This window comes from Salmo salar, chromosome ssa19 (genome assembly GCF_905237065.1).
Source record: "Salmo salar chromosome ssa19, Ssal_v3.1, whole genome shotgun sequence".
NCBI classification, from domain to species: domain Eukaryota; kingdom Metazoa; phylum Chordata; class Actinopteri; order Salmoniformes; family Salmonidae; genus Salmo; species Salmo salar.
This window is the reverse complement of record NC_059460.1, coordinates 51,917,207-52,061,385: the sequence shown is the minus strand read 5'-3', so window position 1 is coordinate 52,061,385 and position 144,179 is coordinate 51,917,207. Positions and strand designations below refer to the sequence as shown.

The following is a 144,179-nucleotide window of genomic DNA, read 5'->3' as shown; positions in this document are numbered from 1 at the left end:
TGTATTCCCTTTAAAGTTTAACTAAGACATTGGCCTGCCTCCATGAGCACAGACATGATCCGGCTCATGGGACAGCCCTTTTCTACTGTTACGAATAAAAACCCCTCCTGAGGAAATCCTCTTCAGACCATGCGTACCTCGATCACCGAGTGGGCGAAGGTTTGAGTAGAGACCACACAAACCTCAGTATAAGCTAAGGTTGTTGAATTCCTAACCATACCACGTGGAGCATTGGCTACACGGATGGAAATGGTTAAACGCTGAGACTATCGATCCCGACAGAATAAGAGCAAATCTTAGATACTAATGACTAGTCTGCGGCTAGAAACTATGTACCATTGGATGCGAAGACCGACAACCGCTGAAACATCTATTCTATAAGAACATTTCTGAATGGTACTCGGAAGTATCCTTTCTAACCACGAAAGACTTCAAGGAAGCAGAGAGAGTGACGCACAGATGAACTTTCCAACCGAAAGACGGATGATTCCAACAGAGATCACGATGACACACTGAGCGTAAATATATATTGATTGCAATTATTCCCGAATGAGTGAGCGTTCATGTGCAAAGGATTAGCATTTCAATTAATATAATTATCAACTGTGTAGTGAATCTTTTGTCTTTCGCGCCCTTCTCAGTCCGTTTGTCCACCAAGCCGTCATATCGGCTTAGCCCACTAGGGAACCTCCCCTATCATTTCCTTGTAACCATATCTACTGTTTGTTTGTTTATGCATTTCTGTGATTATTTAGTTAGTTAGTAAATACATTAAGACAATTGGTGTATGGATGATTCATATTAAAGGCTGGGTTTGTGCAGATAACCAACAATTTACTACCTTTGGAATGAGAATAATTCATTAATTAGAAGACAAATTGATCAGATATTAAAATATCTGAATAGTTATATTAGGAAAATTATAACTTTGTAATCTGAAGATTTTCCTTGGTGCCCCAACTTCCTAGTTAATTACATTTACATGATTTGTGTAATCACGTAATAATAATTACAGAGAATTGATTTGATAAAATAAGTCTTCACTTTAATGATGCCAAAGACACGACACGTAACAAAATGTGGAAAATGTCAAGGGGTCTGAATACTTTCTGAATGCACTGTAACTATGCTATACTTAAGCAATAAGCCACAGGGGTCGTGGTCAGATTTGCCGAAAGTAGGGCGGTTTGTGGTATACGGCCAATGTACCACGGCTAAGGGCTGCTTTGAGGATAACACAGTGCCACCGACGCGGCCCGCTACCAAGGACTGTGGGCTCTCCTTCTCCGTGGCAGACGTAAGACATTTAAGTGTGTTAACCCTCGCAAGGCTGCTGGCCCAGACAGCATTCCCAGCCGCATTCTCAGAGCATGCGCAGTCCAGGTAGGAAACAAAACAAGGGTGCGTGCTCAACCCACTCCTGTACTCCCTGTTCACCCATGACTGTGTAGCGAAGCACGCCTCCAACTCTATAATCAAGTTAAATGATGATACAACAGTAGTATGCTTGATTACCAAAAATGACGATACAGGGAGGAGGTGTGGGGTATGGGAGTGTGGTGCCAGGAAAATAACCTCTCACTCAACGTCAACAAATCTGAGATGATTATGGACTTCAGGAAATAGCAGAGGGAGGACGCCGCTATCCACATCAGCAGGACCGCAGTGGAGAAGGTGGAAAGTTCCTCGGCATACACATCACTGACAAACAGAAATGGTCCACCCACACAGACAGTGTGGTGAAGAAGTCCTGCCTTCCAGGACACCTACAGCACCCGATGTCACAGGAAGGCCAAAAAGATAATAAAGGACAACAACCAGCCGAGCCACTGCCTGTTCACCCCGAATCATCCAGAAGGCGAGGTCAGTACAGGTGCATCAAAGCTGCGACCGAGAGACTGCTGAAAAACAGCTTCTATCACAAGGCCATCAGACTGTTAAATAGCCATCACTAGCACATTAGAGGCTGCTGCCCTATACACATAGACTTGAAATCACTGCCCACTTTAATAAATGGAACACTGGTCACTTTACTTTTATTTATTTATTTTTTATTATTTTTTATTATTTTATCTCATTTGTATATACCGTAATTTCCGGACTATAAGCCGCAACTTTTTTCCCACGCTTTGAACCTCGAGGCTTAAACAATGACGAGGCTAATATATGGATTTTTCCCGCTTTCAATTTTTTTTTCTCCAAAAAAACACATTCTGTGACGTGCTCAGTTTTTTGGGGCGGCATGAAGCTTTCATTAGACCAATGAAATTGCCGAACGGGTTAAGGTCAAACAACCTTTTTGTTTACTGTTTAGATTAAATCGAGCGCGCTCAAACTTCCCATCATTCTGATTACGGTACTCATTTTGTCACCCTCATCATGGCAAAGACACGGAGAAATGCATATGATGCAGCTTTCAAGTTGAAGGCGATTGATCTGGCTGTTGGAAAAGGAAATAGAGCTGCTGCACGGAAGCTTGGTCTTAATGAGTCGATGATAAGACGTTGGAAACAGCAGCGTGAGGAATTGACTCAGTGCAAAAAGACAACTAAAGCTTAGTGCTAATTTTTTTTGTTTGTTGTTACAAGCCGTGTTTCGTTAAAGCCTGTGTAAAGTCAATTTGTTTCAATGTACCGGTAGGCACCTGCAGCTTATAGACATGTGCGGCTTATTTATGTTCAAATAAAAAAAATGTTTTAATTCCGTGGGTGTGGCTTATATTCAGGTGCGCTCAATAGTCTGGAAATTACGGTACTGTATTCTGTTCTGTTCTTCTGTATCTTAGTCTATGCTGATCTGAAATTGCTCATCCATATATTTATATATCCTTAATTCCATATACAATACTATAGTCTACTAGTACCTATAGGTGGTATTAATACAGTACTGCTGCAGGCTTCATGTTTTTCTGTGAGAGAGAGCAAGCCTACGGCATTTGCCACTGATGGTGTAAGCTACCAGTCAGTGCAGGGAGTGAAGTATGTAGCTCTGTGTGTGTTTTTCAGCCAGGCTTTACACACACACACACACACAGAGACCTTTAGGAGTATCATTACCTGTGTGTGTGTGTACGGCTGTCAGTCTAACCTGTGGCCTTTTCAGCTGTATTTATATCCCAGTGTTAAAAATGAAAGGGGGAAGGAAGTGAGGGAGGAGAGGGAAAAGAGGGAGAGAGATGCCCAGCTGGAAGCTGCTGTGTCCAATTAGAGGGAGTTGGTTGCTGGTCCAAGTGTGTGCGTGCTTTCATGCTCACACCAGCTTAAGTAAGAGAGAGAGTGGGTGCTCGTGCAAGACTGTATCGCGCACCCAGCCACTCATAGTGAGAGAATTAGATTTGATAGAGTAGGAAATAATAGTCATTCATTGATAAATCTATTATATTTTAACACACTTCATCGTGAATAGCCTGGAGACATGGATCCTGTCTGTCCTGCTGCGGGTGTTACTCGTCTTTCCTTCAGAAGACAGAGAGCTGTCTCTCTTTCTGCCTTCCTCCTCTTCTTACTCTCAATAATACACTCAATATAGATGTAGACTCTTACTTATTAATTCTGGTTGATCAGCCAAGCTCGAAAAAACTCTGACTGTACTTTCTGACTCACCAGCTCTTTATAACCGTTCCCTACCTTTTCTCACTTGTCCATGCTCTTTCAATCTCCCTCTCTGTCTCTCTCGGTCTCCCTCTCTGTCTTTCTCTCTCTCTCTACCTATCTATGTCTCTCTACCGCTCTCTCTCTACCTCTGTCTCTCTGTCGCTCTCTTTCTCTGTCGCTCTCTTTCTCTGTCGCTCTCTTTCTCTGTCGCTCTCTTTCTCTGTCGCTCTCTTTCTCTGTCGCTCTCTTTCTCTGTCACTCCGTTTCGCTCTGTCACTCCCTCTGTTTCGCTCTGTCACTCCCTCTGTTTCGCTCTGTCACTCCCTCTGTTTCGCTCTGTCACTCCCTCTGTTTCGCTCTGTCACTCTCTCTGTCTCCGTCTCTCTCTCTCTCTCTCTCTCTCTCTCTCTGTCTTCGTCTCTCTCTCGCTCTCTCTCACTCTCTGGCTGTCTCTCTCTCTCTCACATACACAAACACACACACATTTTAACCTCCCTGGCTGTGTGTGTTCTCTTGCAGAGGGCCTGGCTGTGGGTGTAGGGTTTGGAGCCATAGGAAAGACCTCATCTGCCACATTTGAGAGTGCCAGGTAAGAAAACAGACACTTATACCACAACTGCCTTCCATACCTATGTTCCAACACTTTGTAGATATCACCTTTGTCACCATATTACCCAGGCCCTAGTCTACACTATTGGTTAATGTGACCTATGTCTATGGCCACAGACCACAGCTCCTTTAGGATTTAGACACATCTGGTTAATGGTTCGACCACAATCAGATGCCCTTGCTTTAGGTCTCGGTCATAAGAGCCTAGGATTTGATGTGTGCGTGCGTTTATCTGTGGGTGTGTGTGTGTGTGTGTGTGTCATCATAATCCTCCTCCACATACCATGTGGTCAGTAGACAGGAGCATCACTTGTTCCTCCCATTGAGAAAGCACTGGTTTACTCTGTGGGGATGAGGAGGACAAAACAACCCGTCTTTGTGCCTGGCTGCTCTGCTTTTTCTGGGGCCGGCTCTCTGCTGTGTGCTGCTACCACCCGGTGGCCACCACTGGTACTGTATATTTAATTAATAAATAATGCATGAGCCTCCGAGGATGACAGTGGAGGCTCCTCAGAGGAGGAAGTGGTGGGCCATTTAAAAAGTTATCCTTTTTAGATTAAACTATACTAAATATAGTCACGTCACCAAATAATTGGTTAAAATACACTATTTTGCTATGAAGGTCTACAGTAGCCTCAACAGCACTCTGTAGGGTAGCACCATGGTGTAGCCGGACGACAGCAAGCTTCTGTCCTCCTCTGGGTACATTGACTTCATTACAAAACCTAGGAGGCTCATGGTTCTCACCCCCCATCCATAGACTTGCACAGTAATTATGACAACTTCCGGAGGACATCCTCCAGCCTATCAAAGCTCTTGCAGCATGAGCTGACATGTTGTCCACCCAATCAAAGGATCAGAGAATGAATCTAGTACTGAAAGCATAAGCTACAGCTAGCTAGCACTGCAGTGCATAAAATATGCTGAGTAGTTGACTCATAGACAAAGCAAAAGTTTTGAACAAATGAATTTCTTCCAAAATGAAGGAGAAGCAAGAGAGATTTCATTTTTTTTTTCAGTTTCACTTACTTAGTTAGCAAATGCAGCTAGCTAGTTTAGCCTACTCAAACACCCTGCTCAAACAGAATGATGCTATGTTAGCTAGCTGGCTATCACTATCCAACACAACACTGGAACTCTTCCAAGTTAAGGTAAGCTTTTGGTATTACTAATTTATTGCCACAGGGGCCCACCGGTGTAACTGCTTACTGACTGTACACTGTAACTTTACTGCATGATTGTAGTGGGTTTACTAACGCATTAGTTCTATTAGCTATGTTGACTAGGACGTTACTTTAGCTAATATAGTGACAACGATGTAGACTATGTGTAGCAGTTATGGTTTGGAAAGTTTTTTTTTATTGTTGATGTGTTGTGCATTGAAGTCCACTGGTGAAGGGAAAAGGTGAGATGAGTGTGTGTAGATGTGAAAAGGAATACAACGTGGCTGCTATGAAAGTGAAGTGTGTTTACATGTGATCAGGGGTGAATTCATTCGATTTTGTTGAAAAACAAAATTGAAACGGAAGGAAACGGAACAAAACGGGGATGAACATACCTGAATTTGTCCAATAGAAACTCTCTTTCGCAACTGTTGGACTAATGATTACACCCTAGATCAGCTCGATGCAGGCAAGAGTGTGCAAGGCGGTATTGAATGTCACTGTCTGTCCACGTGTCACTGTGTGTCACATCAAATATGTCTCTCGACCTGTGTGTACCTACGTTGTAAACTTTCATTCATAGGCTAGGTTGTTGCAACCTCATGATGGGTATAGGGAAAATTTGAGTATCATGTAATAGCCTAAACCTATCGCTGTTACATTGAACTGGGTGAATGTAATATGAATGACAGTCATCCAATATGCTGTAATAGAAATAAGGCCATGCTCATGAAGAAAAAAATTATTGGGCGGCACTGACCGCAACTGGAGTGAGCATATCTATTTGTCTGTCCGCGCATGCATAGGTCTGTCCATCTGTTTGTTGGTGTCTGCATGTTTCACCTGCTTGTGTGGGTGTGTGTGTGTGTCTCCATGTTTGTGTGTCTGGGTCTGTGCGCGCATGCCTGTGCATGCATTTGTGTGTGTCTGTTAATGGTTCGATTGGGAGGGGAGCAGGAATCCAGAGGAATGTGTGGAGACCGCCCTCCAGATGCGGACTAGCCGCTGGCAGCACCAGCAGCTGGTCCGCTCGCTCGCTTTCTCTCTCGCGCTCTTTCTCTCGCTCTCTTTCTCTCGCTCCCTCCTCTCTCTCTTAGTGAAAGCCTCTCTTGTCCTCTGGTAGCTGTGTTAGGTGTCCTTCAGCTGCAGCTCCTCAGATTATGCTTGGCTCAGCCCTGACTTCTTTCTCCTTGATGTGTTCTAGCAGGCCTGTTCACAGGAGGCAGAGTAGCCGCCGTGAGCAGGTTCTCTCCATCCTAGTGGCTTTGCCTTTCTCCAGCTGCTGTATAACCGTGTGTGTGTGTGTGTGTGTGTGTGTGTGCTGTCAGCCAGATGAAAGGGGTGGTAGTCAGGTAATGTAATGCTTTAAACAAAGAGGCCTCCTCAGCCAAGTTGAGAAAAACACACCCCAATGTATTTAATTTTTTTATTCTTTGAGGCTACATTCTTTCACATAATCAGTGGTATTGCAATGCGTTTCTACCTATCTTAACCCAAAATGTTTTGGGGTACAGTCAATGAAAGTCTAAATGTAGGATTACAGCATGCCTATTTGTGTGAATTGTCTGCAAATTGAGTGTGAAGTGGCCTTTTGTGCGCAGCCTCTTAGAGTGTATTGTAGTCATTAGTGTGAATAGGAAGAGAGTGAATCAATAAAATGTATTTATAAAGCCCTTCTTACATCAGCTGACGTCACAAAGTGCTGTACAGAAACCCAGCCTAAAACCCCAAACAGCAAGCAATGCAGCTGTAGAAGCACGGTGGCTAGGAAAAACTCCCTAGAAAGGCCAGAACCTAGGAAGAAACCTACGGAGGAACCAGGCTATGAGGGGTGGCCAGTCCTCTTCTGGCTGTGCCGGGTGGAGATTATAACAGAACATGGCCACAATGTTCCAATGTTCATAGATGACCAGCAGGGTCAAATAATAATAATCACAGTGGTTGTAGAGGGTGCAACAAGTCAGCACCTCAGGAGTAAATGTCAGTTGGCTTTTCATAGCCGATCATTCAGAGTATCTCTACCACTCCTGCTGTCTCTAGAGAGTTGAAATCAGAAAGTCTGGGACAGGTAGCATGTCCGGTGAACAGGTCAGGGTTCCATAGCCGCAGGCAGAACAGTTGAAACTGGAGCAGCAGCATGACCAGGTGGACTGGGGACAGCAAGGAGTCATCAGGCCAGTAGTCCTGAGGCATGGTCCTAGGGCTCAGGTCCCCCGAGAGAGAGAAAGAGAGAGAGAAAAAGAGAGGGAGAATTAGAGAGAGCATACCTAAATTCCCACAGGACACCGGATAAGATTTGAGAAATACTCCAGATATAACAGACTGACCCTAGCCCCCCGACACAAAATATTGCAGCATAAATACTGGAGGCTGAGACAAGAGGGGTCGGGAGACACAATACTCCCAGACAGGGCAAAACAGGCAGGATATAACCCCACCCACTGCCAAAGCACAGCCCCCACACCACTAGAGGGATATCGTCAGCCACCAACTTACTATCCTGAGACAAGGCCGAGTATAGCCCACAAAGATCTCCCGACGGCACGAACCCAAGGGGGGGCGCCAACCCGGACAGGAAGATCAAGAGAGTCTTTGTCACTGCAGCAGACCCAGTCAGTCCAATAGGGTTTCTGTTAGCCGATAAAATCCGGCTTTTGGCAGATGACCAAAATGAAAAGCAAATAAATTAAAATTTCTAAATAATGCTTTTTAGCCTATTAATTGATGTAAATACATTTGAGCTGTCATGTTCATCGGTCTATAGCAGGGGTGTCAAACTCATTCCATGGAGGGCCTAGTGTCTGTGGGTTTTTGTTTTTTCCTTTCAATTAAGCCCTAGACAACTAGGCAAGGTGAGTTCTTTACTAATTAGTTACCTTAATTCATCAATCAAGTACAAGGAAGGAGCGAAGACCCGCAGACACTCTGCCCATCTTGGAATGAGTTTGACACATGGTCTAACTTGACACATGGTCCCCAACTTGTGGGTCGAATGTGGCCTGCCGGGGGGTTTTATTTGGCCCCCTAAATTTTTTGTTGTTGTTGAATTTTCATTGTTGGACATACGACTGTAAAAACACCAGGAATCAGTTCCAAGTGATTTTAATTTAGGAAAACTGTTCACAAGCATTCCCACGCATAATAGAGAATTTAAGCGAGGTTTGAAATTATTATGTTTTAGTTAAGTATTATTTCAGTTTGGTCTTCGTGCAGTCAATTTGCGGTCTACAAATGATTTGTAATTAGGCTCCGGCACCCTGACCATACTCTCAACAAAAAATTGTTCTGATACTGAATCTAGTTGATCCCTGGTCTATAGGTTAATTTGCATAATTTAGAAGGAATTAAATTGGTGCGTGTGTATTTTATTTGTCGTAATGTATGTTATTTATTGCATGTGCACCGAATTAAGATACAGAGCCTAGTTTGAGCCAATGCGCGAGAGTTGTTGCTACAGCTGCTACAGCTCCTGTTCCTACTGGAGTGAAACATTCTTTTATAAGCCCAATTATTGTGCAACCATTATAAACTCAATCACGTGTTAAAATATGTTTTGATGGCCATGATTTAAAACTAACTGCAATTTTTATTTTTCAACTGTTAATTGAAGCAGCGATAGGCAGGCTTTAGCGCGTCAATCACCACTTTGCAATGTGAGCTGAAGGCAGTAAGCATTTTGCAAACATATACTTAATTGTTTGAAACCTGAATGTTTTACTTCATATTAAGATGCATGTCTTACCTTTTTTTCAAAGTAGCCGAGCCAAAATCCATTTCTATATACGTGGAGACAATTATTTTATAAAGACTTGTGCCATTGAAATAAGTAGCCTATTTCTATTGTTTTTAAGTCCGCTTTCTTTCATCGTCCAGTAGCCAAAGGCACAATTATGGTCATATTAGCAACCCATGCTAGTTGTTGCATCTTTAGATCTCCCATCTTTCAACATTTCAAACAGATATTTTCATCTGTCACATGAAACCGCTTGCAGGGGGAGTGAGGTTTTTGACAATGGTGTTTTCCGCTAATTACATTATGGAACGAACATTTGCGTGTAGCCTACTGCCGTGTGTGCATTGCAGCATAGCTATAATGTGAAGAAATATTAGTTTAGCAACATTTTTTGCTAAATGTTCGGATGTATTACCTCAGCCTCAATTCTTTTTGAAGTTAGTTTGATGTACTGGTTGTTTGAATTTGGGATCTATCGTTCCACAACTGTCCCAGTCTATTTCTTGCTCCGGGCCCGGTTTCCCAAAGTCACCTTAAGGCTAAGTTCCTCGTTAGAACCTTTCGTAGGAGCATCGTTAAATCTCTGAGCTGTTTCCAAAAACCATCATAATTAACGTTGCACTTTAAAACGCTCAATCTAATGCCGGCCAAAGATTTGAGGAGAGATAGCTGATCCGAGAGCAGCGCTCCCTTTCTTTCATACAACCAGTACAGTATCGACACATGCTCCAACGACGCACTTAGCAAACGTTCTCTCTGCGTTGTGTTTTGGGAAATGCATGTTACATCTTCGGCTGTTGTAGGAAAGATGCATCGTTAAAACACTCGTAAGCCTATGTTCATTCGCTATCGGGAAACCGGCCCAGAACGACAAGCTGACCAATAGAAGAGGTCAACTTTTCTACTATGGTGGATAGTAGATTGATAGGCTAGGTATTTTTCTGTTTGTTACTTGTCTCGTTGGCTGAGGAAAAGTACATGTGGACAGTTATTCTAACATCTTCATAGTGCACATCAGAATTTGGTAAAAAACGACGTACGCCCCTGCATCCTTGATTTGCATGTTCTGTTAAGATTAATTACCACAATCTAAATGTGATTTATGTCTTCCTGAGCACTGTGGGTGGATGCCATAATCAGGTTACGCACCCATTGCATATGGGTCCGATAAATTTGTCATATGTCCGGTAAATGAAAATGCTGCTGGTCAAATGTCCGGTGCCACATTTTCCTAACAGAAACCCTGACACACTCTCTCTCACACACACAGAGTGGTCCAAACCACAGAATTCTTGTGCTGTTGGCTCAGTCCTCTGGGGTCTGCAGAGCTCCGGCCCTCCCCAGCAGAGAGCCCCTCTGAGCTCGGTGGGTTTAGCATCTCTCTCTCTCGCTCTCACGCTCGCGCTCGCTCGCTCTGCCTCTCTCCATCTCTCTCGCTCGCTCTGCCTCTCTCCATCTCTCTCGCTCGCTCTGCCTCTCTCCATCTCTCTCGCTCGCTCTGCCTCTCTCCATCTCTCTCGCTCGCTCTGCCTCTCTCCATCTCTCTCGCTCGCTCTGCCTCTCTCCGTCTCTCTCGCTCGCTCTGCCTCTCTCCGTCTCTCTCGCTCGCTCTGCCTCTCTCCGTCTCTCTCGCTCGCTCTGCCTCTCTCCGTCTCTCTCGCTCGCTCTGCCTCTCTCCGTCTCTCTCGCTCGCTCTGCCTCTCTCCGTCTCTCTCGCTCGCTCTGCCTCGCTCCGTCTCTCTCGCTCGCTCTGCCTCGCTCCGTCTCTCTCGCTCGCTCTGCCTCGCTCCGTCTCTCTCGCTCGCTCTCGCTCGCTCTGCCTCTCTCGCTCGCTCTGCCTCTCTCGCTCGCTCTGCCTCTCTCGCTCGCTCTGCCTCTCTCGCTCGCTCTGCCTCTCTCGCTCGCTCTGCCTCTCTCGCTCGCTCTGCCTCTCTCGCTCGCTCTGCCTCGCTCGCTCGCTCTGCCTCGCTCGCTCGCTCTGCCTCTCTCGCTCGCTCTGCCTCTCTCTGCCTCTCTCTGCCTCTCTCTGCCTCTCTCTCTCCCTCCCTCCTGGATTGGCCAGGGCAGACTATAATGGCTGTCATGAAATGGGCTGTTTTCAGACTACAGTCTAGTCATAATATAGCTGTCATAATAATGAACCCAATTTGGAGAAAGTACTTATTCACATTGTCTGTTTCCTATCATGTGGATCTATTTCAACTATTTGGCATGAGATATGGAATCAATACAGAATCATGCCTTACTGTGAAAACCTTTTCATACTATTGTAACTTTGAGCTCATGCTCTTCCTGTTAGCTGGACAGTTTTGCTGGAGCAGAGATCAAAACCATTGTGACTCGCTTCATCCGGGCTCTTCTATTGGAGGTGGCAGTGGTGGGCGGAGCTTGCACTGTGTTGTGTCAGCAAATTGAACTGAATGGTCCCCTATGCCATTACACACACACACACACACACACACACACACACACACACACACACAGTGTAGCCAAATCCTGCTGTTATTACAGATGTCAATGAGAGGGAGGTATAGGGGGGCTTGCTATCCCAACGCATGGTGTTTCACTCCTTCACTAACCACTAGGCTCTCTTTCTCTCACACAGCACAAGAATAGTGTCTTTATGAAGTCAGGTTCCACTATTACATTACATTAACGTCATTTAGCAGACGCTCTTATCCGTACTCAGGCCCTCTTAAAGCAGCTGACAGATGTTTGATACGCTGTAATTCACACTGCTTATAACACATTTGCACAGTCATTCAACAGGCAGTCTTTTAAGAAGGACTTGTGTGTCTGGCAGTAGACTTTCAGTGTACTGTACAGTCTCCCCCTGACAGGCCCCTCAGCCAATGCTGTTAGTTCCCAGTGCTGGGCGTAACACTTCTATAGAATGGGCCGAGATCATATAGACTGCCATCCAAGGGCCTGTGTGTGTACGTACGTACGTGCGTGCGTGAAGCATGCCTATCCTGATAGGCGAGAAATGGTTTGACACTCCTGTCTTCTCTTTCCTTACGCTCCTCCAATAGCCTCCGCAACAAACGGTTCGTTTCTGCAATCTTGAGTGTTAGGTTGTTTATAACCAACGTGTGGCTGAGGTCCGTGGACTTCGCCGTGTGGCTGAGGTCCGTGGACTTCGCTGTGTGCTGTAGCTTCAGAGGTTTAAGGGAAGGAGAGCGAGTAGAGCGGAAGACAGGGAGAGAGAGACAGAGAGAGTATAGAAAGAATGAGGTCTAAAGAGAGAGAAATCCTCGTAGAGCTAGAACGAGTGAGAGAGGGTACTGTAGAAGGTAGAAAGAGGAGAAAAGGAGGAGGGTGAAGAAGAGTGACTAGAAACCCAGTGAAAGTTAACGTCACCGCCTGCCTGTCTACCTGACCTCGTTATCTCAGGCTGCATCCCAAATGGCACCATATTCCCTACATAGTGCAGTCATTTCAGACTCTGTGTCGGTTCTAAGACGGTGAGCGTGAAGGCTCTTAGTGTCAATGTCATTCTGGGTGGGATGTCAAAGAGGACATTGTGTGGCGCTCCAGACTGCTGAGGGCCAAGTGGTGTGTGAGGGCTGAGGGGGCCTCTACAGTGAACTGTAGGAAGACTGAGAGAGAGATCCCCAAGGTCTAACACTGGAGGTCAATTAATGTAGCAACTATGAGAGGGGTTGGAGAGTAGCACTGTCACTTTAAGCTTGCTGCATGCTGACTGACTGCATGCTGAGATTGATAGATTTGTATATTGGTGTGTACTGTGGGTGTTTCTCAATATGTGTGGCAGGGAGCTCGGCCCCAGTGATGTACTGGGCCGTATGCGCTACCCTCTGTAGCGCCTTGCGGTTGGATGCCATGCAGTTGCCAGTCAAGATTCACTCAATGGTGCAGCTGCAGATGTTTTTGAGGATCTGATTTCATGGCTACAGATGTGAGTGCTACGGGGCGACAGTTATTTAGACAGGTTACCTTGGTGTTCTTGGGCACAGGGACTATGGTGGTCAGCTTGAAACATGTAGGTATTACAGACTGGGTCATGGTCTGGTACTCAGGGCTCTATTGTCCCTCCATCAGGTCCTAATGGCCTGGTACTCAGGGCTCTACTGTCCCTCCATCAGGTCCTAATGGCCTGGTACTTGGGGCTCTACTGTCCCTCCATCAGGTCCTAATGGTCTGGTACTCAGGGCTCTACTGTCCCTCCATCAGGTCTTAATGGTCTGGTACTCAGGGCTCTACTGTACCTCCATCAGGTCCTAATGGCCTGGTACTCAGGGCTCTACTGTCCCTCCATCCGGTCCTAATGGTCTAGTACTCAGGGCTCTACTGTCCCTCCATCAGGTCTTAATGGTCTGGTACTCAGGGCTCTACTGTCCCTCCATCAGGTCTTAATGGTCTGGTACTCAGGGCTCTACTGTCCCTCCATCCGGTCCTAATGGTCTAGTACTCAGGGCTCTACTGTCCCTCCATCAGGTCTTAATGGTCTGGTACTCAGGGCTCTACTGTCCCTCCATCAGGTCTTAATGGTCTGGTACTCGGGGCTCTACTGTCCCTCTATCAGTATCATTCACAATTATGTTAATTAATGTTGAATTACAGTGAGACCGGTATACTTTTGCATGACAGTAACAGTCTGACAGAATTTCATGACCGCCACAGCCCTAATGTAGACTCATTTTGATTCTTGAAGAAAGTAACATCAAGTACCAATGTCTTACCCCATCATAACCCAAAATATGTGGTAAAACAGTGTCTTTGAACAAACAACACATACGCAGTATTATAGATTTTTTTTTATGCTTTATTCATTGTAGTAAGAGGAGCGTTTGGTTCTCCAAGGTCTTTCAATACAGACTCTTCACCTGAGACCATTACAGCAGTTATGGCGTTCTCACATAGGGAAGAGCAGGAAGCCACTAAAGATATTGTAATTATAATCACAATCAAAGAGCTGGTACTCAAAGGAGAGCCTCATGTACACCTCATATCCCTTCTCCAGCTACATAAAGACCCCATTAGATATACATCTAAGAATTAAATCAGCTCGGTAGTCAAAATTGTACATCATTCTCTGTCCATTCTTATACAATCAAATAACTGTATGACATTCTGGTTACTACAAGCTCTGAATCTGAAGTTATAGACCCTTCTCACTGGTGCTGTCCTGTTGTTGGGCTGTAGGCTTGACCAATGTTGGTGATGACTCTAGTGTAGACCAGTGTGGTTTCAGTATTAAATGGTCCCACAAATCCTGATGTCAAACCAGCTGAGAAGGCCACCTTTGGTCTGTCTGCATTCTCTCTCTTCAGTTCCTCCACCTCTCTCTCGCTGGCTGTCACTCTGGTGCCCATGGCTGGCAGCTTGGCTGCTTGGTCTGAAATTATTTCAACTTAATCTTTTCATGCTCATATAAACAGATGAGTAAGAAAATCTTGTTCATATTAATTCATAGACCCTGTAAGGAGACATTCATTTCCTGCATTCTCTTTCTTCAGTTCCTCCCCCTGGCTCTCGCTGGCTGTCAGTCTGGCCCCCAAAGCTGTTTTGTCTTTCTCCAGTTTCTCTACTTCTTTTGTAGTTATTCTCTGCTCCACTCTAAGGTCCATCACCTGGTCTTCACTGGCTGCCACTCTGGCCTCCGTGTTCCTCAGCTTCTCTTTCTGTTCCACCACCATGGTTCCCAGCTTGTACACCATGTCTCTAAGCTCCTTCACATCAGTCAAGAGGTCATGTTCGGTGGGTGTGCGTTCGTCGGTCGTGACAGTAGCTTCAGTCCCTCGGCGCTCTCTCTGAACTTCGCTCACTGTGCTCTCTCTGCCTGTGCTGTGACCCTGTTGAGTGATGTCGTTCTCTCTGAGCCCACTCCCTCCCTGATTCCATGTCCCAGACAGACAGAACAGCAACACCAGCAGAGCTACAGCACCCTTCATTCTGGAACAATGCCTCTTCAGACATGATGCAGTTGATGATGCTCTGTCCCCCTCCTTAAATACACACACCTCGGGTAGCACTACACGAGACACGTGTCCTCAATGTACAATTTTTACCTAAAGCCAAGGACTTTTGATAACATTTGATAAGATCTGTTTTACCACATAGCGAGTTATTTGTGTCTATGTTGTATGAGACCCATGAGAAGTGTCCAACTGTTTAGTAAATTATAAATTATATTATATTTCTCTGCAGTTTGTCAATGTATTTTTACATTGTATTTTTACATTTTACAGCAGCTAATGCAGAGCAGTTAAAGGTCCAATGCAGCCTTTTTTTATATATCGTTATCAAATCATTTCTGGGTAAAAATGAAATACCTTACTGTGATTTTTTTTTTCAATTAAAATTGTAAAGAATAAACAAAAATAGCTTCCTAAACAAATAGATATTTCTCAAGCAAGAATTTTCCTAGGACTGTCTGGGAGTGGTCTGAGTGGGAAGGGGAACACTGAAAACTAGCTGTTATTGGCAGAAAGTTTTGGAACTCTCTTACTTATTGGCCTATTAAATAATTTCCCTCCTGGTGACGTCACCAGGCAGGCCAAAACACCATCCCACCAAAACAGGCTGACAGCTCTTACACTAAAAAGGAATTATCATAATTTTCACAATGTGACAGTATTATTCCATCCTCATAGTGTGGAAATATACTCTGAACGAAAATGCAACATGTAAATTGTTGGTCCCGTGTTTCATGAGTTGAAATTAAAGATCCCTGAAATGTTCCATACAGACAAAAAGCTTATTTCTCTCTAATTTTGTGCATAAATGTATTTATATTCCTGTTGGTGAGCATTTCTCCTTTGCCAAGATAATTCATTCACCTGACAGATGTGGCATATCAAGAAGCTCATTAAACAGCATGATCATTACACATGTGAACCTTGTTCTGGGGACAATAAAAGGCCACTCTAAAATGTGCAGTTTTGACACACAACAATGCCACAGATGTTTTGCGGGAGCGTGCAATTGGCATGCTGACAGCAGGAATGTCCACCAGAACTGTTGCCAAAGAATTGAATGTAAATTTCTCTACCATAAGCCACCTCAACATCGTTTTAGAGAATTTGGAGGCACGTCCAACCCGGCCTCACAAACAGACCACGTGCATGGCAACGTGGGCGAGCGGTTTGCTGATGTCAATCTTATGAACAGAGTGCCCCATGGTGGCGGTGGGGTTATTGTATTGGCAGGCATAAGCTATGAACAACGAACACAATTGGATTTAATCAAGGGCAATTTGAATGCACAGAGATACCGTGGCGTGATCCTGATGCCCATTGTCGTGCCATTCATCCGCCGGCGTCACCTCATGTTTCAGCATGGTAATGCATAGCCCCATGTCGCAAGGATCAGTACACAATTCCTGGAAGATAAAAATGTCCCAGTTCTTCCATGGCCTGCATAATCACCAGGCATGTCACCCATTGAGCATGTTTGGGATGCTGTTGATCAACGTGTATGACAGCTGGTCCCAGTTCCCGCCAATATCCAGAAACTTTTTACAGCCATTGAAGAGGAGTGGGACAACATTCCACAGGCCACAATCAACAGCCTGATCAACTCTATGCGAAGGAGATGTGTCAGAGATGTGTCACGCTGCATGAGGCAGATGGTGGTCACACCAGATACTGGGTGGTTTTCTGATCCACGCCCTTACCTTTTTTTTTTTTTTTTTTAAAGGTATCTGTCACCAACAGATGCATATCTGTATTCCCAGTCAGGTGAAATCCATAGACTGGGGCCTAATTCATTTATTTCAATTGACTGATTTTCTTATATGAACTGTTACTCAGTAAAATCTTTGAAATAGTTGAAAGTTGTGTTTGTATTATTGTTCAGTATATATATAAAACGCAGGCAATTCATGTTTTTGACTGCACTGGACCTTTAATGTGCAACTTGTCACTTGCTCATATGAGGAATACAACACTCAATATTTTTTTGGTGTTTTGTCCATTAGTCCACTCTTAATAAAATCCACCAAAATTGTGCATATCAGCAGTCAAGTTTTCAAAGTAAATCACTTTTAGTAGAGCAAAAAAGCATTCCTTGATTCATCTTTGATTCATATAGCAGCATATCATAGCACATCGCTATAACGTAACACTGTATGTAGCAGCATATCATAGCACATAGCTATAACGTAACACTGTATATAGCAGCATATCATAGCACATCGCTATAACGTAACACTGTATGTAGCAGCATATCATAGCACATCGCTATAACGTAACAGTGTATGTAGCAGCATATCATAGCACATAGCTATAACGTAACACTGTAAATAGCAGCATATCATAGCACATCGCTATAACGTAACACTGTATGTAGCAGCATATCATAGCACATCGCTATAACCACTGTGTAATACCTGCTCTATTTCTGTCCATTACAAAAACTTCAATGGTCATATCAATGAATGAATGATATTATAGACCCATTGATTCTGGAAGAATATAAATAATAAAGTAAAACAACTTGGCTCATAAGGCACTTACTTCTAAGTTATATTCTTCCAGAATCAATGGGTCTATAATATCATTCATTCATTGATATGACCATTGAAGTTTTTGTAATGGACAGAAATAGAGCAGGTATTACACAGTGGTTATAGCAATGTGCTATGATATGCTGCTATTTACAGTGTTACGTTATAGCGATGTGCTATGATATGCTGCTATATACAGTGTTACGTTATAGCGCTGTGCTATGATATGCTGCTACATACAGTGTTACGTTATAGCGATGTGCTATGTTATGCTGCTACATACATTGTTACATTATAGCAATGTGCTATTTTAAGCTGCTACATACAGTGTTACGTTATAGCGATGTGCTATGATATGCTGCTATATACAGTGTTACGTTATAGCTATGTGCTATGATATGCTGCTATATACAGTGTTACGTTATAGCGCTGTGCTATGATATGCTGCTATATACATTGTTACATTATAGCAATGTGCTATTTTAAGCTGCTACATACAGTGTTACGTTATAGCAATGTGCTATGTTATGCTGCTACATACAGTGTTACGTTATAGCGATGTGCTATGTTATGCTGCTACATACAGTGTTACGTTATTAAGGCTAGCAGGCCAACATAGCCTAATATAACCATAGCACAATGGAAAAGCACACTATATGCAGAGGATAACCAAGCACACAATAGGAACAGGGCCAACTAGCAGCTTATAGCAGTAACAGTAAGTTAGCACGCTAGGCTAGTAGGCCAAAGCACAACATCGCTATTAGTATATTACCACTGTGTAATACCTGCTTTATTTTGGGCCTATTACAGACAGAAATTTCTTTCTCCCTCTTTCTCGTTTTCTTCATTCTCGCTCTCTTTCTCTCCCTCCCTCAGTACTGAGGACTGGACAGGCGCGGTTCCATCTGTTCTGGGCCAGTCCTGTCCTGATACCGCAGCTGAACAAACATAGCTGCCATGAAATGCTGCTGTGATGTAATGGGGAAATGTAGCTCACATGTATTAATTAGTACTGTTTGAGGTGTTTCCTGCCAATACAGCCCCCATGTGACAAACAGTGAAAACAGAACTGGGTGACTGGGTTCACCTCAACCACACCAAAGGCACAGGGTCTCCCTAACTCACTCAGGACTTCCTGATGTCCTCCTGTTCTATCCCTTTTCTCTTTCTTTTTCCTCCTTCTCTGTCTCCTCTCTCATGCGGCCCAGATGTTGCTCTCTGCCATCCTTCCCTTGTTCCAATACTCCAGCCTTCTCGTTGGTCTCTGTCACTCTCTGTCTCTCTCTGTCTCTCCAGGTGATTGTTGTTACACAATCCAATGGTCATGTGCCCCATCCAGAATGGCTGCCCCATGGTCATATCCTTGTTTACATGTTAGCCTAACTGTATTGTGTATAGTAGCCTAGCCCATAGGCTTTGGTCTACTATGTGAATTGATTGCCCCCCTTCTATCTTCTGAACTCATGCTACTAGGTGACCTAAACTGGGACATGCTTAACTTCTATACCCTAGTCAACAGCCAGTGGAATCGCGTGGCGCAAAATACAAATACCTCAAAAATGCTATAACTTCAATTTCTCAAACATATGACTATTTTACAGCATTTTAAAGACAATACTCTCGTTAATCTAACCACACTGTCCGATTTCAAAAAGGCTTTACAGCGAAAGCAAAACATTAGATTATGTCAGTAGAGTACCCAGCCAGAAATAATCAGACTACCCATTTTTCAAGCTAGCATATAATGTCACAAAAAACAAAACCACAGCTAAATGCAGCACTAACCTTTGATGATCTTCATCAGATGACAACCCTAGGACATTATGTTATACAATGCATGCATGTTTTGTTCAATCAAGTTCATATTTATATCAAAAACCAGCTTTTTTACATTAGCATGTGACGTTCAGAACTAGCATACCCCCCGCAAACCTCCGGTGAATTTACTAAATTACTCACGATAAACGTTCACAAAAAAATAACAATTATTTTAAGAATTATAGATACAGAACTCCTCTATGCACTCGATATGTCCGATTTTGAAACAGCTTTTCGGTGAAAGCACATTTTACAATATTCTCAGTAGATAGCCCAGCCATCACGGCTAGCTATTTAGACACCGACCAAGTTTAGCCCTGACCAAAGTCAGATTTACTATTACAAAAGTTTCATTACCTTTGTTGTCTTCGTCAGAATGCACTCCCAGGACTGCTACTTCAATAACAAATGTTGGTTTGGTCCAAAATAATCCATCGTTATATCCAAATAGCAGCGTTTTGTTCGTGCGTTCCAGACACTATCCGAATGGTAAATAAGGGTCGTGCGCATAGCGCATTCCATTACCGTACTTCGAAGCATGTCAACCGCTGTTTAAAATCAATTTTTATGCAATTTTTCTCGTAAAAAAGCGATAATATTCCGACCGGGAATCTGAGTTTCGGTAAATAGAGGGAAAAACAGAAAGACGGGAGCAGCCAGTGCACGAGCCTAAGCCCACTGTCCCCTGATCGGCCACTTGACAAACGCGATAATGTGTTTCAGCCAGGGCTTTGAATTACGTGATTCAGCTTTTTCCCGGGCTCTGAGGGCCCATTGGAGCCGTGGGAAGTGTCACGTAAGAGCAAAGATCCTTTGTAATGGATAGAGATGATAAAGAAGGCCAAGAAATGGTCAGACAGGGTACTTCCTGTACAGCATCTTCTCAGGTTTTGGCCTGCCAAATGAGTTCTGTTATACTCAGACACCATTCAAACAGTTTTAGAAACTTTGGAGTGTTTTCTATCCAAAGCTAATAATTATATGCATATTCTAGTTTCTGGGCAGGAGTAATAATCAGATTAAATCGGGTACGTTTTTTATCCAGCCGTGAAAATACTGCCCCCTAGCCATAACAGGTTAAGCACCAGCTGTCAGAGCAGCTCACAGATCACTGCACCTGTACATAGCCCATCTGTAAATAGCCCACCTATCTACCTCATCCCCATACTGTATTTATTTATTTATTTATCTTGCTCCTTTGCACCCCAGTATCTCTATTTGCACATTCATCTTCTGCACATCTACCATTCCAGTGTTTAAATGCTATATTGTAATTACTTCGCCACCATGGCCTATTCATTGCCTTAACTCCCTTATCTTACCTAATTTTCACTCACTGTATATAGACTTTTTTTCTTTTTTTGTACTGTATTATTGACTGTATGTTTTGTTTATTCCATGTGTAACCCTGTGTTGTTGTATGCGTCAAATTGCTATGCTTTATCTTGGCCAGGTCGCAGTTGCAAATGAGAACTTGTTCTCAACTAGCCTACCTGGTTAAATAAAGGTAAAATAAAAAAAAATAACTAGCCTAGCATGCAACTTACTGTTACTGCATTATGCTGCATTATCCCTGTTCTGCTGTGCTGTAATGGGGAAATGTAGCTCAGATTTATGAAATAGTACTGTATACAAAGGTGTTTCCTGCCAGTACAGCCCCCATGTGACCAGTGACTGGGTTCACTTCAACCACACCCCATAGGGTCTCCTCCCTCACTCCCTCCAGACTTCTCCTTCTCTTCTATCCATTTTTCCTCTTTCTTTTTCCTCCTCCTCTCTCTGTCTCTGTCTCATGCGGCCCAGATGTTCTTCTCTGCCGTCCTTCCCTCGTTCAATACTCCAGCCTTCTCTTAATTTGTTCTGGATTCTCTGTCCCTGTCATTGTATCCTCATTCTTTCCTTGACACAGAAACACTCTTTCTAGCATGTTGAAAATACACTTACTTTACACGCATTGTGATTCCTAGTCTGAAACCAAGCATACTACATTCCTCTCTCTCTCTCCCTCTCTCTCTCTCTCTCTCTCTCTCTCTCTCTCTCTCTCTCTCTCTCTCTCTCTCTCTCTCTCTCTCTCTCTCTCTCTCTCTCTCTCTCTCTCTCTCTCTCTCTCTCTCTCTCTCTCTCTCTCTCTCTCTCTCTCTCTCTCTCTCTCTCTCTCTCTCTCTCTCTCTCTCTCTCTCCGTGTGTCTCTCTCTCCCAGGCAGTGGCTGCTGTAAACCTTTCCGTGACTAGCTGTCATTAATCTTCTCTCTCCAGGGGCAGGCTCTTGACTCTGTGCCTGTTAGTGGTTCACAGGGAGAGAGGAAACTTAAAACGTTCCTCCCAAACACACCCGTGTGTGGTGTTGCTGAGTTCTTTGCCCCCTGGGAACTGATGCTGGTCCGACTAGGATGCAGCGGAGTGCGAGCAGTCAAACAAACACCCTGGTTAACACCACTTATGGCATGTCTTTGAATTTCCACCCTGGCTGCTAATAGTGTGGACTAGTAGTGTGCTGTTAGCCTCAGTTTATTGACGCTTCGGAGGGCCTAGGATGGGGTGACTTGAGTGCTGTTGTTGTTTTGTATATATTAGAGTTTCTTCTCTTCTAATTGTTTAGCAGTATGCATTTTCTCCCAACTCTTCATATCCAACTGACTCCTCATGTGTCTCCTTAGCAATTGTTTCCAAGTCATTTCCTGTCCTGAGAATGAGCCCCTATCCATAGTCTGCGGTTTTACTGTGATGACGATTTCCTCCAGTGCTGACTCACTCTGTGTAATTTAGACTGAGCACTACTGCCTTTTAACTGACCCCAGAAACTGCCAGCAGCAAAATAACGGAGTTTCCCCCCGTGTTATGTACTGTATATCATTCAAATAGTTTCCTCCTAGCTAACCAACCAACCACCCACCCACCCTCCAACCACACTTCTACCACACTTAGCCACGATACAGCTCCAACTCTATTTAAGCAGTGAGGTTGAAGTGAATGTAATGCTTCACATGCAAACTCAACGCTCTGAAATCTATCCCATTCAGGCCTCTAAACCAATGTCAATGAACGACCATTGATTAGGGTAATGGTAATAAGAAATGTCATCTGAAAGGCCAACAGACAATGATCTAAGAAGTGGTGTCCTCTAAAACATTATCATCATGTGTTTCACAGGAACTTGGCCATTGGCATAGGGATCCAGAATTTCCCAGAGGGCCTTGCGGTGAGCCTCCCTCTGCGAGGTGCAGGGATGTCCACATGGAAAGCCTTCTGGTGAGTAACAACTCTTAATATCCAAACAGTATCTCCATATGATCATCACTGTTTCTCTGCACCTTAACTCACAGGGCCTTCAGAAAGTATTCTCACCCCTTGACTTTTTCTGCATTTTGTTGTGTTACAGCCTGCATTTAAAATGGATTAAATTGAGATTTTGTGGCGCTGATCTACACATAATACCCCATAATGTAAAAGTGTAATTATGTTTGTTTAAATGTTTACATATTCATTAAAAATGAAAAGCTGAAATGTCTTGAATCAATAAGTATTCAAGCCCTTTGTTATGGCAAGCCTAAATAAGTTCAGGAGTAAAAATGTGCTTAACAAGTCACATAATAAGTTGCTTGGACTCATTCTGTGTTCAATAATAGTGTTTAACATGATTTTTGAATGACTACCCCATCTCTGTACCCCACACATACAATTATCTGTAAGGTCTCCCAATCAAGTAGTGAATTTCAAGCACAGATTCAACCACAAAGACGGGCACCGATTGGTAGATGTGTAAAAAATAAAGAAAGCCCTAACCTAAATGACAGAGAGAAAAGAAGGAAACCGGAACAGAATAAACAAATATTCCAAAACATGCATCCTGTTTGCAACAAGGCACTTAAGTAATAATACAAAACAAATTGGTAAAGAAATTAACTTTTTGTCCTGAATACAAAGCGTTATATTTGGGGCAAATCAGCCTGGTATCTCCAGTTTTAGCCAGGCAGAGCCCCGTTCAGTTCCTTAACCCCCAGTCTGTGGAGGGCAGAAGACTCACCAGATGGGATGCTTTGAAGACTTATCGAATCAAGATATGAGTGTTTTTATATTTCATACATTTTTTGTAAATGTTATACATTTTCTTCCACTTTGACATTACAGAGTATTTTGTGTTGATCGTTGACCAAAAATGACAATTAAATCCATTTTAATCCCATTTTGTAACACAACAAAATGTGGAAAAAGTCAAGGGGTGAGAATACTTTCTGAAGGCAACTGTATATTAAAGGAATTGTTTTTGTTTGACAGCCAATGACTGAAGGGGACATAAAGGGTACTTATCTAGGGTTTTGACGAACTCCTCTCTCAGGTACGGACAGCTCAGTGGAATGGTAGAACCAATCGCCGGGTTGCTAGGCGCTGTTGCCGTGGTGCTGGCGGAACCACTGTTGCCGTACGCCCTGGCCTTCGCTGCAGGGGCTATGGTGTATGTGGTGGTTGATGACATCATCCCAGAGGCTCAACTCAGGTGGGTAGAGAGAGGTTATTTTTACTGTGCTCTCCTAACCTAGGTCTTAGTCAAGGCTTAGTCCATGTCCAACCCTTTAGAAAACACTGGAACAATGTTTCCTACTAATACAGTACCAGTCAAAAGTTAGGATGCGCCTACTCATTCAAGGGTTTTTCTTTATTTTTACTATTTTCTACATTTTAGAATAATAGTGAAGACATCAAAACTATGAAATAACACATATATAATCCTGTAGTAACCAAAAAAGTGTTAAACAAATCAAAATATATTTTACATTTTAGATTCTTCAACAAAATTCCACAAATTAACATTTGACAAGGCACACCTGTTAATTGAAATGCATTCCAGGTGACTACCTCATGAAGCTGGTTGAGAGAATACCAAGAGTGTGCAAAGCTGTCATCAACGCATAGGGTGGCTACTTTGAAGAATCTCAACCATAAAATATATTTAGATTTGTTTAACACTTTTTCAAATCAAATTGTATTGGTCACATACACATGGTTAGCAGATGGTGTTGCGAGTGTAGCGAAATGCTTGGTCACTGCATGTTATTACATCATTTGGATGTCTTCACTATTATTCTACATTGTAGAACATAGTGAAAATAAAGAAAAAAACCCTTGAATGAGTAGGTGTGTCCAAACGTTTGACTGATACTGTACATGAACAGATTCTTCTACCCTGGTTCCAACTCTGTGCATACAGTAGTTGTTCATAGCTCTGTGACTCTGAGCTGGACTAGATCAATCGCTGTCTTTGTGTTAGTGTGAGCCGCGAGGAGGAAGAGTGGGAGCGGAGCAACGACACTGGCCCCCTGGAATGTTCTGGTTTTCACAACCCTGGGCGTATTGTTTTCTTTAAAAAGCGAGACGGGGAGCGAGCTGTCCTTTTGACTTGTGTAGGTTGACTGTCACTGTGAAGTGTGTAGGTCGACTGTCACTGTGAAGTGTGTAGGTCGACTGTCACTGTGAAGTGTGTAGGTCGACTGTCACTGTGAAGTGTGTAGGTCGACTGTCACTGTGAAGTGTGTAGGTCGACTGTCACTGTGAAGTGTGTAGGTCGACTGTCACTGTGAAGTGTGTAGGTTGACTGTCACTGTGAAGTGTGTAGGTCGACTGTCACTGTGAAGTGTGTGGGTCGACTGTCACTGTGAAGTGTGTAGGTTGACTGTCACTGTGAAGTGTGTGGGTTGACTATCACTGTGAAGTGTGTGGGTTGACTATCACTGTGAAGTGTGTGCCTGCTAGCATGTTTAGGGTCGGTGTGTGTGTTTTAGTAACCTGACAGATTTCCATGTGCTCGGCTTATCTCTGTCTCTCAATGTATTGTATATGATTGAAGTACTGTATAAATACACCAACATTGATTAACACTGTCCATGTATATTGTCTTGAAGTGGGAACGGTAAGTTGGCTTCCTGGACCTCTATCCTGGGCTTTGTAGTGATGATGTCACTTGACGTTGGGCTGGGCTGAGGCCTCACCTCCACATAGAACACCTCGCTGATGTCACAGAATGATGTCACGGCTAATCGCCAGACCTTGGGGAAAAAAAGGGACCAAATCTGCCTTCTCTCTAATTGCTTGCTTTTGTTTTATTTATTTTCATTATTTAATTGTTTAATTATGACATTTTGTGAATTTGGTTGTTGTTTTTTGGGATACTGGATCTTTATTATAAAATGTGATGATACTTGAAAAGTGGCGTTTGTATGACTAGTTTAGATTGGTACTGAGACAGCCATGTATGAAAAAATGTGTAGTTGATTTTGAATAGATTTTTATGGAGTGCGTGTATAATTGGGTTTACACCTCTAAGGGCTAAGTCCATTTTGGCTCCAGCTATGTCAGCCCACTCCACAGTTGGACCTCAAGACTGTGTTTTGAAGGCTAGTTATAGTCACTGAAGGAAACACAGGGATCTGTGTCTACAGATGCATCACAAATAACCAGCTGAATGTGTAGGCTTGTCTGATCCTTGAGAAGGGTCTTTGCTCAGATTAAGATGTACTTTATATACAAATGGTGCACACCCTGATTCATTCAGGATGGAATGTTTTCTTCTTCTTCAATTATCAAACATTTAAATGACCAAGTGGTTCCATCTGTTTTTTCCTTGCTCTTTTGCTTTATTTCACTTTTTCTAGAATACATTCTCTATCAACCTCAGGCTGGCATTGTGTGTGTTTGGGTTAAGAGAATCTGTTGTGGATGAAGGGAATGTGAATAGCAACATTTTACAGCTATCTTCTCCTTTCTTATCTTTTTCTCAATTATAGCACACACATTCCATTCGTATTGCGTTGTTATTTCATTATTATAATATGACATTCAGTTATTATTACAGGTGAAATAAAATATAATTACTAATATGACATTTTTGTGAAAAGAGAGATATTGCAGCTAGCCAAATGGAATGCTAGCTACACAACCCAAATGCAACCTTTTTGCTTGTTCATTTTTACATTAATGAACTGTACTGTACTGCTGGAGTTGGGTTGGGGCTGCTAAACCCTCTGGCCTTATTGTACTACTAGCTATGTATGGGACAACGTCTCAGAGTAGGTGTGCTGATCTAAGATCATGTAATCTTATTAATTGTGATTTAAAAGAGTAAAAATGATCCTAGATCAGCACTCTTACTCGGACACGCTTGATAGAAATGAACCCTGAGTGGTATACTACAAAGTAGGATCACTGAGTTAGCCAGTAAACTTGCATAAATATTATTTTTTAAATGTTTGATTAGCCTGAAATGGGCATGGTCTGATTAACTCAACAACCAAAAACACATATCTTAGTTTACTTAATGAAACAGAAAATCAATAGTTGTTTATCCAGGTTAGCTGGCTAACTCATTGATCCTGCTTTGCGCTATACCCCTCAGGTCTCCCAGCCTGTTTCTATTCTTGGAGGGGGCTGAATAGAACCATTCCCAATAAAAAGTGTCATGGAGAGAGATGTGGTGATGATGTAATAAACCAAAACTGCTTCCACTATGTGTTTTTCTCTGTTAGAGGAGTCAACCCTGGTTCAGTCACCGCCCCACTGAGTCATGATTCACTGGAATCATGTACATATTGTACTGTAGACCTTTACCGTAATGCAGCTGTGCTCTTACTGTACAGGTTCCAAGCCTAACTGAAAATACATGTAATAACTTAAAGGTTCTTGTAAATCATGCTTTGATGCCGTTGGGAGATATTGATAAAAACATGAGTTATACTCAGAAGTATCTATACAGTGCATTCAGAAAGTATTCATACCCCTTGACTTATTCCACATTTTGTTGTGTTGCAGCCTGAATTAAAAATGTATAAAAATATATATTTTTCTCTCCCATCTACACACAATACCCCAGAATGACAAAGTGAAAACATGTTTTTAGAAAGGTTTGCACATTTATTGAAACTTAAATACAGGAATATCTAATTCACGTAAGTATGCACTCCCCTTTGCTATTACACTCCAAATTGAGCTCAGGTGCATCCAAATTCTTGAGTGTTGAAAGTTTCCAACAGCACAGTGGTCTCTATCATTGGCATATTGAAAGAATATGGAACTACCCAGACCTAGAGCTGTCCGTACGACCAAACTGAGCAACCGGGCAATGAGGTGACCAAGAACCCAATGACCACTCTGACAGAAATGCTGAGTTTTTTTGGCTGAGATGGCAGAACCTGCCAGAAGGACAAGTCTCTACAGCACTTCATCAATCTGGGATTAATGGGAGAGTGGTCAGACGGAAGCCACTCCTGAGAAAAAGCCACATGACAGCATGCCTGGAGTTTGCAAAAAGGCAAGTGAAAGACAGATCATAAGGCAAAATATTCTGTGGTCAAACCAGGTGCAGCTCATCACCCGTCTAACACCATCCCTACCGTGAAGCATGGTGGTGGCAGCATTGTGCTATGGGGATGCTTTTCAGCAGAATGGACTGGGAGACTAAGGATAGAAGGAACAAGGAATGGAGCCAAATACAGACAAATCCTTGATGAGAACCTGCTTCAGAGTGAAAACGACCTTAGTCTGGGGTGAAGACTCACATTCCAACAGGACAATGACCCCAAACGCATAGCCAAACCAAAGCTGGAATGGCTTCAGCCAAAGGCCAGACTTGAATCCCAATGAAAATCTGTGGAAAGACATGAAGATTGCTGTTTACCGCCGCTGCCCATCTAACTTAATCCTTAAGAGTCTATTGACTCAGCAGTGCGTCAATCTAAGAAACATAATAAAAGAATCCCCATAAAAATCTGTCAGTTTAAGTTAGCGATATCAGGGTTTTTTCATGGACTGCATCTCAATCCAGCACATCTGCCTATGTGAGCTGTCCCATTCTGCAGTGGAAGTTGGTCGACCTACACCGGTATTTGTCAGACCATGAGACATTCACGAAAACGTATGTAGCGTCCGAATGGCCTACAAACTATTATGACCACTCTATGGAAATGGGAGACTCATGAACACGGTGGTGTTCTCCGATTTTCTCTACAACCCCCCCCAAGTAAGAGGTAGTAAGTACCAGTCAAAAGTTTGGACACACTTACTCATTCCAGGGTTTATCTTTATTTCTACTATTTTCTTGAACAATAGTGAATACATCAAAACTATGAAATAACACGTGGAATCGTAGTAACCAAAAACGTTTTTTAAATAAATCAAAATATATTTGAGATTCTTCAAAGTAGCTACCCTTTCCTTTATGATAAACCTATATGGAATCATGTAGTAACCAAAAAGTTTTAAACAAATCAAAATATATTTTATATTCTTCAAAGTAGCCACCCTTTTGCCTTGATGACTGCCAAGAGTGTGCAAAACGTTCTCTCAACCAGCTTCATGAGGTAGTCACCTGGAATGCATTTCAATTAACAGGTGTGCCTTGTTAAAAGGTCATTTTTGGAATTTCTTTCCTTAATGCGTTTGAGCCAATCGGTTGTGTTGTGACAAGGTAGGGGTAGTATACAGAAGATAACCCTATTTGTTAAGACCAAGTCTGTATTATGGCAAGAACAGCTCAAATAAGGAAAGAGAAACAAAAGTCCATAATTTCTTTAAGACATGAAGGTCAGTCAATCTGGAAAATGTCAAGAACTGTGAACGTTTCTTCAAGTGCAGTCGCAAAAACCCTCAAGCGCTCTGATGAAACTGGCTCTCATGAGGACCGCCACAGGAAAGGAAGACCCAGAGTTACCTCTGCTGCAGAGGATAAGTTCATTAGAGTTACCAGCCTCAGAAATTGCAGCCCAAATAAATGCTTCACAGTGTTCAAGTAACAGACACATCTCAACATCAACTGTTCAGAGGAGACTGCGTGAATCAGGCCTATGTGATCAAATTGCTGCAAAGAAACCACTACTAAAGGACACCAATAATAAGAAGAGACTTGCTTGGGCCAAAAAACACGAGCAATGGACATTAGACCAGTGGAAATCTGTCCATATTTTTGGTTCCAACCGCCGTGTCTTTGTGAGACGCAGAGTAGGTGAGTGGATGATCTCCGCATGTGTGGTTCCTGAGAGGGAAGGAAAAGCAGCCAACAAGTGCTCAGCATATGTGGGAACTCCTTCAAGACTATTGGAAAAGCATTCCTCATGAAGCTGGTTGAGAGAATATGAAATATATTTGGTTACTACATGATTCCATATGTGTTATTTCATAGTTATGTCTTTACTATTACTCTACAAAAAAGCTAAAATACAAAAATAACCTGACGTGATACTGCTCCCAACAATGTAGAAAAATAGTAAAAATAAGAAACACCCTTGAATGAGTAGGTGTGTCTAAACTTTTGCCTGGGACTGTATATATAAATATATTTCCTGAGCTTTCTTATATCTCCACGATTTAGGACAGACACTTCAAAAACCTATTCCTTATTCTTTTATTTTACTGTTTTTTTACTGTATAACTAAAGGGGTCCTAAAATTCTAAATGAAATCGCTAAATGATCTATGGTATGACCATCTTAAAACAATTTCAAATTTTAGCTTAGTACAATTTGAGAATCTTCAAGGAATAATGGGAGAACATCCCCAAATCCAGATGTGCAAAGCTGAAGACGACTGAAAGCTGTAATCGCCGTCAAAGGTGTTTCTACAAAGTATTGATTCAAGTGTGTGAATAAAGGTCAATTAGCTATTTCTGTATTTCATTTTCAATACATTTGCAGTAATGTCTAAAAACATGTTTTCACTTTGTTATTATGGGGTATTGTGTATAGATGGGTGAGAAAAAATATTTTATCAATTTTGAATTCAGGCTGTAATACAACAAAATGTGGAATAAGTTAAGAGGCATGAATATTTTCTGAAGGCACAAACTAATGTACAGTTTTCATACAGTTACAATGGAGTGCACACTGCACTTCCCTGTTGGCAGGACGTATGTGTGTTTGGCCAGTGCTATGAACACTAGACATGAGACCGTGTAGAGATGGTAAAGTACAGAAAGGGTCAACTCTACAAGTCTAGGTACTGGGCCTCTCTCTCTCTGTCATCTGTTCTTCTCTCTCTCTCTCTCTCTCTGTCTCTCTGTCTCTCTGTCTCTCTCTCTCTGTGTCTTGTAATTTCAGTCCTTAGCTCTCATTGGAGAGAATCCGTGTTGAGAAGTGAGACCTACTCTGATGGAGACCTGGTCTCGAGTTGAGCCATAGTTCACTCTCTCTTGACTCCGCTCTCTACCCGCTCATTTTACAGCGACAACATTTTTATTTCCCTCACGAGTCTATGGAATGGCGACGTTTCTGAGGTCAAACACAAGCGAAGGGGCTCTCAGAACTGAATAAATGTGCAATGTATACACGTTGTCCACTCAGGTTCAGAGAGCTACACAATGACACTAGCAGTATCCTGAACCATGACCTATCCTCATGTAACAATACTCAACTCTGTGTAAGCCTGGGACCTGGCAGCTAGTCGACTGGCACACACAGAGAGATGTGTGCGGGTTCGTTCCCTCTTTCTCCTATTTGTTTTTCTTTTGAGCTGTGAAACTGATAAGTGTGATGGGGAGAGGCGAGACGTGGTTTAGCTGCTTATTGAGTCGGAATGCCAGTTCAGGAAACACACCTTGTTGCCACGGCGAAGGACAAAGAACCCCTTTCACAGCCGCCCTGTGCCAGCATCGCCCGCGGCGAACATGTCCACCTCGCTGTGGGCAGAGATTGGTATAGGCAGAACATCTCCCCTGACTTTATTGGGCACCAGAGAGAGGTAAGCCACAGGCATGGATCGCACACACGGGTACAAATCTCTCTCTCTCTCTCTCTCTCTCTCTCTCTCTCTCTCTCTCTCTCTCATATATTTATTTATTTATATATATATATGCACACATGATCTGAGAGAAGGGACCCTTTCTTTGCTTTGTGTTTCGAATGGCAACCTTGTCTGGTTCATAGTCCTGTACGAGGAAAACAGTGGACAGCATTGACCACAGGCAGTCTGCTAACAATCTGGTCCGGAGAGCGGTCAAAGAATGTCAGAAATAGCCACTCCAAAGGCAAAGAACAGTAGAGCACTGTTACAGTAGGAGAGTGCTGAGTAAAGTATGATGTAAGGATTGTAGGGTAGGTGCTAAAAGTGGGGTAAGGGAGCATGAGAGATATAGCTAATGTGTGGGAAGATAGTGAGTGGATGAGTACAGATTATCTCAAATAAGGTATGTCTCAATCAGAAAGAGGGTGTCGAGAACGGAATGATAGTTAAGCTCTGAAGATGGTCTCGTGGAAGGCTACAGCGTCAACCAATGACAGTAGACTTTATTGACAGGCGCTTACTCATGCCCTGGGAGAATGTGTGCGGGCGTGAGGAGTCAAACAGCGAGACAGGGGAGGAGGCACTCCAGGGATTGCGTGCGGACATGAAATGCTTACCTGTAGCTGAAAGAAAGGGGGAGATGTAAAAGAAGAAGAAAAATATGTCTGTAGTTAACAAGAGTGGGCGGAGACCCAAAGCTCAAAGCAGGAGCTTCGCACGCAATTTAACAATACTACCTTTATGAAGGCAGCATCGCAACGGCTGACTCGCTCTCTTTCTCTCTCATGCTCAGACAAAGGGGAGATTTCAGTGATAGATCCTAATACCTTAGTCATGACATTGCCTAATACAGACGGCAACATGTCTGTTCTACGATATATATATTCCCAAATAAATGTATTCTCAAATGTGTTGCGTTCTCTGCTACGCTGTGTGCACTGAACTAACGTGTGATTGTTGCTGATACTCTGATGGTGAGATGAAGGGAATTCAGTAGTCTATAACGCACGCCACTGTGCTACTCAAATCAAACAGCGGTATGTAGCCTACTGTAGCTGCTGGCATTAAGCAACAGCACACCCATCATCAATACTTTTAATAAAAAATAAAACAATCGTCACTTTTATAACTGAAAATGTACAATTATTTGTCTATAACTAACAGTGTAATACGACTGAGATTCATTCTCTAGCTTTCAAGCAGAGGTCCAAACTTGCAGTAAGGTAGCTCAATGTACGGTAGTTTGGTTGTGTAAGAAATGGAAGAAATAAATCAATGCTAAATCAAAACTGTCAAACCTATAGCGGAGTGCTTTCGATACACCCACAAGCCCAACTACGTTCCTTTCTACACAGCCACTCCTTTCCACCGTGGTGTAAAGTACTTAAGTAAAAATACTTTAAAGTACCTCTTAAGTAGGTTTTTGGAGTATCTGTACCTTTACTTCACTACATTCCTAAAGAAAATAATGAATAAATAAACATTTTCCCTGACACCCAAAAGTACTCATTACATTTTCAATGCTTAGCAGGACTGGAAAAGGGTCCAATTCAGACATATCAAGAGAACACGTGATCATCCCACTAAACACAAATGCATATTTTGTTAATGATATCTGAGTGTTGGAGTGTGCCCCTGGTTATGTCATTTTTTAAACAAGAAATTGGTACTGTCTGCTTTTCTTAATATAAGGAATTTGAAATTATTTATACTTTTACTTTTGAAACTTAAGTATATTTTAGCAGTTACGTTTACTTTTGATACTTAAGTATATTTAGAGCCAAATACTTTGACTTTTACTCAAGAAGTATTTTACTGAGTGACTTTCACTTTTACTTGAGTAACTTTCTATTAAGGTATCTATACTTTTACACAAGTATGACAATTGGGTACTTTTTCCACCACTGCCTTTCCACACGTCCACTACTTTCCACACGCCCACTCGCCCATACTCCAGTCGCCATATTGGGATGCATCTACCAACTTCTCCAATAGAGATCTTAGTGGCAATGGTGTCTTAAAAGGCCAATAACATACTTTGTAATAGAAACCAAAAAAAATCAACAATTTTTGTGAATAATAATTGTTTAAAATAAAGTAAGGGATAACCAACGAGGGGCTCTGTGTTTTATGGAAAAGAATGAACGACCTGGAAGTTGTGGAACTGACCTCCCCCCTTAACACATTCACATCTAGAAAGGTGTCCTAGCTTGCCATTATGAAAATCAAATTCAACAATGCCAATAATGTTTTCAATTCGACTTTTGCTTTCAAATGCATCTCAAACATAGAACATGTAAGAATGAACTATAGCCATAGAATTCTAACATTCAAATATACTGTGTGTTTATAGGTAAATAATTCACACTCTAGAATGCCCTTCAAGCCAATCAGAAACAAGTATTCAACAATGCCATGGTATAATAACAACAGTCAAGATGTTGTGTCCAATGGGGTAAATGCAGATGGACAAACCCCATGCTTCAGCCTATGTACATTTTATAGCCTCTGCTGCATCAGTTGGACTACAGGGGATAATGCTTAAGAACTCATTACCACAAACACTCGCCATCTTTTCTGTGTGTGTGTGAGCATCCGTGCGTGCGTTTGGCAGTCTCTCTCTCTCACACACACATTAGTGAAAGACACAGACCCAGAAAGAGACATTTGACATTTTAGTCATTTAGCAGACGCTCTTATCCAGAGCGACTTACAGTAGTGAATGCATACATTTCATACATTTTTTTTTGTACTGGCCCCCCGTGGGAATCGAACCCACAACCCTGGCGTTGCACACACCATGCTCTACCAACTGAACTGTCTCTGATAGACATAAAGATTGTGAATGAAAGACAGAAGAAAGATAACTACAGCTTCCCTAGGTAGAGCTCAATGTATCCCTCAAGTCTCTGTATAAAACTGTTTCACTTTATCTCTCGCTCTCTGATAGTGTATGCCCTGAGTGCCCCCAGTCATGCCCGCAGCCAGCCAGGCTGAAGAGCTGTAGTGTGCTGAGAGGAAAGAGAAGCAGAGGGCAGCTTCTCTTGTGTTGCCCCCAATGCTGGCGTCCCTCACAGTCAGGCTACATAAGGAAACATTTGTTCTTCAGCCTCTGAATGAGCCCTTGTGTCAGTGGAGAAAAACAGACAGGACAGAGAGAAAGAGGGAGACCAGAGAGAACAGAGAGATAGAAAGTTGTGTCCCAAAACCCTAAAACACGTGATCATGAAGACTTAAGATCTCTCAGAAATCCCTCTAGTAGTGTGTCCTTCTGATACACATTTGTTGACTAATTTATGTCATGTTCCCATAGTGACTATTTGTGAATAGGAATCATTTGAAGTCGCTGTTTTTAATGTTTATAAGGTTTCCTTTCTCATTTCTCTCTGACATGTTGTTAAATATAGATAACCACACAAATAGCTGGAACCACCATAACACACAAATATAAAAACATCACTTTCGCTTTCCCTGCTTAACCCTCAGCAGCAGCCTGTGCAGTTGTGGCGGGAGGGGGAGGCTGAGGAACGCCAAAGGAATGTTGCTGTATTACTGGAGAGGCGGACTGACTGACTGATCACACACTGAACAATGTCTTTATGTTCCCCGGCCCGACCTGTAGTCACGCAACGCGGTGTGAGCACACTTTCCGTAACCGCTCAGCCCTGCTCACAGAAGAGCGTGATCAAGTACCTGCATCTCTACAGGATCGCGTGCAGTTCAGGTGCTTGGGCGCACTGGAGCGAATCCAGGTGTGAGTGTAGGAGGGAAAACGCGGTGTGGACATAAACATTTTAGTGGAACCGAAACATCTGGCAGTTTGACTCCCAAGCTTATTGCTGCGTCTTGGAAATATACATCAACTCAGGGAACCAACCCGAATAAAGGAACAACTGGAAATTATAACTGCTTATATAACGCAGTTTAAAGTTGCATATGTGTGTATTGCAAGAAAATATATAAAGAGACAATAGGCTGTATAAAACAACTATAATCTATCATGAATGCATTTAAATATTGTAGCATATGCATACAAATGGGTGATTGTAGCCCAACTGAGATGCAGGGATTGTGAATGAATTATTTCCGACATGATTGTGACAGTTGGCTTCCCGTTGATTGACCCTTTTATGTACAATTCCCACACTCATCCAGTCCATTCTATGGAAAGGGCCGCTCCTCTCCTTAGCCAAGCCGAGCTTTTGCGTGCTAGTAACTTAAAATACTCCAAAAATAACAGCATGCCTGCAGGCAGGGATACTTCAAGGTGATGTAAGACAGGGAGCAGAGCTTTCAGTCAGAGAAGGACCTATTGGATGTTGCGTTAGTGTTACTGCTAAATTCTGATAATCTGATTGAAGCGAGACCAGGAATACACAGAAAAAGCCTACTTGCATCACCAGGACAAATGTGCTCATTTTGAATAGAATTCTTTACTCACCTTGGGGGACACTTGGAGTAACACATTTCTGTGGGTGGGGACATATCCCATCTGCCACTGCCCGAATTCTTTGGGTTAGCAGCTCTCCACATGGCTCAGTTAAAGGCGCTACATTGTCAATCTGACGTATGTATTGGCCATGCAGCATTTATGGTGATATGGCCTCGGCAGAAGTCAGACCATTCATACTTCTTGCGGTTCGCTGAGCAGCACAGGGCTGATGTCAAGGAAGTGAGTTTGTGTTTATACTGGACCTCCAGCCCTCACCAATCACCACCAAATAATTTCAATGCGGAGCTATATGGAGCCCTCCACATTGTTACATTTGAGAGGCGCAAGGTGATGCGGTACGGAGCTCAATTTAGCCTCTGCGTCCCTCTGGAGACTCCGCGATTGCATCACAATATCCATACGGCGCCCCCGACTAAATTTTCGGATCAAGCATAAATTGGCTCTCATGTACTGGCTTTTACCGCGTGAGAAGCGACTCTCTGGAACTGTAGAGATGCATGAGAAACCTCACTCTCCAAACCGCAGGAGCATGCTACAGTCGAACAAGGCATCGCAACGAACTGACTGGACTTTTAATCCACACCAACGGATTTATACTTTTTAAATAGATTTTTATTAATTAAGCAGGTTTCGTCGTCATCTGCTCTGTGGTTCGTTGACTATTGGATCTCATCGGATAGCATATCCCTTAACCCACGGCCAGATGTGCGTGCTGTGCGTTATGGATAACTTTGTATCGAGTTATGTTCAGCTGTGGATCGATTTACGCATGCTTCAGGTTCAACATTTAGATTTTGACATCCGATTTTGGATCTCTTTTTACGCATCATGCTTATGGATATTCATATCCCGCGGACCCATTGGCGACAGTTGCCCAGGTGTTGGGTTATAACTATAGAACGCATCAGCATCAATGACACAGGTGAATGTCAACAATCGCATTTTTTACAACTTGCCACATAACGGCCCTTTGTAAGAAGAAACTCGATTTTGGATTGTAAAATGCCACCCCGGGATAAGACGTAGCAAGAACATAATTTTGCAGTGGTCTTACAGGTAAATCACTTTCCTATTTGTGACAAAGCTGTGAGCCCGTTATTGATTATGTTGTTTATACTGTTTATTTAGTTATTTATTCATTCCGAGGACGTGTTGGTTGTAGATCACGTGACTGTGGCAACAAAGAATACAGGGTTATTATTAAGCGCGGTAATTTGTCTGTACCGCAATGTATCGTTATAGACAATGTAAAGATGTCCTACGTTGATTCTGAAATGTTATGCCTTATAATTGTAAACCTTTGTGCAAGACATTTAAGAGTACTCCTGTCGCTTGTGTTTGGCGAGGGTTCTGGCGCTGCATGGCTTTGTCAGCTATCAAGTGTCAAACAGATTTATTGGAGATGAGCAATTTTATCCAGTGTTGGGGACGCACAACCTGGGAATTATCCCCGTGGGAGGATAGCTTGTATGGTTTCATTTCATGACCTTCTGACAAATGTTCACACTATTATTGACGTGTACATTCATGGGAATTCAGATGTTATTACCTTGATGTGTTAATTTTGATTTATTGCCATGTTTAAAACATTTAATTGTTTATTGGTTGATCAGTCATGTTTCCTGTCAGGTGGTTTCCTACAAGGCTATAAGAAGCTGTCATTTGACAGGGAGGAGAGAGGGTTATGCAGGCCAGAGCCAAAAGCCTCGAAAGAGAATTCTTTGAGCCTTGTATATACAGTGCCTTCTGGAAGTATTCAGACCCCTTGACTTTTTCCACATTTTGTTACATTACATACTTATTCTAAATTTTATTAAATACATTGTTTTCCTCATCAAGCTACACACAATACCCCATAATGACAAAGCAAAAACATAATTACCTTATTTACATAAGTATTCAGACCCTTTGCTATGAGACTCAAAATTGAGCTCAGATGCATCCTGTTTCCACTGATCATCCTTGAGATGTTTCTACAACTTGATTTCAGTCCATCTGTGGTAAATTCAATTGATTGGACATGATTTGGAAAGGCACACACCTATCTATATAAAAAAAAAAACCTTTATTTAACTAGGTAGGCCAGTTGAGAACAAGTTCTCATTTACAACTGCAACCTGGCCGAGATAAAGCAAAGCAGTGCGACACAAACAACAACACAGAGTTACACATGGAATAAACAAACGTACAGTCAATAACACAATAGGAAAAATACATCTATATACAGTGTGTGCAAATGAGGTAAGATTAGGGAGGTAAAGGCAATAAATAGCAATAAATGGGGCGGCAGGTAGCCTAGTGGTTAGAGCATTGGACTAGTAACCGGAAGGTTGCAAGATCGAATCCCCGAGCTGTTGTTCTGCCCCTGAACAAGGCAGTTAACTCACTGTTCCTAGGCTGTCCTTGAAAATAAGAATTTGTCCTTAACTGACTTGCCTAGTTAAATAAAGGTCAAATAAAAAATAGGCCGTAGTGGCGAAGTAATTACAATTTAGCAATTAAACACTGGAGTGATAGATGTGCAGAAGATGAATGTGCAAGTAGAAATACTGGGGTGCAAAGGAGCAAAAAATAAATAACAATATGGGGATGAGGTAGTTGGATGGGCTATTTACAGATGGGCTATTTACAGATGGGCTATGTACAGATGCAGTGATCTGTGAGCTGCTCTGACAGCTGATGCTTAAAGTTAGTGAGGGAGATATGAGTCTCCAGCTTCAGTGATTTTTGCAATTCGTTCCAGTCATTGGCAGCAGAGAACTGGAAGGAAAGGCGGCAAAAGAAGGAATAGGCTTTGGGGGTGACCAGTGAAATATACCTGCTGGAGCGCGTGCTATGGGTTGGTGCTGCTATGGTCATTAGTGAGCTGAGATAAGGTGGAGCTCTACCTAGCAAAGACTTATTGATGACCTGGAGCCAGTGGGTTTGGCGACAAATATAAAGCGAGGGCCAGCCAACGAGAACATACAGGTCGCAGTGGTGGGTAGTATATTGGGCTTTGGTGACAAAACGGATGGCACTGTGATAGACTGCATCCAATTTGTTGAGTAGAGTGTTGGAGGCTATTTTGTAAATGACATCGCCGAAGTCAATGATCGGTAGGATAGTCAGTTTTACGAGGGTATGTTTGGCAGCATGAGTGAAGGATGCTTTGTTGCCAAATAGGAAGCTGATTCTAGATTTGATTTTGGATTGGAGATGCTAAATGTGAGTCTGGAAGGAGAGTTTACAGTCTAACCAGACACCTAGGTATTTGTAATTGTCCACATATTCTAAGTCAGAACCGTCCAGAGTAGTGATGCTGGACGGGCAGGCAGGTGCGGGCAGTGATCGGTTGAAGAGCATGCATTTAGTTTTACTTGCAATTAAGAGCAGTTGGAGGCCACGGAAGGAGAATTGTATGGCATTGAAGCTCGTCTGGAGGTTAGTTAACACAGTGTCCAAAGAGGGGCCAGAAGTATACAGAATGGTGTCATCTGCGTAGAGGTGGATCAGAGAATCACCAGCAGCAAGAGCAACATCATTGATGTATACAGAGAAGAGAATCGGCCCGAGAATTGAACCCTGTGGCACCCCCATAGAGACTGCCAGAGGTCCGGACAACAGGCCCTCCGATTTGACACACTGAACTCTGTCTGAGAAGTAGTTGGTGAACCAGGCGAGGCAGTCATTTGAGAAACCAAGGCTGTTGAGTCTGCCGATAAGAATGTGGTGATTGACAGAGTCGAAAGCCTTGGTCAGGTCGATGAATACGGCCGCACAGTATTGTCTTTTATCGATGGTGGTTATGATAACGTTTAGGACCTTGAGCCTGTGCTGAGGTGCACCCATGACCAGCTCTGAAACCAGATTGCATAGCGGAGACGGTACGGTGGGATTCGAAATGGTCGGTGATCTGTTTGTTAACTTGGCTTTCTAAGACCTTTGAAAGGCAGGGTAGAATAGATATAGGTCTGTAACAATTTGGGTCTAGAGTGTCTCCCCCTTAGAAGAGGGTGATGACCGCTGCAGCTTTCCAATCTTTGGGGATCTCTGACGATACGAAAGAGAGGTTGAACAGGCTAGTAATCGGGGTTGCAACAATTACGGTAGATCATTTTAGAAAGAGAGGGTCCAGGTTTTCTAGCCCAGCTGATTTGTAGGGGTCCAGATTTTGCAACTCTTTCAGAACATCAGCTATCTGGATTTTGGTGAAGGAGAAATGGGGGAGCTTTGGGCAAGTTGCTGTGGTGGGGTGCAGGGCTGTTGACCGGGGTAGGGGTAGCCAGGTGGAAAGCATAGCCAGCCGTTGAGAAATACTTATTGAAATTCTCAATTATCGTGGATTTATTGGTGGTGACAGTGTTTCCTAGCCTCAGTGCAGTGAGCAGCTGGGAGGAGGTGCTCTTATTCTCCATGGACTTTACAGTGTCCCATAACGTTTTGGAGTTTGTGCTACAGGATGCAAATTTCTGTTTGAAAAAGCTAGCCTTAGCTTTCCTAACTGCCTGTGTATATTGGTTCCTAACTTCCCTGAAAAGTTGCATATTGCGGGGGCTATTCGATGCTAATGCCGTACGCCACATGATGTTTTTATGCTGGTCAAAGGCAGTCAGGTCTGGAGTGAACCAAGGGCTATATCTGTTCCTGGTTCTAAATGTTTTGAATGGGGCATGCTTATTTAAGATGGCGAGGAAAGCACTTTTAAAGAATGACCAGGCATCCTCTACTGACGGAATGAGGTCAATATCCTTCCAGGATACCCGGGCCAGGTCGATTAGAAAGGCCTGCTCGCTGAAGTGTTTTAGGGAGCATTTGACAGTGATGAGGAGTGGTTGTTTGACCGCAGACCCATTACGGACACAGGCAATGAGGCACTGATCGCTGAGATCCTGGTTGAAGACAGCAGAGGTGTATTTATTGGGCAGGTTGGTCAGGATGATATCTATGAGGGTGCCCGTGTTTACAGATTTGGGGTTGTACCTGGTAGGTTCATTGATCATTTGTGTGAGATTGAGGGTATCTGGCTTAGATTGAAGGACGGCCGGGGTGTTAAGCATGTCCCAGTTTAGGTCACCTAACAGTACGATCTCTGAAGATAGATGGGGGCAATCAATTCACATATTGTGTCCTGGGCACAGCTGGGGGCAGAAGGTGGTCCATAACAAGCGGTAACGGTGAGAGACTTGTTTCTGGAAAGGTGTATTTTTAGAAGTAGAAACTCAAATTGTTTGGGCACAGACCTGGATAGTATGACAGAACTATGCAGGCTGTCTCTGCAGTTGATTGCAACTCCGCCGCCTTTGGCAGTTCTATCTTGTCGGAAAGTGTTATAGTTAAGGATGGAAATTTCAGGATTTTTGGAGGCCTTCCTAAGCCAGGATTCAGACACGGCTAGGACATCCGGGTTGGCAGAGTGTGCTAAAGCAGTGAGTCAAACAAACTTAGTAAGGAGGCTTCTAATGTTAACATGCATGAAACCAAGGTTTTTACAGTTACAGAAATCAACAAATGAGAGCGCCTGGGGAATGGGAGTGGAGCTAGGCACAGCAGGGCCTGGATTAACCTCTACATCACCAGAGGAGGAGTAGGATAAGAGTACGGCTAAAGGCTATAAGGACTGGTCGTCTAGTGCGTTCGGAACATAGAGTAAAAGGAACAGGTTTCTGGGCGTGGAATAATAGATTCAAGGCATAATGTACAGACAAGGGTATGGTTGGATGTGAATACAGTGGAGGTTAACCTAGGCATTGCGTGACGATGAGAGCGGTTTTGTCTCTAGAGACATAATTTAGACCAGGTGAGGTCACCGCATGTGTGGGAGGTGAAACAAAAGGGATAGCTAAGGCATATTGAGCAGGGCTGGAGTCTCTACAGTGAAATAAGACAATAATCACTAACCAAAACAGCAATAGACAAGACATATTGACATTAGGGAGAGGCATGCGTAGCCAAGTGATCATAGGGACCAGTGGGAGGCTATGTGAGCTGGAGACACGGCGATTCAGACAGCTAGCTTGCCGGGGCTAGCAGGCTAGCAGAAGGGCCTTAGGGGGGACGTCGCAATGGAAGAAAGTCTGTTGTACCTCCCTCGGACGGTTGCATCGGCAGACTAGTCGTGTTGGATTGGAAGGGCTCCGTAGGCAGTAAAAGGGTCCAGGCCAATTGGCAAAATAGGTTTTGTAGCCCAAGAAATGGTCCTCTTCAGCTAGCAGTCCAATATGCTCTAGACAGCTAGCGGGCCGTGGCTAGCAGGCTAGCGGATAGGCCTTCAGGGGACGTCGCGACGGAGGAGCCTGTTGACACCCCTCGGGCGGATTACGTTGGTAGACCAGTTGTGGTGGAATCGGCAGGGCTCCATGTCGGCAGTAAAAGGGGTCCTGGCCAATTGGCAAAATATGTATTGTAGCCCAAGGAGTGGCTTATTGACCTCTTAAGCTAGCCGGGTTCTGGGCCTAGCACGAGGCTAGTTCCAGGCTTACTGGTGCTTGCTTCGGGACAGAGACGTTAGCCAGGGGGGTAGCCACTCGGATAGCAGCTAGCTGCGATGATCCAGGTGAAAAGGTTCAGAGCTTGCAGTAGGAAACTGGAGATGGAGAAAGAGCAGTCCGGTAAGCTCTGGGTTGAAATGCGCTGTGCAGACTGGCAGGAATTGACCAGGCTAAGGTTAGCTGATGACCGCTAGCCGTGGCTAACTGACTATTAGCTAGTAGCTAGTTAGCTGGCTAGTTTCTGTTGGGGGTTCCTGTTCTAAAGTATAGAAAATAGCAGATCCACACCACATTGAGTGAGACGGGTTGCAGGAGAGTATGTTGAAACTGAGGTTAAAATATATAAAAATATATACGAAGGAAAAAAAAGATATATACAAGGGACATGACAAGATGAAGACAAAGGCGTCAGACCTGTTACGCCATCTTGGTTCAACAATCTGTATAAGGTCCCACAGTTGACAGTGCGTGTCAGACCAAAAACCAAGCCATGAGGTCAAAGGAATTGTCCATAGAGCTCCGAGACAGGATCGTGTCGAGGCACAGGTCTGGGGAAGAAGTTTTTCTAGAGCTGTCCGCCCGGCCAAACTGAGCAATCGAGGGAGAAGGGCCTTGGTCGGGGAGGTGACCAAGATCCCGATGGTCACTTTGACAGAGCTCTAGAGTTCCTCTGTGGAAATGGGAGAACCTTCAAGAAGGGCAACCATCTCTGCAGCACTCCACTAATCAGGCGTTATGGTAGAGTGGCCAGACGGAAGTCACTTCTTAGTAAAAGGCACATGACAGCCCGCTTGAAGTTTGCCAACAGGCACCTAAATACTATCAGACCATGAAAACAAGATTCTCTGGTCTGATGAAACCAAGACTGAACTCTTTGACCTGAATTCATGTCTGGAGGAAACCTGGCACCATCCCTACAGTGAAGCATGGTGGTGGCAGCATCATGCTGTGGAGATGTCTTTCAGTGGCAGGGACTGGGAGACTAGTCAGGATCAAGGGAAAGATGAACGGAGCAAAGTACAGAGAGATCCTTGATGAAAACCTGCTCCAGAGCACTAAGGACCTCAGACTCGGGCGAAGGTTCAATATCCAACAGGACAACGACCCTAAGCACACAGCCAAGACAAAGCAGGAGTGGCTTCGGAACAAGTCTCTGAATGCCCTTGAGTGGCCCAGCCAGACCCTGGACTTGAATCCGACTGTACATCTTTGGAGAGACCTGAAAATAGCTGTGCAGTGACGCTCCCCATCCAACCTGACAGAGCTTGAGAGTATCTGCAGGGAATGGGAGAAACTCCCCAAATACAGGTGTGCCACACTTGTAGCGTCATACCCAAGAAGACTCAAGGCTGTAATCGCTGCCAAAGGTGTGTCAAAAAAGTACTGAGTAAAAGGTCTGAATACTTATGTAAATGTGATATTTCAGTGTTTTTTTAATACATTTGCAAAAATAAGTTAACCTGTTTTTGTTTTATCATTATGGGGTATTGTGTGTAGATTGATGAGGTGAATAAACAATTTAATACATTTTAAAATTAGGCTGTTGTAACATGTGCGCTGAGAGTCGGGAAGCAAGTTCAGGGAGTGAGTGTTAATAAGTAAATGTAACATAATACAAAACAAGAAAATACAAACAATGCACAGACATGACACTGGAACAGAAACAATGACTCCTGGGGAAGGATCCAAAGGGAGTGCCATATATAGGGAAGGTAATCAGGGAAGTGATGGAGTCCAGGTGAGTCTGACGATGCACAGGTGCGCGTAACGATGGTGACAGGTGTGCGCCATAACGAGCAGCCTGGTGACCTAGAGGCCGGAGAGGGAGCATGGGTGACAGCTGTAAAGTAACAAAGCGTGGAAAAAGTCAAGGGTTCTGAATACTTTCCGAATGCTCTGTATAGTCTTTCTTTAATTTGTAAATTTTGCATAAAATTTTAAATTGTGTATATTTATCTTGAGAATCCTGGAACTCTGGCACTTATCAATAAATGCATCTGCATTGGGTGAGCACTCTACCTCCTGTCTGCCTCCTCACTGATCTACCCGAGCTGGTGCAGTGCCTACCCGTTCCAGCAGAGGAGTCGCTGGGGCCTGAGCTGCCGATGGAGGCGGCTATTACTGAGGTGATGGAGGACATTGGACGAAGTGGACTACCTTTGGGAGTGGCTCCAGCTGCAGCCATACTGGGATGAGGCCACCACTTTTCTGGTTGATGCCCTGGGGAGCAGTTACCCTGATGGCTGGGGGAGCTCTACCCTGCTGACAGTCGAGGAGGAGTGCTTCAGGGGCCAGAGATTCCTGCTGCATCTGCTGGGATCCGACACCTCACCAGGGTGGGAGCCACGTTCCTGTCATCTTGAGTGTGCGGAGTAGGATTACTTCCGGTTCTGTCTGGAAAGCGACCATGGCTCTGGGCCTGATGTCCCAAATCGTCTCCCTACTGATGTGGCCACTGTCGCCAGATCAGATGGGCTAGCCAACTGTGTTTTTCTCCAGCCTTGGAGGGCCTATCTACCGACTCAAGCAAATACTACCCTTCAACTCTCCTGCTCCATTTTTTTCTCCTGAATGGCTAGTGCAGCCATTGTACTGGTTGACGGTGTAGGCTACATTCTACTACCAGTGCGTGCTGCAGCTTTTTACCACCCATGGACAGATATGCACTATTATTTCCTCATGACATGGACTTTATTATCTGCGGACTTCTCGTCCTTAAAAAGGTGTGGTCAACCCCGGCTTTACGGAATTTTTCTCCGCTGCACTTTCTGCTTCGTCAGAAGGGGGAGGAAATGTGACGAAGCTGTGAGCCCATCACTTATAAAAATGGTCTCAAGTCATTGATGATATTCTTTATAGGCTACTGTTTGTCTATTTATTTACTTATTCTGAGTCTGTGTGTTGTTTGTAGATCATGCCTGGGGAAACAAAATGCAGAGTTATTAGTGTTACGCAAGGGCATTTGTCTGTATGAGCAGCGGAGATTGTCAAGATGTCTGCCGTTTAATTATGAAACGCGACACAGAATTACCCCTGGGGGAGGATAGTTTATATGATTTCATTTCATGTCCTTTTGACAAGGGTTCACACTATTATTGAAATGTGTACATTTCTGGGAATTCAGATGGTATTGCCTGAATTAGTTGTGATAGCCTTAATGAAACCATGAAAATGTCATGGTTTCAGTCATGTGTGGTTTATCAGTCATGTTTCCTGTCAGATGGTTTCCTGCAAGGCTATAAGAAGCTGTCATTTGCCATTTGAAAGGGAGGAGAGAATGTTTTGCCAGACCAGAGCCAAACGCCTTGAAAAATAATACTTTGGGCCTTGTATATCATAGGAGGCTGGTGGGAGGACCTATAGGAGGATGTGCTCATTGTAATGGCTGTAATAAATGGAACTTGAATGACATATAATTCTAATGTTTGTTGTTGGATCAAAGTGGTCCAAAGAGTTTATAAATCTATCATAAACGTAAAGGTAGCCTATATCAAGCAACTTTGTACAGGCCGTTTCTATGGTGACATTCAGAGAACTTAAGTTCTTATTGATCCTGTAGGTTCATGCTCTACAACATTCGCAGAGTACGACCCTGCCTTACACAGGAAGCGGCGCAGGTCCTAATCCAGGCACTTGTCATCTCCCGTCTGGATTACTGCAACTTGCTGTTGGCGGGGCTCCCTGCCTGCGCCATTAAACCCCTACAATTCATCCAGAACGCCGCAGCCCGTCTGGTGTTCAACCTTCCCAAGTTCTCTCACGTCACCCCGCTCCTCCGCACACTCCACTGGCTTCCAGTTGAAGCTTGCATCTGCTACAAGACCATGGTAGATATGTACATGAACGCAGGGTAAAGTGACTAGGCATCAGGATAGATAATAATGAGGTACTTGAGGTAGATATGTACATGAACGCAGGGTAAAGTGACTAGGCATCAGGATAGATAATAATGAGGTACTTGAGGTAGATATGTACATGAAGGCAGGGTAAAGTGACTAGGCATCAGGATAGATAATAATGAGGTACTTGAGGTAGATATGTACATGAAGGCAGGGTAAAGTGACTAGGCATCAGGATAGATAATAATGAGGTACTTGAGGTAGATATGTACATGAACGCAGGGTAAAGTGACTAGGCATCAGGATAGATAATAATGAGGTACTTGAGGTAGATATGTACATGAACGCAGGGTAAAGTGACTAGGCATCAGGATAGATAATAATGAGGTACTTGAGGTAGATATGTACATGAAGGCAGGGTAGATAATAATAACAGTAAAATAAAGAACAGAGTAGCAGCAGCAAATTATGAGTGTAAAAGTGTGTATTTGTGTTGTGTCGGTATGCTTGTGTGTGTGTGTGTGTGTGTGTGTGTGTGTGAATTGTAAAGTGGTTGTTCCACTGGATATCATAAGGTGAATGCACCAATTTGTAAGTCGCTCTGGATAAGAGCGTCTGCTAAATGACGTAAATGTTATTGTCTCTGCTGCTCTGAAGCGGTGGTGACTTGTTCCGACTTTTTCATACAATTCAATATGTTTTCCCTCCCTGTGTGGAAATATTTTTTTACTTCTGCCAAGTTAGCGCAACCTTTATGGCACAGGTGGTATTACATTGTTATGCAACGGCAGGGTCACTGCTTCAAGTCTCATTTGACCCCCTCACAGCCTGCTCCCAGATTTGTTGGTGCTCTCGCCAACTCCATTGCTCATTGTCAAGCCAAAATAATGAGTGACAAGGATTTGACCTGATAGCACAAACAGACTGGCACTTCGGCTAGCCCTCTCAAATGCATCAACAGTGAAATAAACAAACTTGTAATGAATGGGAAATTGATTCCTGTCCTTCAGACCTGGTAAAGGGATTCCTGACTCAGCCTGCCCCCTGTGGGTGTGTGTTGGCTGGGGAGCAGAAGCTGTTTTCCCCCTGGTGGAGCCAAGACCACTTGTTCAATGTGGGTGATTCTCGGTGTGGAATGTAATTTCTGAATGGCCTTTGTCTTCTCTCTCCACTGGGATGTTTATTGAATGGTGTCCCTATAATGTTTGGCAACTGATCTGTTCAGTATGTGATGAAGTCAATCTTTATTAGACCTTTACATGGACCTTTAGAACAAAACAGTGGACCTAAACAGTGAAACAGAACGTGTGTGTGTGTGTGTGTGTGTGTGTGTGTGTGTATTTATTACCTGTTGAAGTACAGGTGCATCTATCATGTCTGTAGTAAAGGCTCTGCTGACACCTTGTGGTTTGAACGGGTTACAACATCTTGGAGTCTCCTAGATCCTGCTCAATGTACCACAAGATACCCAACATAGTCAAATACCCCCACCTCGTGGTGATGATTTAGTACTGCAGCCGGGCATTTTTATATTAGAAGGAAAATAACCGTCCTTGTCACCACCACTAGTGTGTACTAAATCAAATCAAATTGTATTGACCACATGCACCAAATACAACTGGTGTTCACAGTGAAATTCTTGCTTACGAGCCTTTCCCAACGATGCAGATAATAATACAAAATGAAATACTAACTAACACGAGGAATAAAATAAAATACACTAGATTGGAGCTATATCAGTGTCGTTTAAGATGAGGGAGGACAATTTTGTTTTCTTCATGAGCATGGCCTTATTTCTATTACAGCATATTAGATGACTGTCATTCATATTCCATTCACCCAGTTCAATGTAACAGTGATAGGTTTAGGCTACTAAATGATACAAACATTTTCCCTATACCCATCATGAGGTTGCTACAACCTAGCCTATGAATGAAAGTTTACAATGTAGGTGCACACAAGTCGAGAGAGAACATTTGAGGTGACAGACAATGACACATGGACAGACAGTGACACATTCAATACCGCCTTGCACACTCTGGCCTGCATCTAGCTGAGACAGGAAGAAACATTCGTCCAACAGTTGCAAAAGAAAGTTTCTATTGGACAAATTCAGGTAAGTTCATCGCCGTTTCGTTCTGTTTGCTTCCATTTAAGAAAGGTTTTTCAACAGAATCGGTGGAATGAATACACCCCTGATCACAAGTAAACACAGTTCACTTTCATAGCAGCCAAGTTGTATTTCTTCTCGTATCTATTGTACACGCTCACCTCTTCTCACCTTTTCCCTTGCCAGTGGACTTCAATGCATAACAAATCAGCTGTATGTGACGAGGAAAAAAAACCTTTCCAAGCCAAACCATATCATATCTGATACACATACCCTACATCATTGCCCACTATATTAGCTAAAGTAACGTCATAGTTAACATAGCTAATAGAACTAATGTGTTAGTAAACCCACTACAATCATGCAGTAAAGTTACAGTGTACAATCAGTAAGCAGTTACACCGACGGGCCCTGGTGGCAATAAATTAGTAAAGCTTACCTTGACTTGGAAGAGTTCCAATGTTGTGTTGGATAGTGATAGCCAGGTAGCTAACATAGCATCATTCTGTTTGAGCAGGGTGTTTGAGTAGGCTAAACTAGCTAGCTCCATTTGCTAACTAAGTAAGTGAAACTGAAAGAAAATTACGAAATCTCTCTCTTGCTTCTCCTTCATTTGTTCAAAACTGTTCAACTATTGTCTTCTTTCGCTCTATGAGTCAACTACTCACAACATGTTATGCACTGCAGTGCTAGCTAGCTGTAGCTTATGCTTTCAGTACTAGATTCATTCTCTGATCCTTTGCTTGGGTGGACAACGTCAGTTCATGCTGCAAGAGCTCTGATAGGCTGGAGGACGTCCTCCGGAAGTTGTCATAATTACTGTGTAAGTCTATGGATGGGGGTGAGAACCATGAGCCCCCTAGGTTTTGTATTGAAGTAAATGTACCCAGAGGAGGTCAGAAGCTAGCTGTTGTCCAGCTACACCATGGTGCTACCCTACAGAGTGCTGTTGAGGCTACTGTAGACCTTCATTGCAAAACAGTGTGTTTTATTTATTTTTTGGTGACGTGGTAAGATTTAGTATAGGTTTATCTGAAAAGGATACATTTTTTTAAATGTTTAAAAATATATATTTTTATGAAATTCACTGAGGAGGATGGTCCTCCCCTTCCTCCTCTGAGGAGCATCCACTTAGCTACAGTTGAAGTCGGAAGTTTACATACACTTAGGTTGGAGTCATTAAAACTCGTTTTCCAACCACTCCACGAATTTCTTGTTAACAAACTATAGTTTTGGCAAGTCGGTTAGGACAGCTACTTTGTGCATGACACAAGTCATTTTTCCAACAATTGTTTACAGACAGATTATTTCACGTATAACTCACTGTATCATAATTCCAGTGGGTCATAAGTTTGCATCCACTAAGATGACAGCTTGGAAAATTCCAGAAAATGATGTCATGGCTTTAGAAGCTTCTGATAGGCAAATTGACATCATTTGAGCCAATTGGAGGTGTACCAGTGGATGCATTTCAAGGGCTACCTTCAAACTCAGTGCCTCTTTGCTTGGCATCATGGGAAAATCAAAAGAAATCAGCCAAGACCACAGAAAAACAATTGTAGACCTCCACAAGTCTGGTTCATACTTGGGAGCAATTTCCAAACGCCTGAAGGTACCACGTTCATCTGTACAAACAATGGTACACAAGTATAAACACCATGGGACCACGCAGTCGTCATACCGTTCAGGAAGGAGACGCATTCAGACTCCTAGAGATGAATGTACTTTGGTGCGAAAAGTGCAAATCAATCCCAGAACAACAGCAAAAGACCTTGTGAAGATGCTGGAGGAAACAGGTACAAAAGTATCTATTCCACAGTAAAACGAGTCCTATATCGACATAAGCTGAAAGGCCGCTCAGAAAGGAAGAAAACACTGCCTCTAAACTGCCATAAAAAAGGCAGACTACGGTTTGCAACTGCACATGGGGTCAAAGATAGTTTTTGGAGAAATTTCCTCTGGTCTGATGAAACAAAAATAGAACTGTTTGTCCATAATGACCATCGTTATGTTTGGAGGAAAAAGGGGGAGGCTTGCAAGCCGAAGAACACCATCCTAACCGTGAAGCACGGGGGTGGCAGCATCATGTTGTGGGGGTGCACTTCACAAAATAGATGGCATCATGAGGTAGGAAAATTATGTGGATATATCGAAGCAACATCTCAAGACATCAGTCAGGAAGTTAAAGCTTGGTCGCAAATGGGTCTTCCAAATGGACAATGACCCCAAGCATACTTCCAAATTTGTGGCAAAATGGCTTAAGGACAACAAAGTCAAGGTATTGGAGTGGCCATCACAAAGTCCTGACCTCAATCCTATAGAAAATGTGTGGGCAGAACTGAAAAAGTGTGTGTGAGCAAGGAGGCCTACAAACCTAACTCAGTTACATCGGCTCTGTCAGGAGGAAGGGGCCAAAATTCATCCAACTTATTGTGGGACGGTTGTGGAAGGCTTCCTGAAACGTTTGACCCAAGTTAAACAATTTAAAAGCAATGCTACCAAATACTAATTGAATGCATGTAAACTTCTGAACCACTGGGAATGTGATGAAAGAAATAAAAGCTGAAATAAAGAATTATCTCTTCTATTATTCTGACATTTCACATTCTTAAAATAAAGTGGTGATCCTAACTGATCTAAGACAGGGATTTTTTACTAGGATTAATTGTCAGGAATTGTGAAAAACTGAGTTTAAATGTATTTGGCTAAGGTGTATGTAAACTTCCGACTTAAAATGTATATACAGGGAGAACCAGTATCAGGTCAATGGGTAGAGGTACTTGAGGTAGATATGTACATGAAGGCAGGGTAAAGTGAATAGGCAGCAGGATAGATAATAATAAGGTATTTGAGGTAGATATGTACATGAAGGCAGGGTAAAGTGACTAGACAGGATAGATAATAATAAGGTATTTGAGGTAGATATGCACATGAAGGCAGGGTAAAGTGATTAGGCATCAGGATAGATAATAATGAAGGTATTTGAGGTAGATATGTACATAAGGCAGGGTAATGTGATTAGGCATCAGGATAGATAATAATGAGGTACTTGAGGTAGATATGTACATGAAGGCAGGGTAAAGTGACTAGGCATCAGGATAGATAATAATGAGGTATTTGAGGTAGATATGTACATGAAGGCAGGGTAAAGTGACTAGGCATCAGGATAGATAATAATGAGGTACTTGAGGTAGATATGTACATGAAGGCAGGGTAAAGTGACAAGGCATCAGGATAGATAATAATAAGAGTAAAATAAAGAACAGAGTAGCAGCAGCAAATTATGAGTGTAAAAGTGTGTATTTGTGTTGTGTCGGTATGCGTGTGTGTGTGTGTGTGTGTGTGAGAATGTGCTGTTTGAATGTGTGAGGGATGTGTGTGGGAGTGACAGTGTCGTGTATGTGTGTATATGGTGTGTTTATAAAGTCTAGTGTAGATAATAGAGTCTGTGTAGATAATTTGGGTACCATTCATTGACTATTTAGCAGTCTGGCTATTTAGCGGTCTTCTGGCTTGGGGGGAGAAGCTGTCTCGGAGCCTGTTGGTCCGAGGGCCGATGCTCCGGTACTGTTTGCCGTGCAGTAGAAGAGAGAACAGTCTATGGCTTGGGTGGTTGGAGTCTTTCACATTTTTTAGGGCCTTCCTCTGACACCGCCTGATAGGGTCCTGGATGACAGGGAGCTCGGCCCCAGTGATGTAGAGTACATTGGTGTCCGCACCATCCTTTGTAGTGCTTTGCAGTCAAGGGCCGTGCAATTGCCATACCAAGCGGTAATGCAGTCAGTCAAGATGCTCTCGATGGTGCAGCTGTAGAACCTTTTGAGGATCTAAGGGCCCATGCCAAATCTTTTCAGCCTCCTGAGGGGGAAGAGGCGCTGGCATGCTCTCTTCACGACTTTGCGGGTTTGTGTGGACAATGTTAAGTCCTTAGTAATGTGGCCATCTACACCACCTGGTGAGATATTTTTGATCGTGTATACTGTTACTGTAGAACTTTATAGTGAAGAAATGCATTATCGAAAGTGAGAAACGTCCAACTTTGAAGATTTTCACGCTCGCTCATTTGCATGCTTGCACACACATGCACACACACGCACACACACACTTGAGTTCAGTTGGCTACTGCCTAATTCCAAATCTTACCCCTAGAGTCGGTTCTGGGGCCTCCCCTGGGTGCACATTTTGGTTTTTGCCCCTAGCACTACACAGCTGATTCAAATAATTAACTCATCAAGCTTTGGTTATTTGAATCAGCTGTGTAGGTAGGGCCCCTTGGGGTCCCAAGGACCAAGTTTGGGAAATGCTACCCTAGAGCCACCTGAAATAGTTCTGAAATGACTTGACAGGTATAAGCAGTATGGTAAAAACTCCTCCTTGTTCCCTGATAGGTTAGAAATGGAGCAGGAAGTGCTAGAGTTGGTCATAGAGTACTGTAGGGAAGATGTTATACTCCCGTTGACCACCGGGTGGAAGCAACGCTCAATGCATGAAGTGCCCAGTGGTTAAAGAATCACAGAGGACTGGGATTTGTGGGTTACAAATCAAATTTTATTCGTCACATGCTTCGTAAACAATAGGTGTAGACTAACTCTGAAATGCTTACTTAAGGCCCTTCCCAATGATGCAGAGAGGGAAAAAATGAGAGATAATAGAAACATCGAGAAATTATAACACGAGGAATAAACACACAATGAGTAACGATAACTTGGCTATATAAAAGGGGTACCGGTACAGAGTCGATGGGCAGGGGTACAAGGTAATTGAGGCAGATATGTACGTATAAGTAGGGATAAAGTGATTGGGCAACAGGATAGATAAACTATAACAGCAGCTCATGTGATGAATTCAAAGAGTTAGTGCATAAAGGGTCAATGCAGATAGTCCGGGTAGCTATTGGTTAACAGTCCCAGCCAGAACGGTCTTCTGGCCTTATTACCCAACTTACAGATTCCAGCATTGCCAGATACAGACACAGATATAGTCCTATTTAGATACTAACTCTTATGAACAGCAAGAGGAACAATCCAAAAAGTATGGAGTTGTCTGCATCGTTGGCAACACAATCAGTTTTTGATCAAAACCAGACAACAGCTGTAACACCCAATAACCATGCTGCACTAATTCATCATCACCACTCGCCTTTTTGAACGACCCCCCCCCCGCCCCCATCTGATTATAGCCTATATCCGAGAAGGGTCTGTTTATACAAGGTGTTATTCCTGCGGTGTCACACACAACTCATCATGTCCTGACAGCCAGTTCATTAAAGCATTAACAATGCCTGATTGACTGGAGAGAAACCGCCAGTGTAGTAAATCACCCAGGTGAGCCTTGACACATGTTTGTGTCCTTACCCAGAATGCTTCGCTACCAAACATGTTCCCACAGTGCCTCTTGCTCTGTGTGGGAAGGTTTATTTTATAAATATTTTTACAGACTGATGATGCATGTTGTTGTTTGAGTTTAGTCGTTTGTTGGCAGTTATGTTGCTGTATGCTTGTAAAGTTTTTTTCTGTTGACATCCCAGTATCAGACTCTTTCAATGACTGTTTGTGAGTCCTCTGCTAGCGTATGAAGTTATGTGTTTTTGAATCACTCCACTGTGTTGTGATATTCTCAGGCTCCCATCTTCTGTTGAACCAGGTCCTGTTTATGGGAACCACTAAGCATTTCTATTATCTCCTCCTCCTCCTCCTCCTCCCCCCTTCTCATCTTATTCTCCTCTCTTTCCTTTCCTGCCCTATCTCTCTACCCCCTCCGTCTCCTTCCCACTCCTACTATATCGTTCTCGCTCCTCTCCTCTCTTCTGTCCTCCCCAGGGGGTCTCCGGTCTTCTCTCTAGCCAAGTGGAACTGTCTCTGGCCTGCACCCAGCAGCTGTTCTCCATTGAGACACACAGAGTTAACCCCCTACTCCCTCCCTCCCTGCCTCCCTCCCCCAGAATTAAAGAGAAACGGGAGGGGGGAGAAACTCAGTAAAGATGTTTCTGATTGAGAAGTTCACGTTATTAACCCCCTCTTCCTTCCAAAACAAAAGCACCAGCTCCGCATGTGTGACAGAGGGAGAGAAGTGTGTGTGTGTGTGTGTGTGTGTGTGTGTGTGTGTGTGTGTGTGTGTGTGTGTGTGTGTGTGTGTGTGTGTGTGTGTGTGTGTGTGTGTGTGTGTGTGTGTGTGTGTGTGTGTGTGTGTGTTCGGTGTTTGTGCACGTGCGTGTGTGGAGTAGTCTCCATGTTTCTCTTTGGAGACTAGCTAGGGAAGCTGAAAGTACTGAATTGAGGGTTTACTGTCATATTTCTTGAGGAGTAGATTGATTGGTTTTGCCTGGGGTTCATCCAGATTGATGAACCCCAGTTGTTCTGCATACCGAATCCATAGTGTAATCCTTAGGGGAAGTTGGGTTAGCTTTACCCCTCTTGATAATTGTATGAGCTAATGATTGATGCTCAGCACACCCGTTTCTTTTATACACAATTAAAAAAGTTCTCAGAAGAACAACACAAAACCGAGTCCCCCCTCCGCCCTTCTCTCCCCTCCCCGCTCCTCACCCGCTCCTCACCCACAAAACACACTCCTCGTCAGGAAGCAACACCTCCTAATTGGGATGGATGGACCTCATTATGTAACGTAAAGACAGAGAGAACAGAGAGAGGGAACCAGAATAACACAAAGTGCTAGAAAAACAAACAATAAAAGGAACACTCTTCATTTCTTTCCACTTCTGAGACACCCAAGGCCGACCCGGCTCTAAGTGGGTAGCTAGAGAGTGTGCAGTCTCTCTCTCTCTCTCTCTCTCTCTCTCTCTCTCTCTCTCTCTCTCTCTCAAATGTTTTGGTGGTTCTGAGGATGAACAGAACACTTTCTCCCCTCTCTTCAATTTGTTTAAAGAGAGAGGGGCCCTTGGGATAGACTTGTGGCCCTAATGACCATTTCTTTTTGGGGCCCTGGCCCCTACTTTAAGAGCTGGCCCCTCATATCTAATTGTCCCCGTCCTCATGTACCTGCCTAATGATGTCCTCTTGATGTCTTAATGATGTCCTCAATGTTCAAATGTTATTAATAAGGAAAATAATGCATGTTAGTGATCAAGTGTTTCCCTCAGACCTCAAAGCGGGCTGCATAGCGTAAGAAAGCAGCATCTTCTTTGATGTTCTCCCCTCTTTTCTTCTTCCTTTAGCGTCTTCTCGGGAGCTTTTACAATACTCTGTTTTCTTCCTCCCGCTTTGTACTGAGAGTATCTGTGGTTTGCTGTGATTTTCTCCCCTGGGCCTGTGTGGTCTGTGTGTCTATTCAAAGGGTTAACATCGCCGTCGATTGGTGACCTCGTTCTTCTTTTCTGCATGGTACACTCTGTATTCATATCATATTGAGAACAATACAAATGATGCCCTGGCTTCGGAGAGAGTTGAGCGGAGTGCACCCCCCCCCTCTCCCCCTCTCCTCCTCTCCTCCGCCCCACTGCCACCCCTCCGCCTGTTCGCTGGATTCCTGACGAAGCGTGTGAGAGGAATTTGGGCGGTTTACTTTCTTATACTCTGTATTATCCACCAAACTGTGCAATGTCCTACACACAAGGCTATCATTTAGATGGATCTGTTAGGCTGTACAAAATTAACCTGGTTTGTGTGTGTGTGTGTGTGTGTGTGTGTGTGTGTGTGTGTGTGTGTGTGTGTGTGTGTGTGTGTGTGTGTGTGGTGCCTTTTTCATGGAGCTGGCTGCGGCTATAGTTTTTTGGACCAGTTAAAGTTTGTGATAGACGCACGCCTGTGTAGAAAAGTCCAACATTCCTTGATACTCTCCTGCAGTTTATGGCTTTGGGGCAGAATGTTAAAATAATCAGCATTTTGCACATTGCTGTATTTCTTAGCACTGTTAAACCGCTATAGGGCCTGTGCTTTATGCCAGTGAAATGATCTGTTGATCTGTGTGTACAGGGATCAGAGTGCTGAATCTTTCTCTCATGACCAAGTAACCAAGCTGAGATGCCATGTCGAAACGTAGTTCCCTAACCCACTACAACCACACACACACACACTTTGCTTTAGTAATACACATATTTAGATTTCTACCAGAGAGTGTAAGCCAAAGACATAGCCAAGTAACTAATGTGTCACCACGTTCCTGATCCAGTCTGGGCTTGCAGCCGGCATTGTTGGAGTTGGAGCACGATAACTCACAGCTCTAAGTGAGATTGTCCTCCTCACACTTATGCTCACTGCAGTTCTGATGAATTACTCTTTCCTGTTCACCTAGAAAGCCCAGCGTCTTGGTTGGGCTGTGAGAAAGAGACGTTTTGCTGGCCCTCAGGAGTTGGAGCCTCCAGGGACCCCTGTGAAGTAGAAGTAATAACGTCAGCTCACCTTTTCTTTCCTCTCGCGATGTCAGAGCAGGGTTCATTTATTCCCACCCTTCAGTGTGGCTACTCAGGCCTCAGTTCACTACGTAAGCCCTGTCGCTTCCGCGTCCTGTACAAACCCACAGGTCTTCATGTTGCTGCTGTCAACCCCTGCCTCATTGATATGCCCAGTCATGGAGACTCGGGTTACTATGGTAAAGTGTTGGCACAGGATGTGGCCCAGGATTGGTCTGAATGAGAGGCATGCTGATTGCTCAGCTCTGTTCTGTTCTTGTCTGCTCTGTTGGGATGCAAATTACCCAGCCTGCATCTCTGCACAAATTATCCCTGTGGAATGACTTCTGCAGGCCAAGAAGAGAGGGATATCAGAGGCAGAGAGGAGGGGAAGTGGAAAGAGAGGTCTGCAAATAGACATTAGGATGGGGGTAGTGGATGAATCCACTGCAATCTACCCTGCCTGCAGACCTAGTGTGCCATGGTTTACTAGATAGCAAGTGCCTGAGTACAGTTGGCTGGCTCAGACAAGACTTCTGATGCCAGTGTCAAATGGGCTCCCTTTTGAACCCTTGTGCCATATGTAAAACCCTGAACAATTCTGTCATTGTCGAGGGAGAGGAAGAGCCTCTCACCTGATCCAGTGTGCAGTTTTCCATGTAATCTGCGGGTAGGCCAAAGGCATGCTTAAATAAACAGACAGAATAGTTACCTGCCTGTACAGATCTGTCTGTCTCTCTGTCTGTCAGAGAAGGTCTGGATCTCAGCCTTATCTCCCCAACCTCAGTTGGAATTCCCCTGGAACTTGAGCACATTGATTTAACACCTAATGGCATTAAAGGGCAACTGTGGTAAAAGAAAAACAAACCGGAATGGATGACACCTTGGTTTAGGGTGTGTGTGTGTGTGTGTGTGTGTGTGTGTGTGTGTGTGTGTGTGTGTGTGTGTGTGTGTGTGTGTGTGTGTGTGTGTGTTGTGTTTGTTTTCTTTGTTTGTTTGTGTGTGTGTGCTTGTGAATTATTGTTTTAATTTCCAATTAAAGCTGGGCCGTAACTTTTTATCGAAATCCTAACCTCAATATCAGAACCAAGTATTTAGTGGGACAATCAGTCAATTAAGTTCTTACAGTGTGTGCTACTTGATTTCACAATGCTTAGATAACGTGTGTGTGTGTTGTGTGTGTGTGTGTTGTGTGTGTGTGTGTGTGTGTGTGTGTGTGTGTGTGTGTGTGTGTGTGTGCATGCATACTTGAGGTTGTGTGTGTGATTGTGTTTCGTGTATGTGTGTGTAACAAGGGAAAGGCCCTGTGTGTTGGACGATGGAGAGAGCTATAATGGAATGTTCCCACCCCGTAGGTAGAGATAAATTGCTGTTTATGTTTCCGCGTTGTCTGACAGAAATAATGTTCCTGTGTTTACGTTTTGGGCCAGAGGCTCCCCTGCAGAACACAGTGTACATGTTGGAACAGAGAGAACTGAGGCAGTTAAATTTATACCTGCTCACGTCTCCTCAACCAGGTTTATTAAGGCCAACCTGTATTGCATTTTTCACCTGTACCAATTCAGGTATATTCGTCTTGATATATGTTCTGGTTTTGTGCATGCATTGAAGACCGTCACACGCCTGATCCTTGAGTAGTTAATAAGGCCGTATAACATGCTGTCAGTCATTTTCTGCTGCGACTCAGGACACGGTTAAGTTGAAGAGAGCGCGGCTAGAACTTCCATTCGATAGCATGACAGATCTGTCCTGTTGCTCTTCAGAAGTCTCATTTCCTCATCAGCCGTGTCATGGAGCTGCTGAGTGGGAAGCTGCAGGGGGTCTCTTTAATCTGTACCTCTGTACTGGGGTGTACCTCCGCTCCCCGCTGCCCTGGGGGACCCCCGTGTCCGCCCCTCGCGGCCCCCCCCCCCCCCCCCCCAAATCCTCCAAAACCCCCTAACCCCCTCTTCGCCTCCCCTAGGAGTCTGTACTGAGCTGGAGAGGAAATAGACCACAGTGGGACAGTAGTGGGGAATATCTGAAAGGGTAGACGCGCGCACACACACACACACACATGCTAAAGAGCAAAATCAAACCCCGCGCACCGCAGAACTTCCCAGATGTCCTGGTTTAGACACTTTTGACACCACAACCAAGATCACAGGAAGTGACCTGGCAAGACAACAACACTTCATTTTAGTTTGTTTCATGGTTGTTTGTTATTTCGAACTTCACCCATGTATGTGCTTCCTGTGCTTGGTATGATACTCAGCTTTATTTGTGGTGGGTAACATGGTCTTAATTGGGTTATTATGGATTATAGGCATCATGGTTTTCATTTGATGTTAATCAACTCCTTCCATTTTCACACCACAGTGCATCATTTGCAATTTAAAATCATTGAAAGCTGAACATAAACCATGTGTTTTATAATGGAATTATAGTGCCTTCTACCACACCCACAGCCAATTAAAATCTCACCCGACCTATAAAAATGCATAGTATTTATATTACCTTTTCATAATACGTTACACTTAGGTGGGTCATAAAGAATGCTATTTTTGACGGTAGGTCAGTGTATCTTAGTTGGGCTACACTGTGATCAGTACACCTACTGAGTGCTCAGACCATCAGAGGGGTAACAGATGATGGGGGGGAACAGGCGGAAGAAGACATGTGGAGACGCTGCCATCGTTGCCACCCCATGGGGTCATCTCCCTCCAGCCCGGAGAAGCTTCTCTCTCTGATCACAGCCCTGTTTCCCTTGGACACACTCTAAAGGCTTTCTCTCACATATCACATCTACCCCGTCTATTTCTGTAACTGAACAGATGTTGAAGAAAGCATCCCTTTATCCCTTAACTGGGCCTAGAATGGTATCAGAAATGCAGAAGCTGCCTTTGAACTTGTGTTATTCCTTTCCTGAGTTTTCACACAATGGGATTAACTAGGTTGTCATGCAGATGAAGTTAAAACATTTGCTGACTTCAAAAATTGCCCAAATGAAGAAGGCAGCATTTAACTTTGAGAATGGGACATGTCTTTAAATGTCAGTATTAACTTCCTGCCTTGTAATGCCGCCTCAAAAGGCAACATCCTTGTCAATTGAGAGACAGCCATTGAGTGTTTTTTTTTTCTTCGTTTTTAATGGAAATTCTGCACATCATGTCACATGAGGACAGTCGTTTACTGGGTTAAGGAAATTTAGTCTATGTCTATTTTTAGTGTGAAACCTTTAGTTAGATCAGGAGGAGGGTGTTTTCATTGTGTCATGTGGCTGTTCCGGCCAAAGTTGGCTAAAAATAGACCCATAACATATCCACTGGTGTTACACAACTGGTTAAAACGAGAGACTTTGGCATCGTTAATGAGCAGCAGCGTGTGTATGTGCGTTCGTGACACTTTGACCCATGACTCAGTTGTTAAAGAGTGCCACATCCAGACAAGGGGTTTGGAATCAGCTTTAGTGTTTGACGTCAGGAAGGGGGGAACGAGGGAACGGAGGAGAAAAGGGCTAGAGGCCTTGGGAGTGTGTGACACACCTTTCCCATGGAGTGAGCCAAACAGAGGATGGAAAGAGACCCATAACCCTCTCTCGCTTTCTCACACAAACGTACGCACTCTTCCACACGCACAAGGACACGTGGCTCGCTGAAATCTCTGTACAAACATGGGACTTTTACCTACTTGGCCCATTTAGCAGATTCTAAACTGGGTCTCAACATGGGGGAGTGAACTTGTGCAGTCTGATGACTTCAGGGAGAATCTCATGTTGGCCTGCAGAATCAGTGAGGGAATCTATTCAGATCAGTGGTCCTGAAGTAAAGGAGACAAGGAAAGAGGACATTTCAGTGTGTTTTCATACATCACTGGTTAAGGCCTGTGGTGGTGCAGTAGTTGTGATGAGGGCAGGCATGGCAGGATTGGGTCTTGCAGCCTGTCAGGCAGAGAACAAAGACCTAGAGGTGGATTGTAGCTTCAGATTTATTATCTAGATTGGATCAGAACTTGGTGTTTCAGGAGGGATGTTCTACCTGGGGAAGTAGATGTCCATCGCCTAGTTTCTGGGTGTGTGAGAACGGGCTCAGGGAGAAAACGTGCTCTGTGTGTGTGTGTGTGTGTGTGTGTGTGTGTGTGTGTGTGTGTGTGTGTGTGTGAGAGCGCTTCCCTGGCTCGGACTAGCCCATATGTTTTCCCTGTACGACATCAAAGGAACACAAAGCTCGTTAAAGTAAATTAAGCGCACAGTGAGAGTGAGTAGGGGCTAAGTATCCGTAACTCTATATTGTCTGGAACTACAGATATGAATATACCTCTGCTCTGTCAGCTAAACTGAAGAGGCTGGCACCAAATGAGGATATCAACCTTTATTTGGATACAGCACAGGACATCCCATGAGGCAAAGTATGAAGACACTCTGAAACAACTATAGGGCCTATTGCTTTCTGGCATAAGGAAGACCTGTTAGGGCTGACGTGTTGTGTCATCTGCCAGTGACGGTATACCTTTGACCTTCTTGTAGTTCACGAAAGTCTTCATATGCTATACAGCCCTTACAGCTTTTCTTTGTATGTGTGCATGATTACCAAAATCCAAGTGTTAGTTAGGGGATCGCTGCAACTGGTGACTTTGCTCCACACACACACACACACACACACACACACACACACACACACACACACACACACACACACACAATCACAGAGGGCTCTTTCATAGAGGCAACCATATACCAGCAGTTCACATTCCCCTTTTCATCACCACCCTCTTTGATAACTAGTGGACGATATCACATATACTTTCCTCTCCCAGGATAAAAGACTCAACATGTCCCCCCTCTCTCTCTCTTTCTCTCTCTCTCTCTCTCTCTCTCTCTCTCTCTTTCTCTTTCTCTTTCTCTCTCTCTCGCTCTTCCCCTCTCTCTCTCTTTCATCTCTTTCTTCTCCTGGAGCGTGGGCGCTTGTTCTCTGACAGGCCAGCGACATCAACAGCAGCCATGGCAACAGGCCAGACAGAGGAGCCGATTGGTCCGAGATTAAAAACCACACAGGAAGTTTTGCTGTTTGCTGTGACCTGATTTGAGGTGAAGTGAAAGACAACAACCCCTTTGTGTGGCTCTCTCCTGCTGAAGTTTTCCACCTAACCAGTTCTCAGTCTCACATGGGGTTTGTTCTGCTGTGCCTTGTTGAAGGTCTGACTCAAAGGATTATGAAGAGCAATCAGCCCATCTAGTGTGACGTGTTCTGTCTGAATACAACCTTCCCACCGTCATGTGTTAGTTCATTAGTTTACCTATAACGGAGGTAGTTTCTATGTTGCAAAGAAAAAGCCATATCTCAGACTGGCCAATAAAAATAAGAGATTAAGATGGGCAAAAGAACACAGACACTGGACAGAGGAACTCTGCCTAGAAGGCCAGCATCCCAGAGTCGCTTCTTCATTGTTGACGTTGAGACTGGTGTTTTGCGGGTACTTTTTAATGAAGCTGCCAGTTGAGGACTTGTGAGGTATCTGTTTCTCAAACTAGACACTTGTCCTCTTGTTCAGTTGTGCACCGGGGTCTCCCATTCCTCTTTCTTTTATGGTTAGCTTCTTGGGGCTATGTGGGACGCTAGCGTGCCACCCGTGGTGCACCCTATCAACAGCAGGTGCATTTCAAGAGCGGCAAATTTGAAACCAAATAAATGTCAAAATTCAAATTTTTCAAACATACAACTATCTTACACCCTTTGAAAGATAAACATCTCCTTAATCTAACCACGTTGTCCGATTTCAAAAAGATTTTACGGCGAAAGCATAAAGTTAGATTATGTTAGGAGAGTACATTGACAATAGCTGTGTGTAATGTTTTGTCAATTCAAAGACAGGCGTAACCAAACCATAAAACCAGCTAAAATGATGCACTAACCTTTTACAATCTCCATCAGATGACACTCCTAGGACATTATGTTAGACAATGCATGCATTTTTAGTTCTATCAAGTTCATATTTATATCCAAAAACAGCGTTTTACTATGGCATTGATGTTGAGGAAATCGTTTCCCTCCAATAACCGGCAGTCAAGTCAGCACCACAAATTAAATAATTAAAATTAGAAAACATTGGTAAAATATTATATTGTCATTTAAAGAATTATAGATTTACATCTCTTGAACGCAATCAACTTGCCAGATTTAAAAATAACCTTACTGGGAAATCACACTTTGCAATAATCTGAGCACTGCGCCCAGAAAAATATGCTTTGCTATACAGACAAACGGCCATGTTGGAGAGATCTAAAATCGAAAATACTATGTAAATAATCCATTACCTTTGATTCTCTTCATCAGATGTCACTTCCAGGAATCCCAGGTCCATAACGAATGTAGTTTTGTTCAAAAAAGCTCATCATTTATATCCAGCACATGATTTTATTAGCACATGATCTAAGCCAGCCGGACTTCTCGTCATGAACGAGGGGAAAAAATATATTTACGTTCGTTCAAACATGTCAAACGTTGTATAGCATAAATCATTAGTGCCTTTTTTAACCAGAACATGAATAATATTCAAGGTGGACGAATGCATTCTCTTTTATAACGTATTGGAACGAGGGTACCCAACATGAACTCGCGCGCCAGAGTCTAATCGGCCATCACCGTTCCATGGCTCTTGTTCGGTCAGATCTCACAGTAAATGACTCAAAACACTTTGTAAAGGCTGGTGACATCTAGTGGAAGCAATAGGAAGTGCCAAAACATTAATCAACCCCTGTGTGTTTCAATGGCATAGGCTTAAAGGTCATTCAACACATCAGGTATCCACTTCCTGTCAGAAAATGTCTCAGGGTTTTGCCTGCCAAATGAGTTCTGTTATACTCACAGACACCATTCAAACAGTTTTAGAAACTTTAGGGTGTTTTCTATCCATATATAATAAGTATATGCATATTCTAGTTACTGGGTAGGATTAGTAACCAGATTAAATCGGGTACGTTTTTTTATCCAGCCGTGAAAATACTGCCCCCTAGCCCCAACAGGTTAAAGCCCGTTTGCGCTGTTCTGTGAAGGGAGTAGTACACAGCGTTGTATGAGATCTTCAGTTTATTGGCAATTTCTCGCATGGAATAGCCTTAATTTCTCAGAACAAGAATAGACTGACGAGTTTCAGAAGAAAGTTCTTTGTTTCTAGCCATTTTGAGCCTGTAATCGTATCCATAAATGTTGATGCTCCAGATACTCAACTAGTCTAAAGAAGGCCAGTTTTATTGCTTCTTTAATCAGAACAACAGTTTTTAGCTGTGCTAACATAATTGCAAAAGTGTTTTCTAATGATCAATTAGCCTTTTAAAATGATAAACTTGGATTAGCTAACACAACGTGCCATTGGAACACAGGAGTGATGGTTGCTGATAATGGGCCTCTGTACGCCTATGTAGATATTCCATAAAGAATCAGCCATTTCCAGCTACAATAGTCATTTGCAACATTAACAATGTCTACACTGTATTTCTGACCAATTTGATGTTATTTTAATTGACTTTTTTTGTTGCTTTTCTTTCAAAAACAAGGACATATCTAAGTGACCCCAAACTTCTGAACGGTAGTGTACATACAGGTGTGTGAATATACAGTAGGTTGCAGAGACTGAGCTCATTTTAATGAACAGTGGCGTGAACAACCATGCCCTGTGTGTGGGGGAACAGAGGAATTAAGGAGGGAGGGAGGGAGGGGGTTTGGAGTAGCAGGCTTGGCATGGTTCTGCCCTGCTCCACTGTCTGTGACTGGTTTGGGCTTGTGGGCTCAGCACAGAGGTGCCTACGTGATGAACACTCTGATTGGCTAATGCAGGTGAGGGCATGACAGTGTATGTGTGCCTGCAGGCATGGGCTAGTTCCACACCTGAGCACAATTACAATCATGCATTAATCAAAGACACCTGATGAAGCATTCACTCACTGGCTCTCTCATACAGTATTTGTCTGCAGCTGGTACATACAACAGACCATGGGTCTGGGTTTGGAGAGGGGAGTCAGTCAGTGTCTTAAAGGAAAATTCCACCCCAAAACTATCTTTTGGTATTTGCTACAGTAGTCCATTGTTGATATAGTCTCAAAATATTTTGCATGTCAGCAATCAAGTTTTCAAAATATATAACTTTCAAAATACAGAAATACAGCGGGTATGATGCAGTTGTGTCACGCCTTGACCGTAGAGACCTTTTTATTTTCGCTATTTGGTTAGGTCAGGGTGTGATTTGGGTGGGCATTCTAGATGATGTATTTCTATGTTTTGCATTTCTATGTTGGCCTGATATGGTTCCCAATCAGAGGCAGCTGTCTTTCGTTGTCTCTGATTGGGGATCATATTTAGGCAGCCTTTTCCCACTGGGTTTTTGTAGGATCTTGTTTTTGTATAGCTACTGTTAAGCCTGCAGAACTTTACGTATGTTTTTTGTATTTTCTTTGTTTTGTCGGTGTTCATCTATTAAAAGAAAGATGTACGCTTACCACGCTGCACCTTGGTCTCATTCTTATGACGAACGTGACAAGTTGGTCTAACCACATGTCTGTACAGCAAGTATAAACCCTCCTGAACTCAGAACCTAATCACCTAGCTGTTGCCTCAGTAATGGAGACTTTACTAGATACATTAAAAGCCTTTTCATACTAACAAAATCAAACACACTCCTGAAAGTGCCACCTGGAAACCCACTATTTGGCATTGATTGAATCCCTGCCTTCCTCTCTACCAGTACGCCTGCACATAGTCTGGTCCCAGATCAGTTTGTGCAGTCCTGACAACTCCCATGATCATTGTATGCCAAACAACACCAACAGATCTTGGACCAGACTACTGGACAGATCTGTGGGCCAGACTGGTCTGCTAACCTGATGGTATTAAAGAGCCTACCCACAGGTAGTTGTGAGGACAATACCCGTCCCTAGTCTAATATGCTCTTACAATGCACTCCACAGTTACAGTAGAACCTATTGTTAGAACAGACTTCAAACAGACGTGCTGGCACTGGGAGTGGTGTGCTGAGTAGCATGTCTCAAGGTACAGGAGGGTAGGGGACGGGGGCGTGTGAGACAAGGGTATCCTGGGGGGATTTTGGACACTCCTGCAGGGTGAAGCGTCCATCGTGACCCCCACTCAGACAGACGCCCCAAAAATACCTTACCCACAATGCCATGGCAATGCGCCACTTCGACCAATGGTGGCTAAATCTGGAGGCCACAGTGTTTCATCCTTTATCGCAATGCCGGCCGATGTTACCATGTTATGTTTTATCTCTGTGAGAGAGTTTTAGAGTACGATGACCCCAGGTCTTGTTCTGTAAGCTTCCGATGTTTCTGATCTTGTTGGATGAGGAATGATTTGCGTGAAATGGAGGCTCGGTGAGAGGCTGCATTCTTGAGGGATGTCGACAATATTTATTTCTTGCTAAGTTTACCATGAGCGTCACCGGGATGTTGTCATGACAACGTGCCATTCGTTGAAGCTATGCAGCGTGGGTAGTTCAGTGGAGCATTTCACCCAGAAAGACCAGTGGAGGACAGTTAAAGTTCAGCATGCAAACACACATACACACACACACACACACACACACACACACACACACACACACACTACCCCCAGAAACATACACACACAACAATTCATGTGATCTTTGCTCTCTGTTGTGGGAGAGATTTGAGGGCTTCAGGCCATGGTACCAGTGTGTTAGCTATGACGTCATCTTATTAAGATTACAAGCCCCGTATGCCACGTACTGTACCGCACTGTTTTGATTTACCCTTAAGCTCTCTTCACGCTTTGTGTGGGTGGCGAGAAGGAGGGAAAAGGGGAAAATTCAACAAGCGCCCCAGTGCATTGTGGGAAATCTCGCAGCCTTGGTAGATTTCACAGTTGTGTGGTGCTCCAGCAGTCGCTGTCAACGTCTTTGGCTTAGCTTATCATTATGGGTGATTTCACCGCTGTGTTTTCACTAATGTTTTCTCCTTTATTACTGTCTGGCTGGGAGATAGATATCGTGGCACAATTAGCGGATATTTACTTCCATTAAGTCTTGTGTTCTTAAGATGTTTGGCCAAGGCTCTACTACATCATATGAGAGAGAGAGAGTCGTAGAGGATGATAAGACCATGTCCCCTGTTCCTCTCCCAACCCAATCGTCTGTCCCACACAGGCTGTTGGGTAGACTTGGGTGAGATGTTGGGCGATAAAGGGACATTGTTAGGAAGAGGCCTAGTTGTCAAAGAGGCTCCTGTAAGTCTTCATCAACACTATGTGTGCACTGAAAACCTCCCGTCTCCAGCATGGGCCACTTCTGATGACATCATCATCCCATAGGAATGCCTGGTGCCTTGCTGTTGTTCAGGGTCTATCATCTGACTGGAATGACACACTGTGATATTCCACTGTTCATATACTATGTCCTAAAATTCAGTGATATGTTACTTTGACTTGCTTCTTCTGTGGTAAGATTGACTCAACATGTTTCTGCCTCTAAGTCTTACCCCTTTGAAACCCATGTCTCCGTTATTGTTCTCTTTCTTCACCTCTTTACCTCTCCTACAGGTCTTCTGCCCATCTCTCTTTTCTCTGTAGCCTATTTCGCATTTCTTTCTGTTGCGTAGGATCAGCATGTTGAAATCGCTCTCCTTTTGTTTCCCTGTGTATAATAAGACATTAGTTACAGGGTTGTTATGCTCTCTGGCCTCCACGCCGTCTCAGCCCCCAAAGCCACTGCGGTCTCTCAAAATGTGCTTCCAGCAACAAACAAAAAAACTAGCATGACATATTTATCTGTCATATTTATGCCGCATTAATCTCCCATCAGACAGAGCTTTTTCAATATGGCGTATTTATCAATCCGTGGCCTAGCGTGCTATCAAAACAAGCATGCCCCTGTGGTCGGAGCTAGAATGTGATCTGGTATGTTTGATATGCTATAGGCCTGTTTATTTGAGCTGAGTAGAGCGCTAGCTCGGAATAAGACGCTAGCTGGTACATGACATATTTCTGACCATGAGGATCGGCGGCCATTTTAAGACTGATAGTCTGTTGACCTGCGACTGCGAGGGGGTCTGAAAGACTAACGGGTAATTACTGGCCCAGTGAGCGTGAGCCCCAAATGATTACCGTAATTTCCGGACTATTAAGCGCACCTGAATATAAGCCGCACCCACTAAATTTAAAAAATATATATTATTTTGAACATAAATAAGCCGCAGGTGCCTACCGGTACATTGAAACAAATTAACTTTACACAGGCTTTAACGAATCACGGCTTGTAACAAAAATAAATAGGCTTTAACGAAACACGGCTTGTAACAAAAATAAATAGGCTTTAACGAAACACGGCTTGTAACAAAAAATTAAAAATTAGCAGTAAGCTTTAGTTGTCTTTTTGCACTGAGTCAATTCCTCATGCTGCTGTTTCCAACGTCTTATCATCGACTCATTAAGACCAAGCTCCCGTGCAGCAGCTCTATTTCCTTTTCCAACAGCCAGATCAATCGCCTTCAACTTGAAAGCTGCATCATATGCATTTCTCCGTGTCTTTGCCATGATGAGGGTGACAAAATGAGTACCGTAATCAGAATGATGGGAAGTTTGAGAGCGCTCGATTTAATCTAAACAGTAAACAAAAAAGTTGTTTGACCTTAACCCGTTCGGTAATTTCATTGGTCTAATGAAAGCTTCATGCCGCCAAAAAACTGAGCACGTCACAGAATGTGTTTTTTTGGAGAAAAAAATATTGAAAGAGGGAAAAATCCATATATTAGCCCTGTCATTGTTTAAGCCGCGAGGTTCAAAGCGTGGGAAAAAAGTTGCGGCTTATAGTCCGGAATTTACGGTAATGACAGCTTTTCGGCAGATAAAACAATTGCGGCCTTTTGACGTTGTCGTGGAAACGGGTTAACTGAGTGGCGTGTGTAAACAGTGTGGTCAGTGTTGTAGATATGATTGGAGAGGATCACATGGTGTGTTTGTCTCAACGTATCCCCTGGTGCGCTTCTACTCCCAGACACTCCCGTCCGATAACAGACGGGGGAGTGTAATGGAAGGAGCTTTCCCTCAACATTCCCACACCTCCAAACTTCTTCGGAATCCCATTTATTCTGTTTATGCTATGGTAACCAGAAACTACACTCACCTGTGACATTCCCTGGCATTCATTTTCTCAAGTAGTCTATGGATTCATATATGTTGTTTTGCAACCATCACACAAATACACTATTGGAAGACAGACATGTGCATGGAGGTTTGGAGATATAAGGAATCTTGCTTGATGCCCTTGATTAATCCTCTTGTTTCAAATAAACACTAGATATCACACCACAGAGTCACTGCATGTGTATGTATACACACAACCCCCTAGGAGCACACATAAACAGTCACACATACAACCGTTGGCACAGCATAGGGAACAAACACACACACTCATGCGTACACAAATACGCTTCACGACACACACACATGCACATACACTCCCCTTCCATACAATCTCACTTCCTGTCAAATGTTGATGTGACATGAGTAAGGGGGCGGGGGCTGGTGAGTGATTGACAGCTTGTTAGGCAGCTGACAACGCAGAGAAGAATCTGAGGGGTGAGCTTGGCATGCCTGTGGCCCAGGGCCTCTAAAGCGAAGCGCAGCAAGACAAACGACAATAAGAGATCAGAGACGTGCTGGAGAGGTCACTCTGGACGTGTGACCCATCTGGCCGCTAAGAATCGAACCGAGTGCAAACTACAGACAGGCATTTCCTCATTGCTCTATCAACTGTGACGATGCCAGATATGCAGTTGTAGGAAGGCCTGCCACTCACATACCTGTGTGTGTGTGTGTATTCGCCTAAGGGGTTGTCATTGAGTACTAGTTGGGAACGGTCACCTGCACGTACATCTTTTTTCAGCTGTCCGAGAACCTATGCCACCACAAACAGGCCTAATGTTCACAAAGTGGCCTGTAACTGCACAGGACGGCCAGGAACCGTAGCAACAGAGGGCTAGGAACCGTAGCAACAGAGGGCTAGGAACCGTACCAACAGAGGACCTGAAACCGTAGCGACAGGGGTGAAAACATAGAAACTGAGGTATTTTACTAAACCACTGGCCTGGAACTCAGCCTTTGGAAAATGACTCACAGAATGTGAATTATGCCTTAATGCAAATACACCTGACGTTTAGCCGGGTCTGAGAACACAGAGGACAAGAGAGATAGATGAGAGATAGGAGGGAGAGAGGAATGAAAAACGGGTGAGAGAGAGGACAGAATGATAGAGAGAGGAAACAGAATGACAGGCCTCCCCCTGCTTCGCTCGTGGCAGGATTTTTATAAAGCTCTCCCTAAGTATCTCAATATCTCAGCCTGTGGTGGGTTGCCAGTGTTTTGAATGTCACCCATCCTGACCTTCGATTGCTTTACTGCCTGTGTGAATGAACTCCCTGTGCTAGGTGTGTGTGTGTGTGTGTGTGTGTGTGTGTGTGCGTGCGGCGGGTGTGTGTACATGTGTGTGCATGTGTGTGTGTGTGCGCATGCGTACGTGCGTGTATGAGAGTGTGTGTGCATGTGGTTCAGTTTAACCCTTTACTCTGAGCGCTGCACCATTTAAACCCCGGGCCTCCGGAGTGAGACTCCAATTAACAGCCTTTTCCTCTTCCACCAGCTGCAGCTGACGCTACATGTGCGGTAGGACCACATCTGATCTACAGACACTGAGTGTACAAAACATTAAGAACACTCTTTCTATGACATAGACTGCCCAGATGACTCCAGGTTAAAGCTATGATGTCTCTTGCTAAATCCACTTCAATCAGTGTAAATGAAGAGGAGGAGACAGGTTAAAGAAGGATTTTTAGTCCTTGAGACAATTGAGACATGGTTTGTGTATTTGCGCCATTTAGAGGGGGAATGGGCAAGACAAAAAATGTAAGTGCCTTTGAACGGGGTGTGGTAGTAGGTCCCAGGCGCACTGGTTTGTGTCAAGAACTGCAACACTGCTGGGTTTTTCACGCTCAACAGTTTCCCGTGTGTATGAAGAATGGTCCACCATCCAGAGAACATCCAGCCGACTTAACACGCAAGATTTTAGTTCTGGGTTTTCGATATTATGATATCGATGATATAGTTTTTAGTTTGTTATTGTTGTCATTGTAATCACTGCTGCTGGCTCTATTGAATGAGGTTTTAAGTCAGTCATCTCCATTCTTCCACACGGAGGAACGACATCGAGAGAGCGAGAGGGCAAATAAGTAGAAGGTGTAAAAAGGTGTGGGGGAACATCAGACTGTGGTTTCTTTGGGGTCAAAAAGGGCACAAGAGAAAAGTTTACCAAAAGTGTTGGGTAGCGTTCCCAAAGTGTTGGGGAGCGTTCCCAAAGTGTTGGGTACCCATTAAAAAACTGGTGTAGAACTCGGTGAGGTGTGTGTGAGACTCGGTGAGGTGTGTGTGATAGTGAGATATCCCCTTGCCTGATGTGGTGCATCCACCCACTCGTGCCTCGTTTGGCCCTCTGCCTGCATCAGATATGACAGAGAGAGCAGTGGAGTTATGGACTGTTAAAGATTTTGGCTGTCATGTTTCAGGAGCTCTGGAAATGAAAAGGAAGAAAATGAAGAGTTTGGGAGGAAGAAGGCCAACTGTTTAGCTTTGAGAAGCATTGAGCTCTCTGTGGTATTGAGTAGTTCTGGAGTCATGGCTTCAATATGAATGAAGAGGTAATCTCATATAAAACACATCTCTTCGACGAGTATGTTTTTAAAACCTCTTAAGGATCGGAACCTTTTTTTCAATTTTCGTCTAAAATGACATATCCAAATCTAACTGCCTGTAGCTCAGGACCTGAAGCAAGGATATGCATGTTGTTGATGCCATTTGAAAGGAAACACTTTGAAGTTTCTGGAAATGTGAAATGAATGTAGTAGAATATAACACATTAGATCTGGTAAAAGATTATTATACAAAGAAAAATTCATTTTTTGTATTTTGTTTGTACCATCTTTGAAATGCAAGAGAAAGGCCATAATGTATTATTCCACCAGCCCAGGCACAATTTAGATTTTGGCCACTAGATGGGAGCAGTGTATGTACAAAGTTTTAGACTGATCCAATGAACCATTGGATTTCTTTTCAAATGTTGTATCAAGACTGCCCAAATGTGCCTAATTGGTTTATTAATAACTTTTCAAGTTCATAACTGTGCACTCTCCTCAATAGCATGGTATTCTGCATGGTATTCTTTCACTGTAATAGCTACTGTAAATTGGACAGTGCAGTTAGATTAACAAGAATTTAAGCCAAAATCAGATATGTCTATGTCCTGGGAAATGTTCTTGTTACTTACAACCTCATGCTAATCGCATTAGCCTACGTTAGCTCAACCGTCCCGAGGGGGACCCACCAATACTGTAGAGGTTAATCTTTCCATATGACATCTAATCTGTTGTATTTGTGTGTTTCATCGTGCAGTATGGGGTTACGTCAACTGTAAGTGCAGTTGAAAGTTATCAACTTGATACCATTGTTCACTCATTGTTCATACCTTTATGATATGTTAGACTTTAATAGTCAGTTATAGAATACACAAGGTGCAATTTCAAAATATGCTTGTCTATCAGCAGTTTTTCTCTTGTTATGTCAGTCACTGACAGTCACCCAATTTTTCCATATCATCCTATTTTTTATTTATCGGTAAGTTAGTCTAGACAGCTATCTAAACTTGTAGTAATCATGGTCAAATTACCGACCGGGGGCCCCATTGATTTTGTTAGTCACCCTCACTCAGTTATCATATTCAAAACTGCAAACATTTCTCTCCACCCTATGGAATAATGAATGGAATTGCATGAAATCAGTTATAAAATTGCAAATATTTATCTCTGCTCTATGGCAAGATGTGTAGAATTAGAGGAAACGAACAAAAAAAAACGTAATTTCAGATTTCATCTGGCCCCCACCGCTGTCAGAGTTGCCTATCCCTGCCTTAGATCATCCGTAGATAACAAAAACTCTCTCTAATCACTTTATTGACTTTATTTCACATTATTACCATGCAATAATGCATAATACTTAGATCTTTTTTATGTTTTAAGACATCAGTATACACTCCCATTTTTCCCCACTCATGGAATCACATCAACTGATTGAATTTAACAGGCTTACATATTTTTAACAGACTCTCACCAACATAGTTAAATGCAACGGGCCTGTTTTTTCCTTCCATTGTTGGAGAACAGTAACGTTTCTTTAGTCAATGTTGTACCATCAGTCCACGCGTCACTCCACTGCTTATTGATCACGACGTTGGAAGAGGGACAGATGGAGCGTCACAGCTCGTAAAGACGGTATTTTCAGACGTTAGCCTCTGTGGTAATTCAATGGTAATTACCAGTGATGTGATGGATGTGCTAACGCTAGACTGCTAGTCCTAATTGGGGCCTAACCATTGAAAGGAACAGCCACTTCAGTCAGAACATGCCTCGTCTGGAATCACTGCCAACCATTAGCGCTGAATGGATTCCATAATGTTCCATTAAACCCATTCTCTATCACTCTGTTGTGTTCATTTACTCTCTCTCTTGCTTCCTGTCCTTCTCTTTTTCCTCTTTTGTCTCCTCTCATTCTCTCGATCTCTCTCTATCTCTCTTTCACTGTCTCTCACTCTGTCACTCTGTCTGTCTGTCTGTCTGTCTCTTTCACGCTCTCTCACTCTCCATCTCTCTCTCTCTCTCTCTGTCTCTCTGTCTCTGTCTCTGTCTCTCTCTCTTCTCTCTCCCTCAGTCCCTCTCTTTGTGGCTTGGTCACTCTAAATGGGGGGATTTGAATGGTTCCTCTAATGATTTGAGACACCAATCAGTAGAGAGCATTTAAGGTGACCACATGTCATCGACCAACAACTCAACCAAATATAAATCAAAACTAGAGGTTGAACTGACGTCTGTGCCCACTGGTTGGTGACCGACCTCTTTCGTAAACAAACTGTCACACCAAAATGTTTATTTTTGTTCTCTTCTTCAGTTTCCCAGTTCTCCGCCTGCTCCTTTTGTAACTTGTTTTGTGTTTAATCTCTCTCTGATATGAGGGCATTCCATTGGCATGGTGTAACGCGCTGGCCACATGCTAGCATAGCACTCCACATAGCGCAGGCCAATAGCCATTGTGAGGCGGTTTAACCTCTACACCACCTCCTATGGTGGAAAGAAGACCTTGTATTCATTATGACTTAAAGGACAGAACTGATCCTAGATCAGCACTGCTACTCTGAGCCGCTTTGTGAATTATGCTTGCAGGTTTGGAGGATGGATTGCTAGGAGAGATATATACCTGTGATGTTGGGGGAGTGGGAAGTAGGGTGGTGTGGGTGAAGGAATTGAATGTTGTTGTGGAGGATAGATTATGCTGGTTGATAGAGAACAAGTCGATGTAGATTGAGAGAGAGTGAGGTAGGGAGGAGGGAGGGAGTGTGAGAGGAACACAGTCCAGGAGAGAGGGAGGGAACACAACTAAGGAGAATGGTGCAGATGGATGGCGTCCTGCCATGCTGTGTAGCAGTGTGTGGTGTGTGTGTGTTTGTGTGTGTGACGAGGATGGGGGGTTGAGTCTGCTCTACGAGGCGCTATTGACTGAAGATAACTACTTTCCCCTTTCATGTCTTCTATCAATTTTCTATCTTCTTTCGACAAATGCTCTCCACTTCTTCCCCCCCTTTTTCTAGTAAAACAAGTTTCAAGTTTTAATGTCACATGCACAAGTACAATGAAATGCCTTTCTTGCAAACTCTAAACCCAACAATGCAGTAATCAATAACAATGTAGTACTATAAAAAACACACAAGAAATAAGGAGAAATATAAAGAACACAATAAGTGTTCTTAATAAGTGTGAGCAGATGATGGAGTATGTGAGTGTGTGTGTGTGTGTAGGGCCCTGTGAGTGTGCATAGAGTCTAAAAATAAGTAGGTCAATAAAGATACAGGGTTAACTCAGATAGTCCATGTAGCTATTTTGTTAGCTATTTATCAGTCTTATTGCTTGGGGATAGTAGCTGTTCAAGAGCCTGTTGGTGTCAGACTTGATGCACCGGTAGCTCTTGCTGTAGTCAATGAACGGCACTCTCACATAGATATTTCTCTTATCTTTGTGGGTGATGGCAGTGTGGATAGCAATTTCAGATTGCGTCATCTATGGGTCTGTCGGGGCGGTATTCAAATTGGAGTGGGTTTAGGGTGTCTGGGATGGTAGAGTTGATGTGTGCCGTAACCAGCCTCTCAAAGCACTTCATGATTAAAGAAGTGAGTGCTACAGGGCGGTAGTCATTGTGGCATGAAGCCTTAGAGTTCTTGGGAACAGGGATGATGGTGGTCATCTTAAAACGTGGGGATTACAGACTGGGACAAGGAGAGGATGAAAATGACTGTGAATATGCCTGCTAGCTGTTTTACGCATGCTCTGAGAATGCGCCCTGGAATACCATCGGGGCCCGTGGCCTTGCGAGTGTTGACCTGATTAAAGACCCTTCTCATGTTGGCCTCAGGGAGCGAGATTAACGTTGTTGTTATTATTAAAGCGTGCATAAAATGCATTGAGTTTGTCTGGTAGAGAGGCATATTTGGGCAGATCACGGTTGGGTCTTCCTTTGTAATCTGTAATAGACTGTAGCCCTTGCCACATGCGACTGGTGTAGGATTACACCTTATTTCTATATTGTCCTTTCTCTCATTTGATGACTCTGCAGAGGTCATAACGGGCCTTCTTGTACTTATTCCTGTATTTGACCGTAGCATCAGGGTTGTCTGTATTTGACCGTAGCATCAGGGTTGTCTGCGATAGCTCTGTGTGCGCTAGCCCTGCTCTTTAGTTTAGCGCCAACCTCGGTGTTAATCCAAGGCTTTTGATTGGGGAAGCAGCGACCCCTCCCCATGGGTGCATCGTCGTCGATGCATTTTCTAATGAAGCCATTGCCGGAGGTGGTTAGCTCGTCGATGTTATCGGCAGAGTCTCGAAACATATTCCAATCAGCGCTAGCAAAGCAGTCCTGAAGCCTACCCTTTGATTCTGGTGGCCGTTTCTCAATGGAGCGAATCGCGGTTACTTCCTGTTTCAGCTTCTGCTTGTAAACAGGAAGCAAGAGTACGGAATCAGCAAGAGTACGGAATCATGATCTGTGGGCCTTGTGTGTTTGCTTGTGTGTAGAATATCAGTGGTCTAGGACTTTACCGCTCCTAAGGGTTTGGAGACGTGGGAAATCGAGGGGGGTTGATGAAAGTTGGGCATCACGTGTCTTATTGACGCCGAATTAAAATCGCTGGTAACCAGAAAGGCAGCCTCTTGGTGTAGGATTTCCTGCGTGTTTATAGCCTTGTACAGTTCGTTAAGCACCAGCTGGTGGAATGTATACAGCAGTCACGAGAACAGCTGAAAACTCCCTCGGGAGGTAGAAGGGTCGGTATTTGACCATCAGGTATTCCAAGACGGGTGAACAGTGGGTCGACACTTCCACCACGCTGGAGTTAGCACACCAGTTGTGGTTGATGAAGAGGCAAACCCCTCCCCCCCTCGATTTCCCAGACTCCACTGTCCTGTCCGCCTGGTGAATGGAGAATCCATCGAGTTGGATAGCCGTGGGGGGTATCTTGTCTTTGAGCAATGTTCCTGAAAAGCAAAGAATATTGCAATTCCGAGAGTCCCGTTGGTAGCGAATCCACGATCAGAGGTCATCCATCTTATTATCAAGTGACTGTACATTGGCCAATAGAATGGAGGGAGGAGGTGGCTGGTTTTCCCTTCGCCTTCATCTCACCAGGATCCCCCCCTCTATTGCATCTGTGATGCCGGTGTTTCCTCTTGGTCAGCATGACAATTGGGTTGGAATTACACAGAGAGCCCAGGGTAGATGAGTCGAAGTAGAAAACGGAATTGAGGTAAGTACCTGCCGATCTGATATTCTGGAGTTCTTGTCGGTTGTAAGAAATAATAGCTGATACATTTCGTGAAAAAAAGTCAAAATAAACGACAAAAGAATCACAAAATAGCAAAGTTGGGTCAGAGCATAAAAAACGGTGGCCATCCAGTACGGCTCCATCTTGTAATATCCAGACTGTCTCTGGGTAGCTATGTAACTGGGGCTCATCTGGGCTTCAGAGGAAGAGCAGATAAGCATAGATCAATGACCAAACAGGAAGTGGACTGGCCAGATTGGGTTGCATTTTAATTCACATCATCGGGAGCGTATGTACTGTATTACATCAGTATGGAAAGAGGAACACGTTGAATCAGATGGTGTCCAGACTATTCATTGCCTTGGTGCACAATATCAGCTTTGTAACACTGTGGTGAATGTTATTGATTGAAAAGATTTGACTTTGACTTTGTCAGACGGTTATGTGGTTAGGCAAGTGTGTCATGTTTTTGATACAGTATGTTTGTGCTAGTAGGTTTGCATAGGTGGTACAGTATGTTTCCATGTATCATTGTGACATGGCGAAACATTGCTTAACGTTATACTTCCTGGTCTCATTGGGGTTTTTTCCCTCTCTGGCCCCACCCTATTAATATCAGTGGTAATTATTCCACTAAACACTACAGGTTACTATATTTAGGTAATCGTTCCATGGTTCAGTGATCATCAATGGACTCAGTCACTGTGTTATCAATCATTAGAGACTGGCATACTATATTGAAGGAAAATAGAAGCTTTGCAATTGAGCAAGCAAATAGATTTCTGGGAAAAGTTGCTTTCCAGTGTTTTTATGTTGTTTTCCCAAGTCAGTCAAAAACTGTGTATTCAGTAGTCTCCACTTTCGACACCCAGTATAATTTGCCCCAATTACATTTAAATGTAATTCTTATTGACGTCAACGATTAATACTGTTATTATTATGATTAAGTATTTGAATAAATGCTGGCTAAAGAAAACAGCTGGAACTTGAAACACCCAAAAGGAAAAGCAAGGCATTTCTGAATGCACTCCAAGGAAAGTAGTCCTTCAATCAAGATGCCAAACTCCCTCTGACATTTTTCCTCTAAGTGTGCGTCCCAAAATGGCACCATATATTCCCTATATAGTGCACTCTTTTTGACCAGGGCTCATAGGTCTCCATAAGCTCTAGTTAAAAGTAGTGCACTATATAGAAAAAGGGTGCCATTTTGGGACATACCCTAAGACTTTTTAAGTGATTCTACATAATAAGGAAAGAGAAGTGTGGGGAGCAGACTAAATAAAAATGTCTTTTAGCAGCTCTGTGGTCCGGCAGGACTCGCATACTGACTGATGGGCTATTTGCCTACCATGCAAGCCCAGAGGGCAAACCCAGAAACTCTACTCTGCTCCACCTTAGGGGTTTAGTATTTCCTGCGAGCGTGCAAGTGCAAGAAATAATTAATTCCTGGGATTCCACTTGCTGAATGTCCAATGGTTATGTCTACATCCATCGTGTTGAAAGATTCTGACATCTGCTTCCTAAGGCAAGAACAATATGAACCGATATCTCCATATAGCTAGAATAACAGACTTCTCTAATGCACTTGACCACCATCATAGTGGCATATATATTTTGGCATTGTGTTCGGACTGTATAGAGTCTGTGAAGAATGTTCCATAATAATGGATGGCTCTCCTTGTACAGTAGCCGAACTACTATGTTGAACGTTTAGATGTCTATAACATGTTTGCCTGTGTGTGTTTAGTCAAAAGTACAGTCAACCTTGTATTTATGTGCGTTTCAGGATTAACTCTGTTAGGTGAGTGTGTGTGACTCTGGATAGTGTCACAGTCATGCTCGGGTGTCAGGGTGGGTTTCGGTAACATGTTAATGACAGTCAGGAACCTTATGACTCACAGTAACCCCCCTCCCTCACCCCACCTTCCCCCGTTCAGTCCCAGTGTAAACATTAACCTGCTGGGAACTCCCTACCTCAGTCTGGTTGGCTAGGACTATTCTGTGACACGCTAGCTCCCATGATGCTCTCTCTCGCTCTCTCTCTCGCATGCCTGCACGCACGCACGCACACACACACACACACACACACACACACACACACACACACCCTCTCCTCCCTTCCATCTTCATGTCCCCATGCTATCATCTTACAATGGTTCCCAAACTTTTTATAGTCCTGTACCCCTTCAAACATTCAACCTCCAGCTGCGTACCCCCTCTTGCACCAGGGTCAGTGCACTCTCGAATGTTGTTTTTTGCCATCATTGTAAGCCTGCCACACACACACACTATATGATACATTTATTAAACATAAGAGTGAGTGTGAGTTTTTGTCACAACCCGGCTCGTGGGAAGTGACAAAGAGCTCTTATAGGACCAGGGCACCAATAATAATATAATAATAATAATCAATCATTTTGCACATTATTTGGGCCATCTTACATATAAAACATTATTTGTTCATCAAAAATTGTGAATGAGAAGGGTGTGCTAGAAAGCATGCACATAACTCTGCAATGTTGGGTTGTATTGGAGAGAGTCTCAGTCTTAAATGATTTTCCACACAGTCTGTGCCTGTATTTAGTTGTCATGCTAGTGAGGGCCGAGAATCCACTCTCACATACACGTAGGTACATGGTTGCAAAGGGCATCAGTGTCTTAACAGCGCGATTTGCCAAGATTGGTTACTCTGAGCGCAGCCCTATCCATAAATCTGGCAGTGGCTTCTGATTAAATTACATTTTCACAGAACAGCTTGTTGCAATTTCGATAAGGCTCTCTTGTTCAGGTATCGGTAAGTGGACTGGAGGCAGGGCATGAAAGGGATAACGAATCTAGTTGTTTGTGTCGTTCATTTCGGGAAAGTACCTGCGTGATTGCGCACCCAACTCACTCAGGTGCTTCGCTATATCACATTTGAAATTGTCCGTAAGCTTGAGTTCATTTGCATACAAAAAATCATACATTGATGGAAAGACCTGTGTGCTGTCCTTGTTAATGCAGACAGAGAAGAGCTCCAACTTCTTAATCATAGCCTCAATGTTGTCCTTCACATTGAATATAGTTGCGGAGAGTCCCTGTAATCCAAGATTCAGATCATTCAGGCAAGATAAAAGCATCACCCAGATAGGCCAGTCGTGTGAGAAACTCGTCTTCATGCAAGCGGTCAGAGAAGTGAAAATGATGGTCAGTAAAGAAAACTTTAAGCTTGTCTCTCAATTCAAAAAACGTGTCAATACTTTGCCCCTTGATAACCAGCGCACTTCTTTCTGTACGTTGTAAAAGAGTTACATGGTTGCTGCCCATATCATTGCATAGTGCAGAAAATACACAAGAGTTCAGGGGCCTTGCTTTAACAAAGTTAATAATTTTCACTGTAGTGTCCAAAACGTCTTTCAAGCTGTCAGGCATTCCCTTGGCAGCAAGAGCCTCTCGGTGGATGCTGCAGTGTACCCAAGTGGCATCGGGAGCAACTGCTTGCACGCGTGTTACCACGCCACTATGTCTCCCTGTCATGGCTTTTGCGCCATCAGTACAGATACCAACACATCTTGACCACCAAAGTCCATTTGATGTCACAAAGCTGTCCAGTACTTTAAAAATATCCTCTCCTGTTGTTTCCAGTGGTTTGCAGAAGAGGATGTCTTCCTTAATTGAGTCCCCATAAACGTAACAGACATATACCATGAGCTGTGCCAGGCCCGCCACATCTGTTGACTCATCCAGCTGTAACGCATAGAATTCACTGGCTTGTATGCGAAGCAGTAATCGTTTCAAAACATCTCCTGCCATGTCACTGATGCGTTGTGAAACAGTGTTGTTTGATGAAGGCATTGTCTGGATAGTTTTTTGGGCCTTTTCCCCCAGCATTGTCCCAGCCATATCTGCGGCAGCAGGAAGAATTAAGTCCTCCACAATAGTATGGGGCTTGCCTGTCCTAGCCACTCACCATATAAGACGCTTCTAGCCCCTTCTTATTAATGGTATCGAAAGTCGTCTTCATTCTCGCTCAAAAAACTCCTGTGGCTTATTTTTCAAATTGGCATGTTTTGTTTCTAAATGTCTGTGCAAGAGTGAAGGTTTCACCCATGAGAGAGTAACGATTAATGTGATTGAATGTTAATTATTTTACTAGGCTACCTGTATTTGACATTGTGTTGTTATTTCATTGAACAGTAGATGGTTTCATTTTATTTTTGTCAGTGAAACAAGGCTACTCAGGTGAGGAAAAAAACATCACCCAAATGTATAGCACCGTTGGAAAATCTAAATGAACTGTTTGAAAATGTGAATCACATTTTTATTTGGCGTACCGTCGACGGCATTACGCGTACCCCTGGGTGGGAATAGCCGATCTAATAGATCCATTAGAGTGTCTGGCAGACAGGTTGGCACACACACACACCTTTTTCATTTCTAGTTCCTCTCTCCTCCCCTTTTGTGTGGAAATTGAAGGAGGCCATTTTATGGTAAACGAGAGCTGTTTGACATTATAATTCTTCTTCTACTAGCCCAAATCTCAGATGCAGTAGTAGGAGAAATCCAAGATGGCGTAGCAGTCAAGCGTCTTTTGTCTTCGTCTTGTCGTGTCCCGTGTATATATCTTTATATTTTTTCTTAGCATATATTTTTTATATTTTTCTTAACCCTAACTTCAACATACTCTCCTGCAACCCGCCTCACCCAATGTGGTATGGATCTGCTATTTTCTTTACTTTAGAACCGGAACCCCAAACAGAAGCTAGCCAGCTAACTAGCTACTAGCTAGTAGTCAGCTAGCCACTGCTAGCGGTCATCAGCTAACCTTTAGCCCAGACAACTCCTACAGTCTGCACAGCGTGATTCAACCCAGAGCTTATCGGACTTATTTTTCTCCATATCCCCGGATTCCTAACGCAAGCTCTGAACCTCTTCACCTGGATCATGGCAGCTAGCTAGCTGCTATCCAATTGGCTTCTCCTGGATAACGTCTCTGTCCCAAAGCAAGAACCAATTAACCTGGAGCTAGCCTATGCTAGGCCCATCTCCCGGCTAGTTCAAGAGGTCCATCAGCCATTCCTTGGGCTACAATACCTATTTTGCCAATTGGCCTGGACCCCTTTTATTGCTGACACGGAGCCCCGCTGATCCACCACGACTGTACTACCGACGTCATCCGCCCGAGGGGGGTTTTCAACAGGCTTCTCCGTCGCGACGTCCCTTGAATGCCCATCTGCTAGCCGTGGCCCGCTAGCTGTCTGGAGCATACCGGACTGTTAGCTGAAGAGGTCCATCAGCCAATTTGTTGGGCTACTATACCTATTTTGCCAATTGGCCTGGACCCTTCTACTACACGGACCCCTGCTGATCCATCACGACTGGTCTGCCGACGTAACTGCACAGGGGGGCTACAACAGACTTCTTCCCGTCGCGATGTCCCTCTAAGCCCCTTCTGCTAGCCCTGGCCCGCTAGCTGTCTGAATCGCCGTGTCTCCAGCCCACCCAGCTACTCACTGGAACCTATGATCTCTCGGGTACACATGCCTCTCACTAATGTCAATGTGCCTTGTCCATTGCTGTTTTGGTTAGTGATTATTGTCTTATTTGACTGTAGAGCCTCCAGCCCTCCTCAATATGCCTCAGCTAATCCTCTTGTCCCACATCTCTCATCGTCACTCAATGCCTAGGTTTACTTCCACTGTACTCACATCCTACCATACCTTTGTCTGTACATTATGCATTGAATCTATTGTAACGCGCCCAGAAACCGCCCTTTTACTCTCTGTTCTGAACGTACTAGACGACCAGTTCTTATAGCCTTTAGCCGTATCCTTATCCTAGTCCTTCTCTGCTCCTCTGGTGATGTAGAGGTTAATCCAGGCCCTGCTGTACCTAGCTCCACTCCAATTCCCCAGGCGCTCTCATTTATTGACTTCTGTAACCGTAAAAGCCTTGGTTTCATGCATGTTAACATTAGAAGCCTTCTTCCTAAGTTTGTTTTATTCACTGCTTTAGCACACTCTGCCAACCCGGCTGTCCGCGTCATGTCTGAATCCTGGCTTAGAAAGGCCACCAAAAACACTGAAATTTCCATCCCTGACTATAACATTTTCCGACAAGATAGAACTGCCAAAGGTAGCGGAGTTGCAATCTACTGCAGAGATAGCCTGCAGAGTTATGTCTTACTATCCATGTCTGTGCCCAAACAATTTGAGCTTCTACTTTTAAAAATCCACCTTTCCAGAAACAAGTCTCTAAACTTTGCTGCTTGCTATAGACCACCTTCTGCCCCCAGCTGTGCCCTGGACACCATATGTGAATTGACTGCCCCCCATCTATCTTCAGAGCTCGTGCTGTTAGGTGACCTAAACTGGGACATGCTTAACACCCCGGCCATCCTTCAATCTATGCTTGATGCCCTCTATCTCACACAAATTATCAATGAACCTACCAGGTACAACCCCAAATCCAAAAACACGAGCACCCTCATAGATATCATCCTAAACAACCTGCCCAATAAATACACCTCTGCTGTCTTCAACCAGGATCTCAGCGATCACTGCCTCATTGCTTGCGTCCGTACTGGGTCTGCGGTCAAACGACCACCCCTCATCACTGTCAAACGCTCCCTAAAACACTTCAGCGAGTGTTTGGATGGTTCTGACTTTGAATATGTGGACATCTACAAATACCTAGGTGTCTGGTTAAACTGTTAAACTTCACATTAAGCATCTCCAGTCCAAAATTAAATCTAGAATCGGCTTCCTATTTCGCAACAAAGCATCCTTCACTCATGCTGCCAAACCTTCCCTCGTAAAACTGACTATCCTGCTGATCCTTGACTTCGTCATTTACAAATTAGCCTTCAGCACTCTCCTCAGCAACTTGGATGCAGTCTATCACAGTGCCATCCGTTCAATCACCAAAGCCCCATATACTACCCACCACTGCGACCTGTATGCTCTTGTTGGCTGGCCTTCGCTTCATATTCGTCGCCAAACCCACTGGCTCCAGGTCATCTATAAGTCTTTGCTAGGTAAAGTTCTGCCTTATCTTAGCTCACTGGTCACCATAGCAGCACCCACCCGTAGCACACGCTCCAGCAGGTATATTTCACTGGTTACCCCCAAAGCCAATTTCTCTTTTGGCCGCCTTTCCTTCCAGTTCTCTGCTGCCAATGACTGGAACGAATTGCAAAAATCCCTGAAGCTGGAGAATTATATCTCCCTCACTAACTTTAAGCACCAGCTGTCAGAGCAGCTCACAGATCACTGCACCTGTACATAGCCCATCTGTAAATAGCCCATCCAACTACCTCATCCCCATACTGTATTTATTTAATACTTTTTTTTGCTCCTTTTCACCCCAGTATCTTTTCTTGCACATTCATCTTCTGCACATCTATCACTCCGGTGTTTAATTGCTAAATTGTAATTATTTTGCCACTATGGCCTATTTATTGTCTTACCTCCCTTATCTTACCTCATTTGCACACACTGTATATAGACTTTTTCTATTGTGTTATTGACTGTATGTGTAACTCTGTTGTTGTTTGTGTCGCACTGCTTTGCTTTATCTTGGCCAAGTCGCAGTTGTAAATGAGAACTTGTTCTCAACTAGCCTACCTGGTTAAATAAGGTGAAATAAAAAAATATTAAAAAGGATATATACAGCTCTCATTTACCATAAAATGGCCTCCTTCAATATCCACACAAAACGGGAGGAGAGGATCTAGAATATACACAATATATGAAGGTGGTGCTGGGCTGGGAACATTGTGAGAATGTTGAATCACTTCTCCTGTGTAGCTATCTTCAGTCTTTTATTCCTAGTGCTGATTGGTTTATAGGGTCTGGATTGATGGTGCCTGTATGCCCACATTTCCCCATGCTACAGTACTACAGTATAGACACCAGGCCAAAGCTTCCTAGGGAGCTGGTGTTGACTAAGCCAGAGTCTCCACTGAGCCAAGACACCATTACAGCACACTGGAGTGCAGTTAGTCTTAGGGCACATTAGTCTTTTTGGGACAGTTTCCTGGACACAGATAAAGCTTCGTTCTGGACTAATAATCCTGTTAATTTGGGAAAAATCGATTGAGCATTAGTCCAGGACTAGGCTTAGTCTTTGCCCAGGAGACCTTAGTCCGTTGTGTGTAGGGCCGTGAATATCCATAAATGGAATTTGGGACCATGTGTACTTTGACACTTGATTTGGTTTGTGTTGATTTTAAGTGCCAATGATTGAGCTAGATTACCTGTCAGTCCTGTCTATCCTCCATCACTATGTATATGCACCAGTAGAAAAATCCCTCTGTTTTTACATATTGTGTGTGTGAGTTGAGTGTTGAGGCCATGCACTGGGTCTCCCCATAAGACTCATAGGGAGTTTGGCTGGCTATGGTCTGGTGAGTGGGTGGACAAGCAGTAAGGGCCTACCGTGATCATGAACAGGAAAGGCATGCCTCAATGCACTTTATTGGGACATGATGTTATTGGTCCAAAACATAAGTATTTTTAAACTATGGCTTGCTCGTATTTCCTATGAGGATAACTTATTGGTTAAGTAATTATAGTGGTGGGGTTTGGTTTGTAATCTCAGGGTTTAAATAGGGCTAGACTAGGCCTAGGACTAGCTTTAGTTCTGTATACAGTGCATTTGTAAAGTATTCAGACCCCTTGACTTTTTCTGCATTTTGTTACATTACAGCCTTAATCTAAAATTGAATAGTTTTTTCCCCCTCATCAATCTACACACAATACCCCATAATGACAAAGCAAAACTTTATTTACATTTTTTTACATTTTTGCAATAACAAACGTAAATAATACATTTCCATAGTATTCAGACCCTGTACTCAGTACTTTGTTGAAGCACCTTTTGGCAGTTATTACAGCCTTGGGTCTTCTTGGGTATGACGCTACAAGCTTGGCACACCTGTATTTGGGGAGTTTCTCTCATTCTTCTCTGCAGATCCTCTCAACCTCTGTCAGGTTGGATGGGGAGCTATTTTCAGGTCTCTCCAGAGATGTTTGATCAGGTTTAAGTCCGGGCCCTGGCTGGGCCACTCAAGAACATTCAGAGACTTGTCCTGAAGCCACTCCTGTCTTGTTTTGGATGTGTGCTTAGGGTAATTGTCCTGTTGGAAGGTGAACCTTCACCCAGTCTGAGGTCCTGGGCGCTCTGGAGCAGGTTTTCATCAAGGATCTCTCTGTACTTTGCGGAGTTCATCTTTCCCTCTATCCTGACTAGTCTCCCAGTCGCTGCCGCTGAAAAACATACCCATAGCATGATGCTGCCACCACCATGCTTCACTGTAGGGATGGTGCCAGGTTTCCTCCAGATGTGATGCCTGGCATTCAGGCCTCAAGAGTTCAATCTTGGTTTCATGGTCTGAGATTCTTTAGGTGGCTTTTGGAAACTCCAAGCGGGCTGTCATGTATGTGCCTTTTACTGAGGAGTGGCTTCCGTCTGGCCACTCTACCATAAAGGCCTGATCGGTGGAGTGCTGCAGGTTCTCTCTGGGAAGGTTCTCCCATCTCCACAGAGGAACTCTAGACCTCTGACAGAGTGACCATCGGGTTCTTGGTCACCTCTCTGACCAAGGTCCTTCTCCCGATTGCTCAGTTTGGCCAGGCGGCCAGCTCTAGGAAGATCTTGGTGGTTCAAAACTTCTTCCATTTAAGAATGATGGAGGCCACTGTGTTCTTGGGGACCTTCAATGCTGCAGAAATGTTTTGGTACCCTTCTCCAGATCTGTGCTCTATGGACAATTCCTTCGACCTCATGGCTTGGTTTTTGCTCTGACATGCACTGTCAACTGTGGGACCTTATATAGACAGGTGTGTGCCTTTCCAAATCATGTCCAATCAATTGAATTTACCACAGCTGGACTCCAATCAAGTTGTAGAAACATCTCAAGAATGATCACGGGAAACAGGATCCACCTGAGCTCAATTTCGAGTCTCATAGCAAAGGGTCTGAATACTTATGTAAATAACCTATTTCTGTTTATTATTTTTCATAAATTTGCAAACATTTCTAAAAACCTGTTTTGTGTAGTTTGATGAGGACTTTTTTTATTTATTCAATTGTAGATTGAGTCTATAATGTAACAAAATGTGGAAAAAAGTCAAGGGGTCTGAATACTTTCCAAATGCACTGTAAATACATATTCCCAATGGTATTATTGGGAATAGTCCCCGCTCTCCTCTCTCTCCCTCTCTCTCTCTGAGATTCCGGGAAATGTTGCCTGACTTGCCTCTTGTGGTGAGGGAGGGGTGTAGCTATGTTTGCAGAAAACGTTTTTTTTTTATTTTTCTGCCTTGGCAGCTTGCAAGCTTCTGGGGTGTGAGACATCTCTCCCTGTTCTCTTGTAAAGCTAAGCCATGTACATGACCTGACTCCCAATATCCCAGACCTCGCATAAAACAACATGCTGTTGCCTAGCAACAAGCCAGGTCAAGTCTAGGGGGTATGACCTTTGAACCCCACAGTAGCGTCGTCCCCCCTGGATACTGTGCGGTTAAAATCCACGTTTTCGCCTGTTCAACTATGGCTATAGCCTAATGTTTGTATGGTTAGTGTTGGCTTGAGTGGATACATTGAGCGACAAGAGTGCTACTGTTTCAACCTATTTCTGTGTCATGTGAACGAGGTTATGTTCCAGTTGAGCACGAGAAGACCAAGGAACTGACTGAAAAAGAGACCTGTTATTTGTCTGCTACTTTTATCCACTGCAAATACTGTTGCATATTTTTGCTTTATTCAGGGGACCGAGGGAATGTATGAGTCTGCATGCTTTTAACCTTACACACACACACACACACACACACACACACACACACACACACACACACACACACACACACACACACACACACACACACACACACACACACACACACACTCACACAGACACTCCAGTTATTACCTCTGTACAGTGTTTGCCTTCCTTCACACACACACACACACACACACACACACACACACACACACACACACACACACACACACTCCAGTTATTACCTCTGTACAGTGTTTGCCTTCCTTTCACTCTTTATTGACTTGGTTCTTGGAGATCAAATGCATTCTGTGTTTCTTTCTCTTCTCTTCCCTCTGTCCTCCTTTGTTTCTACGTCTTGGGTTTTCCTGTACTGTACCATGCCCTGACAGGTAACAGATATATTACATGCCTGTACATCATCAAGACTAGCCATGTGTGTAACTTATGTCGTTTCTATATGCAGATTCTGAGATAAGGACACTGTGTTCAGGTTTGCGAGGCATGGTTTTATGCCCATGTGAATGGCTGTAATGCACTTTCGTTTAAAATGTTGACCAGTTAAAGAAAGTAAACATTTGTTCATATGTGAATATGTATAGGCCTATGTCTGTGTGTGTGTGCTGCTGTGTCTGTGTGTTGTATGTGGTGTAGAAAAGTGCGGAAGTTTGCTGAAAGAGTGTGACTTGGATGAGATGGAGTACAGGCTGCAAGTTGTTGTCTCCAAATGTCTGTGAATACCAACCATAAATAATGTGTACTGGCACACACTCAGTTACTCTCACTCACTCACTCACTCACTCACTCACTCACTCACTCACTCACTCACTCACTCACTCACTCACTCACTCACTCACTCACTCACTCACTCACTCACTCACTCACTCACTCACTCACTCACTCACTCACACACAAAGAGCAGGCTTTGTCAGATGTCAGATGAATATTGTTACACACAGAGGATCAGAGAAGAACAGGAAAGTAGTGAACTGTTTTTGACGAAATTCAACTCTGCTGTGGTGGGATCCTGCTTTTTTGTCCATACCACTAGTGTTACCCATGGGGGGGTAGTTCATTTGTGTGTGTGCGCTTGCGTGTGTGTTTGCGTGTGTGTGTTCATTCGTCTTTGAGTGTATGTTCATTTCACTCTGGTTGGGACCTGTACAGAACATTATGAACACCTGTTGTTTCCATAACATAGACTGACCAGGTGAAAGCTATGATCTCTTCTTAAATCAGTGTAGATGAAGAGGAGGAGACGCTGCTGGGTTTTTCACGCTCAACAGTTTCCCGTGTGTATCAAGAATGATCCACCACCCAAAAGACATCCAGCCAACTTGACACAACTGTGGGAAGCATTGGAGTCAACATGGACCAACATCCCTGTGGAACACTTTCAACACCTTGTAGAGTCCATGCCCCAAAGAATTGATGCTGTTCTGAGGGCAAAAGGGAGGTGGTTGGTGGGGTGTTCTTAATGGAAGGTGTTCTTAATGTTTTGTACACTCAGTGTACATACTGTATGTACAGTTGAAGTCGGAGGTTTACATACACCATAGCCAAATACATTTAATCTCAGTTTTTCACAATTCCTGACATGTAATCCTAAAAATTCCCTGTCTTAGGTCAGTTAGAATCACCACTTCATTTTAAGAATGTGAAATGTCAGAATAATAGTAGAGAGAATTATTTCTTTCAGCTTTTATTTCTTTCATCACATTCCCAGTGGTTCAGAAGTTTACATACACTCAATTAGTATTTGGTAGCATTGCCTTTAAATTGTTTAACTTTGGTCAAACGTTTCGGGTAGCCTTCCACAAGCTTCCCACAATAAGTTGGGTGAATTTTGGCCCATTCCTACAGACAGAGTCAGGTTTGTCTCCTTGCTGGTGCACGGTTTTTCAGTTCTGCCCACAAATTTTCTATAGGATTGCGGTCAGGGCTTTGTGATGGCCACTCCAATACCTTGACTTTGTTGTCCTTAAGCCGTTTTGCCACAACTTTGGAAGTATGCTTGGGGTCATTGTCCATTTGGAAGACCCATTTGCGACCATGCTTTAACTTCCTGACTGATTTCTTGAGATGTTGCTTCAATATATCCACATCATTTTCATGATGATGCCATCTATTTTGTGAAGTGCACCAGTTCCTCCAGCAGCAAAGCACCCCCACAACATGATGCTGCCACCCCCATGCTTCACGGTTGGGATGGTGTTCTTCGGCTTGCAAGCCTCCCCCTTTTTCCTCCAAACATAACAATGGTCATTATGGCCAAACTGTTGTATTTTTGTTTCATCAGACCAGAGGACTTTTCTCCAAAAAGTACGATCTTTGTCCCCATGTGCAGTTGCAAACCGTAGTCTGGCTTTTTTATGGCGGTTTTGGAGCAGTGGCTTCATCCTTGCTGAGCAGCCTTTCAGGATATGTCGATATAGTACTTGTTTTACTGTGGAAATAGATACTTGTGTACCTGTTTCCGCCAGCATATTCACAAGGTCCTTTGGTGTTGTTCTGGGATTGATTTGCACTTTTCGCACCAAAGTACGTTCATCTCTAGGAGACAGAAAACGTCTCCTTCCTGAGCGGTATGACGGCTGCGTGGCCCCATGGTGTTTATACTTTCATACTATTGTTTGTACAGATACACGTGGTACCTTCAGACATTTGGAAATTGCTCCCAAGGATTAATTATTTTTCTGAGGTCTTGGCTGATTTCTTTTGATTTTCCCATGATGTCAAGCGAAGAGGCACTGAGTTTGAAGGTAGGCCTTGAAATACATCCACAGGTACACCTCCAATTGACTCAAATTATGTCAATTAGGCCATCAGAAGCTTCTAAAGCCATGATATCATTTTCTGTAATTTTCCAAGCTGTTTAAAGGCACAGTCAACTTAGTGTATATTAACTTCTGACACACTGGACAAGAAATTTGTGGAGTGGTTGAAAAATGAGTTTTAATGACTCCAACCTAAGTGTATGTAAACTTCCGACTTCAACTGTATATTGTGTGCATATGTGTGAACGGGTTTGTGTGTTTGTGACCCAGGTGGTGCCCAGTCCCATGTCTCTCCCATGGTGGTCTTCAGAGCTCGGTGTAATCCCCTGTCACATTCATTAGGGAGGAACTCACACCATGCTAAAGTCACATGGGGAGGAACTCACACCATGCTAAAATCACATGGGGAGGAACTCACACCATGCTAAAATCACATGGGGAGGCACTCACACCATGCTAAAATCACATGGGGAGGAAGTCACACCATGCTAAAATCACATGGGGAGGAACTCACACCATGCTAAAATCACATGGGGAGGAACTCACACCATGCTAAAATCACATGGGGAGGAAGTCACACCATGCTAAAATCACATGGGGAAGAACTCACACCATTCTAAAATCACATGGGGAGGAAGTCACACCATGCTAAAATCACATGGGGAGGAACTCACACCATGCTAAAATCACATGGGGAGGAACTCACACCATGCTAAAATCACATGGGGAGGAACTCACACCATGCTAAAATCACATGGGGAGGAAGTCACACCATGCTAAAATCACATGGGGAAGAACTCACACCATGCTAAAATCACATGGGGAGGAACTCACACCATGCTAAAATCACATGGGGAGGAACTCACACCATGCTAAAATCACATGGGGAGGAGCTCACATGCTAAAATCACATGGGGAGGAACTCACACCATGCTAAAATCACATGGGAAGGAACTCACATGCTAAATCACATGGGGAGGAACTCACATGCTAAAATCACATGGGGAGGAACTCACATGCTAAAATCGCATATGGAGGAACTCACATGCTAAAATCACATGGGGAGGACCTCACACCATGCTAAAATCACATGGGGAAGAACTTACACCATGCTAAAATCACATGGGGAGGAACTCACACCATGCTAAAATCACATGGGCGAGGAACTCACATGCTAAAATCACATGGGGAGGAACTCACACCATGCTAAAATGAACTCACACCATGCTAAAATCACATGGGGAGGAACTCACACCATGCTAAAATCACATGGGGAGGAACTCACACCATGCTAAAATCACATGGGGAGGCACTCACACCATGCTAAAATGAAATCACACCATGCTAAAATCACATGGGGAGGCACTCACACCATGCTAAAATCACATGGGGAGGCACTCACACCATGCTAAAATCACATGGGGAGAAACTCACACCATGCTAAAATCACATACGGAGGAACTCACACCATGCTAAAATCACATGGGGAGGAACTCAGATGCTAAAATCACATGGGGAGACACTCACACCATGCTAAATTCACATGGGGAGGAACTCACACCATGCTAAAATCAAATGGGGAGGAACTCACACCATGCTAAAATCACATGGGGAAGAACTCACACCATGCTAAAATCCATATACTGTGCAAGCTCATAATGCAGACATCCACATCAACTCTCCCTGTGATGCCACCCTAACAACTCAGTGTCGTGTGTAGACCCTCACATTGTGCACAGATACACATAACATCTCTTAAGACCCACATATTTTTGGCTCATGTCCTGGCCTGCTTGTGTGCACAGTATACATGTATCTCAAATGAAGTTTACCTTGCACTCCGCTCCTCTTGTACCTATTGGCTCACACAGGCTCTCGCTGAAACCCATAGAGCGTTCATTCCATCCAGTACAGTACAGGATATCCTCCCTCATAGATACCAGAACATCTATAAGACCTACACATTTTGACTCAAGTCTTGACATTTTGTACTGTGTGTGCTTCTGCATCTCTATTGCTTGCTGTTTGGGGTTTTAGGTTGGGTTTCTGTATCAGCAATTTGTGACATCTGCTGATGTAAAAAGGGCTTTATAAATACATTTGATTGATTGATTGATTGATGTATTCTCTGAAATCAAGTGTGCCTTGTAGTCCTATGAAATCAAGTAATTCCCCCATGGAGACCCATAGGACGGTAACGCTGTGCAACCCAGCTGCTCCACCGCACTGACATACATCAAGTCAAATGTCCAAGTGAAATATTTGTACTGTAGGTCATAATGTCTGGGTGTTGAGTGTTGGAAACCCCTGACTTCCCATCAGTCCTTTGATTTACGTCCAGCGTTGCTCCTTAAGGTGGTTTAATATCACATTATTACATTGGCTATTTTTTATTTCATTGTCCAGGCGACCTCTCTCTCTCTGAAATTCTAGCCTTGGTCTTTGTTTATGAAAGCTAAAAAGAAAGAGTTGCTTCCCCTGAGCCACAGCTGTCCTAAACATCACCTCAAACTCAGCCCACACGGTGTGTGTGTGTGTGTGTGTGTGTGTGTGTGTGTGTGTGTGTGTGTGTGTGTGTGTGTGTGTGTGTGTGTGTGTGTGTGTGTGTGTGTGTGTGTGTGTGTGTGTGTGTGTCTACCAGTGTGTGTGTGTCTACCAGTGTGTATCTGCTGTTGTGTGCCTATAGGTACTCCAAAGTGTCCGGAGAGTAGACCTGTCTTTCCCCGCCCGCAGGCGGTTTGATTGACAGGCTAGATTTCAGAATCCCCTGCTCCTGTGTCCTGACTCCGACTGTAATCTTGTTACATGGTTCGTGCCTCCCTGCCCGCCTCTCTTCCTCTCCCATATGTGTGCATACATATTTCCACAGGCTATGCCTCCAGGAATTCCAGGCCCGGTCTTCAGAGGGGGATATTAGACTGACCGCAGGGCCTCTTTTCCCCTATCCGTTTCCATCTGGTGTCGCATTAAATATTACACTTTTTAATTTGATTCAATTCCCAACGACAAACCCTCGTGATTAGATCCAGATGGAGAAAGCAAGTGGGCCCACCCCGGACAGGGCCAGGGAGCTCTGGTCTGGGGATGAGGCTTGGAGCTGTGGGACTGGGGCTTGGAGATCTGGGATCTGCATTTCCAGGCCTTTTCCTGGGCCCATAATCTCGACTTCCATCCCTCTATCCCCCACAGAACTAAGACCAGAACCCTGTTAGTCATGACATATCTATTCTCCCACGGAACCAGATGTGTTCCCCAGGCCCATTAGATCTGTGTTCCCGAGGCCCATTAGGACCAAGTGAGAGTGCATTAGTGAGAGTGCATTAGTGAGAGTGCATCAGTGAGAGTGCATCAGTGAGAGTGCATTAGTGAGAGTGCATCAGTGAGAGTGCATCAGTGAGAGTGCATCAGTGAGAGTGCATCAGTGAGAGTGCATCAGTGAGAGTGCATCAGTGAGAGTGCATCAGTGAGAGTGTATCAGTGAGAGTGTATCAGTGAGAGAGAATCAGTGAGAGAGAATTACTGAGAGTGAATGAGGACCAATAGCATATTGTAAAGCAGATTAAAGGGATTAACGTATCATATATCCTGATGCTTAGTCACCTTACCCCTATACATATCTACCTCAATCACTCCAGTATCCCTACACATTGTAAATATGGTATTGGAACTGACCTTGGAACTGACCATGTATATAGCTAACTTACTTTCTCATGTTCTTATTTCTTATTTTTATGTATTGTGTGTTTTTGTTCTACTTTATGTTATTTTTAGGACTAAATTGATATTGATTACTGCATTGTTGGGTTTAGAGCTTTCAAGAAAGGCATTTCACTGTACTTGTGACATTAAAACATGAAACTTGAAACGTGGGTCAGAATGGTGGCCTGAGGCTAAATGGTTTCCATGTGTTTGATGCCATTTCATCCACTCCATTCCAGCCATTATTGTGAGCTGTCCTCCCCTCAGCAGCCTCCATGCTAATTCCCCCACAATGTACAGTACCAGTCAAAAGTTTGGACACACCTACTCATTCAAGGGTTTTTCTTTATTTTTTCTCTTTTCTACATTGTAGAATAACAGTGAAGATATCAAAACAATGAAATAACACATATGGAATCATATAGTAACCAAAAAAGTGTTAAACAAATCAAAATATATCTTATATTTTAAATTCTTCTTGCTTTGATGACAGCTTTGCACACTCTTGGCATTCTCTCAACCAGCTGCACCTGGAATGCTTTTCCAACAGACTTGAAGGAGTTCCCACATATGCTGAGCACTTGTTCGCTGCTTTTCCTTCACTCTGCAGTCCAACTCATCCCAAAACATCTCAGCTGGGTTGAAGTTGGGTGATTGTGGAGGCAAGGTCATCTGATGCAGCACTGCATCACTCTCTTTATTGGTCAAATATCCCTTACACAGCCTGGAGGTGTGTTGGGTCATTGTCCTGTTGAAAAACAAATGATATTCCCACTAAGTGCAAACCAGATGGGATGGCGTATCGCTGCAGAATGCTGTGGTAGCCATGCTGGTTAAGTGTGCCTTGAATTCAAAATAAATCACAGACAGTGTCAACAGCAAAGCACCATCACACCTCCTCCTCCATGCTTCACGGTGGGAACCACACATGCGGAGATCATCCGTTCATCTACTCTGCGTCTCACAAAGACATGGCAGTTGGAACCACAAATCTCTAATTTGGACTCATCAGACAAAAGGACAGATTTACATCGGTCTTATGTCCATTGCTCGTGTTTCTTGGCACAAGCAAGTCTCTTCTTATTGTTGGTGTCCTTTATTAGTGGTTTCTTTGCAGCAATCCGACCATGAAGGCGTGATTCCCGCAGTGTTCTCTGAACAGTTGATGTTGAGATGTGTCTGTTACTTGAACTCTGTGAAGCATTTATTTGGACTGCAATTTTTGAGGCTGGTAACTCTAATGAACTTATCCTCTGCAGCAGAGATAACTCTGGGTCTTCCTTTCCTGTGGCGGTCCTCATGAGAGCCAGTTTCATCATAGCGCTTGATGGTTTTTGCGGCTGCACTTGAAGAAACTTTCAAAGTTCTAGAAATGTTCTGTATTGACTGACCATTTCTTAAAGTAATGATGGACTGTCGTTTCTCTTTGCTTATTTGAGCTGTTCTTGCCATAATACAGACTTGGTCTTTTACCAAATAGGCCTATCTTCTGTACACCACCCCTACCTTGTCACAACACAACTGATTGGCTCAAACGCATTAAGAAGGAAAGAAATTCCACAAATTAATTGAAATGCATTCCAGGTGACTACCTGAGTTGTTTAACACTTTTTTGGTTACTACTATTCCATATGTGTCATTTCATAGTTTTGATTTCTTCACCATTATTATACAATGTAGAAATAGTCAAAATAAAGAAAAACCCTTGAATGAGTAGGTGTGTCCAAACCTTTGACTAGTAGTGTGTGTTTGCAAAATGCTGAGGGTTTGACTCCAGAAAGTGTAAATGGACTAAAGTAGAATAATACCATAAAACAAGAATCTTGAGGAATGATCTAGAATGCAGGACAGAAGTAGGCCAATGTGTGTGTTGTGTTTATTGGTTGCTGGGTGGAATGTAGCCTATGTCTCCAAGGAAACGTGTATTTCTGTGTAGATGTCACATTTGAGTGGTTGTGTTTGGCTAGAGCGAGTGTTTGTGCACATAAATGCGGTGTATGTGTGTGTGCGCCTGCGTGCAACCGTGTTTGTGTGTGTGTACGTGTGGTCAGAACACAGGCTCGGGTAATAAACAGGCAGTGGGGTTGGAGGTGGATTTTGGGCTGGTTTGATATATTGACACAATCCTGGCGAAACACTGCTTTTGTCTCTCCAAGAAATCTGGGGTCTGGAATTTGATCCATGAACTCATTTTCATCCTTACCCAGAATAGGCTTTGTCTTCTCTCTTTCTCTCTCTCTCTCTCTCTCTCTCTCTCTCTCTCTCTCTCTCTCTCTCTCTCTCTCTCTCTCTCTCTTTCTCTCAATCTCTCTGTCTCTGTCTCTCTTTCTCTCTGGCTCTCTCTGTTTGTCTTGCTCTCTCTCTGGCTCTCTCTCACTCTTCTCATCTTTCTACTCTGGAGTTAGGATTAGGGTTGGAGTTGAGGGTTTGTGGTTTGTGTGTGTTGTGTAATCTCTGTGATTCTGTATCAGAGTATGGCTCCGGCCTCTCTCTTGTAGGTCAAAGTTCAAGGCAGAGAGACTGAGCTGAACAGTGTATTTCGAAGACCTGAAAGGATAGTGAAGAAACATTGAACCCTGTACAGTACTTCCTTATTGGCAACATGCACTCCAGAACTTATTGACTGTTTAAGAGACCACAACAGTACAGACACAGTACAGAGTTGAGGTCAATTCTTTTTCAATTCCTGTCAGTGGAATTGGACACAATTTCCCCATAGGAATGCAACAAAAATGTCTGAAATTAGTGGAATTTAGGTGGCAAGGCCTCTGACAGACACTATGTGTGCATGTGTATCTTACCACCGGGGACTCAGGCAATACACATTTCTCTGAGAGCTTGCCTGTTAAGTTTATAGGATCACTACAAGTTGTTGTTTTGGTGTTGTTGTACGCTTCTAGCCCCTTGGTGTCATCATCTTTGTCATTGTGGTCTATTAATCACAACTCTGTTTTCTTTGATTTCCCTTGATGTATTGTATCATTCTCAGTTCAATGTGGGGTACGAGCTGATGAAAAAAGAAACAATTTAATCCAATTGAATCTGGCTCTAATGAAATGTTCTAATCTCTGACCATGCTGGTACCAGAGCTGTATAATTGATCATCAGAAGCCTGTGTGTGTGTGCGTGTGTGTGTGTGCATTCGTGAGTGTTTATGTGTGATTTTGCATGTGTATACAGTGCCTTCGGAAAGTATTCAGACCCCTTGACTTTTTCCAAATGTTATGTTACAGCCTTATTCTAAAATGGATTAAATAAATAAAAAAAACTCTGCAATTTACACACAATACCCCATAATGAGAAAGCAAAAACAGGTTTTGAGACATTTTTAATTCTTAATTTTTTTTAAACAGAAATACCTTATTTACTAAAATATTCAGCCCCTTCGCTATGAGACTCGAAATTGAGCTCAGGTGCATCCTGTTTCCATTGATCATCCTTGAGATGTTTTTAACAACTTGATTAGAGTCCACCTGTGGTAAATTCAATTGGTTGGACATGATTTGGAAAGGCACACACCTGTCTACATAAGGTCCCACAGCAGACAGTGCATGTCAGAGCAAAAACCAAGCCATGAGGTTGAAGGAATTGTCCGTAGAGCTCCGAGACAGGATTGTGTCGAGGCACAGATCTGGGGAAGGGTACCAAAACATTTCTGCAGCATTGCAGATCCCAAGAACACAGTGGCCTCCATCATTCTTAAATGGAAGAAGTTTGGAACCACCAAGACTCTTCCTAGAGCTGGTCGCCCGGCCAAACTGAGCAATCAGGGGAGAAGGGCCTAGGTCAGTGAGGTTACCAAGAACCTGATGGTCACTCTGACAGAGCTTTAGAGTTCCTATGTGGAGGTGGGAGAACCTTCCAGAAGGACAACCATCTCTACAGCACTCCACCAATCAGGCCTTTATGGTAGAGTGGCCAGAAGGAAGCCACTCCTCAGTTAAAGGCACATGACAGCCCGCTTGGAGTTTGCCAAAAGGCACCTAAAGACTCAGATCATGAGAAGCAAGATTCTCTGGTCGGATAAAAGTTTTTGCTTTGTCATTATCGGGTATTGTGACACTGTATGTACGCACATGTGTGTGTGTGTGTGTGTGTGTGTGTGTGTGTGTGTGTGTGTGTGTGTGTGTGTGTGTGTGTGTGTGTGTGTGCACCCATTTGCCGGGTTGGGTAGGTTACATTCTAAATGTAATTCGCTATGGTTTAAAATTGTAATCAGTTATGTAACTTTTTATTTTCCCATACTTTTCCCATTTTATTTTCCTACACCCATACATTAACATAATCTGATTACTTTCAGTGGACTTTTAGATTACTTTCCCCTTAAGAGGCATTAGAAGACAAACATTTATATTACCAATTGAACGACAACTATTGCAGGATAAATCAATATTACAGTTTACATAGCTGGCCATAAATGGATGTTGCATTTTACTTTATGGGTTGGTTATGAAGGCTTATTCTAACCCATTGCTTTCTACTACATATAATAATACGATTTAGGTTATAGCTTTACATTATAAACCAAAGTCTGTCAGATTTCCAGTCATTCCGATTCATTTTAATACCCCTTGATCTTCAAGAATAGGACTTTGAAATATGAAGGACTTATTAGCCTACTCTGTTGTTTCTGATTTTGCTGTCATGGAGTACTAATTGGGCTCATTGCTTCGAGATGAAAAAGAAATGCTGCTCTCATGGAATAGCATGCTTTGAACACTACCAAAAAGTGCTATTTGCATGTGAAAGATGTATGCCATATGCTGCATTTTCTATAGGCCTATTGTTTGTGTTTTTGTTGGTGACACTTTGATATCTCAATAATTGGCAGCTGTTTAAAGGGCAACTCCACAGTTGAAACAATAACAAAGCAACTAACCCCGCCTTTGTTTTAGTCAAAAGCTGAGGGATGGGCCTGGAGAAATGTAACCACTCTCAGATTAATAGACAGAGCTCCAAGGACTGACCATCCATGATGCCAACATTATTGTTTTAACCATGTGTTGAGGCTGTACAGTGTTTGTTTACATTTACAATGTTTACAAACATTGGAGGAAAAACAAGCTTGTAAGTTATAAGCAATAAGTTATATTCTTCAAGAATCAATGGGTACATATATCATTAATTTATAAGTCCAAATATGGATGTACTGTAGCAACTACAGATTTCCCCTTTAAGTGTGTCCGTTAGCCCTATGGATTTTTAAAAAATCAGTACAAATTAGATTGAGCAATAAACAAATAAAATAAAAGTACTCGTCACATTTTGACAGAAAAATGGTCCAATTCACGCATTAATCAAGATAACATCCCTTGTCATTGCTACTGCCTGGCGGACTCACTAAACACAAATGCTTAGTTTGTAAATTATGTCTGAGCGTTGGAGTGTTCCCCTGGTTGTCCATAATAAAAAATTATAAAAAAGGAAATTGTGCAGTCGGGTTTGCTTAATATAAGGAATTTGAAATGATTTACACTTTTACTTTTGATACTTATGTGTATTTAAAACCAAATACTTTTAGACTTTTACTCAAGTAGTATTTTACTGGGTGACTTTCAGCTTTACTTGAGTCATTTTCTATTAATGTATTTTTCCTTATACTTAAGTATGACAATTGAACACTTTTCCCCCCACTGTTATAAAGTAGGAACTCCCTCAAACTTCTATTAAGACAGGCTGGGATCAGCACTATGCAGCTGTTGCAAAAACACATTTCTCACTGGCTGTCCACTGGTGGCAAAACCAATGATTTAAAGGCAGCTTAAACTTCTTCTATTCAACCATTATTAGGTTAAAATACACATATACTGTACATTTGTGAACAGCCATCCACAAAATCCACAAGGGGCAAATAGGCCTAACTAAATGAGATTGCAGCAGTGTGATTCACATAAATACGCTTTGTAGATATGTGACCGACCAGCTCGATTCGGTCTAATGTAGCAACAATTTTGTATTTTTTTTAAATGTTGATAAAAGTAGAGACTCAGAACTAGAAAATGGTATATCATATACTACAGTTGAGGAACAATGGGAAAGTAATTCTGCTTTGAAAGTTGATAAAGTTGTAACCTCGATTTTGAGAAAATGGACCTTGAATGTTTGGTTCCTACTGGAGAGCTCTTTGTCTACACCCATTCAGCATTGTTCACACCCTCTTATGCTCGATCCCCACCCATCTCTTTAAGGATTCACATGAGTTTATGTACTAAACAACCAAAGATTTCAAGACTAAAGGCTGGCTGATGCTACGGGTGTGTTCGTATATTTAATCTGGATTGCTGGAGTGTGCTCTGGGCGTTCGTAAACTCAGAGCGTTGTCAGACTGTCCGTTCGTAAATTCAGAGTGTACTCAGACTGTCCGTTCGTAAATTCAGAGCGTTTCGCTCTCGGAGCAGTAGGGTTGATCCGAGCATTCTAACTTAACAACAGCAGTCAAGCACCAAAGCTAACTGGCTAACGTTGGCTAGCTTTCTAGATACTGCCAGACAACAGCTCACTCTGACCATTTTACTCACCCTAGCAGGGCTGGTTAGGCTGTTTTTATGTTATCCAGAGCATTGGTGACTGCAACTGTGCTGCTGGCAAAAATGTAATTACGCTTTTTTGCCAACGTTTACTGACACTGGCCATATTCAACAGGTGTTGAGCGTTCATAAATTCATCAGTTATTCTGCGCTCTGGCACACTCAGACGAGACTGCTCTGAAATCAACGTAGATAGCCAGAGCGAATTTACCAGCTACGTCTATCAACAGTTGTCGCAGGGACATCATAAACATTCTATTGAAATAGTTACTTGCAAAGTGGAATCTTTTGTTTAGACATGTAGCTAGCTAACTAAACAATTAACCATAATCCCAACTCATAACATTACTACCCTGCATGAATCTGCAGGTAGTTAACCAACCAGGTTCAATGTTAGATAGCTAACATTAGGCTATAATTAGCAATGCAAATGTCTCTGAGATACAAATAATATTACTACACAGATCATACATGTAACATTAGCTATCTAGCCAGCCAGCTAACGTTAGTTAGCTAGCTAACAGTACCCTTTAACTTGAAATGAAAATGACTTTCTGAAAAAAATGTGAAACGTATAATATCTGAAAATGTGGCTAGCTAGACTCTCTTACCCGTATACATGGATGGACGCTTCTCCCTCGCTGTCACGGATGCCATGGTTGCCCTTAGATTGAAGATGTAATCCGTACAGGTGTTTTATACAACAGACTTCTGTGTGTTCTCTTTTCGACTCCGTCTGCATATTTGCAATCAAACGCAGAAGCGTTCTACATGGCAGACCAATCCGAACTCATCTCTCAGCATGTCCCACCCCTCTTTATCTCAGCCAGTCATGGCTAGCAGGAAGGTTGCTGACTTTTTCCATGGCTAAACCAACTAGGCTCGTAATTTAACCATTTTATTTGTATTTACAGATGGCATACATGTTTGTTATTAAAGCACATGAAAGATCACATGTTCCAGAAGGCATTACTACCAAAAAAATAATTTAGATTTTTTTTTTAAAGTTTACGTTCAACTGGCGCTCCTGTGAAGTAGGGATGCGCGACACATGCCTAGTTTAATGAAACGAGTCACGTATCAATAACAAGTGATATCTGTATCTCCCAGCCCGTAGGCTTAACTCCTTAACTCCAAGCGTGGATAATCTTTGGATGCCGACAGCAGTCGCACCATTGGAAGACATAGCTTGGACTGTAGCCTACAAAAGCTTATTCATCAGATGCATTTGGTGTGTTGTCATAGTGGTCTCTGACTTGTGGTCAGACTCGCTCAGGCGGAACGAACTTCAACTCGTGCTTTTTTTCAATGCTGATTTGAATGTCATTGAGAAAACAGAAAAGGTGTCAAATATTTTTTTTTTCTTAAACATCCTTCCTGAATTTAAAAGTAATCCTAGAAGTAATCATCTAGTTTTTCAAACGTATCTGTAATCTGATTAGAATATTTTAGCTGTTAACGTAACAGATTTTATTTGTTACATAACAGATTACAAGTAATCCTGTTACTCCCCAACCCTGCACATGTGTGTGTGTATTTGTATGTGTGTATACATTATGCACTCACGTGTGTGTCTGTGTGTGTGTTGGGAGAAGCATGTGAAGCTAGGCTTGTGAGGCTCCTTCCCAGAAAGATAATTCCCTAAAGAGGGACGTCTCCAGATGTGTGGAATACTGAGACTAATTGCGAAACCCTCTCTAGGAGGCTGGTCCTTTGTAGCATTCCTCGGTATGTGGAATCAATGTCAAACTACTACAGGGGAGATAGTGTGAGACTCCCAATGGACTGTTTGTGTGACATATCTGCTGGGAATATGAATGTATGGGTTTCTAAATGGACTCAGGGGAAATGACCTACGTACAGTGTGGCAAAATGTCATAGAAACACCTCATAAATTCCCTAAACTTCATCATAAATACAACCCTCAAATGCCAATGTCTAATAGCTCTACATATTGCTTGTTAAGAATGCAGGGAGGTTGGGATAGTGTTCTTCTGCATTGGCACATCTCTCTTCCTTGGGTTGGCATTAGTACAAACACCAAGCCGCTTATCCCTAACGAGCGGAGCCCCTACCAACCGCCAATCAAAGGCGTGAAAGCACTGGCACAGGCTGATCGTGTAATTATGTGGGCCCACTAGCTAAATGGCTAATAACTGTTTGCAGGAGTTAGAGTGCCCAGGCAGAGCTGTTAAGACCAGGGTTTGGAGACAGACAACTCTCTCTCATTCTTTCTCTCCCCACATGGCCTGTCATTACCTAACCCAATGCCAGTGATGTAAAGTACTTAAGTAAAAAATACTTTGAAGTACTACTTAAGTCGTTTTTTGGGGGTATCTGCACTTTACTTTACTATTTATATACAGTACCAGTTAAAAGTTTGGACACACCTACTCAAGAGTTTTTCTTTATTTTGTGCTATTTTCCACATTGTGGAATAATAGTGAAGACATGAAAACTATGAAATAACCCATATGGAATCATGTAGTAACCAAAAAGTGTTAAACAAATCAAAATATATTTAATATGTTTGATTCTTTGAAGTAGCCACCCTTTGCCTTGATGACATCTTTGCTGGGGGTGCTTTGCTGTTGACACTGTCTGTGATTTATTTTGAATTCAAGGCACACTTAACCAGCATGGCTACCACAGCATTCTGCAGCGATACGCCATCACATCTGGTTTGCGATTAGTGGGAATATCATTTGTTTTTCAACAGGACAATGACCCAACACACCTCCAGGCTGTGTAAGGGCTATTTGACCAAGAAGGAGAGTGATGCAGTGCTGCATCAGATGACCTTGCCTCCACAATCACCCGACCTCACCCCAGTTAAGATGGTTTGGGATGAGTTGGACTGCAGAGTGAAGGAAATGCAGCCAACAAGTGCTCAGCATATGTGGGAACGCCTTCAAGTCTGTTGGAAAAGCATTTCAGGTGAAGCTGGTTGAGAGAATGCCAAGAATGTGCAAAGCTGTCATCAAAGCACAGGGTGTCTACTTTGAAGAATTTAAAATATAAGATATAATTTGATTTGTTTAGCACTTTTTTGGTTACTACATGATTCCATGTGTTTTTTCATAGTTTTGATGTAGAGATTCCATAACAAATCTGCCGTTTCCAGCTACAATAGTCATTTACAACATTAACAATGTCTACACTGTATTTCTGATCAATTTGATGTTATTTTTAAAAAAAGTGCTTTTCTTTCAAAAACAAGGACATTTCTAAGTGACCCCAAACTTTTGAATGGTAGTGTGTGTATAGATTTTTTTACTCAAGCATGACAATTGGGTACTTTTTCCACCACTACCAGATGCCATGCAGTATTTCATAAGAGACCGGGGATGTGTATTTCTTTCAACTGGGAGATGAGAGGCCCAATGGTGTGTGTGTGTGTGTGTGTGTGTGTGTGTGTGTGTGTGTGTGTGTGTGTGTGTGTGTGTGTGTGTGTGTGTGTGTGTGTGTGTGTGTGTGTGTGTGTGTGTGTGTGTGTGTGTGTCTACATGAACATTTCACTTTGAGAACACACATGGAGGTGTGTGCATAAACAAAAGAGAGGTTGGGAAAGTTAGTGAGGATGTTTAGTTTGACATTTAACCGTTATATCTCATCCTGATTTGAAGGAGGGAAAATGTTGTGGAAGGAAAATAGAGCAGAACAGGATTAAAGAGAGAGAGAGAGGTGGAATAATTCTCCATTGAAAATGCTGTTTAGTACAGTATTCGTCTTAATCGAGGTGTGTAAAACACTCCTAGTAAGTGAGTCCACCCTGCTGTAAGGGTTAAGTGTATGCTGTGCTCTCTGTGATGTCTTAAACTGGGTGATGTGGACCCTGTTCCAGGCCAATCTGCTGCTGGCTGACTGAGCAGCGCTGGGCTGAACAGCTGGGCTGCTATTGTTGGAGCAGTGTAGTGGATGCCTGGAGTATTGGAGGAGTGGGCTGGAGAAGTGCAGGCAGGTGCACAGATAGGGCTCTACCTGTGCAGAGCACATGCCCCTTTGCCCTTCCAGTCTCCAAAGTGCCCTTTCCGCTGGTGGTATAATATCTACAAAAATTGTATACTTTTTTGTCGTTGTTGTTCTGAACCCACTGCCTGCAAGTCATCGTTAAATTGTCATCTATGCTCAGGCGCGCATATCCAAATTAGTAACAGTCTACTGGGGCCCTGGAGTACTGGAGGTGTACTGGAGGTGTGGGCTGGAGCAGTCTACTGGGGCCCTGGAGTACTGGAGGTGTACTGGAGGTGTGGACTGGAGAAGTGTACTGGGGCCCTGGAGTACTGGAGGTGTGGGCTGGAGCAGTGTACTGGGGCCCTGGAGAACTGGAGGTGTGGGCTGGAGCAGTGTACTGGGGCCCTGGAGTACTGGAGGTGTGGGCTGGAGCAATGTACTGGGGCCCTGGAGTACTGGAGTACTGGAGCAGTGTACTTGGGTCCTGGAGTACTGGAGGTGTGGGCTGGAGCAGTGTACTGGGGCCCTGGAGTACTGGAGGTGTGGGCTGAAGCAGTGTACTGGGGCCCTGGAGTACTGGAGTACTGGAGCAGTGTACTTGGGCCCTGGAGTACTGGAGTACTGGAGCAGTGTACTGGGGCCCTGGAGTACTGGAGTACTGGAGCAGTGTACTTGGGCCCTGGAGTACTGGAGTACTGGAGCAGTGTACTTGGGCCCTGGAGTACTGGAGGTGTGGGCTGGAGCAGTGTACTTGGGCCCTGGAGTACTGGAGGTGTGGGCTGGAGCAGTGTACTGGGGCCCTGGAGTACTGGAGGTGTGGGCTGGAGCAGTGTACTGGGGCCCTGGAGCAGTGTACTTGGGCCCTGGAGTACTGGAGGTGTGGGCTGGAGCAGTGTACTTGGGCTGGGCTGGGAGTTGTACAGTCAGCCAGCATGTCTGCCTCTAATCAGGAGCAATGACAAGGTCCTGCTTGGGAACCTAGCAGCAAACTGCCATAGAGGTTTATACTGTAACAATGCAGAGAGAGAGAGAGCTTGAGCTCAACACACATTCAGTATACAGTAGGTTCACACCATAATAGAGAGAGAATGGCCTGATATGCACCCAGCAAACACATTCCTGTACTCAGTTTTAGCTAAAGGCTTGTTAATCTCATTTCCAAGTTGAAGAATTTACAAACTAGCAGCCCATTTTCCTATCTAGTTGTACGCTCTGTTTCAGTTTCAGTTTGGCCTTAGTTTGGTATCGGCAGGGGAAGGAGGATTGTTGGGAAAATGTGTTCATTGGCAAATGTATCAAACTTGAGTCCATATTTCCTATATTGGTTGCAGTGGACAACAAATGAGGAGCAGTGTTTCATGTGAGCAAAACTAGGAAGTGGTTTGGATAGGGTGCTTGGCTCATTGACATGGTTACAGTAATCTGAGCGTATGACGTCTGTAGTGTAGTGTAGACTTCAGTCTGTGGAGAGACAGTGCTGGCCTAGACAAATATGATTAGGCCTTGTTACGGTTTACCTCACTAGTACTGCCCAGTCTAACTTAGTCTAGCCCAATGAACATGAACACAGGAGCACAGCCAATAGCAGGGCAGTAATCTGATTTTAACAGGAAGCTGCGTGGACCAGGGTGTACGTCTCACATGACTGCTTTAACAAAGGAAATGGAATATGCACCTAGCCATGGCTGGAGCTGGGCTAGTCCAGGGGGTTGGCTTAGAGTTAGGGCCAGTGAGGTAGGGCCTGTGGGGTTAGGGCCAATGGGGTAGGGCCAGTGAGGTAGGGGCTGTGGGGTTAGGGCAAATGGGGTAGAGCCAGTGAGGTAGGGCCTGTGGGGTTAGGGCCAGTGAGGTAGGGCCTGTGGGGTTAGGGCCAGTGAGGTAGGGCCTGTGGGGTTATGCCCAGTGAGGTAGGGCCTGTGGGGGTGAGGTAGGGCCTGTGGGGGTGAGGTAGGGCCTGTGGGGTTAGGGCCAGTGAGGTAGGACCTGTGGGGGTAAGGTAGTGCCTGTGGGGTTAGGGCCAGTAAGGTAGGGCATGTGAGGGTGAGGTAGGGCCTGTGGGGTTAGGCCCAGTGAGGTAGGGCCTGTGGGGGTGAGGTAGGGCCTGTGGGGTTAGGCCCAGTGAGGTAGGGCCTGTGGGGGTGAGGTAGGGCCTGTGGGGTTAGGGCCAGTGAGGTAGGGCCTGTGGGGGTAAGGTAGGGCCTGTGGGGTTAGGGCCAGTGAGGTAGGGCATGTGAGGGTGAGGTAGGGCCTGTGGGGTTAGGCCCAGTGAGGTAGGCCTTGTGGAGGTGAGATAGGGCCTGTGGGGTTAGGCCCAGTGAGGTAGGTACTGTGGGGTTAGGCCCAGTGAGGTAGGGCTTGTGGGGGTGAGGTAGGGCCTGTGGGGTTAGGCCCAGTGAGGTAGGGCCTGTGGGAGTGAGGTAGGGCCTGTGGGGTTTGGCCCAGTGAGGTAGGGCCTGTGGGGGTGAGGTAGGGCCTGTGGGGTTAGGGCCAGTGAGGTAGGGCCTGTGGGGGTAAGGTAGGGCCTGTGGGGTTAGGGCCAGTGAGGTAGGGCATGTGAGGGTGAGGTAGGGCCTGTGGGGTTAGGCCCAGTGAGGTAGGGCTTGTGGGGGTGAGATAGGGCCTGTGGGGTTAGGCCTAGTGAGGTAGGTACTGTGGGGTTAGGCCCAGTGAGGTACGGCTTGTGGGGGTGAGATAGGGCCTGTGGGGTTAGGCCCAGTGAGGTAGGTACTTTAGGGTTAGGCCCAGTAAGGTATGGCCTGTGGGGGTGAGGTAGGGCCTGTGGGATTAGGGCCAGTGAGGTAGGGCCTGTAAGGGTGAGGTAGGGCCTGTGGGGTTAGGCCCAGTGAGGTAGGGCCTGGGGGTGTGGTAGGGCCTGTGGGGTTAGGGCCTGTGGCGGTGAGGTAGGGCCTGTGGGGTTAGGGCCAGTGAGGTAGGGCCTGTGGGGGTGTGGTAGGGCCTGTGGGGTTAGGGCCAGTGAGATAGGGCCTGTGGGGGTGTGGTAGGGCCTGTGGGGCTGTGGGGGTGTGGTAGGGCCTGTGGGGTTAGGGCCTGTGGCGGTGAGGTAGGGCCTGTGGGGTTAGGGCCAGTGAGGTAGGGCCCGTGGGGGTGTGGTAGGGCCTGTGGGGTTAGGGCCAGTGAGGTAGGGCCTGTGGGGGTGAGGTAGGGCCTGTGGGGTTAGGGCCAGTGAGGTAGGGCCTGTGGGGGTAAGGTAGGGCCTGTGGGGTTAGAGCCAGTGAGGTAGGGCATGTGAGGGTGAGGTAGGGCCTGTGTGGTTAGGCCCAGTGAGGTAGGTACTGTGGGGTTAGGCCCAGTGAGGTAGGGCTTGTGGGGGTGAGATAGGGCCTGTGGGGTTAGGCCCAGTGAGGTAGGTACTTTAGGGTTAGGCCCAGTAAGGTATGGCCTGTGGGGGTGAGGTAGGGCCAGTGGGATTAGGGCCAGAGAGGTAGGGCCTGTAGGGGTGAGGTAGGGCCTGTGGGGTTAGGCCCAGTGAGGTGGGGCCTGTGGGGGTGAGGTAGGGCTGTGGGGGTGTGGTAGGGCCTGTGGGGTTAGGGCCAGTGAGGTAGGGCCTGTGGGGGTGTGGTAGAGCCTGTGGGGTTAGGCCCAGTGAGGTAGGGCTTGTGGGGGTGAGATAGGGCCTGTGGGGTTAGGCCCAGTGAGGTAGGCGGGGGCCTGTGGGGGTGAGGTAGGGCCAGTGGGGTTAGGCCCAGTGAGGTAGGGCCTGTGGGGGTGAGGTAGGGCCTGTGGGGTTAGGGCCAGTGAGGTAGGGCTTGTGGGGGTAAGGTAGGGCCTGTGGGGTTAGGGCCAGTGAGGTAGGGCATGTGAGGGTGAGGTAGGGCCTGTGGGGTTAGGCCCAGTGAGGTAGGTACTGTGGGGTTAGGCCCAGTGAGGTAGGGCTTGTGGGGGTGAGATAGGGCCTGTGGGGTTAGGCCCAGTGAGGTAGGTACTTTGGGGTTAGGCCCAGTAAGGTATGGCCTGTGGGGGTGAGGTAGGGCCAGTGGGGTAAGTGCCAGATGGGTAAGGGCCAGTAGGGTTATGGGCCAGTGGAGTTAGGACCAGTGGGATTATGGGCCAGTGGGGTTATGGGCCAGTGGTGTTATGACAAGTGGGATTATGGGCCAGTGGTGTTATGACAAGTGGGATTATGGGCCAGTGGGATTATGGGCCAGTGGGGTTATGGGCCAGTAGGGTTATGGGCCAGTGGGGTTATGGGCCAGTGGGGTTAGGACCAGTAGGGTTGTGGAGTACTGCTCCTTGAAGGCTCGGTGACCACGCCCTGGTCTGTGTGAATGTTTTCTACCTTTTTAAGAGGATATTGATGAGGGCTATAGGCTACTGTGCTCTCTGTTAAATCATTCTGACCCTAGCTTTGTATCTCAGGGGTAGGATCATGTTACAGGGATAGTTATCTAATAGTTGGTTGCACCAGATGTTTTATGTAATACCCTCTCTACCCATGAGAGAGAAATGAACATCCCTCCCCAAAAAAGAAAGTACAAAACAGGCTGTGTTTTTAGTTAGTTGGTTTGTTGTGATTGGCTGTGGCGGGGGTGGCTGGGGTGGGGGTGCGGTCTGAGACGCTCTCTCCTTGGGTTTACTCTTATTGGTGGTGGTTGCTAGGACGGCAAGCTGCCCTCCAGAGCCATCAGCGTGGTGAGTGATTCAATATATCCCAAATGGGCACCCTATCCCCTACATAGTGCCCTGCGTTTGACCAGGGCTCACAGGAATCTCGTCAAGAGTAGGGCACTATATAGGGAAAAGGGTTCTATTTGAGACACAACCAGTGTGTCCCGAGGGAGCAATGATCTTCAGTGTATATATATACAGTGCAGTACAGGACACTCCGTACACACAGGGAGAGGGAGGGAGCAGGGAGCTGCGGTTCTGGTCGGGTTCAGACTGACACTGACTCGTCGTTGTCGTAGTATGCTTGCCTCCTGATGGGAATGAGTCAGCATGGCAGATTTAACCATAGAAATGAATACAGAATCATGGAGCTCAATGGATTGGATTGGCACCATTGGGTGTTGTACAAGATAGGGCCAGAAGGCTCCGGTTTATGAAGAGGCAGGCATAAGGCTTGCTGCTGACATTTCTGTGACTGGACGTTCGTTGAGTCACTTTTCTGAAGGGGTCAAGGGTGAAATCTTTGCCTAAATTCAGGCTGTTGTTTTGTAACTCTCTACAGACCATTCCTGGGGAGTATGTAGAGTTGTCTTAGAACATTTAACAGCATGATAAATAACTCTCTGTTTGTCCCTGTTTTACCCCTGTGCTGTTTTCTATTAGCATATTTCTCGACCAGGCTAACTCCTGGACTGAATAGCTTTGCTGGGGGTTCTTCGAGTGAAGTGCTCTCTCACTTTCTTGTTTTCTTGGAAACGCTGTATTGGTTGTCAGGGCAACTGGTTAGCACTGCTGAAAGTGGTTGGACGATTCTGTTTTGTTTTCAGATGGGGAGAGAGCACAATGGGAACAACAGGGTGAAGGTAGAATATTTCGACCTTCACTGCTTTTTGGATGGTAAACCAATTTAACAACTTTGTAATTAAACATGATCATTTTCTCACGCTCAGGATATTGCTAAATCATGATGTCATCATCCACACAATAGGCCACAGTTATAGTACAATAACAAATACAAACCACATGCTCATACTTTTTGATTCTCAGAAAAAGGCATGCGAAACGAAAGTGACAATGCCCGAAGATTAGGACATTTCTAATCAAGCATATTTTCTCTTTTCTATCTCTCAGGTGCGTAAGAAATGCCTTGGCGAGTCAGAATGCCTGGAGAAAATGAAACAACAGGGAATTCCGGTAAGGAACCGGTAGAATGTCAAACTGATGTCACCTTTTGGTTCACACAATGAATCCTCATACTTACATGATGACGTAGTTAACCATGGATTTAATCCATTGTGTTCATGGCACGTAATCCATTGATCATCATGGCACATCATTCAGCACTTCACATATTTGTAAAACAATCAATCAAAGATACCTAAAGTACCACATAATCCGATAAACATTTGACCTCCTTTTAGAAGGTGACATATTGCTTTAATGGTTATAGATTGCTTTAATGGTTATTGGTTATAGAGATTTCCCTTCAAATGAGGTGCAGGTCTTGGGTGCTCTGAGTTTAACGTTATAGACGACACAGGCTTTGATTCTCCTTCCTTACAATGACATTTACTGGCCTGGACCTGACACTACAGTATCTCTCTCTGTTTCTCTCTCTCTCTCCCTCTCCCTCTCGCCTGCTCTACTGACATACCAGGCCTAGCTCATGAAAAGGTCCTGGCTCTGTGGCTAACATGGAGGTTTTATATCTGTTCTGTTGTGTTCTATGATGGGCTGGAAATATGCCCTCCAGGTGGGCCCCATGTGCTCCTGCATATCTACACACACTCAGCGAATCTGTTTTCTCACTCTCACATACTCTCTAACTTTCTCTTGGAGTGTGAAGACAGGTGCCAAACGCTGACAACATCCTTCTATATGGGGTAAATTCTATTTTACTCTTTGAACGTGTGTGCAGAGTGCTTAAGGGAAGAAATATGAACAAGGGAGGAGTAGTGAAAGGAGGAGTGCTCAGGGGAAGAGAGATGAACAAGAGAGGAGTAGTGAAAGGAGGAGTGCTCAGGGGAAGAGAGATGAACAAGGGAGGAGTAGTTGAAAGGAGGAGTAGTGAAAGGAGGAGTAGTGAAAGGAGGAGTAGTGAAAGGAGGAGTGGTGAAAGGAGGAGTAGTGAAAGGAGGAGTAGTGAAAGGAGGAGTGCTCAGGGGAGCCTGGTGGTGGATCACTTTTTTTTATTCCTCCTTTCACCAGAGCTACAGTGAAGAAAGACGGAGAGAGAGAGAGAGAGAGAGAGAGAGAGAGAGAAAGGAAGGAAGGGGATGAAAGAGTGCAGTGCTGACAGGTCTCTAGACACGTCTGTTCTCTCAAATCAAATCATCAAATCAAATGTATTTATATAGCCCTTCGTACATCAGCTGATATCTCAAAGTGCTGTACAGAAACCCAGCCTAAAACCCCAAATAGCAAGCAATGCATGTGAAAGAAGCACGGTGGCTAGGAAAAACTCCCTAGGAAAAACTCCCGAGAAAGGCCAAAAACCTAGGAAGAAACCTAGAGAGGAACCAGGCTATGAGGGGTGGCCAGTCCTCTTCTGGCTGTGCAGGGTGGATATTATAACAGAACCTGGTCAAGATGTTAAAATGTTCATAAATGACCAGCATGGTCAAATAATAATAATCATAGTAGTTGTCGAGGGTGCAACAAGCACGTCCGGTGAACAGGTCAGGGTTCCATAGCCGCAGGCAGAACAGTTGAAACTGGAGCAGCAGCACGGCCAGGTGGACTGGGGACAGCAAGGAATCATCATGCCAGGTAGTCCTGAGGCATGGTCCTAGGGCTCAGGTCCTCCGAGAGAAAGACAGAAAGAGAGAATTAGAGAGAGCATATTTAAATTCACACAGGACACCGGATAAGACAAGAGAAATACTCCAGATGTAACAGACTGACCCTAGCCCCCCGACACATAAACTACTGCAGCATAAATACTGGAGGCTGAGACAGGAGGGATCAGAAGACACTGTGGCCCCATCCGATGATACCCCCGGACAGGGCCAAACAGGCAGGATATAACCCCACCCACTTTGCCAAAGCACAGCCCCCACACCACTAGAGGGATGTCTCCAACCACCAACTTACCGTCCTAAGACAAGGCCGAGTATAGCCCACAAAGATCTCCGCCATGGCACAACCCAAGGGGGGGCGCCAACCCAGACAGGAAGACCACTTCAGTGACTCAACCCACTCAAGTGACGCACCCCTCCCATGGACGGCATGGAAGAACACCAGTAAGCCAGTGACTCAGCCCCTGTAATAGGGTTAGAGGCAGAGAATCCCAGTGGAAAGAGGGGAACCGGCAAGGCAGAGACAGCAAGGGCGGTTCGTTGCTCCAGCCTTTCCGTTCACCTTCACACTCCTGGGCCAGACTATACTTAATCATAGGACCTACTGAAGAGATAAGTCTTCAGTAAAGACTTAAAGGTTGAGACTGAGTCTGCGTCTCTCACATTGGTAGGCAGACCATTCCATAAAAATTGAGCTCTATAGGAGAAAGCCCTACCTCCAGCCGTTTGCTTAGAAATTCTAGGGACAATTAGGAGGCCTGCGTCTTGTGACCATAGCGTACGTGTAGGTATGTACGGCAGGACCAAATCGGAAAGATAGGTAGGAGCAAGCCCATGTAATGCTTTGTAGGTTAGCAGTAAAACCTTGAAATCAGCCCTTGCCTTAACAGGAAGCCAGTGTAGGGAGGCTAGCACTGGAGTAATATGATCACATTTTTTGGTTCTAGTCAGGATTCTAGCAGCCGTATTTAGCACTAACTGAAGTTTGTTTAGTGCTTTATCCGGGTAGCCGGAAAGTAGAGCATTGCAGTAGTCCAGCCTAGAAGTAACAAAAGCATGTATTAATTTTTCTGCGTCATTTTTGGACAGAAAGTTTCTGATTTTTGCAATGTTACGTAGATGGAAAAAAGCTGTCCTTGAAACAGTCTTGATATGTTCTTCAAAAGAGAGATCAGGGTCCAGCGTAACGCCGAGGTCCTTCACAGTTTTATTTGAGACGACTGTACAACCATCCAGATTAATTGTCAGATTCAACAAAAGATCTCTTTGTTTCTTGGGACCTAGAACAAGCATCTCTGTTTTGTCTGAGTTTAAAAGTAGAAAGTTTGCAGCCATCCACTTCTTTATGTCTGAAACACAGGCTTCTAGCGAGGGCAATTTTGGGGCTTCACCATGTTTCATTGAAATGTACAGCTGTGTGTCGTCCGCATAGCAGTGAAATTTCACATTATGTTTTCGAATGACATCCCCAAGAGGTAAAATATATAGTGAAAACAATAATGGTCCTAAAACGGAACCTTGAGGAACACCGAAATGTACAATTGATTTGTCAGAGGACAAACCATTCACAGAGACAAACTGATATCTTTCCGACAGATAAGATCTAAACCAGGCCAGAACTTGTCCATGTAGACCAATTTGGGTTTCCAATCTCTCCAAAAGAATGTGGTGATCGATGGTATCAAAAGCGGCACTAAGATCTAGGAGCACGAGGACAGATGCAGAGCCTCGGTCTGACGTCATTAAAAGGTCATTTACCACCTTCACAAGTGCAGTCTCAGTGCTATGATGGGGTCTAAAACCAGACTGAAGCGTTTCGTATACATTGTTTGTCTTCAGGAAGGCAGCTTTTTCCCAAAAAATTTGAGAGGAATGGAAGATTCGATGTAGGCCGATAGTTTTTTATAATTTCTGGGTCAAGATTCGGCTTTTTCAAGAGAGGCTTTATTACTGCCACTTTTAGTGAGCTTGGTACACATCCGGTGGATAGAGAGCCGTTTATTATGTTCAACATAGGAGGGCCAAGCACAGGAAGCAGCTCTTTCAGTAGTTTAGTTGGAATAGGGTCCAGTATGCAGCTTGAGGGTTTGGAGGCCATGATTATTTTCATCATTGTGTCAAGAGATATAGTACTAAAACACTTTAGTATCTCCCTTGATCCTAGGTCCTGGCAGAGTTGTGTAGACTCAGGACAATGGAGCTTTGGAGGAATACCCAGATTTAGAGAGGAGTCCGTAATTTGCTTTCTAATGATCATGATCTTTTCCTCAAAGAAGTTCATAAATGTATTACTGCTGAAGTGAAAGCCATCCTCCATTTGCGAATGCTGCTTTTTAGTTAGCTTTGCGACAGTATCAAAAATAAATTTCGGATTGTTCTTATTTTCCTCAATTAAGTTGGAAAAATAGGATGATCGAGCAGCAGTGAGGGCTCTTCGATACTGCACGGTACTGTCTTTCCAAGCTAGTCGGAAGACTTCCAGTTTGGTGTGGCGCCATTTCCGTTCCAATTTTCTGGAAGCTTGCTTCAGAGCTCATGTATTTTCTGTATACCAGGGAGCTAGTTTCTTATGACAGATGTTTTTAATTTTTAGGGGTGCAACTGCATCTAGGGTTTTGCGCAAGGTTAAATTGAGTTCCTCGGTTAGGTGGTTAACTGATTTTTGTCCTTTGACGTCCTTGGGTAGGCAGAGGGAGCCTGGAAGGGCATCAAGGAATCTTTGGGTTGTCTGAGAATTTATAGCACGACTTTTAATACTACTTGGTTGGGGTCTGAGCAGATTATTTGTTGCAAACACAATAAAATGGTGGTCCGATAATCCAGGATTATGAGGAAAAACATTAAGATCCACAACATTTATTCCATGGGACAAAACTAGGTCCAGAGTATGACTGTGGCAGTGAGTAGGTCCAGAGACATGTTGGACAAAACCCACTGAGTCGATGATGGCTCCGAAAGCCTTTTGGAGTGGGTCTGTGGACTTTTCCATGTGAATGTTAAAGTCACCAAAAATTACAATATTATCTGCTATGACTACAAGATCCGATAGGAATTCAGGGAACTCAGTGAGGAACACTGCATATGGCCCAGGAGGCCTGTAAACAGTAGCTATAAAAAGTGAGTGAGTAGGCTGCATAGATTTCATGACTAGAAGCTCAAAAGACGAAAACGTCATAGTTTTTTTTTGTAAATTGAAATTTGCTATTGTAAATGTTAGCAACACCTCCGCCTTTGCCGGATGCACGGGGGGTATGTTCACTAGTGTAACCAGGGGGTGAGGCCTCATTTAACACAGTAAATTCATCAGGCTTAAACCATGTTTCAGTCAGGCCAATCACATCAAGATTATGATCAGTGATTAGTTCATTGACTATAACTGCCTTGGAAGTGAGGGATCTAACATTAAGTAACCCAATTTTGAGATGTGAGGTATCACAATCTCTTTCAATAATGTCAGGAATGGAGGAGGTCTTTATACTAGTGAGATTGCTAAAGCGAACACCGCCATTTTTAATTTTGCCCAACCTAGATCGAGGCACAGACACGGTCTCAATGGGGAAAGCTGAGCTGACTACGCTGACTGTGCTAGTGGCAGACTCCACTAAGCTGGCAGGCTGGCTAACAGCCTGCTGCCTGGCCTGCACCCTATTTCATTGTGGAGCTAGAGGAGTTAGAGCCCTGTCTATGTTCGTAGATAAGATGAGAGCACCCCTCCAGCTAGGATGGAGTCCGTCACTCCTCAACAGGCCAGGCTTGGTCCTGTTTGTGGGTGAGTCCCAGAAAGAGGGCCAATTATCTACAAATTCTATCTTTTGGGAGGGGCAGAACACAGTTTTCAACCAGCGATTGAGTTGTGAGACTCTGCTGTAGAGCTCATCACTCCCCCTAACTGGGAGGGGGCCAGTGACAATTAATCGATGCTGACACATCTTTCTAGCTGATTTACACGCTGAAGCTATGTTGCGCTTGGTGACCTCTGACTGTTTCATCCTAACATCGTTGGTGCCGACGTGGATAACAATATCTCTATACTCTCTACACTCGCCAGTTTTAGCTTTAGCCAGCACCGTCTTTAGATTAGCCTTAACGTCAGTAGCCCTGCCCCCTGGTAAACAGTGTATGATCGCTGGATGATTCGTTTTAAGTCTAATACTGCGGGTAATGGAGTCGCCAATGACTAGGGTTTTCAATTTGTCAGAGCTAATGGTGGGAGCCGTCGGCGTCTCAGACCCCACAACGGGAGGAGTAGAGACCAGAGAAGTCACGGCCTCCGACTCCGACTCGCTTAATGGGGAGAACCGGTTGAATGTTTCTGTCGGCTGAATAAGCGACACCGGTTGAGCATTCCTACAGCGTTTCCCTCCAGAAGCCATGAGAAAGTTGTCCGGCTGCGGGGACCGTGCGAGGGGGTTTATACTAACGTTACTATCTGTACTTACTGGTGGCACAGACGCTGTTTCATCCTTTCCTACACTGAAATTGCCCTTGCCTAACGATTGCGTTTGAAGCTGGGCTTGCAGCACAGCTATCCTTGCCGTAAGGCGATCGTTCTCCTGTATATTATAAGTACAACGACTGCAATTAGAAGGCATCATGTCAATGTTACTTAGCTTCGGCTGTTTGAAGTCCGGACGAACCATGTCCAGATCAAACCTCCGGGGTGAAAAGTTTGAATTAAAAAAGTTGAGTGAGGGAAAAAGTACAAATATACCGTAATGAAAAAGTAAAAACCGTCAGGTAGCAAAGTAAGATCGGCAACAAAACGCACAGCAGCGTAAACAAGTCTGCAAGTTGTGACCGGAAACAGGAAACAGATACTAGAACAGATACCATCCTCTGTACTGAAGAAACCTCTCCTGCTTCCTCCCTAATCCCTTCTTTCATCTCCCAGGTCACCGCCACCTCCTCGGTGACAAACACTCTGCCATGGCAATGGCAGGAAAACAGGACAGCCGTGAAGTAAATTCGGCCCCGGTGTGTGTGTGTGTGTGTGTGTGTGTGTGTGTGTGTGTGTGTGTGTGTGTGTGTGTGTGTGTGTGTGTGTGTGTGTGTGTGTGTGTGTGTGTGCGCGTGCATGTCTGTGTTTGTGTATGTATGTGTGTTACATGGTGGAAGACGAGGAGTTTGGGAGTCTAGCTCTTTGCCTCTCCGGTCTTGCACAAAGGACTAACTGAGTATTTAAAGAGCTACGGTGATGCCACCTTACTCATCCCAAACAAACTACCGTACATCAAGTACTGTACCATACACCAGGGACTATTACGTTTCTGTTGGCGGTGAGGTGGCATTAGATTTACTGTGGGATTTTATGCATACGTTTAGCGGAACATCGACTTGAAATGGCAAATGAATGGTAATGACTTGAAATGGCAAATGAATGGTAATGACTTGAAATGGCAAATGAATGGTAATGAGTTGAAATGTTGGAAGGACATCAGACATGAGTGTTTTTGTCGCTTTGCTCACTTCCTCCCTCTCTCTTCTTGATGCAGGACGTGATATGAAGAAATGGTGTGAGGACAAGACCCCCAAGCCTCTCCCTCCACTGAAAGCTGAGTGGGACAGAGAGGGTGTGAAGAAAGATGTCCCCCTCTACCCCTTAGTCCTGAAGAGAGACAAATTAACCAGTTGAAAGAGAGTGACTCACGCTCTCCTCTCTGCTCATCCATCCCATCTGGTTTGTATTTCTTTGGATGTTTCTCCGCCTCCAGCCTCTGGGTAGTACCAGCGCCAAGGCCCAGATGGCTGCCGACCCAGCCCCACCGCGAAGAGCGTACACTGGGTTGGAAAACGCCTGGGCTTGCCTCTTGGCTGGGGTATGGATGGTGGGGTATGGTTGGGAAGGGAAGGGTGGACTTGGCTGGTGATGGGACTTGGATGGACCGCACTCCGGCGCTGACACAACATCCATCGATCATCCATCGCATTGGTTGGTAGTTGATACCCTCAGCGCTGAGGGAGAGAGCCCAGTCGTGTTGAGGGGTGTTGCGGAGTGAACAGTCAGAGAAGACGCCACAGACTGGCCAGACGTCCCCTAGATCAGTAACTGAGACTGGCATCTCATGGAACTGGCGCGGGCATCAGTACCAGACTGGTAAACTGGCATGAGAAATTCTTTTAGACTCTAAATCCCATGTCTAAATGTAATGGTTTTCAGTTGTAGAAGTCAGCATGGAGAACCTGATTGGTGCTGTATTGTAGTCTGGTTTCAACAGACAAGAGCCATATGATATCAGGAGCACGTGAAGCACGATATCAGGACGACCGACTTTTAATGACACACGTGTGTTGTTTTGAAGCTCAAAGGGAGTACACAAAGTAGTATGGCTTATGTTTGTTTACGTCCATATGCTTTGGAGAAAGGTGAAGTGGTCACATCCTATGGCAGATTATCATTTCTTTAAGGGAGAGAAGAGAGAGAGGGGGAGGGAGAAAGTAAAGGAGGGGTGCCTGAGGGGCAGTCCTTTGTTTCGTTTTGTTTATTCCTCCACGTGTCTAAATAAAAAAGGCCTAGACAGAACCCTAGTGCCTTGGAGTTCTTTTTCCCACCGACAACAACTTTGTGACACTTCCCATGCAGTGTATGTTTCCAAGGGGGTGGGGGGGGTCTATATTCAAAGCCTGCTTTACTGCTGAGGAATTGTCATTGTGGGGGAATCAAGACTTGGGAGCGGGGATTAGAAAGCACTGGGGGCTGAGCAAGGGGGGTTAAGCTTAGTTTGATGGCATTTTTATTGTGGAGTTTGATTAGAATGCCCCCCCCCCAACACCACACAGCGGGTTTTCTCACACGCCAGTCATGGGGAGAAAAATGACTTTCCTCTATGGCACTCATATCACTCCCGCTCCATAGCCCTGAATGGAATGGCCAAACAAAAGGTGACATCATTTGTACCCAGGATCATATTGCCAGATCAGGGGCCTCCTTGATGACATCATGACCCAGTCGCTTTCAACCCTTCCCTGGGATGCTGGGTTGGCATGGAAGTGAGTACTTCACTTGAATTAGTCATAGTTTGATGGCCTGTAAAGTTTGATATGGCTGTGTTTGCGATAAACAAGTTTGAGGGTGAGTGACAGGTAAGATTCAATATTTGGGTATGGCAGGTGTACATTACACATACAGTATCAGTCAAACGTTTGGGCACACCCACTCATTCAAGGGTTTTTCTTAATTTTTTTACTATTTTCTACATTGTAAAATAGTAGTGAACACATCAAAACTATAAAATAACACATATGGAATCATGTAGTAACCAAACAAGTGTTAAAAAACTCAAAATATATTGAATATTTTTGATTCTTCAAAGTAGCCACCCTTTGCCTTGATGACAGCTTTGCCCACTCTTGGCATTCTCTCAACCGGCTTCACTTGGAATGCTTTTCCAACGGTCCAACTCATCCCAAAACATCTCAACTGGGTTGAGGTCGGGTGATTGTGGAGCCCAGGTCATCTGATACAGCACTCCATCACTCTGCTTCTTGGTCAAATAGCCCTTACACAGCCTGGAGGTGTGTTGGGTCATTGTCCCCCCCCCCCCCCATCACACCTCCTCCTCCGTCCTTCACGGTGGGAACCACACATGCGGAGATCATCCGTTCACCTACTCTGCGTCTCACAAAGACACAGCGGTTGGAACTAAAAATCAAATTTGGACTAAACAGACCAAAGGACAGATTTCCACCGGTCTAATGTCCAAAAAGATTGCGTGTGTTTCTTGGCCCAAGAAAGTCTCTTCTTCTTATTGGTGTCCTTTAGTAGTGGTTTCTTTGCAGCAATTCGACCATGAAGGCCTGATTCCCTCAGTGTCCTCTGAACAGTTGATGTTGAGATGTGTTTGTTACTTGAACTCTGTGAAGCATTTATTTGGGCTGCAATCTGAGGTGCAGTTATCTCTAATGAACTTATCCTCTGTAGCAGAGGTAACTCTGGGTCTTCCTTTCCTGTGCCAGTCCTCATGAGAGCCAGTTTCATCATAGTGCTTGATGGTTTTTGCAGTTGCACTTGAAGGAACTTTCAAAGTTCTTGAAATGTTCCGCATTGACTGAGCTTCATGTCTTAAAGTAATGATGAACAGTCGTTTCTCTTTGCTTATTTGAGCTGTTCTTTCCATAATATGGACTTGGTCTTTCACCAAATAGGGCTATCTTCTGTATACCACCCTTACCTTGTCACAACACAACTGATTGGTTCAAACGCATTAAGAAGGAACGAAATTCCGCGAATTATCTTTTAACATGGCACACCTGCTAATTGAAATGCATTCCAGGTGATTACCTCATGAGCTGGTTGAGGGAATGCCAATGGTGTGCGAAGCTGTCATCAAGGCAAAGGGTGGCTACTTTGAAGAATCTCGACTATAAAATAGATTTTGATTTAGATTTTTTTGGTTACTACATGATTCCATATGTGTTATTTCATAGTTTTGATGTCTTCACTATTATTCTACAATGTAAAATAAAAATAAAGAAAAGGTCTTGAATGAGTGTGTTCAAGCATTTGACTGGTACTGTATTCATACAAACATACTGTACCGACGAAGATATCATATGTACACACACACACACACACACACACACACACACACACACACACACACACACACACACACACACACACACACACACACGTGCGCGTGACCCACACATGCACACATAAACACACGCCTTCACGACCGTTTGTTCACCCCATGGTGCTTTGTGATTCAGCGATATCCTAGCCGCAGCAGGTCTCTCTGAACTCCTAGACCTTCATCAAAGAGGAATGAACAGTGTGATGAAGAAAATAAACAAAAAAAGGGCAAGAGAGAGATGCAGAGAAAGAGAAAAAAATATTATTACTCACTGAGTATTATTCTTTTTCCTATTATTATCTATCTGTGACATCATTCATTTGATATGCGTCTTATGTTTGCTTTGGCAATTTATGTGGTAACACTTTCTATGTCAATAAAGCCTTTTTGAATTTGATTTTGAGTGATGCGGAGAGAGAGAAAGAAAGAGGGAGTGGGAGACAGGGAAATGGAAAGAAGGGGGAGGATTTGCCGTTTTCTTAGTACCGTGTTCCTCTACTGACTATGTCCAATCACATAACAGGAATTAGCAGTCCCAAATCATGTTTTCTCAGAGTCCAGTGGATCACAGCTGAGTGTCATTTTCAAAGTAGGATGGAGGGATGAAGATACATTGATAGAGAGGGAGAGAGAGGGGGGAAAGGAAATAAGGGGAGAGGTGGATGATGTTAGGGACAAAGAGAGAGGGAGAGAGTTGGATGATGTTAGGGACAAAGAGAGAGGGAGAGAGGTGGATGATGTTAGAGACAAAGAGAGAGGGAGAGGTGGATGATGTTAGGGACAAAGAGAGAGAGAGCGGTGGATGATGATAGGGACAAAGAGAGAGGGAGAGGTGGATGATGATAGGGACAAAGAGAGAGGGAGAGAGGTGGATGATGATAGGGACAAAGAGAGAGGGAGAGGTGGATGATGATAGGGACAAAGAGAGAGAGAGCGGTGGATGATGATAGGGACAAAGAGAGAGAGAGCGGTGGATGATGTCATGGACAAAGAGAGAGGGAGAGGTGGATGATGTCATGGACAAAGAGAGAGGGAGAGGTGGATGATGTTAGGGACAATAAGAGAGGGAGATAGGTGGATGATGTTAGGGACAGGGAGAGAGGGAGAGGTGGATGATGTTAGGGACAGGGAGAGAGGGAGAGAGGTGGATGATGTTAGGGACAGAGGGAGAGGGAGATAGGTGGATGATGTTAGGGAGAGGGAGAGAGGTGGATGATGTTAGGGACGAAGAGAGAGGGAGAGAGGTGGATGATATTAGGGACAATAAGAGAGGGAGAGCGGTGGATGATGTTAGGGACAGGGAGAGAGGGAGCGGTGGATGATGTTAGGGACAGGGAGAGAGGGAGAGAGGTGGATGATGAGAGGGAGAGAGGTGGATGATGTTAGGGACAAAGAGAGAGGGAGAAGTGGATGATGATAGGGACAAAGAGAGAGAGAGTGGTGGATGATGATAGGGACAGAGAGAGAGAGAGCGGTGGATGATGTTAGGGACAGGGAGAGAGGGAGCGGTGGATGATGTTAGGGACAGGGAGAGAGGGAGAGAGGTGGATGATGGTAGGGACAGGGAGAGGGAGAGAGGTGGATGATGTTAGGGACAAAGAGAGAGGGAGAGGTGGATGATGATAGGGACAAAGAGAGAGAGAGTGGTGGATGATGATAGGGACAAACAGAGAGAGAGCGGTGGATGATGTTAGGGACAAAGAGAGAGGGGAAGAGGTGGATGATGTTAGGGACAGGGAGAGGGAGATAGGTGGATGATGTTAGGGACAGAGAGAGAGGGAGAGAGGTGGATGATGTTAGGGACAGAGAGAGAGGGAGAGAGGTGGATGATGTTAGGGACAGAGAGAGAGGGAGAGAGGTGGATGATGATAGGGACAGAGAGAGAGGGAGAGAGATGGATGATGATAGGGACAGAGAGAGAGGGAGAGAGATGGATGATGTTAGGGACAAAGAGAGAGGGAGAGAGGTGGATGATGTTAGGGACAGAGAGAGAGGGAGAGAGGTGGATGATGTTAGGGACAGAGAAAGAGGGAGAGAGGTGGATGATGTTAGGGACAGAGAGAGAGGGAGAGAGTTGGATGATGATAGGGACAGAGAGAGAGGGAGAGAGGTGGATGATGGTAGGGACAGGGAGAGGGAGAGAGGTGGATGATGTTAGGGACAAAGAGAGAGGGAGTGGTGGATGATGATAGGGACAAACAGAGAGAGAGCGGTGGATGATGTTATGGACAAAGAGAGAGGGAGAGGTGGATGATGTTAGGGACAATAAGAGAGGGAGATAGGTGGATGATTTTAGGGACAGGGAGAGAGGGAGAGAGGTGGATGATGATAGGGACAAAGAAAGAGGGAGAGAGGTGGATGATGTTAGGGACAGGGAGAGGGAGATAGGTGGATGATGTTAGGGACAGAGAGAGAGGGAGAGAGGTGGATGATGATAGGGACAGAGAGAGAGGGAGAGAGGTGGATGATGTTAGGAACAGAGAGAGAGGGAGAGAGGTGGATGATGATAGGGACAGAGAGAGAGGGAGAGAGGTGGATGATGTTAGGGACAAAGAAAGAGGGAGAGAGGTGGATGATGTTAGGGACAGAGAGAGAGAGGGAGAGAGGTGGATGATGGTAGGGACAGAGAGAGAGGGAGAGAGGTGGATGATGGTAGGGACAGGGAGAGGGAGAGAGGTGGATGATGTTAGGGACAAAGAGAGAGGGAGAGGTGGATGATGATAGGGACAAAGAGAGAGAGAGCGGTGGATGATGTTAGGGACAAAGAGAGAGGGAGAGGTGGATGATGTTAGGGACAGGGAGAGAGAGGTGGATGATGTTAGGTACAGAGAGAGGGAGAGAGGTGGATGATGTTAGGGACAGGGAGGGGGAGAGAGGTGGATGATGTTAGGGACAAAGAAAGAGGGAGAGAGGTGGATGATGTTAGGGACAGAGAGAGAGGGAGAGAGGTGGATGATGTTAGGGACAGGGAGAGAGAGGTGGATGATGTTAGGGACAGGGAGAGGGAGAGAGGTGGATGATGTTAGGGACAGGGAGAGGGAGAGAGGTGGATGATGTTAGGGACAAAGAAAGAGGGAGAGAGGTGGATGATGTTAGGGACAGGGAGAGGGAGATAGGTGGGTGATGTTAGGGACAGAGGGAGAGGGAGAGAGGTGGATGATGTTAGGGACAGGGAGAGGGAGAGAGGGAGAGAGGTGGATGATGTTAGGGACAGAGGGAGAGGGAGATAGGTGGATGATGTTAGGGACAGGGAGAGGGAGAGAGGTGGATGATGTTAGGGACGAAGAGAGAGGGAGAGAGGTGGATGATGTTCGCAAGAGAGAGGAAGTGGGGAATGGGGGTTGGGATGTGGAGATGTTGAGGGGGTAACATTGACCTCTTTTCTGTCTGCATGGAGCTACTGCTAACTTTTGATTGGTCTCCCAGGGTATAATGAAAAGGGGCTCCATACAAACTCTACCAGCTGAAACCCAGCTCACAGAAACACAGGAACCAAACCACAATCTTTATGTCAGGTTATCAGTCTATGTCAGGGTGTAAAAGTCTTAATCACAAACCAAGCCAATGACTAGCATGATTTATATTTTTAAAAATGGGTTAGAGATGTAGTGCTATATTCTCTTAGCTGTAGATAGTATGGCGTTGTTGGAGTTAGCATCAATGAATTAATTGGTTATTTGTGTGGAAGGCCTGCTGTGCATTCATTATCCTTTCTCAGAATATTTCCCCACTCATTTACTCTCTTCCTCTGAATTTCTCATCCTCATTTTGCTCTCTCTGTCTCTGTCTCTCTCTCAATTCAATTCAATTTCAATTCAAGGGGCTTTATTGGCATGGGAAGCATATTTTAACATTGCCAAAGCAAGGGAAGTAGATAATATACAAAAGTGAAATAAACAAAAAAATGAACAGTAAACATTACACTCACAGAAGCGCCAAAAGAATAAAGACATTTCAAATGTCATATTATGTATATATACAGTGTTGCAACGATGTGCAAATGGTTAAAGTACAAAAGGGAAAATAAATAAACATAAATATGAGTTGTATTTCCAATGGTGTTTGTTCTTCACTGTTTGACCTTTTCTTGTGGCAAGAGGTCACAAATATTGCAGCTGTGATGGCACACTGTGGAATTTCACCCAGTAGATATGGGAGTTTATCAAAATCGGTTTGTTTTCGAATTCTTTGTGGATCTGTGTAATCTGAGGGAAATATGTGTCTCTAATATGGACATACATTTGGCAGGAGGTTAGGAAGTGCAGCTCAGTTTCCACCTCATTTTGTGGGCAGTGTGCACATACCCTGTCTTCTCTTGAGAGCCAGGTCTGCCTACGGCGGCCTTTCTCAAAAGCAAGGCTATGCTCACTGAGTCTGTACATAGTCAAAGCTTTCCTTAAGTTTGGGTCAGTCGCAGTGATCAGGTATTCTGCTACTGTGCACTCTCTGTTTAGGGCCAAATAGCATTCTAGTTTGCTCAGTTATTTTGTTAATTCTTTCTAATGTGTCAAGTAATTATCTTTTTGTTTTCTCATGATTTGGTTGGGTCTAGTTGTGTTGCTGTCCTGGGGCTCTGTGGGGTCTGTTTGTGTTTGTGAACAGAGCCCCAGGACCAGCTTGCTTAGGGGACTCTTCTCCAGGTTCATCTCTCTGTAGGTGATGGCTTTGTTATGGAAGGTTTGGGAATCGCTTCCTTTTAGGTGGTTGTAGAATTGAACGGCTATTTTCTGGATTTTGATAATTAGTGGGTATCGGCCTAATTCTGCTCTGCGTGCATTATTTGGTGTTTTACGTTGTACACAGAGGATATTTTTGCAGAATTCTGCATGCAGAGTCTCAATTTGGTGTTTGTCCCATTTTGTGAATTCTTGGTTGGTGAGCGGACCTCAGACCTCACAACCATAAAGAGAAATGGGTTCTATAACTGATTGAAGTATTTTTAGCCAGATCCTAATTGGTATGTCGAATTTTATGTTCCTTTTCATGGCATAGAATGCACTTCTTGCCTTGTCTCTCAGAACGTTCACAGCTTTGTGAAAGTTACCTGTGGGGCTGATGTTAAGGCCAAGGCATGTATCGTTTTTTGTGTGCTCTAGGGCAACGGTGTCTAGATGGAATTTGTATTTGTAGTCCTGGCGACTGGACCTTTTTTGAAACACCATTATTTTGGTCTTACTGAGATTTACTGTCAGGGCCCAGGTCTGGCAGAATCTGTGCAGAAGATCTAGGTGCTGCATATTTTAACAGCACACTTGTTGTTTGTGTACATGGATTTTATAATGTTGTATGTTTTTCCCCCAACACCACTTTCCATCAATTTGTATAGCAGACCCTCATGCCAAATTGAGTCAAAGGCTTTTTTGAAATAAACAAAGCATCAGAAGACTTTGCCTTTGTTTTGGTTTGTTTGTTTGTTTGTCAATTAGGGTGTGCAGGGTGAATACGGGGTCTTTCGTACAAAAAGGCAATTTGACATTTGCTCAGTACATTGTTTTCACTGAGGAAATGTATGAGTCTGCTGTTAATGATAATGCAGAGGATTATCCCAAGGTTGCTGTTGACGCATTTCCCACAGTAGTTATTGTGGTCAAATTTGTCTCCACTTTTGTGGATTGGGGTGATCAGTCCTTGGTTCCAAATATTGGGGAAGATGCCAGAGCTAAGGATGATGGTAAAAATATTAAGTATAGCCAATTGGAATTTGTTGTCTGTATATTTTATCATTTCATTGAGGATACCATCAACACCACAGGTCTTTTTGGGTTGGAGGGTTTTTATTTTGTCCTGTAGTTCATTCAATGTAATTGGAGAATCCAGTGCATTCTGGTAGTCTTTAATAGTTGATTCTAAGATTTGTATTTGATCATGTATATGTTTTTGCTGTTTGTTCTTTGTTATAGAGCCAAAAAGATTGGAGAAGTGGATTACCCATACATCTCCATTTTGGATAGATAATTCTTCATGTTGTTGTTTGTTTAGTGTTTTCCAATTTTCCCAGAAGTGGTTAGAGTCTATGGATTCTTCAATTACATTGACCTGATTTCTGACGTGCTGTTCCTTCTTTTTCCGTAGTGTATTTCTGTATTGTTTTAGTGATTCACTATAGTGAAGACATAGACTCAGGTTTTCAGGGTCTCTATGTTTTTGGTTGGACAGGTTTCTCAATTTCTTTCTTAGGTTTTTGCATTCTTCATCAAACCATTTGTCATTGTTGTTCATTTTGTTCAGGTTTCTGTTTGACATTTTTAGATTTGATAGGGAAGCTGAGAGGTCAAATATACTGTTGAGGCTTTCTACTGCCAAGTTTACACCTTCACTATTACAGTGGAAAGTTTTCTCCAGGAAGTCGTCTAAAAGGGATTGAATTTGTTGTTGCCTAATTGTTTTTTGGTAGGTTTCCACACTACATTCCTTCCAGTTATAGCATTTCTTAATATTACTCAGTTTCTTTGGCTTTGATGCCTCATGATTGATTATTGCTATGTTCAAGTAGACTGTGGTTTTGCTGTGATCTGATAGGGGTGTCAGTGAGCTGACCGTGAACGCTCTGAGAGACTCTGGGTTGAGGTTAGTGATAAGGGATGAGCTATGGGTACACCTACCATAGGAGTCCCCTCGAAGCCTACCATTGACTATGTACATACCCAGCATGCGACAGAGCTGCTGGAGTTATGACTAGTTTTTGTTGGTTATGTTGTCATAGTCTAGGGGGGCAGATGGGGGAGGGAATACTGTCACCTCCAGGTAGGTGTTTGTCCCCCTGTGTGCTGAGGGTGTGATGTTCTTGTCCGGTTCTGGCATTTAGTTCGGCACAGACTAGTACATGTCCCTGGGCCTGGAAATGATTGATTTTCCCCTCCAGGATGGAGAAGCTTCTTCATTATGACTTCATGACTTCTCTCTCTCTCTCTCTCTCTCTCTCTCTCTCTCTCTCTCTCCATCTATCTCTCTCTCCCATCTCTCTCTCCCCCTACTCCCTTTCTCCTATCTCCCTCCCTCCCTACATACCTCTCTCTCCACTGTATATAATTGGGCCAGGAGCTTTGAGAGTTCCTCTCTCCTCCTTTCTCTTCCTGTTCCGATAGACAACTGGACCTAATCAATGCCATGAGCCCACTCACCCACTCCCCTCAGTGGTGCAGCAGAGCCATGCTAATGGATACACAGCATGTCTGTCCTCCGTAGACTGTCTGAGAATGTCTCATAGAGGGCTCTGGCTCGTTAGTTATATTAGATTCAGAGGTTAGGTAGACGTTTGCTATTGCTGTTACTGTACTGCTTGTAGCCTGCTGTTTGCCTGTCGTCTACGAGAACGAATTGAGATTCAGGAGCTGTCAGGTTCTCTTTCAGTCAGTCTCTTTCTCTCTTTATTTTGTACTTTACATCTCCCTGCATCATGCATGGGTTTGAACTGTGACCTTTTGAGGTTTCCAGCACACTTTATCACAATCCCTTCTTTCTGTTTTCCATTGCCTCTTGCCTCTGGCTCACAGTGTTTACAACCACTCCACTAGCACAGTGGAGCTCAGCATTGTTCATGTCAAGAGCAAACAGAAAAACAGTGCACAGTTGTTGAATATGTGGTCATTCATTTCTGAATGACATAATTCATGTGTCTCCTGGGGGGCTGATGGAGAGATAAACACTAAGTATTCACGTCAATCTGAAAAGCTTCAGATACAGTAGCTACTGAATGATTAACACAGAGTAGATATAATGAGATTGTGTGTGTGTGTGTGTTTACATAAGGGAACCTATAGGAGATTAGGGTGCGTGGAATGATAAGGCGGAGAGTAAGTCAATTATTATTTTCAGTAAACATGAGGAGGTGGGAGGAAGGCTAGAGGGCAGTCTGACAGCCATGGGAATTTGGGGATCATTCATACTCATTATTAACATCAATAGGGAGAGAGACTGAGGGGGCGGTGGTGTGAGAGCAGGAGAGAGGGAAGAGACAGAGAGAGAGAGAGAGAGTAGGAAGAGACAGAGAGAGAGCAACAGAGAGAGAGAACGACAGAGAGAGAGCGCGAGAGAGAGACGGGAAGAGGCAGAGAGAGCGAGATAGTGGGAAGAGAGAGAAAGTGAGGGAGGAGACAGAGAGAGAGAGAGAGCAACAGAGAGAGAGCGACAGAGAGTGGATTTTTGGGGGGTTTGTATCATTTGATTTACACAACATGCCTACTACTTTGAAGATCCAAAATAATTTTTTTTGTGAAACAAACAAGAAATAAGACAAAAAAAAACAGAAAACTTGAGCTTGCATAACAGTTACTATTCACCCCCCCCCCAAAGTCAATACTTTGTAGAACCACCTTTTGCAGCAATTACAGCTGCAAGTCTCTTGGGGTATGTCTCTATAAGTTTGGCACATCTAGCCACTGGGGTTTTTGCCCATTCTTCAAGGCAAAACTGCTCCAGCTCCTTCAAGTTGGATGGGTTCCGCTGGTGTACAGCAATCTTTAAGTCATACCACAGATTTTCAATTGGATTGAGGTCTGGGCTTTGACTAGGCCATTCCAAGACATTTAAAATGTTTCCCCTTAAACCACTCAAGAGTTGCTTTAGCAGTATGCTTAGGGTCCTTGTCCTGCTGGAAGGTGAACCTCCATCCCAGTCTCAAATCTCTGGAAGACTGAAACAGGTTTACCTCAAGAATTTCCATGTATTTAGTGCCATCATCATTCCTTCAATTCTGACCAGTTTCCCAGTCCCTGCCAATGAAAACATCCCCACAGCATGATGCTGCCACCACCGTGCTTCACTGTGGGGATGGTGTTCTCGGGGTGATGAGAGGTGTTGGATTTGCGCCAGACATAGCGTTTTCCTTGATGGCCAAAAAGCTACATTTTAGTCTCATCTGACCAGAGTACCTTCTTCCATATGTTTGGGGAGTCTCCCACATGCCTTTTGGCGAACCCCAAACGTGTTTGCTTATTTTTTTCTTTAAGCGATGTACATAAAGCCTAGCTTTATGGAGTGTACGGCTTAAAGTGGTCCTATGGACAGATACTCCAATCTCCGCTGTGGAGCTTTTCAGCTCCTTCACGGTTATCTTTGGTCTCTTTGTTGCTTCTCTGATTAATGGCCTCCTTGCCTGGTCCGTGACTTTTGGTGGGGGGCCCTCTCTTGGCAGGTTTGTTGTGGTGCCATATTCTTTCCATTTTATAATAATGGATTTAATGGTGCTCCGTTTGGTTTAGATATATTATATAACCGAACCCTGATCTGTACTTCTCCACAACTTTGTCCCTGACCTGTTTGGAGAGCTCCTTAGTCATCAAATCAAATTTATTTATATAGCTTACATCAGCTGATATCTCAAAGTGCTGTACAGAAACCCAGCCTAAAACCCCAAACAGCAAGCAATGCAGGTGTAGAAGCACGGTGGCTAGGAAAAACTCCCTAGAAAGGCTAAAACCTAGGAAGAAACCTAGAGAGGAACCAGGCTATGAGGGGTGGCCAGTCCTCTTCTGGCTGTGCCGGGTGGAGATTATAACAGAACATGGCCAAGATGTTCAAATGTTCATGGTCATATAATAATAATCACAGTAGTTGTCGAGGGTGCAACAGGTCAGCACCTCAGGAGTAAATGTCAGTTGGCTTTTCATAGCTGATCATTGAGAGTATCTCTACCGCTCCTGCTGTCTCTAGAGAGTTGAAAACAGCAGGTCTGGGACAGGTAACACGTCCGGTGAACAGGTCAGGGTTCCATAGCTGCAGGCAGAACAGTTGAAACTAGAACAGCAGCACGGCCAGGTGGACTGGGGACAGCAAGGAGTCATCATGCTAGGTAGTCCTGAGGCATGGTCCTAGGGCTCAGGTCCCCCGAGAGAGAGAAAGAAAGAAAGAGAGAAAGAGAGAATTAGAGAGAGCATACTTAAATTCACACAGGACACTGGAGAAATACTCCAGATATAACAGACTGACCCTAGCCCCCCGACACATAAACTACTGCAGCATAAATACTGGAGGCTGAGACAGGAGGGGTCAAGAGACACTGTGGCCCCATCCGATGATACCCACGGACGGGGCCAAACAGGCAGGATATAACCCCACCCACTTTGCCAAAGCACAGCCCCCACACCACTAGAGGGATATCTTCAACCACCAACTTACCATCCTGAGACAAGGCCGAGTATAGCCCACAAAGATCTCCGCCATGGCACAACCCAAGGGGGGGCGCCAACCCAGACATGAAGACCACGTCAGTGACTCAACCCACTCAAGTGATGGAATGGAAGAGCACCAGTAAGCCAGTGACTCGGCCCCTGTAATAGGGTTAGAGGCAGAGAATCCCAGTGGAGAGAGGGGAACCGGCTAGGCAGAGAAAGCAAGGGCGGTTCGTTGCTCCAGCCTGCGTCTCTCACATGGGTAGGCAGACCATTCCATAAAAATTGAGCTCTATAGGAGAAAGCCCTGCCTCCAGCGGTTTGCTTAGAAATTCTAGGGACAATTAGGAGGCCTGCGTCTTGTGACCGTAGCATACGCCAGGACCAAATCGGAACGATAGGTAGGAGCAAGCCCATGTAATGCTTTGTAGGTTAGCAGTAAAACCTTGAAATCAGCCCTTGCCTTAACAGGAAGCCAGTGTAGGGAGGCTAGCACTGGAGTAATATGATCAAATTTTGGGGTTCTAGTCAGGATTCTAGCAGCCGTATTTAGCACTAACTGAAGTTTATTTAGTGCTTTATCCAGGTAGCCAGAAAGTAGAGCATTGCAGTAGTCTAACCTAGAAGTAACAAAAGCATGGATGAATTTTTCTGCATCAATTTTGGACAGAACATTTCTGATCTTTGCAATGTTACGCAGAAAAAATCTTGATATGTTCGTTAAAATAGAGCCAGAGTAAGAGTCCAGAGTAACGCCGAGGTCCTTCACAGTTTTATTTGAGACGACTGTACAACCATCAAGATTAATTGTCAGATTCAACAGAAGATTTGTAAGTCGCTCTGGATAAGAGCGTCTGCTATATATATATATATATATATATATATATAGTCGATACCATAGCAGCACCCACCTGTAGCACGCGCTCCAGCAGGTATATCTCTCTGGTCACCCCCAAAGCCAATTCCTCCTTTGGCCGTCTCTCCTTCCAGTTCTCTGCTGCCAATGACTGGAACGAACTACAAAAATCTCTGAAACTGGAAACACTTATCTCCCTCACTAGCTTTAAGCACCAGCTGTCAGAGCAGCTCACAGATCACTGCACCTGTACATAGCCCATCTATAATTTAGCCCAAACAACTACCTCTTCCCCTACTGTATTTACTGTATTTATTTATTCATTTATTTTGCTCCTATTTTGCTCCTTTGCACCATATTATTTCTATTTCCTTCACTTTCTTCCACTACAAATCTACCATTCCAGTGTTTTACTTGCTATATTGTATTTACTCTGCCACCATGGCCTTTTTTTGCCTTTACCTCCCTTATCTCACCACATTTGCTCACATTGTATATAGACTTATTTTTCTACTGTATTATTGACTGTATGTTTGTTTTACTCCATGTGTAACTCTGTGTTGTTGAATGTGTCGAACTGCTTTGCTTTATCTTGGCCAGGTCGCAATTGTAAATGAGAACTTGTTCTCAACTTGCCTGCCTGGTTAAATAAAGGTGAAATAAAAAATAAATAAAAAATATAGGACTCGTATTATTGTGGATATAGATACTTTTGTACCTTTTTCCTCCAGCATCTTCACAAGATGTTTTGCTGTTGTTCTGGGATTGATTTGCACTTTTCGCACCAAAGTACGTTAATCTCTAGGAGACAGAACGTGTCTCCTTCCTGAGCGGTATGATGGCTGCGTAGTCCGTGGTGTTTATACTTACTATTGTTTGTACTATTGTTTGTACAGATGAACGTGGTACCTTCAGGCATTTGGAAATTTCTTCCAAGGATGAACCAGACTTGTGGAGGTCTACAATTTTTTTTCTGTGGTCTTGGCTGATTTCTTTTGATTTTCTCATGATGTCAAGCAAAGAGGCACTGAGTTGGAAGTTTGGCCTGAAGTACATTCACAGGTACACCTCCAATTGACTCAAATTATGTCAATTAGCCTATCAGAAGCTTCTAAAGCCATGACGTCATTTTCTGGAATTATCCAAGCTGTTTAAAGGCACAGTCAACTTGTAAACTTCTGGCCCCGGGAGTTGTGATACAGTGAATTATATGTGAAATAATCTCTGTAAACAATTGTTGGAAAAATGACTTGTGTCATGCACAAAGTAGATGTCCTAACTGACTTACCAAAACTATAGTTTGTTAACAAGAAATTTGTGGAGTGGTTGAAAAACGAGTTTTAATGACTCCAACCTAAGTGTATGTAAACTTCCGACTTCATCTGTATATACTGAGATCATGTGACAGATCATGTGCCACTTAGATTGCACACAGGTGGACTTTATTTAACTAATTATGTGACTGAAGGTAATTGGTTGCACCAGATTTGATTTAGGGGCTTCATAGCAAAGAATACATATGCATGCACCACTTTTCTGTTTTCAATTTTATTTATTAAAGTTATTTTTTTAAATTTCACTTCACCAATTTGGACTATTTTGTGTATGTCCATTACATGAAATCCAAATAAAAAATACATTTAAATTACAGGTTGTAATGCAACAAAATAGAAAAAACGCCTAGGGGGATGAATACTTTTGCAAGGCACTGTAGAGGGAAGAGACAGAGAGAGAGAGAGGGAGGAGAGAGAATATAGAGGTGTAGAACTACTAAGAAGGATGGAATAGAAAAGGGAGAGGGGATAGAAGGAGAGAATATAACATCGTCCTCTATTTCATTATATTGAGCTTAGAGCTGTGTAGTAATGGTAGGTCTGCCTTTGGAAGTAATATGCCTATCTGTTTAATCATTATTTTGGGAAACATTCTCTGGGAATGTTCCGTTTTAACCCATGGCTAATTGACTTATTAATACCAGCCACACACAGAGAAATGCTGCAGAAGCAATACGTGCTGACCCCATAACACTCTAACTTTAATCTGTGTTCGTTTCCAAATCGTTTTTTTGAATAGAATAATGTAACCACCGTGTCCTCAACAATCCTGTTTTCTGTTAGTTATGACCAAATTATTGCCATTTCTGGAAATCATACTCATAGCAGCGTACCCAGGACCTGACGTGAGAGAATACCCAGAGACATTTCCAAATAAAAACGAGCCATGCACACGTATTCTAATTACAGTGTCACACAAACAACGTTGTCATTGTGGAAAATGTAATGAGCTCAATTGCGATTTCTTCACATCAATAGTCACTGTTTGTGTCAAGTGGTTTTGGGGTTGGTACGCGCTGTAGACTTTAACGAGTCGGAGGACATAGCACTCTCACAGTGAACATACAGTACACTGAGATGACGCACCCACACATAAACAAGCACCGAGGCACGCATGCACATAGACACACACAGAGACACACACACATTAACCTCAGACTGGTGGTCAGGCCTCATTTAGCAGGGTGTGTAACTGTCTCTTGGTAATGAATAGCTCAGGGAAGAGCCCAGAGCCCAGTCAGTCCAGCACACAGGTCCCTCTACACTGGCCAGATATCCTGCCTCACGGCCCCCATCCATTACCTCCACAGGGCACCACCTCACTTGATCTATCCCCACACCAGTGCATAAGAGTGAGCCACAGCGACACCACAGCCGTGCTTAAGATGCACCGGCACGTCCAGAGCTACCGCCAGACTTTCTCATTCTGTCCAGTGCCGCCGGCAGGGGGAAATGATGACAAATGCCCTCTTTAATTCTGTTTTTTTTCTTTCAGTTTGTTCTTCATTTAGGGAAGAAGAAAAAGAAAACTAGAACTCTCCATTTTACGATGACTCAACGCACAGTGTTTAGTGGCTTGACCTTTAGCTGGTGAAGGCTGAAGATGAGGAGGATTCAGATGTCTACAGGGTTTTAAGCTCTGTCTCCCTTGGTTACGCCAGCTGGTCCCGTGATATGTGTTGACAACGTTCAATGGTGAGGGACTGAGGATCGAGTATCAGATAAGTCTTGCTGAATAGCCTGGTCTCAGAGCTATACGAAACATACTTTACGTATTTCTGAGCACCTCCAAGACGTATGATACCTACTAATGGTCTAGTTACTTTAGACAGAGATTAAAATAGGGAGGTTGGTCAGGGAATATGCGTGGGAGCAATCTGCGACTGTATAGCAATCCAAAGGTTGCGTGTTGCATCGGGGGACAATTGTAGCATTTTAGCTAACCCTTGCAACCTGTTGACGATCCCTGCCCGGTATTGGGATTTATTGTCAAGAGACCACGGCGGGAAATTCTAAACTGCAAGAATCTAATAATTTCAATTTCTCAAGCAATCAACTATTTTTCACCATTTGAAAGATAAACATCTAAATCCAACCACATTGTCCGATTTCAAAGAGGCTTTACGGCGAAAGCATAAAGTTAGGTTATGTTAGGAGAGTACATTGAAAATAGCTGTGTGTAATGTTTTGTCAATTCAAAGACAGGCGTCACCAAAAGCAGATAACCAGCACTATGCACTAACCTTTGACAATCTTCCTCAGATGACACTCCTAGGACATTATGTTATACAATACATGCATTTTTTGTTCCATCAAGTTCATATTTATATCCAAAAACAGCATTTTACAGTAGCGGTGAAATTCAGAATTTTTTTCCCCTCAAATGCTTCCGGTGAATCAACGTTACAATTTACAAAATTACTATTCGAAAACATTGGTAAATTATAATATTGTCATTCAAATAATTATAGTTTAACATTTCGTAAATGCTACTGCATTGCCAGATTTCAAAATAACTTTACTGGGAAATCACACTTTGCAATAAACGGGGTGCTGTGCTAAGAACAATAGGCTAGGATATACAGGTTAGCACCATCTAATATCAATAATACTATTGTCAATAATCCCTTACCTTTGATTATCTTCATCCATTGGCACTTCCAGGAATCCCAGGTCCACAACAAATGTGTTTTTTTTCGACAAAGTTCATAATTTATGTCCAAATAACTCCAAGTTATTCCATGTTGATAGCGCTTCGGTAGGCTCCTCAAAAGTAGGGCGGGGGGGAAGTCACCACGAAAAGTAAAAAAAATAATCTATTTATGTTCGTTCAAACGTTGTTTAGCATCAATCTTTAGGCCCATTTTTAACGTGAAACATCAGTAATGTTTCAACCCGACCTCTCCTGTGTCTTGAAAAATGTTTTTGAAAAATGTCTTGCCTCACATGAACTCACATGAATGTGCAGGTGCGGGCAATAATGAAGTGACGACATCCCAGGGAGGTCAACTTCTCTTCCTTGTCATCCGGTCTCTGTTCATCATAGACGCTTCAAACAACTTTATAAAGATCGTTGACATCTAGTGGAAGCCGTAGGAAGTGCGAAATGAATCCTTTGTCACTGTGTGATCTATTAGCAATGACTCGAAAGAATAGTACAGCCACAAAATTATTTTGTTTTTCTCAGGTTTTTGCCTGCCATATGAGGTTTTGTTATACTTACAGACACCATTCAAACGTTTTAGAAAATTCAGAGTGTTTTCTATCCAAATCTGGTAATAATATGCATATCCTAGCTTCTGAGTTGGTGTAGGAGGCAGTTAAAAATGGGCACATATTTTTTTCAAAATTCTCAATACTGCCCCCTAGCCCCAACAGGTTTTAACCCTTATTCTAAACTTCACCCAATTCACCTAACCTGCTATGTCAATTCACCTAACCTGCCATGTCAATTCACCTAACCTACCATGTCAATTCACCTAACCTGCTATGTCAATTCACCTAATCTGCCATGTCAATTCACCTAACCTGCCATGTCAATTCACCTAACCTGCTATGTCAATTCACCTTACCTGCTATGTCAATTCACCTAACCTGCCATGTCAATTCACCTAACTTGCCATGTCAATTCCCCTAACCTGCTATGTCAATACCTGCTATGTCAATTCACCTAACCTGCTATGTCAATTCCCCTAACCTGCTATGTCAATTCCCCTAACCTGCTATGTCAATTCACCTAACCTGCTATGTCAATTCACCTAACCTGCCATGTCAATTCACCTAACCTGCTATGTCAATTCCCCTAACCTGCTATGTCAATTCACCTAACCTGCTATGTCAATTCACCTAATCTGCCATGTCAATTCACATAACATAACCTGCCATGTCAATTCCCTTAACCTGCTATGTCAATTCCCTTAACCTGCTATGTCAATTCACCTAACCTGCCATGTCAATTCACCTTACCTGCCATGTCAATTCACCTAACCTGCTATGTCAATTCACCTTACCTGCTATGTCAATTCACCTTACCTGCTATGTCAATTCACCTAACCTGCTATGTCAATTCACCTTACCTGCTATGTCAATTCACCTTACCTGCCATGTCAATTCACCTTACCTGCTATGTCAATTCACCTTACCTGCTATGTCAATTCACCTAACCTGCCATGTCAATTCACCTAACCTGCTATGTCAATTCACCTAACCTGCTATGTCAATTCACCTTACCTACAATGTCAATTCACCTTACCTGCTATGTCAATTCACCTTACCTGCTATGTCAATTCACCTAACCTGCCATGTCAATTCACCTTACCTGCTATGTCAATTCACCTTACCTGCTATGTCAATTCACCTTACCTGCTATGTCAATTCACCTAACCTGCTATGTCAATTCACGTAATATGCCATGTCAATTCCCATAACCTGCTATGTCAATTCCCTTAACCTGCTATGTCAATTCACCTAACCTGCCATGTCAATTCACCTTACCTGCCATGTCAATTCACCTAACCTGCTATGTCAATTCACCTTACCTGCTATGTCAATTCACCTTACCTGCTATGTCAATTCACCTAACCTGCTATGTCAATTCACCTTACCTGCTATGTCAATTCACCTTACCTGCCATGTCAATTCACCTTACCTGCTATGTCAATTCACCTTACCTGCTATGTCAATTCACCTAACCTGCCATGTCAATTCGCCTAACCTGCTATGTCAATTCACCTAACCTGCTATGTCAATTCACCTTACCTACAATGTCAATTCACCTTACCTGCTATGTCAATTCACCTAACCTGCCATGTCAATTCACCTTACCTGCTATGTCAATTCACCTTACCTGCTATGTCAATTCACCTAACCTGCTATGTCAATTCACCTAACCTGCTATGTCAATTCACGTAATCTGCAATGTCAATTCCCATAACCTGATATGTCAATTCTCCTTACCTGCTATGTCAATTCACCTTACCTACAATGTCAAATCACCTTACCTGCTATGTCAATTCACCTTACCTACAATGTCAATTCACCTTACCTGCTATGTCAATTCACCTAACCTGCCATGTCAATTCACCTTACCTGCTATGTCAATTCACCTTACCTGCTATGTCAATTCACCTTACCTGCTATGTCAATTCACCTTACCTGCTATGTCAATTCACCTTACCTGCTATGTCAATTCACCTAACCTGCCATGTCAATTCACCTTACCTGCTATGTCAATTCACCTTACCTGCTATGTCAATTCACCTTACCTGCTATGTCAATTCACATAACCTGCCATGTCAATTCACCTAACCTGCTATGTCAATTCACCTAATCTGCCATGTCAATTCACCTAACCTGCCATGTCAATTCACCTAACCTGCTATGTCAATTCACCTTACCTGCTATGTCAATTCACCTAACCTGCCATGTCAATTCACCTAACTTGCCATGTCAATTCCCCTAACCTGCTATGTCAATACCTGCTATGTCAATTCACCTAACCTGCTATGTCAATTCCCCTAACCTGCTATGTCAATTCCCCTAACCTGCTATGTCAATTCACCTAACCTGCTATGTCAATTCACCTAACCTGCCATGTCAATTCACCTAACCTGCTATGTCAATTCCCCTAACCTGCTATGTCAATTCACCTAACCTGCTATGTCAATTCACCTAATCTGCCATGTCAATTCACATAACATAACCTGCCATGTCAATTCCCTTAACCTGCTATGTCAATTCCCTTAACCTGCTATGTCAATTCACCTAACCTGCCATGTCAATTCACCTTACCTGCCATGTCAATTCACCTAACCTGCTATGTCAATTCACCTTACCTGCTATGTCAATTCACCTTACCTGCTATGTCAATTCACCTAACCTGCTATGTCAATTCACCTTACCTGCTATGTCAATTCACCTTACCTGCCATGTCAATTCACCTTACCTGCTATGTCAATTCACCTTACCTGCTATGTCAATTCACCTAACCTGCCATGTCAATTCACCTAACCTGCTATGTCAATTCACCTAACCTGCTATGTCAATTCACCTTACCTACAATGTCAATTCACCTTACCTGCTATGTCAATTCACCTTACCTGCTATGTCAATTCACCTAACCTGCCATGTCAATTCACCTTACCTGCTATGTCAATTCACCTTACCTGCTATGTCAATTCACCTTACCTGCTATGTCAATTCACCTAACCTGCTATGTCAATTCACGTAATCTGCCATGTCAATTCCCATAACCTGCTATGTCAATTCCCTTAACCTGCTATGTCAATTCACCTAACCTGCCATGTCAATTCACCTTACCTGCCATGTCAATTCACCTAACCTGCTATGTCAATTCACCTTACCTGCTATGTCAATTCACCTTACCTGCTATGTCAATTCACCTAACCTGCTATGTCAATTCACCTAACCTGCTATGTCAATTCACCTTACCTGCCATGTCAATTCACCTTACCTGCTATGTCAATTCACCTTACCTGCTATGTCAATTCACCTAACCTGCCATGTCAATTCACCTAACCTGCTATGTCAATTCACCTAACCTGCTATGTCAATTCACCTTACCTACAATGTCAATTCACCTTACCTGCTATGTCAATTCACCTAACCTGCCATGTCAATTCACCTTACCTGCTATGTCAATTCACCTTACCTGCTATGTCAATTCACCTTACCTGCTATGTCAATTCACCTAACCTGCTATGTCAATTCACGTAATCTGCAATGTCAATTCCCATAACCTGCTATGTCAATTCCCCTTACCTGCTATGTCAATTCACCTTACCTACAATGTCAAATCACCTTACCTGCTATGTCAATTCACCTTACCTACAATGTCAATTCACCTTACCTGCTATGTCAATTCACCTAACCTGCCATGTCAATTCACCTTACCTGCTATGTCAATTCACCTTACCTGCTATGTCAATTCACCTTACCTGCTATGTCAATTCACCTTACCTGCTATGTCAATTCACCTAACCTGCCATGTCAATTCACCTTACCTGCTATGTCAATTCACCTTACCTGCTATGTCAATTCACATAACCTGCCATGTCAATTCACCTAACCTGCTATGTCAATTCACCTAACCTGCTATGTCAATTCACCTAACCTGCTATGTCAATTCACCTAACCTGCTATGTCAATTCACCTAACCTGCTATAATACTATACATCAGGGTTCCCCAACTTGTGGCCAATGGTACGATTTTATTTTGGTTTGAAATGTTTCAGTCAAATATTATATTTGTTTGGAATTCTTGCAGTCAATTTGCAGTCTGCAAATGATTTGTAATTATGTTCCGGCCCCCTGACCATCCGCTCAATAAAAAATCATCCCGCGGCTGAATATAGTTGATGATCCCAATTTGTATGCTATTATGCGACCAGGTAAGACTTATGATACTATACAGAACAAAATATAAATGCCCCCAAAAAAAGAACAAAAGATGGCGCCGGAGAGGACGGCCGCCGTTTCATGGGCTCTTCACCAGCCGTGCTATTTTGTTAGTTTTTGAAAAAATATTGTAAATATTTTGTACGTAATGTTGCTGCTACCATCTCTTATTACTGAAAACCTTGCTATTGTTATTTTACTGCTGCGCTTTAATTATTTGTTACTTTTATTTCTCATCTTTTTAGATATTTTTCTTAAAACTGCATTGTTGGTTAAGGGCTTGTAAGTCAGCATTTCACTGCAAGGTCTTCAACTTTTGTATTCGGCACATGTGACATAACATTTGATTTGATTTGATTTGAACATGTAGAGTTTTGGTCCCATGTTTCATGAGCTGAAATGAAAGATCCCAGAAATGTTCCATATGCACAAAAAGCTTGTTTTATTATTTTATTTATCTCAAATTTTGTGCACAAATTTGTTTACATTCCTGCTGAGATAATCTTTCCACCTGACAGGTGTGGCAAATCAAGAAGCTGATTAAACAGCATGATAATTACACAGGTGCACATTGTGCTGGGGACAATAAAAGTGCACTCTAAAATGTGCAGTTTTGTCACACAACACAATGACACAGATGTCTCTTGTTTTGAGGGAGTGTGCAATTGGCATGCTGACTGCAGGAATGTCCACCAGAGCTGTTTCCATAGAATTTAATGTTAATTTCTCCAACATAAACCGCTTCCAAAATTGTTTTAGAGAATTTGGCAGTAAGTCCAACCGCAGACCATGTGTAACCACGCCAGCCCAGTACCTCCACATCCGGCTTCTTCACCTGCGGGATTGTCTGAGACCAGACAGCTGATGAAACTCTGGGTTTGCATAACCAAAGAATTTCTGCACAAACTGTAAGAAACCATCTCAGGGAGCTCATTTGTGTTCGTCATCCTCACCAGAGTCTTGACCTGACTGTAGTTCGGCGTCGTAACTGACTTCAGTGGGAAAATGCTCACCTGCAATGGCCACTGTGCTCTTCACGGATTAATCTCGGTTTCAACTGTACCGGGCAGATGGCACACAGCATGTATGTCGTTGTGTGGACGAGCGGTTTGCTGATGTCAACGTTGTGAACAGAGTGCCCCATGGTGGTCGTGAGGTTATGGTATGGGCAGGGATAAGCTACGGAAAACAAACAAAATATAATTTTATCGATGGCAATTTGAATGCACAGAGATACCGAGACAAGATCCTGAGGCCCATAGACGTGCCATTCATCTGCCACCATCACCTCATCTTTCAGCGTGATAATGCACGGCCCCATTTCGCAAGGATCGGTACACAATTCCTGGAAGCTGAAAATGTCCCAGTTCTTCCACGGCCTGTATACTCACCAGACATGTCACCCATTGAGCATGTTTGAGATGCTCTGGATCGCCATGTACAACAGCGTGTTCCAGTTCCAGCCATTATCCAGCAACTTTGTACAGCCATTGAAGAGGAGTGGGACAACATTCCACAGGCCGCAATCAGCCTGAACAACTCTATGTGAAGGAGATGTGTTGCGCTGCATGAGGCAAATGGTGATCACACCAGATACTGACTGGTTTTCTGATCCACGCCCCTACCTTTTTTTTTTAAGGTGTCTGTGACCAACAGAAGCATATCTGTATTCCCAGTCATATGAAACACATACGATTAGGGCCTAATGAATTTATTTCAATTGACTGATTTCCTTATTTCCTGTAACTCAGTAAAATCGTTGAAATTGTTGTATGTTGCGTTTATATTTTTGTTCAGTGTGTATGTCCTCTAATTCGTATGATATTGTGTGACCGCTATTCCATTCATAATGTAACGTGACGTAACATATCATACTAAATGGAGTGTCACTGATTTACGTACAGAATAATACGAACTGCCCTGAGACAACGTTGTGCTGAAGTAGCCTACTACTACAGTGGGTATTATCGTAGTCAAGGAATAATCATCATAATAATAACGTATATTATAGCCATCTCTTATGTTTAGAAGTCAGTGAGCGACAGGCTAGATAATCCTAGGTAAAACAGTTTGTTTGCCTATCATGATACTGGTGTCCGTATCAGTGTCCTCACCACGCAGTCATACATTAGACTCCACTTCACTTTACTGTCACTGGGAAAAAGAGACCGGGAGAGCGAGAAAGAGAGAGAAGTAGTTGTTATTATCCCACAGCTCTCCCACCTTATCAGTGCCAAGGAAACAGAGGTCACATTTGCCTGCGGGGTCATGGGTAGGGATAATCTCTGTGTATGATTGGTTAGGTGTTGTTATTGTCTTTGGCCCAGGCTTATCACTATTTGCTAGGTTCATTATCCAGGATGGCTTCCCATTGGAAACAGGAAGACAAATAGTCAGAGGGCAACTGCAATTAAACAATGTGTGGCACTGGTCTTCATTTGTTTGCACCTGCTTGCATTCTTGGGATTTTTCCATGGTGACGTGATGTGCTAATGCAGAGAGAAAGGTGTGCACGTTGAAAGAATTATCAAAGGTCGTAGTACAATATCCTCTGAAGTGTCAAACTTAACATTTGATAGGTTTATTACGGATAGGTTTATCATGTGTTTATGACTTGTTTGCTCTTTCAAATGCATCTACATCTGAAAGCTGACCAGGCAAAACGAAAAAGAATCACTTGCTTTGTGAGCTTTCCTTTCTAGAACGTTGGTCACATACAGAATGGAGTCCAATCTTTATGCCCCGAATTAAAACGGCAAATGAATAGTTAAGCCGCATCATTCGTTTTGAGTGTGTGTCTTATTCCACTTGTCTAATCTGACAACTAGTTCCCAGCACTGCCGTTCTCCCATCCCCACAATGGCTCGTTCAGGATCAGCAGACTAAATTGAACATGACTTGATGTTCCTGGCCAAACTTTGTAAGCTCGGATGGGAATGACAAAGAAGCTTAAAAGCCTAAGTATCCCTTTAGTAGACAGCACATGTGCTGGATTATCAGATGTTTGTGAGTAGGGAGATGGTGTTTCCCCTCCCTCATTTTCCAGCGTTTAGTGCCCTCGCAATCTAGCCTCCGCGCCTTGTCTGGGCTCATGTTACTCGGTGTGATTGACTCCTGGTTAAAACCAATAAACCCATCCGTTCTGCTTGCATGCTCCGGGGTGTTTTTCCCCTCAAGCCAATGTGGAAGCAGAATGACGCGCAACATTCCGGAACGAAACAAAAGAGAAAGAACACAGAACATCAGACAAACACAACAGACAAGCGCATCATGGGTTCTAACAGTCACAGAGGCAGGAAGGGAAGGGCCTCATTTTAGTTGTCACATGCTTCGTAAACGACAAGTATAGACTAACAGTGAAAAGCTTACTCATGTCCTCGTGTTTTCTGTTTTTTTCTTCTCTTCTTTCCTCTCTGTCGCAGAGGCCCTGATTTGAAATAATGAAGAAATTAAGACAGGGATTTTTCTATAATTCCTTTAAAAAAAGAGAGGCTTTATCCAGCCAATAGGAATGGTTTGAAATGCATCCTGGAATGCTGATGCATTCCCCGATCGTTATCGGCAGGACCCCAAATCTCCCTGGACCGGCTCTCCAGCTTGTAACTCGAGCTCCGAGCTGCTTATTAGAAATGGGAGATAAAGAGAAAAGTTCAATCATAATAATATTAAAAACAAGAGTATCTTAGATCCTCTCCTTTCAAGCAGACAACCAGTTCTCTGTTGTGTCCTTCTTCTCCCTCCTGATCCCAATGTTATCAGGATTGTATTATCTTTACATAGGCAGATGAAATGGATAGCCCTGCTGTGTCTTAAGCCAGACAGGTAATTATAAAATATGCCAGTACTAGAGACAACAATGCAGAACTGGAATGGGGTACAACGCTAGTTCTTTATTTATTTTTCTGTATCCTCCCTCTATTTTTTCTCAATTAAAAATAAGTATGTTTAGGCCTACTGTGAAGACTTATCATTTATAAAAACAGAATGTGGGCTTTTTGGACCAGTTCCACTAATGTTATGAATGGATGCATGTGGGAATGGGTCGAAGTTGACAATGGGCTTACACCTTTCCTTTCACAAAATGTTAATCGTGTTGAAAATTTGACTACACACAAATACGAATGAGGGAGGAAAGACTGTTTGTATTTTACACCCCATCAATTCTTCCGGGGAATTGCCCCAAAAAAAGTAAGACGGAAGCATTTTCCAAGTAATTACAAGGAGCAACCAGTAAATGTCTATTTTTCGCCTCCTGAACAGGAAAGACAACTATTTCTCATAGCTCTTGTAAACAAAGATGTGTCAGGTAAATGATTCAGCATGGATAAGGGTCAGAGGTTTATTCTGGGGGTCAGGGCTCACCGAGACCCCCTGTGTGTGGGCCAGGAGGAGCGCTAATGTCACAGGTGACCCAAGGAGGATGACCTTTCACCAAAGGCAGACTCAGGGGTCGTCCAGCTGTGGGGAAGA

The 144,179-nt window shown here is 43.9% G+C and overlaps 1 protein-coding gene and 1 long non-coding RNA gene across 4 annotated transcripts in view; both read left to right on the top strand.

Annotated features, from left to right (window-relative positions):
* Positions 1-26,885, top strand: part of LOC106579012 (zinc transporter ZIP11) — a 145,857-nt gene extending 118,972 nt beyond the window's left edge. For both annotated transcript variants that reach the window (XM_014158406.2, XM_014158407.1), the window contains exons 7-10: positions 4,113-4,182; positions 22,540-22,638; positions 23,726-23,884; positions 25,287-26,885. In XM_014158406.2, coding sequence (XP_014013881.1) covers positions 4,113-4,182; positions 22,540-22,638; positions 23,726-23,884; positions 25,287-25,365 — 407 coding nt within the window. In that variant the 3' untranslated portion in view covers positions 25,366-26,885. The remainder of the gene's footprint in view (positions 1-4,112; positions 4,183-22,539; positions 22,639-23,725; positions 23,885-25,286) is intronic.
* An 8,511-nt stretch (positions 26,886-35,396) lies between these two features.
* Positions 35,397-118,665, top strand: LOC106579009 (uncharacterized). 2 transcript variants are annotated; one of them, XR_001322564.2, is made up of 3 exons: positions 35,397-36,657; positions 109,755-109,817; positions 116,914-118,665. It is a non-coding gene; the product is annotated as an uncharacterized lncRNA (long non-coding RNA). The 2 variants fall into 2 exon arrangements; XR_006760733.1 differs by lacking the exon at positions 35,397-36,657 and adding an exon at positions 108,598-109,520.
* The last annotated feature ends 25,514 nt before the right edge of the window (positions 118,666-144,179 follow it).